Source organism: Aptenodytes patagonicus, chromosome 5, assembly GCF_965638725.1.
Source record: "Aptenodytes patagonicus chromosome 5, bAptPat1.pri.cur, whole genome shotgun sequence".
NCBI classification, from domain to species: Eukaryota; Metazoa; Chordata; class Aves; order Sphenisciformes; family Spheniscidae; genus Aptenodytes; species Aptenodytes patagonicus.
In genome coordinates this window covers 65,885,033-66,029,211 of record NC_134953.1, presented here as the reverse complement: position 1 = coordinate 66,029,211, position 144,179 = coordinate 65,885,033, and the positions used below count along the sequence as shown (strand labels likewise).

At 42.6% G+C, this 144,179-nt stretch overlaps 2 protein-coding genes across 5 annotated transcripts; one reads left to right on the top strand and one right to left on the bottom strand.

Moving 5' to 3' along the window:
• The first annotated feature begins 64,985 nt into the window (after nt 1–64,985).
• Nucleotides 64,986–90,967, top strand: SLC5A9 (solute carrier family 5 member 9). 3 transcript variants are annotated; one of them, XM_076340245.1, is made up of 14 exons: nt 64,986–65,114; nt 66,544–66,615; nt 69,141–69,245; nt 71,105–71,269; nt 73,850–73,955; nt 74,533–74,613; nt 75,396–75,601; nt 76,415–76,550; nt 77,464–77,571; nt 77,756–77,906; nt 79,119–79,287; nt 79,866–80,081; nt 86,419–86,566; nt 88,542–89,348. In XM_076340245.1, exons 1-14 carry the CDS (start codon nt 64,986–64,988, stop codon nt 88,745–88,747), a joined length of 1,998 nt encoding a protein of 665 aa, XP_076196360.1. In that variant the 3' UTR covers nt 88,748–89,348. The 3 variants fall into 3 exon arrangements, with proteins under 3 accessions (XP_076196360.1, XP_076196361.1, XP_076196362.1); XM_076340246.1 differs by lacking the exon at nt 66,544–66,615 and having other exon boundaries at nt 65,070–65,114; XM_076340247.1 differs by lacking the exons at nt 64,986–65,114; nt 88,542–89,348 and adding an exon at nt 90,594–90,967 and having other exon boundaries at nt 66,551–66,615.
• Nucleotides 90,968–97,713: 6,746 nt separating this feature from the next.
• SPATA6 (spermatogenesis associated 6) lies at nt 97,714–141,712 on the bottom strand. 2 transcript variants are annotated; one of them, XM_076340243.1, is made up of 13 exons: nt 141,665–141,712; nt 136,347–136,484; nt 134,757–134,805; nt 133,814–133,855; nt 132,337–132,461; nt 127,689–127,769; nt 124,764–125,042; nt 123,042–123,129; nt 121,275–121,315; nt 119,365–119,537; nt 111,570–111,669; nt 107,718–107,806; nt 97,714–103,857 (listed from the first exon to the last, which is right to left on the bottom strand). In XM_076340243.1, exons 1-13 carry the CDS (start codon nt 141,710–141,712, stop codon nt 103,677–103,679), a joined length of 1,434 nt encoding a protein of 477 aa, XP_076196358.1. In that variant the 3' UTR covers nt 97,714–103,676. The 2 variants fall into 2 exon arrangements, with proteins under 2 accessions (XP_076196358.1, XP_076196359.1); XM_076340244.1 differs by having other exon boundaries at nt 132,337–132,458.
• Nucleotides 141,713–144,179: the final 2,467 nt, after the last annotated feature.

Genomic DNA, 144,179 nt, shown 5'->3' with positions numbered 1-144,179 from the left:
TGGGACAGTGCATGCATGCAACTCCTTCTCCTCCTTATATGAGATGTAAAATAAAAATCCTATATAAAAGGAATGATTTCACACAGTCTGAGAAGGTAGAATCAGTGTAGTTAAGGAAAGGAAGCTATGGGGACATAGAATAGCTTAACAGAGAGATCTGTTAGTGGGAAAGTCTCAGAGAAGTGGAAGACGTCTCTCTGCAGCCTTTGAGATCGTCAAAGCACTGAAGAATATTCACTAGGGCACAAACATCTGTGATGAGAACAGAGGTGCACGGGAAGAAAGAGCTCTTTTTCCCCAACAGTCTTCTTACAGAAAGGCAGGCAGATAAACAGCAACTCCTTCTTTTCCTAGGAATTCCTCTACCAAGAAGTCAGACTGACTACTGTATGTGGAATGTGATCCCATCCTAAAGCCACCCTCAGCTTCACTGTAATTGTGCTACTACCTTTATTACTGCTCCCTTTGCTTATAGAATTGAACCGAGAGCACAGAACTGATAAATCAGAATTGACAGCCTAGGAAGCCAAGTAGTCATATTTCAGCATCAGTCCAGTGCTTTCTCAGGGAAGAATTTGCAAAGTAACAAGTTCCACATCTTTTTTTGGCATAGTCCAGAAGGAATAAGCAAACAAAAGGAGCAGCTTGTCGTCTGTCTGCTCTGCAGCAACTAACACAGATTTTCTCAGTATCTCTTTAAGGAGAAGAAAGCTGCCAAGGTGGAAGAAAAATAAAAACCTGAAGCAAATTTTGGCCTGCTTTATCAGTGCCACGGAATTTAGGATCTATTTGAAACTATCCTCTCAGGACTGCCTGAGATATGAGTAACTCTCTGCTGTTCTTTCAACAACACAGTTATGCTCAGAAACTTAGGCAGGGTTGTGGCCCTTCTGGGTACGCCACAGGCCTTCCTGTATTTTCCTCTCAACTTGCCAGGCCTTGCCTTTGTACCACATGGACTCAAACTATAAAGACAGCAGAACTCCAAATGGTGCATCTCAAGGGTGCGGCTTCTTTGCCATGGGCAAAAGAAGCACAGTGCCAACATTACTGCTTTTTCCAGTGATCTTATTTAGAAACAGCAAATTAGGGACTGATGTGAATCAAATCAGATCATTGGATTTCTTCAGAACTGTGTTGCTCCTACCATTTTAAACCATGTTCCCTACACACTAAGGAATGTGCTAACTGAGTTCAGACCTACCTGTATTTTGTCAACCACACAGTTAGCCTTGAGTCTAGTCCAGGCCTGACCAGAATCAACTGGTCTTTGTCTCACCTTCATGACCATCGCTCTGTAGACTCTGCCATTCACTCATTCTGTATTTTCTCTTACTGTAAAGGGATTAAATTAAGGGAGAAGTGATTAGAAACAGAAGGGAACTTGGCTTTAATGATCTGTACTTTGTTCACAGAATAACTCACAAACCATTCACTGATACCTTTTGATTTGCAGACCTTCCTTGCAGGCTCTGAGTCAAATCAGTGATCCAGAAGAGCTCAGAAAGGAGACATTTTTTCCCCCCTCAAAGCAGTGATATTGGAAAAAGATGTGGCCCTCTGCAGCTGTCATGGCCTTTGATATCCAGCTACATGTTGTTTCCATATTGCATAGTGAACTGTGAGACCAGATGATCTCCATAAATAATGCAGTCTTGTGATTTCCTCAATTACCATTCCAACAGAAACTTCCAAAGGGTCGATGCACCAGGGAGCACTCATGAGCACATAGGGACACCTAAACTTTTAGCGTACTTGTGAGCATGAATGAGAGATGTCCCCATGTGAGAGGCAATCTAGACATAAGCATCCAATCCTGTACAGGGCTTTGACACTTGGAAATAAACCTAGAACAATTTGCATTGTGGAAGAGTATAGTGCTGGGCATTGAGAGTTCTTGATGACTAGTGTTGTTAAGACAGTTCTTTTTTCTCATCCGAGGCCGTTTTACATGTGAGATTCTATTCTCAGCATCATAAATTGTGGACATTGACTATGAAGATTCCTTTATCACCTCCTTCTAGAAAGTTCTTTAAACCTCTTTACAGAAAATTCCCAGATGGAGCTTTTTTCTATTGTGATGTCATTGCAGTTGTAACAGAAACTTGTTAGATATTTTTCTACTATGTAAGAAAGCCCGCAAGAAGTTCCTTTCCCAAAGAGCTCTCAATAAGAAGTCTTCCCCCACCAAGACATTGACCACAGGATTGAGAAGCACATAGGACTTACTAACATCTTTAAAGTAAATAAAATTAAATACAGTAAGTTTCCCTTTCCCCATCACAAATTAACACCTTTGTGACTCCTCTACCAGCAGCTGTAAATTAATTTCCAACCAGCAGACTTGTCTGGTCTCCAAAAGTTTCTCTTTCCAATGAAAGACTACATCGTCTTTAAGCAGAGTCTTTACCAGGTTAACTGAAGGTATCCTTGAAAGACTGAGCCTTCTGAAAGGACCTAACAGGGTACAGTGAATGGTCATGTTTTTAGAGAAACAGCAGAGCAGGATGTCAAGGCAGACAGCACTGGCAGAGCTGAGCAGATGGGAAGGTGAGCTGAAACAGATCAGTTATTCACTCAGGCCCCAGCTGAAAGTTGATTATACGGAAAGTTGTGTGTAGAGTATTTATAGTCCAGTCTCAAAACTCAAAATCTATTTCAAGTGGGATTGTTTACATAATCAAATATATTCCCATTAATTACCTGTATTTTTGTACTAAGATGCTTTGATTAGGTTTAGGGGGTTGGTGGGTTTGGGGTTTTTTTTATATCTGCTAATTACTCTTAAACAATATCATCCTGTGAAATGTTCTTACTGAAAGATTCAAACAGTCTAAAAGGAATGAGAATTCCCACCTAACTGGGAACAGATTTATGCCTGAATTCGGCCCACAGTCTTGCCTCCCACAGGCAGTTCCCAACAGAAGAAGTGGTTGGGTTTCCTTCTTTCCCTTTCTGAACCCTAAATGCCACATGCACATGGGTGCTTGTTAGTAGTTATGCCTTTAATTTGATGCACGGTATGAAAGCATATGGTACCATAAAACCAACCAAAAATAGCAACCCAAGTATTGGCTGCAAAAATCACAAAGGGCCTGGAAAGCTCAGTGATGACCCTTGTGAGAACCTGTATGACATCTTACTGAAGGGTAGGTAAGTCTAGAGCAAGACACAAATTCATGTACACACTTCCTGACATTTATGTGCACATGTATATGCTCAAAGTGGACACTACATTGAAAATTGCCTTTTGTAGTCTGGTATAACAGCTGCATTTAAAGCAGCCTGGAAACATGATAAAAGATCTCTCTGTCATACCTTTTCTGCAGGGTTTTCACTTTGATACTTTTCAGTCATGTTTTGGCTGATATGCATATATATTCACACACGTAGGCACATCTGTGTGTGCGTACAAATATTTCTTTAACAGGGATATGTTTCTTGTATATTTTGTTTCACTCTAACACTGTGATCTCCGAAGTCCTGGGCCATACCTTCCAATGTTTGGTTCTTGTATACAGATAAACACATTGTAATAATTTCCTAATTTCCCATATGCCTAGAGCCTAATTTATAATGGCTTAAATTGAGGGGAGAATGTCTTTTTCTTAGTGTGGGTTTTGTTGAACTTTCAGGAGGAACTTTGCTGCCATGTGACCTGAGACACAGAAAATGTTGATACCAATAAAATCTTAGGAGAGCATGCCAAGAAAATCAGCATTTGGTTTACCTAGAATATCCCAGAGGAAACATACAGTTAATACTGAAGTTTAAAATATCTTAGCCTTGGAATCTTAAAACTCCATCAGCACTTGGAAGAGGGGGAAGAAAGAGTAACAAAAAATCCCGTAGCAACAAGGAGGTTAAATACACACATATGCAAAATGTAGCACAACTCAATGGATCACTTTTAGCGGCTACAGATTTTCTCTGACATGGGCTTTGCTCTTGATCTCCTCATATTTGTAGCATTGCAGAAAAAAAATTAATAAAACCTTCCCTTTTCTGAGAGTACCTTATAATGAAAACAAGAATATTTTGAAAGGAAAGAATAGGAAATGTTGACTGGGGTGTCCTGCTGCTTTCTAAGTAGTCCAGCTCCCAAGATTTATGTCAAAAGCAACAGAAGGCTGGAAATGAAAGAATGCCCTTGAAGTCATGCTCTGTAACTCAGCCAAGCGAGATGGCTTTTTCATTTACCTTGTCGAAAGCCCAACATGAAAAAAAAGGTTGGAGATAAAACTCTTACACCATTACTGGAGATTTACAAATGATGTGACAAAATAAACGTGTTCCACGCATGAGAAAAAGTGCTCCATTCAGTGATATAACAGCTCCCCTGCTCAAGATAGGTGGTACTTAGTTTTAAATCTGCAGAGCATTGGCTTGAGTTGCTGAAGTTCCACCCTTTTGGTCTGAAGCAATCCTCATACATGGGCTCTCAGTAAGGCTGGGGAACTGGCACAGTACTGCCAGCCTACAGAGAAAATGGCACTCTTCCTTTTCTGACTCTGGTGCTCACGGATCCTATAGCATAATTTGCCTTCTCTGTGTTTGAATTCGATGTTGTCCCATACATTCCACAGTCCCTGCCAGAGTAGGTATTTCTGAATGCGAGAGCAGACATTGATAGGGTTGATGCTGTGGGATTAAACAGCCAATAAGAGACAGCAATAGAAGTTAAGTAAGTAAAAGGGAACAAGGCAGCTGTGTGAAGAGTGTGTTATTGTCTGAGACAAGTCTCATTTGTGTACAAGAGTGAAGATGTCTCCGTTGCATATTTCAGGTTTTGACACACAGCACCTTTAAGTTAATGGTATGAAAAGGCTCCCATTGGCTTCAGTTGATTTTGGACTTGCGGTGTTTTTCTTAACAACAGCAGGGTCCAAAAGTCATTGTGCTGAGGTGTTAATGATTTCCTTTTATCCAATTGGTTCAGCAAAACCACCAAAACCTGGAAGCAGCTTTCTTTCCTTGGGAACCCAGGCCTCCAAGCCTTGATCAAGCATGCAAGGAAGCTGTCGTGGTTTAAACCCAGCCACCTGGGTTACCTGCAGATATGCAGTGGGTTTGTTAAGTTCATCCTGAGCTGGTGGCCAGCATTACTTCAGCAGCAAAGCTAGTAACTGAAGTTGGCACCTGAGATAAAAACTGTCTTTTGTGTGTGTGTGTCTTTGCTTCCCCTCCATGTTGGTGTCGTGGTTTAACCCCAGCCAGCAACTAAGCACCACACAGCTGCTCGCTCACTCCGCCTGCAGTGGGATGGGGGAGAGAATCAGAAGAGTAAAAGTGAGAAAACCCCTGGGCTGAGATAAAGACAGTTTAACAGGTAAAGCAAAAGCCACGCACACAAGCAAAGCAAAACAAGGAATTCATTCACTCCTTCCCACGGGCAGGCAGGTGTTCAGCCATCTCCAGGAAAGCAGGGCTCCATTATGTGTAACGGTTACTTGGGAACACAAAACACCATCACTCTGAATTTCCTCCCCCTTCCTTCTTCTTCCCTCAGCTTTATATGCTGAGCATGACGTCATACGGTGTGGAATATCCCTTTGGTCAGTTGGGGTCAGCTGTCCTTGCTGTGTCCCCTCCCAACTTCTTGTGCACCCCCAGCCTACTCGCTGGTGGAGTGGTGTGAGAAGCAGAAAAGGCCTTGACTCTGTGTCAGCACTGCTCAGCAGTAACCAAAACATCCCTGTGTTATCAACACTGTTTGCAGCACAAATCCAAAACACAGCCCCATACTAGCTGCTATGAAGAAAATTAACTCTATCCCAGCCAAAACCAGCACATTCTCCAGCCCCTATTCCATACCTTTTACGTCATGCTCAGGTCTCACAGTATCCAATACATTCTCATTACCCACCACCACCCTTCCCATCCTTTGATACAATACACAGATATCTTTCCCTTAGTCTATGGACCACCCCTGTGAAATGTCTGTAAAATGTCCATAAATGTCCACAAAATGTCCACTGAGTTCATTTAGTCCATGACTTTGGGCTCCATCTGTTATGGTGGTCACTCAGGACAGGAGAGGTGGTGTGTTGCGTGGAGTTACTGGGCACCAAAGCCAGCTCAGGCTGGGTCACTGCTCCACTTGCACTGCTTCTTGTAAGGCTTGTCCTCCACTGGTTCAGGTGGTTCCTGCTATACGAATTCCTATAACATGCAACTCAAATCATGGGTTACAACAATTTAAAGGTATTTCCATTATAATCTCCACCCCTGGTACCTTTGGGCCAGGTTATAGCGTTTAACGTTGCAATGAACTCCTCCCCTTGCCCCTGCTCCGGCTTGGGCTTACCCACAGACTGCAGTCCCTTAAGGGTGTACCTGCTCCAAGTGGAGCCTTACCTATGAGCCACAGTCTCTCCAGGGGTATACCTGCTGCACCATAGACTTATCCACAGCCACAATCACTTTGAGGTGCACCTGTTCCAGCGTGGCCTTCTCCATGGACCACAATGGCTTCAGAGATATACCTGCTCCAGCGTGGCCTTTACCCACAGCCACAGTCCCTTCAGAAGTATACCTGCTCCAACATGTCCTTACCCATGTCTGCAATCCCTCTAGCGGTGTTCCTGCTCTGTCGTGGGCTTAGCCATGGCCACACGCTTTGAGGCGCTCCAGCATGACCTCATGCACAGCCACTGTTGCTTCAATGTGTACCTGCTGCAGCAGGAATTTATCCGCAGCCACAGATGCTTTGAGGTGTACCTTCTCCAGCATGGACTTATCCTTGGGCCACAATCCCTTCAGAGGTATACCTGCCGCGGCACAGACATAACCACGGCCACAGACGCTTTGAGATGTACCTGCCCTGGCAGGGGCTTATCCACGGCCACAGACGCTTCAGGGTGTCCTGCTCCCGCATGGACTTATCCACAGGTCACAGTCCCTCCGACTCGAGTTCACACCGGAGTTCCAGCTTGTCCAGTACAGCAGCACAGAAACAGCAGCGATGCCCTGGCCATCTGCCAGCCCAGGTGCATGGCTATTGCTGTTATCAAAATGTTCCCAGGCACAGCAGAGTAAGACGATAGGCAGTACAGCAGTACAGCAAGCAGCGAAAGCAAAAAGCAGCCACTAACGAGCACTAGACTCTAATATACAGGAAGGCAAGCAAGCCCCATGGCAAGCACAGGAGCCTGCCAATTAACAGCTAAACAGCAATAACAGCTATAAATTAGATCTAGCACATTCCAATCAAACCTGTCTTATCTCAAACCCTTCGGGCCCCACGTTGGGCGCCAAAAAGGACTGTTGTGCTTTAACCCCAGCCAGCAACTGAGCACCACACAGCCGCTCACTCACTCCCCCTGCAGTGGGATGGGGGAGAGAATCAGAAGAGTAAAAGTGAGAAAACCCCTGGGCTGAGATAAAGACAGTTTAACAGGTAAAGCAAAAGCCACGCACACAAGCAAAGCAAAACAAGGAATTCATTCACTCCTTCCCATCGTTAGGCAGGTGTTCAGCCATCTCCAGGAAAGCAGGGCTCCTTCACTTGTAACGGTTACTTGGGAACACAAAACACCATCACTCTGAATTTCCTCCCCCTTCCTTCTTCTTCCCCCAGCTTTATATGCTGAGCATGACGTCATACGGTGTGGAATATCCCTTTGGTCAGTTGGGGTCAGCTGTCCCGGCTGTGTCCCCTCCCAACTTCTTGTGCACCCCCAGCCTACTCGCTGGTGGAGTGGTGTGAGAAGCAGAAAAGGCCTTGACTCTGTGTCAGCACTGCTCAGCAGTAACCAAAACATCCCTGTGTTATCAACACTGTTTCCAGCACAAATCCAAAACACAGCCCCATACCAGCTACTATGAAGAAGATTAACTGTCCCAGCCAAAACCAACACAGAAGCCCACATTTCAGATGCAGTATGAGGCAGGTTGTGCTAATACCTGAAATAAGAATCATATGCTCTGAATGGATCTATAGTTAGTCTGAAATTAATTATTAAGTGAAGGCTGTGCCACATGCATTAACATGGGTGCTTTCAGTAGGCTGAAGTGTGGAATGTATAATTCAGCCTTCCCATCCTCAAACTCATGATTATTTTTGGTCTTTCTTAGCATATCTGTTTCTCAGCCTACCCATATAGGATAACAATACCTAGATAGTAATATCAGAAAGGGCTGCCACGATTATACAGACTTTTGGCAGAGCACAGGTGAGGAGATGGCACATGGTTTCTACCTTTAACTTCAGTTTGAGCTGTACCATATATGAGAGATCACTTTGGTCTCCAAGTACCTACCATACTGACTTATGCAATGTATATGTAATTCATTATAGAATATTATATAAGTATTAATGCAGAACAATATCTAGCGTATCTAATTCAGACACCTAGAACTTAGCATTTCAGCTGTATCAAAAGTTTCATCTTCTGTTTATAGTGTAATTCAAACCTCCAAAGTAAACACTCAAGCGTCTTCTGTCAGTGTAGGGTGGCAGATCCCTCTGGGTGCCTGCAGAGATCCTTCCACTAAGACTGAGTGTCCACCTCCATCCTTGCAGGTTCTTTTACGGTAGGAGACCAATATGCTAGAAAGACATATCGCCATTCAGGATACAGTTTGTTAAGTCTTCTTTCCACAAAGATTCCCAAACAGGGCTGGTTCTTGTTAAAAAACAAAGCAGTGGTGACAATCTTGTGGCCAATACATTTGTCCCAGGGGATGGATATAGGTTCTAGGGTTACCTTCAGGAAATCTGAAGTAACACTACAGGAAAGGTCTTTAACCAATACACATCATCATATTGAAATGAGTTTGCTGTGCTTAAGACTCGTATTAATGGCTCAGGAGTCTCCAAGGCTTTAGGTAGCTGTGGCTGCCAGATCACAGCAGAGTTCTAGATGGGAGACAGGTATATGTCCATAGACAAAATACTTCTGAGTTGTGTTGTCATCTAATTCCAGAGTCTGAAAAACTGTCAGGCCAGTGAAGATGGTAATTAAGGGCTAGACACTAAGGGATTTGCAAGTTCTGAAAAGTAGGTAGATTACATAGTGGATTTTCCTGTGTACATTTTACATAGCCAAATCCCAATTTTAAAGAATTTGAGGCTGAATCGTTCCTAGCCTCGCATCTTCCTTCCCAGTTAACTCTTCAGCATTTTGTGGTCTTCAGTGTCACAGAATCTAAATACCTGTTACTCTAAACAAATTCAAACAACATAGCTGTTGTACATGTAATATGACTTCAGTGTCTGCCTCATAAAAACAGAGAAATGAGAACAGGCTAAACACTGCCTTGAAAACACACCCAACCACATAAGAGGCAGAGAATAGATATGAATTCCAGTTTACTTCCTCACTTCTCCCTCTGTAATGGGCCAAGCCAAAGGCCTTCAATCCAAACAGCCCTGAACTGTGAGGAAGTTCAGATCCAAACTCTTACAAGCCAGGCCATTTCTAATTATTTTTATTGCCTCATTAAATTTATTATGTTGAGCCATTTTCAGTGACCTCATTAACTCTCTGCAAAGATTTTGTCACGTACAATCCTTAACAGATGTCTGATTTCAGGCATTGCGAAGTCAATCATCTGGCCCTTTCCCCAGCATGCATAGACCCATAGCTCTCCAGTCCTGTGCTCTACTCTCTCAAGAAGGATTTCATTTTGATCATGCTGTATTGCTGGGATATTTGCTGTGGTCCTGCTTGGGCCAGTTTTTATGCCTTCATCCTCTAGCTATGTCCCACATTATTTCTTCTCATCTGCCTTGTTTCCTTCTGCATTGATCCAGATGGGTTGTATACTAGAATTGCACTCTCTCCTGTGGAGAATATATTCTGGCTTCTTGAGTCAACGAGGGTTTGCCAATGCCCATTGGGGTTAGGCTGTAAAAACCCTCTATTATGTGTGCAGCTGGGCTCAGAGAGCAGATTTCACTTTGTTCTTTCTTTATCCATGATTTAAATGGCTTGGATAGCATGATTATTAAATGCTGGGGTTCTGGACCACAGCCTTGAAGGATTGTCAAAAGGATTTTGAGTCACTCTGCAGCTGAGAGCAGGATGTGGGACTGACAGGATCAACAAGGAAGGAAGGAAGCTACCATGTGAACCTGAGCCTCAGCCAGGTCTCCTACAACTGGCTTGCCGGGTAGGCAACATGCAATGCCAAATGTCTGGGGATGAACACAAGTCAAGAGTTGTTTTTGGAAGAACGTGTGGATTCTGCAGTCATACCCGTTCCCAGATCAAAAGATGTAGACATTGCCCCAGCAGGTTGCATCCCATGCATTGACATGAGAACAACCATGTGCAGGCAGGCCAAAGGTCCATCCCTCTGTTCAAAGTCAGCCTACATTGAATGTCCAGGATAATGGTCCAGGGAGCATATGTAGGGATATTTCCACAGAATACCCCTCAGGCTTTGGCATGATATGGTTCAGGTGACTTCCTGTGTGGGAGTATTTAACATTTTTTGATAGATTTGGGCTTTTTCGCCAAAAACCCTTTTGAGTTCTTGTAAACCTTTACTTTCCACAATCTCCTGTGACAAGCATTTCTACAGCCTAACTACATGCTCTATGAAGAACCAGCTTTTTTTTTTTAACGTTGTCTTCAACTTTCCAGTTTGTTTTATCCTTTCCTGTTCTTGTGTTGGAGGAGAGTGAATAATTATTCTGTTTTCATCTCCTGCAGGCCAGTCATGATTTTACAGACAACTATTCCTCCCGTTCTCAGTCATCTCTTTTCATGTTGCTCCTGTATCAATTTGCCATCTTACTTCTGGTAGGTTAAGAACTGTAACAGGCTGAGGATCAGGAAGATTTTTCTGTAGTTTCGGGGGGGAAGGAGAAACAGGAGTTGGGGAATAACCTGAACAGCAGTGATTAGGTTACATATTTTGTTGTGAAGGTGGTACAGCTTTTTCCTGAAAGGATATTTAGTTTTGTAACTTAGATTTGCTAAGTTTCAGAAGCTGTAAGCATATAAAAAGGGGAGGACAGGAATTTATGCAAACCTTCAATTTCCACATAAAACTTAAGACCATTTCTCCTCTTGCCTTTCATAAAAGTTGGTCTGTAACATGGTGTTAACTTGAATTATTGCAGGGATTAGAAGGTGAGATGGGTCCAGTTCCCAGTTCTTCTCACTTCTTGGTTTTATAGAGGTGCAGCTCTCCTGGATTTATATCTGATTTACACCAGGACAGATGGGAGGAAAGTCAGGCCTATTGTTTTTACAGTCTGCTTTTGACAGTGCTGAGAATCTTCATGCTATAAAAGTGTCTGCGCTGTGCTGTCTTCCATCTGTATTGCATATATTGTATCTGTCATGCTGGTTAGGAAGAGCTGATATTTTTGGCAAGCTTTCCTTCTTGTACAACTCTACATATAGCATCACAGCATAAAAAATAGCAATGGATGGGAAAAAAATCTGACTCATGGGAGATTCACATACTTGTTTTATCCCATGTCAGAGCAGAAGAGGAGAGTACCAATTTTTTCCCCAGTGGAATGAAAGGTGTTATCAGATTTCAATTATTTCTCACCCAAGTGTAAGGAGTATCCTGAGGCACTGGGACACTTCAGTCATAGGAGGCTCAGATTCATTTCCTGTAACTGTAGTTGTCTAAAAGTCGTCTTCTAAAATGAGTAAAAGAGAGGGATGAGCCCGTCTAGAGTGCAAGTCATTTCATCCTGAACACCACACCTCAGATACAACAGATCACTACATATTTGGAGATACTTTGCTCTCTGTACTGACTGGATAAGGAACCCAGACATGCCATTTGACTAACTGCTTGCCTTTTAGGTAACTAATATTAGAAAAAAAAAAACTTCAAATATTTTTGTGGAGATAATGTTCAGCTCAGGAGAAGACAAGGTCACAACAAACTCAGGACTGCAACTTCCATGAGGAACACACTGGCTGGTACAGAGTGCAAGGCTGATGGGAAATATTTTATCTTCATTTTCTTGGCAAAAAAAATCCTTTAAAAATCAACCATTTCCTAGGGAAGACTTTTGAATGAGATGACGCCCTGCCTTCTCATGGGAAAATTTTTCACTCAGAAATTAAGAAACAGCTTCAAGAAGTTAAAAAAACAGTAGAAAGTTGTTTGCTAATGAAGCATATAAGTGGCAGCTGATAGATTGAAAGCCATAATATTCTCAGCTTCCATAACCAAGGTTTATGAGGGCCTTTTCTTTCACACTGGCACTAACTTTACCCATGCAAAATTTAGACATCAAATCTAAGCAATGTTTGAGCTCCTTCCATGCTCAATGTAGAGAGACAGTCACCTCTAGAGAGAGACTCATCTCATCGATTTTATAACTGTGTTAAAATCTGAGGAATTTGGATGGTGCTGAGTAAGGAAGATGCATCTCACAATGTATTTGCACCATTTTAACTCCACTAAAATACTTGAGTCATTCCCACCACCAGTTTATAAAGATGGTATGAATGGATAAGCTACCCAGCACAAGATGTGTTTCCCACCCCCAGAAGAGGCAGGGAACAGCTCTTTATGCCCAAAGATTTTCCCACAAATGAAGAGGCCCAGGGAGAGACCAGAATGAGAGAGACCTAGAAAGGTTCTTGATTATATCCACTAACTGCAGCTGATAGAAATGTTGTTAAATATAATACATCAGCATTACTATGTTAAAAAACAGCTTCTGGCTCCAGACATGGTGTAGTCTTTAATTTCACGGGATCAAATTTGGGTGGATTTTCATATGACAACAAAAGGCTACACCTAAAGACATTTTCCAGCCAAATTTCAAGCCTTTGTTTCAAAAGAACAGATTCACTAGGAGTGTGGAGAAAGAAGAATGACTTCAGTTCAAATAATGAATGTCTGGCAAGATCAACAGCAACTGGCTAGTGAGTATTGTGATGGGAAACACCCAGTGATTTTCATAGCACTGATGCCAACCTCCTGATGGTAGCAGTCTAGAGGTTGGGCAATGCTTCTTGGTGGCTGTAAAGTTTCACTGAGCCTACGAACCAACCTCTGTGTCTAAAGCATCCTAGCATGGGGTGAAGGGAGGTGGCAGGAGGGGATGCTGCGAAACTTGTTGACTCCCAAAGGGGAGCACAGCAGTAAGGTAGGAATCTGGGAAAATAAGCAGTAAGGCAGTCTGGCACTTGCCCCAAAACACTGTGCCTGCTTCGTGGTGTCAGAAGTAGAAACAGATAAAGACAGACCCCTAGATCACTGTTGATCCTTAAAAGAAGTTAGTGTGCAACACCATGTGCCCCCATTTTATTAGCATGCTAAGGAGGGACATGTGGGAGCTTGTGTCCTTGTGAGATGAGTTTTCAGTAAACACTGATTGCTACCCTATGACTGGGATTAAGAGTTTTCACCCTCAGTGACCCATAAACACATGCCCTGGGACCTTTCCCCAGAGAATTTCAAATGACTTTACCGACTGACTTAAGTAAAAATGCAAAGAGGCCTTATGCCTTCAAAGCCTGTGAATATATTTTCTACCCAAAGCAGAAAGTTCAGGCACTGTTTATCCTGTTCTGTCCAGGGCTTGCTCTTTTTGTTTTGCATTGAATTTCTTTCCTGTTAGACATTGTTCGCGAGCCAAAGTTTTCTTTGGAACGGCAAATGGGAAAGGACCACCTGGGTTAGGAATTCCTGTCTTCTGGAATTGCAGGCTGCTGTGCCAGTTTCATCATTTTTTTCTCAGAAAAGAAGAATGTAGTGCTGGCTGGGAATGTGTAGAGATGCTCTTCCCTTTTGCTACTAGTTGCGGATGGACACAGAGGGTAGCCTCCTTCCAAAAAAAGATGTATTGTACTGTAATGGTCAAGGTCTCTTCCTATTCCTACCAGTATCAGGAGGTGGCAATAAATAAGTTAACAGTAGATGCACCTAATCACGGCAAGGCTAGGAGGTAAGTCCTACCAAAGGCAACAGGGTCAGTCTGATATTCCTCTGTAATCCCAAGGAAAGAAGGTGGGTATGAGGGAGGAGCAGGATAAGGTCTATGGCACTGTGTCACCCTACAGGCCACTCCTGGTGGGCATATGGAGAGGGAGCAAGATGCCCATGTGAGCTGCTACGGTCATGTCTGTGTCTTGTCAGAGCCAAGGAGTGAGGCCACAGCACAGGCATGTCAAACACATTGTCAGAAGGTGCTGAAGTGGCTGGGTTTATTTTAATCTGGAAATGTGGCCCTTGCTGCCTTTTATGATGTGCCAGTCTAAGCTGCCTCTGGCAGCTGTAAGAATATTGGTTTTGGCAGACAGCTGCAAGGAGCAGCAGACTGGAAGGAGTCAGCAGCAAATGTGATAAAAGGGGAAAGTTGCTGATGCCAGGAGGAAAAGCACAAGGTCCCACTGATTACCAGAAACCCTTCAGGAGCTGTGAGGAAGAGGAGGTCTCCTCTGACACTGGGATGGATGGATGGACAGAAAATTACTAGCCATCTCCCCTTGACTTAAGTTGAATTGCCCTACTGCACGTGTAAGATGCCCCACTGGCTGGAGGGAAGGATGCTCCAAAGGAGAAGGGCAGAACTGATGGGAGGTGCCAGGGCAAGATTTCTCTCTTTATCTGGCATTTGGCTGAATTGATCCTCTTTGATAAAAAGAACTGGGTTCTGATCACCCATAAAACATATGGATCTGTGGGAGCTGAAGATGTCCAAACTAAATGCTAAAACCATGTATGTAACCTAGTCAGTGCTATATTAACAGGTCCAGTATTTCCCAGCACTGGAGTTTTATTGCAAAAAACCCCCCTGTCTCTGTCTTACAATTATAACCCTCCTCCTCTGTGGTTTTGGGGATGGGCTTTTTTTTGGCATCTATATAACAAGCTCTTTGGGACCATGATTTTTTTAATGTATTTTGTGCTCACAAAGAGGGTGGGATCTGCAAAAGGTCCCAAGCCCTTGTGAATGTTAAGCAGTGATGATGATAATATGAATGTCAGTGAAATTGCCACAGTTCTTTCTCTAACCAGCTGGCTGTAACGAGAAGGCTCATCAGAAATGATCTCTGAGAGTGAATCCCAGGAAGGAGGAACAGTTTAGATGCCAACTTGAGGATGCAACCTGCTTTTTATCATTGTGGTTTCCAGTTACAACCAGAAATTAAAGGAGCTGATTTTTCAGTCAACCTGCAGCTCAGATCACCTCAGGACAGGAGGTTTTGATGCAGGAGGTGCACAAGGCTGCCAGCTGAAAAGGGATATTCCCAGGCAGTATTGCTAATGATGCAATGAAAGGGAACACAACATCCATGAGGCAGGACAGGATTCTTCAGAAAAAAAATTTAAAGGGCTGGGTTGGTTTGTTTGTTTGGCTTTTTCCCAAGGCCTGAGATGTTATTTTTCAACAGGATTTATTTTTAGTATAAACATGGAAGACTTCTGTTTAGGAGAGTCATACCCAGCAAAGCAAAATGCTTAGCTGAAGGACTGCTTACCCTGCAACTGCCTGGTTTGTGCTTGAGTGCCCAATGCCTGCATGAACACAGCAGCGAAGGGTAGCAACTGCCCATAAGCTCACCATAGCCTGCTCTGGGCATACCAGTGCGCTGGCCTTTTTTGAACTACAGTAATTGGTGGAAAAGGTGAAGTAGTCAATATTTTAGCTTTATTCACAAATAAACAAAGGGCAGAATCTCCTTTGCTGTCAGCGTGCCCTGCAGAGGGGCAAGAAAATGCAGGGATTGTCACAGTGAGCCTGCTGTGCATGATCTCCTGCACAACAAGGACAGAGACTTAAATCGAGTTTCTCCTGGTTGGACCCCAGTCACTTGGGTTTGACTAAACCAGGTCCACTGGGATACTTTGCCCATAACGCCATGTGTGCCCTTTTAATACACAGTGGCTCAATTTTGCTTTCTGTTGCATTTCCTATTTCTGATCAGGGCCAGCAAGAGTGCGCGCTAAAGGAATCATGTGAAACGCTGTTCTTCTGATTTCAGTGCAAGGAAAAGTAGAAAAAAATCAGGTATAGAAGCATTTTGTCGGGATACTTCTAGCTCAACTTTGCAAACTGAAGACCTTTAGCAGAGAGCTAGATAAGTCTCTGCAGCATATATAGCTTATCTGAAACAAAAGTGCATTCTGAACCTATCTGAGGTATGCCTGTGACTAGCTTTCAGAGAGGAATTTACAAGCCTGAAACAGTTTATAGCCAAGACAGCTTTCCAAGAAATAAATGTAGGAATAAACATTTACCTCCTTTCTCCAAATCTCCATACTAAGACTTGTGCTGAAATAATTATCTTCCCTTTTAGGTTGTATTTATTCAGAGATCTATGTGGCATGAAAAAGCAGCCCAGATTTATATAATAGACACCCTGTGTTGTTGTATACAGAGAAACACCATAAATGTTAGTCACCCCTGGCGTGTTACATCTGTCACTTCGTGGTGATTCTGGGGAGTATGTTTAGGAATATAATAGATGTGGTAAAGTTTGTTGCTTATGATACTAGATCAGAGTAGTTTGGAGTTTTGTATTGCTGAAATGTTTGCTAATGACCCAGATGGAAATAGCATTCAAGTTAAAGAAGTTAAAGTTAAAGACCTTGTTGGTGGTTTTCATATAGTTAGGCACACTTGCCAGGCATCCTTTTTTCCCAACAATTTCAGATTTTCAGTTGATTTTTAAAAAATAAAAATCACTATTTCAATATGACAATAAAACTATGCCCCCCCAATATTTTTCAAATGCAACCAACTTCCTGAGAAGTTTCCTACATCCCAGTGATGTTTTACTTATAGACCTCATTCTAACATTTTTTCATTAGAATTCTTCTTTGAAAATAAAAGAAAAAAGAAAAAAAAAACCAAACTAAAGTAGATAATGGAAAGGAAAGGAAAGGAAAGGAAAGGAAAGGAAAGGAAAGGAAAGGAAAGGAAAGGAAAGGAAAGGAAAGGAAAGGAAAGGAAAGGAAAAGAAAAGAAAAGAAAAGAAAAGAAAAGAAAAGAAAAGAAAAGAAAAGAAAAGAAAAGAAAAGAAAAGAAAAGAAAAGAAAAGAAAAGAAAAGAAAAGAAAAGAAAAGAAAAGAAAAGAAAAAAGAAAAGAAAAGAAAAGAAAAGAAAAGAAAAGAAAAGAAAAGAAAAGAAAAGAAAAGAAAAGAAAAGAAAAGAAAAGAAAAGGAAAGGAAAGGAAAGGAAAGAAAAGAAAAGAAAAAAGAAAAAAGACAGGAGAAAAGCCTTTCATGCCAATGATCACCTTGAGCTGGCTATAGTTACTTAATCTCTCCATATTTCAACATAGAGCCCTGATGTCTATGGCTGAGCTGATGTTATGTCAGTAACTGCTGGTGATCTGGTTCATGGCATGCTGTTGTTATTACTAGGGGTATAACACCAATGCCACACCACCTCAAGTTTGAATTGTGCCAGCCAGTGCATGTGCACCTGGAGAAAAACCATTTCAGCTACAAAGATAAAACCAAGAAGGTGGCAGAAAGAAGACAGTGTGATGGTGGCTACATAAAAGACAACCCAGCGGAAAATGACAAAGATGATGAGAAGGACTAAAAATAGAACTTCTGTGGAAAAGATTGACAGAACTTGGATTGTTTAGTCTAGAAAAAAGACAACAGTGAGACAGTCATGATAACAGTCTTCAAATATGTTAAAGACTGCCGCAAGGAGGGAGGTAATGAACTCTTCTCGATATCCACTAGGGATAAGGCAAGAAGTAATGGGCTTAAATTGCAGTAGTGGTTGTTTGGGTTAGACAGGAGGAAAAACTTTTTAAGGGGAAGGAAAAAACCACAGGGATAGGTTGCCTGGGAAGGGTTTGGAGTCTCTGCCACTGTAGGTCTTTAAAAGCAGGATGGAGGAAGATATGGTTGGTAACATCTCTCAAGGTCTTTAACTCTATAACAGGCTTTATGATTTTCCTGGTAGAGAACTTAAGCACAGAAAATTGAAGCGACTTGCTGACAGCACAATGCATAACTTAGAGCAGGAGTAGAAATCAAATATCCTAGGTTTATCAGCTTACTGAACAAAAAAGAACAGTGTCAGGGAACCATATTAAAAATAAATAATTATTCAACTGCGTGATATCAAATAAAAAACAAATCAAAATTGATCCAAATGTTTACATTTTGAAGATTTAGGAAGTTTGCTCATATGTGCTCTTAATGAAAACTGGCCAAAACCCCAACATTTCCAGTCTGCAAAGAATTCCAATATTTTGAAATATCTTTATTGAGAATCAACTTCAAAATAATATGTTCCATTCAATGCTGAAGCATAATGTTAAGTATGAAAGGATGCACACATTATTGTACTGTAATAACTGATGTGTACTATATGTTCAAACAGCAAATCAGAACATTATCACTGACACATAACATTTTAGCATTTAAAGAACAAAAGGAAAGAAATCAAAATGATTAGTTGTTATTCCTCTCATGCCAAAAATGTAGTTGTTAGTATCAGAATGCTTTGCTGAGCCAAGCTGGATTCAAATTTGCCTATTTCTAACATGAAACTATGCACTGATGTTTTTTGAGCAGCTCTGTTCATGTATTTTCCATTATTCCCATTTTCTTTCTCTGCTAGAACAAAATCAGAAGGGCCAGAAACAAACACAGGGAAAAGCTGTTCTAACTGGAAGCCAGGTTACCTGATATAACCCCAAAGGACCTGATCCCTTCACATTTCCAATCAGTGAAATTACTGAGTTGTCATCTGTTTATTTTTGTATCAACATGTTCAACACAATGAAGTCAGCTTACCCCTCTGAAAAGGCAAAGAACTGTGCTGGTATCCACTAAACATTCACTTTTTAAAACGCATGCAGGAAAGACGATAATATGAACAGAAATGTCTGCATGTGGATGGCTCACTCATATTTATCTGGGTGGGTGTCATGCAGTCCATGTCTGCAGTATCTTGTCCTTCACAGACAATCACAGAAAAGCTAATGCACTATAGGAGTAGCATTTTATCTTAATGTCTTCTATCTGTCCACCTCTTTAACCACATGAGAGAGTAGGCCATTAAAAGGCTGATTTAAGAGAGATGCTTTGAGTCATGTACCAAGGAGTGATAAATGTTTGGGTTAGTAAAAAAGATCCAGAGGTTCCTAATGTGTGCAGGGCCAAGCATTCTAGTGCAGAAGGTAAGAGCAGGAAAGCCTGAGGACCAAAACTAGAGGTGTTCTACGCAGATAGTGGCTGGAGAAATCCTTCACTGACTTTGCTCACGCAGTAGCTATTTTGCAAAATAATTGCATTGCTCAACCGGCACCTTCCCCAGACATTAAATCCACTTCAGAATGGTTCCATTGTAAGACACGTACCCCACATGTGGCACAAAATGTACAACATGCACAAGTCCTATGTTGCTATCATCGCTTCAAGGGTCTGACTGGCATATTGTCAAACATTTTACAATCTAACAAGTTGCCAAATACCTTCTAATTAAACAAACCGTTCCTTGCATAATGCCAAACAATTAAACAGGTTTATAGTTTTTAATCTAACACTGCATCTGGTTTAAAGGTCTGTTTTAAATATCAAAGTCTTCTGATCATCCAATGGCAGCTGACAGCTGATGATGGGGCATTTCACCCATCCATACTGCAGTGTCTGGAGAACTCATGTTTCTTCTATTTTTTTCCTCCCGCAGTGTATTCATGACAAGTTGTGCACAAAACCTTTTATCACCATGGCTAGGTTTGGAGAATCACCTCTGATACCCTAGATAGCTTAAGGTTCCTCATTATTTCTGGAGAGCTTCCCTCCAGGGATTAAGTTTGGGAGCAGGATTTGTTGAGTCATTCACTTTAACAAGAGCAGGCACCCATGGCCATTTTAAGGACCAGATCAGGAAGTCTGAATATAAGCCTAGCAACTAGGCTAGGCTTGAAGAGGCTTTCAGTGTCCAAGGTGATCCATTTCAATGCCCAAGGTGGTCCATCTGAATTCCCAGGCTCTACCACATCACTATTTGCAACATCTGGGCCAGACCCCATCAGAGGGAAAGAGAAGAGTCACTGATGCTCTCTGGAGAGCTGATGTGAGGAGGGGGAGTGCCTCAAAAGTGATCCTGGATGAAAGCTCAAGATTGTGGCTTGCACCTGAGCTATGAACACAGGTGTTCAGCCAGAGCTCGGACCCATAGTGGTCAGTAAAATCTGAAGTCTATTGACACTGGGACCATTTATAGCAAATTTCACAATAGCCAGTGGAGGAACTGAAACAAGCTGCTTTTCACATCTATGACAACCAAAGGGTCAGGTTCAGCAGCATATTTATTCAGTGAAACTTCTCTTTGCTGTACTAAAGACCTCCAGCAATGTCTTTGCAGAATGTTGTTACTTTCTATTGTTACTTGTCTGTCTTTTCACAAAGATAATCACTCAGGTAGTGGTTTAAGTCAATGTGGAAGGCAAGCCAGCACACCAAACCATTAAGAAAACAATGGTTGGTATAACAGCTGGGCATGTAACTGGAAGAGACAATGCCTCTACAACCAGCCAGGCCCAGCTCTATTTATGCAGGTGTAAAAGGGCTCTTGCCATTGGAAATAGTGTGCACTCATTGTATTACACATTCTTTCCTCTGCCGGCATCCTGTTTAAACAGGCTGAGTGCAAAGGGGTGTCTGCTATTCATTTGCTGATGCCTTGTGATGATATGAAACATAATTGTATAATTTATGCCGAATAAACCAAGAAATGGCTGCTGTTCAAGCGAACTAGCAAGGCCCCAAAGTACTTGAAATATTGGAGCAGGCAGAAAAGATAACAAAGGCTGATCTTTTTGCTGCTCCTTTCATTAGGGCTGCTCTTGTACAGGGGAAGAGGAAACGGTTAGCAAAAGAATGTGATTCAGATGTGCTTGGATATTGCTGGAAGTGAGAAGCACAATGGCTCTGCAAACCTATTGAGTAATTCCACCAAAGCCAGCCACCATTGCCCTGGGAATGAATATTGGACCCTGGACTCTTCTTTCTGTGCAGTGCAGCTCTTCAGATGTTTGTCAAAATGAATATACAATTGTTTGTTTGTTTAGAGCCAACAATGTCAGGCTGCACATTATGGCCCTGCTGTGTTTGGCTTGTTCATGACTTCTCTGCCTGAAATAATTTTGTTTTTATTTAGCTGGAGGAGGGAGGAGGATGTTGGGGACTTTGTTTTATCTTGCAATGCATGATTCAAGCCTCGAATGTTAAATTTGGGGCTTGGCTCTGAGGCAGGTCAAAAGAGAATAACTTGGAATAAACTGCTGATGTAAAGCCTTGCTTTCTATGTAATGGCAGGATGTTTTCATGCTATGAAGCTATGAACAAGTCCTCTAGAATTACAACAATCTTACCTTCCAAAGAGATTTTCTGGCTTAAAGCTAAGACCTCCTGATTTTGACTTCCTGAGCTAATGCTACATCGAGGTAATAAACTCCCAGGCTTTTCATGTCAGTATTCTGATTCAGTTTACAAGAAATTTTAAGCTGGAAGAAAATAGTCAGAAATGAATATGTGAAAAGCAAAGTGTTTCAAACTGCACTTGATATGCTGCATTTCTCTCACTCTGGCTCAGTTCTTGTGAAACAAAACTTAGTTTTTCTTATTGTTCAGAAGCTTCCTTTAGAAAATCTGGCTCATTCAGTGTTTTCCCATTAATAGATTTCAACATAATCAGTGTTCAATTTTCATAAGAACACAATGTTTGTTCAAGATGCAACTTTAAACTGAGCAGAACATTAGATGCTTAAGAAAGGTGCACCTAGCATCCCCATTAGTGAAGGGCAAAGACAGATGTGCAAAAATGCACCCAAACCCAATCTGGTCCCATCTTGTGCTTGGAGTTGGGTTTGTTCAATATCTTCTGTGTGTGAAGCAGATTCTGAGGATATTCACTGGGTCAAAGTGAAACTTTAGTTTGCTGTCCTGAAATTTTTGAGGTTTTTTCAGGTGAAGATAAATGGCTGCTTTTTAAAGAGCTCCTTTGGTACTTTCTAGGACACCTAAACCTCAGGCCTTTGTCCCCGTCAGTCTCCCTTTTGAATGTGCAGCTCTGTAGCTGTGCACTATAGGATTTGTTCTGATTTACGAACAAAAAAATAACATTTTTTTTTAGTATTTACATGCTGTAAGAGTTTAGGTATTATATTGTTTTTCTCTCTTTGACCCTAGTGGAGGCCAAAATCTGAATGTCAAAATAACGGCATTTACCACAGGGACAGAGATGGCCTTTTCCAATCAGCCATATTAATGGACCTCATAAGAATGTGGTGTTACTTGGCAAAATAAAACCCCATGCCCTTGCTCTGAGAAATATATACATGTTGAGGCATAATCAAAAGCTGACATTTTCAGAACACCATAAAAGGGACATTTGGACTGTTTTGCAATCATGAGAAATACTGACACTAAAAATGCCCCAAGTTTTTATTATGGAAATATAGTCACCCTAAATAATAATGTTCTTTTGGCTGTTGTCTCAGAAGGACCTCAAAACAGTCACTGCTAAACCTCTCAACATCCCAGGGAGGTGGAAAAATGTCTTGCTAGGGTGAAATCTGTTGCATTAGCGGCATTCCCAGACATGCCCACAGTCACACAGTGTATTGAGGATGAAGTCAAGACACCATAGTGAACACTATGGATCTGTCTGTCCTGACTGGTGGTATCCTGATCTAAACATTGTTTCTCTTTTTAAATTGGACAGTTCAGCTAAACCTAAGCTGAGTGACTACTCTTTGCACATTTGTTCAGAACAGAAAACAAGATAGATCAGAACCACGTATTCCTTAGATTGCCATAGTGTAATTTAGGTTGGAAGGGAACTTTGGAGCTTCTGGTCCAAAACCCCTTTCAAAGGTTGCTCAGGGTCCTGTTGAGTCAAATAGCTCCAAGAATGGAGATTTCAAGGCCTCTTTGGCGCTTTTTCATTCTTTGACTACCCTCATCATTACTTTTTCCTAATTCTTATCATACCAGAATTTCCCTTCTTGCAGCTTGTGCTAATTGCCTCTTGTCCTGTCATTGTTCACCTCTATCTTCCCTATAGATCAACCAGTAAGTAGTTGAAGACAGGAAAAAGATCCCCCATTAGCTTACTCCTCCTAAGACTGCACCAATCAATCTCCAGAGTTTTCTGGGAAAATATCACTAAACCCTTGCCCTGCTTTTATTTCCTTTCTCAGGCACCTAATGTCAGGTCTGCTGGGGAATGAATGCCAGCCTATGTGGCGTTGGCCTTACCATCTATTGCATTCATGTATCTTTAGGAAGGCCATATACACCTTGACTCAAATCCTCGAACCCTTTCTGTGAGCCACAAGGTTGTGATTGCAAGTAAGCGAGAAGACTTAACTTCTAGCGGTTGTTTTAGATGTTTAAAATTTCTTAGTGTTTGAAAGCCAGTGCAGTGCAGATGCTTTTAGGATCAGGTTCCTTGCAGATTGAATTGCCCTGACATCTGCAAAGTGATTTGCTTCTCAGTGCCTGTTTCAAATTCAATAAAATTTACAGTAGCTATATCTGACCACAAAGTGCTCCTATCAACTCCTGTGCAGTCCTGAAGCAAAACCCACCTTTCCATATTTTTATTTTCACACATAAGCATTCAGCACATGACACAAGGTTATGGAATGGTATTATAAAATGCCAGAAAACAAATGCAACAGAAGGAGGGAGGAAACTCATGGCATGCTTTTTCTGTTACCAACTTCTTCTACTATGCTGGTGAGATAAGCATTGTAAAGAGGTCTTCATTACAGCATTTCTGTAGATATTCTGGAGGGGGGTTGACTTGGTGCAACACTACACTTTGCTTAAGAAACTGAGACATGAGTCCTGCAAGGCATCTGCCTTTTCAATGGATTAAACAGCAGCAGGGCACTTCACTTCAGCCAGCCAAGCCTTCTCCGCCGTGGGGACCGATGCCAAGTCCCTCCTACGAATTGCATTCAAAGCCATTCAAAAGCTGTAACAGTTCTGGTATAAATGTCATTGATGCAAAAAAAAAGTGGTCACTACTCCTGTCTAGTATTGTCATCCAGACAATGGACTTATAAAGATAGGATGTAAGGCTAGCTGGGCTGATGTTATGCCACATTATGGCTGATGTTCTCTGTTCATAACCTTCCTCTGGAAGTTTTTTCCCTTCCCTTCCCTTCCCTTCCCTTCCCTTCCCTTCCCTTCCCTTCCCTTCCCTTCCCTTCCCTTCCCTTCCCTTCCCTTCCCTTCCCTTCCCTTCCCTTCCCTTCCCTTCCCTTCCCTTCCCTTCCCTTCCCTTCCCTTCCCTTCCCTTCCCTTCCCTTCCCTCTCATCTGGATGGAATAGGAAATTCTGGCCAGGCTACACTGATTAAAATAAACAAACAAATACCTGTAAAAAAGATGCATTTGTGTAGTAAATTCCAGAGCATTTCAGCCTGATATTTGTAGTTAAGATGGTTTCAGGCATGTTAATCTCCACAAACCTCTTGTCATGAAACACTATGAAAACTCTTCAGATTTGAGGTTTGACTTTTAGCATTCAATGATGAGATGAGATCACTGAGGTGGCAGGAAGAAGGAGAGCAAGAGGGAGGTGGCTACAAGGACATGAGTTGCTTAATCATGTTGCCTGTTGGACAGCAAAAGTTGGGGCTGCTTCTGGAAAACGTTTTGGCAAATACATGAATCAATTTGCAGCACTGTTATGAAATATCATGTGCAATTTTTACCTTGTTATCCATGTATATAAGTATGTGTGCTTATGAAACATTTATTGTCAGGTAGCATTTCTTCTGAGCTGTATCACTGAATCAGGCCTCAAGAGATCTGGCTGTATGCCTCTGGTTTACTGGGTGATGCTGGGCAAGCCCCTGCCTTTCCCTGTCCTTTGTTTTCCCCCTATGTAAAAAAAGACCCTGATTTTCTTTGCAATGTACAGATAGGAATTACTGCTTATCAGTCTGATGGTTATTATTAGCAACTAGAAATAAGAAATGATAGCAGCAACTGAAACAGGAAAAGGACATATGTCCCAAATAATTTCCACTGACAACTCCTCCCATTAAGCCTGGGGAGAGGCTGTTGCTCTGCAGCGTTTCTCCACAACACCAGTACCAATAAGCAGGTGCTTTCTGTGGCATCAGCCCTGAAATTGGAGGAGGAAAGTTATTGTTGTTACCTCCATAACGAGGTGTATCATGCTCAGGGAGAAAATTCCTGCCAATAACAGGAAAGGTTTGATCAAAGGTGTCAAACTTTGTGGCTTCACCTCCAAACCTCTCCGTAATTGGGCAGGAAACCGGAGAACATGTTATTGCAGTTGAATTTTTGCCTGATCACCAAACAGCCCAGCAATTTTGTGAAAATTGCCCAGAACTCCCACGTGAAAAAAAAATCCTCTCTCAGCATTAACAATTGTAAAGGGTCAGCAATTTTTAATATCTGGTAATTACTTTTCTCTCTCTTTCTGCACTTTTCTTCTCTCCACTGTGCATCTCTTTGCACATTGCAGTGCTGGACTGGAGCAGGCATGGCTGCTGAGGACAGTTGACACTGTATAATTCATCCACAGCAAAAGGGAGGGACAGCAAGGGAAGGCCAGGAGTTGGAGAAAAGCCCTTTTTGAGGAAATGCTCAAACACTTAAAAGTGTCTTCTCTTTGGGGAGGGGGAAGTGGGGAATGGAAAAGCAAAATCCTTCTCATCTCTGGGCTCTCACACATGAATTTTGTGACAGAGATGAACAGAAAGCAGGTGAAGGAATAGATGTAGTGAGAACAGAAAGCATATGGGTAAGGAGAGCTCAGCACCTTTCTCACAAATCTTTTTCCCAGGGGAATGAGCTGCTGATGATTTTGGCTGTCAGCAGTGTTGGGATTTACAAGGTGCTGCTGGGCTTTCTCGTCCTAAGTCAAAGTGCGGGAGACAACAGCATACCATCATCTTTGTCATGGCTTAATGGAAGGGCTGGCTAATTGCCTGATGCAGGTATTTGTGAAAAAGTGTTTGCCTGCTTGATGGCTTGCATTCTTTAAAGAAGCAAAATGCTCACCTGACTTTCTTGGTGGTGGAGAATACAGAAACTTGCATTAAATCTTTTTTCTTTGGGAAAAAAGTGCTAGACAGAGTTGGGCCAGACTTGGCTTATTGGGGTTTCCCTTTACTTCTTTCTGAGCTTAATTCAGCAATGATATTTCTGTTCCTTTCAGACCTGACTAGTTAGCAAAATGTCTGCAGGGTTATTTTCACTGGCAAAGAAGTGGGTGCTATGTATGTTTATTTATGAAGAATGTCCGTATTGCTATGTTTTCCCAAGCACAGCTGAAAACAAGCAGATGAAAACAAGCAGCAGGAGGCGGTTTCTTTGCACATGGCACTAAGCCTCTTTCTGCCTGCAAAGCCTCTGCTTTTTCTTCTCCAGGATGATGCTACTAGTAAACTCTCTCCTGGCAGTCTCTGGCACTTCTCTCCTGTCTCCTCTGAGAGCTCCTGGGGCTGTTCTGCCACTTCACTCTCAGATCAACCTCCTGCCCTTGTACTAACCATCACCTTCCTTGGAAATGCTTCCTGTCCCTCAGTGACCCAGCCCATACAAGGTTGAATGCTTGGGAGGTGGTTTTCTCTTGTCTCAGTTATCACTAAGCACAGACAATTTAAGATTGATTACTTTTAGCCAGGGTGGAAGGTGGCTTTCATGTCCCACAGCCTCACTAAGGTGATATGTAGCAGGAACACACCAACGGGGTTCATCTCTGTTAAGAGATTTTCGGAGCCAAAAATGGGAAGTGGTCTGCTGGTCCATGTGGCAAAGTACACAAAATTTCACCCACCTCCTGCATTATCATGGCCAGTGTAGTTCCCTGGCTAATACTAACTTGCACTGAATGGCATGCGGGTGTCCTGCTCACTCACAAGCCCAACTCCACAGCAAGAACTTCTCCCCTTCTACTCACAAGAAGTCATGTGGACAGTGATGCAGACATAAGCTGAGCAGGTTGGTACTATAAGCGGGGATCAGGAGCTGGAGATCAGCATCCCAGCCTCAGCCTACACTCCTGGACATCTTAATCTAGCAATAATCAAGGTCCCTCCTGAGATGCAACCCCTTTTCCAGTTCCTTGCTTCAGTCCATTGGACCAGGTTTCTCAGTGGTGAAGGACCCAGTCATGCATTTTGTGCCAACTCTCTTATGTCTTATGTGTCAGTATTTTCTGTTATGACATCCAGGCAGCTTTCTTGTCCTGTAGCTGCTCCACGAGTCCAATCCTGTGTGCTTAAGTCTACTGGAGAGGAACAAAGACAAATGAAAAAGGGCAGAGGAGACATCAGTGATAGAAGACATCAGAGGGGGTGGGCTGCAAGGAAAGACAAAGTAGTTCAAAGAACTCTGAGATGCTGAGGTGCCATGGAGAGAAGAGAGTAGGAGGTGACACACCAGACTCAGGCAACAGAAAGGCTGTAAAATGTTTTGAGTGTGTTGGAGCAGAAATGATGTGCCAGTTGTTTTCAGTTTCCCAGATGTGAGAGTCTTCATGAGTTAATTCAGAGAATATACAAGCAAAAGACATGAGGGTACTCTTGTGCTCTTGACCAAGTCATGCCCCTTCTCTCTTCCTGCCCTTGTTCAGTTAAATCCTGACATTGTTGGGCTGGGGCAGCTTTTCAGTATGTGCATACTCTCCACCTCACACACCAGGATCCTCCACAGAGAGCTGGTGAAAGAAATAACAGCTTGTGTTAACAGGAAAATGGTCTGGGGAATGGCTGGGGCACAGCCGCAGGAGTAGCTGTGATGTCCAATGAGCGATGCAACAATATGCACCAACTCTTTCACTGCCTCCATTTCCCTGAAAAGGAGACGAAAAAAAAGCCCCCCAAAACCCATGAGGCACAAACATGTTATTTTTCCTTTTTTTGAAAACAAACGGTCTTTTCAATTAGACTGATTTGTCCCTGAGACAATCAATCTGAGGTTTATAAAAGCAAACACTTGAGTAATTAGTTCTATCCAGGAAGAATATTAACTCTGTTTATCTTTGTGTAATTAATCACTGACCCTGCCAGCTCTACAAAGCCTCCTTTGCACAGATGGGGCAGTGAAGGAGGTGAGCAGAGGGCAGGAGCAAGGCGAGTAACATCTGATATACAATGAGAGTGTGTCAGGATGCTGTAACATACATCTTCCCCCCACGCACCTAAACAAGTGCCCACATAAATTCTGTGAAACCATATTCCAGCCACAGAGCCGTGGGGCTGTGAAGGGCTGCTACTTAAAGAAACAATAAATAACATTTTTTAATATTATTATTTATATTAACCTTTTAGCTGTGGGGACATTCAGCTCTTCACCGTGGTTCATTTCCCTAATTGATAAAGCAGTTACAGTGTTTTCCATGCAGCACTGCTGTAACCAGGGCCCCAGCAGCCGGCAGGTGAACTAGCACTCAAATGCCTCCAGCCAGAGAAATCGCAGCCTCTGGTCTGGCTGGATTGAACATTGCCAAGTGCCACCCCAGAGCTGGCTATGTGTCAGTGGCTGGTGTTACAAGCTAGCTGTGGTTTACTCTGATCTCAAGTCTACAGGGAATGAAGTAACTTCGAGTCTCTTCCTCTATCCCTGACCTCCAGTTTAACTTTGAGGAAATGTTTGGATTTATTCAAGTGTTTTTCAACAGCATGAAACACGATCAAGGTCTGTTTCCCTCTTCTCTCACACCTGGTATGATTATACAGACCATTGTTCCTATGCTGCTTTAGTAAGATTTTTTTATTGATTTCACAGTAGCAGCTGAAAACAGTAGAATGAAATAAAAGGTGACAAATATGAAACACTGTGTAAATATGTAACTAAGAAAAGTCAGGCAAAACGCAGCAAGTGCATGCAGCAGGCAGAGGGGAAGATTAGCAATAAGATGAACAGAACTGATAGGCATCTTTTCTTGACTCAGGTGAGAGAAGACCAGACTCCTTACTCTAAGAAAGTCTCAATTTCTGCCCACAGTCCCTTAGCACTTCTGTGTGTCCTGGATATAAAATTAGAAGATGAGATGCAGCCCTCCGAACTCTTGACAGAGCCCAGGGTGACAGGGGACTTGCTTTGTCTGCCAAGACCTTGGTGATCCTGCCACTGCTGTGACTGATCACATGCTTGTAAAGTGGACGTGCAAGGCTGGCTGGTGAGTGTGGGTGGGTCTTGCTCTTCCACACCTCCAAAATAGTCTTACACAGGTTGACTCGTACTAGCTTCTTTTACTAGCTTGGATTTACTAAAGGGCAAGATCAGGGTGTGGAAAGGGCTCACCCAAGAGGGCTGATTTCAAAAGAGATTTAAGTCTGCTGGGCAAAACACGGTGTTAGCCACTGTTTCCATGAACGTGAAACATGTTTCAGTGCCCGTTTTCATCTCTGTGAGGTCCTAGAGTTTGTCTTATTGGCCCTAGCAGAGGGAAGTGTGTGTGTGCTCATGTGTCTCTGCATGTCCACGTGTGTGGAAGAAGGCGACATTTTTGTACTGATCCCAGTGCTTCTCCTGGTAGGATTTTGCTGTGACATGCAAAACACACCATTTTGCATGCAGAACATTGCTGCTGCTGGCAGCTTGTGAACAGCCCCAGGCCAAGCTTTTCCATTAAGGAAGAAAAAAGGGTCCCCCCTTTTCTCACCCCCTTTATGCTGAGCTACCTTACTATCTCAGCCACTCTTGGTTGCATCCAAAGAAGTTGAACTCCAGGTCAGAGGAAATCTGATCAACCTCTCCCACCTCCTACCCCGAGTTGCTGTTCATTAAGGTGAGGTATAGCTTTACCTTCACGGGACACTCCTTTTGCTCTTTATCAGCCCCACTGAACACTAAGCAGGTCACATATGGCCTCTGTCAGCTACACTGCAAATCTTTTGTACCTTTTAATGAAAACATTGCCAATGTTTTCCTTCTGTCGCTGTTGGAACCCAGTCACATCTCGGTGATAAATGGTGCCTATTGATGAAGGAATGCTTCAGCCAGACCCATGACTCTGCAAGGACACTGTGCCGATCCAAAACTGCAGCCAGGGGTTGTCTCCACCAGCCCTTGGGTGCAACAGGGGTTTCAGCCCCTCCCTGCAGGTGGGAAAATGAAAAGCCCCTCTGCCACTTCTTTTTCCACTGGGCATCAGGAAGGCTGAATTTCTATATTAACTCACATTGTTGTCATAGCTACTAAATTATGAGATTGTCTATCATCAACTTCAAAACACAAGCTGAACATTTTTTTTTACAAAAATCTCTCAATTTTCAAATGCCAGAGAGCTTGTTTCAGTTTGATAATGGGCTGCACTTCAAAGACTCAGTGGAAGCATGAGGGTTTATGGAAATCCAGTGAATGGCACTGCATCCATATTCCATGCAACCAGAGGCCAAGAGGTGAAAGCAAGGGAGGAGAAAGAGACTTCAAGAACCCGGGGGCCAGCTTCTGTGTCTTCTTTCACATGAACCAACTGTTGTTCTGAGGAGACAAACCTGAGCTCCTTTCTGCTGCTCCTTCTGAGCTCCTACCTGGGTCAGATAGCTGGGCTATGAGTACCATTCCTAGGTTTGGTAGTTTCTGTACAGTGTAGATACTGACCTGATTTAAGGCTCACAGCTCTCCAGTGCTTTCCCATCCCTGGGGCCCATGAGGAGACACTGGTTCTCCCACAGTTCACCAGGACCTTGCTGCTGCCAGAGCAGGCATTTACTCCTGTGTCCTTCTTGTGGTGACATCCATGGTTGTGGAAGACTCAGACCTCTTCTTTGATCCAGCTTACAACCACCTTAACAAGAAGACATTTGCAATTATTTTTTTTTTTAGCCAGATCACCAAACAGATTTAACTCCCCATGCAGCTATGTGATTGCTGATGTTGTGACAAAAGGGGGAGCAGGTCTGTATGGCCAGGTGCTGGAGAAAGGTGAGTGCTTGTGGCTTTTTTTGATGATCTTAGGTCACTTTAAAGCAGCCATTAATCCCCTCCCTTTAAAGAGTCATGATTTCAGTGTTGGACAATCTCAGGTCAAGCCCAAGTGGCTGTCAAGATGGGTGGTCATCACAATAAAATATAGGATATCAGGATGCAACTCAATTTAGCAAGTAATCTGCCAAAGTCAGTGACCCTGTAATTAATGTCTTAAGGGAAGGAAAAGAAAATCTTTTCTTACAGGAAGGGAAAGACATTTTAATGTCTTCAGGGGGTTACACAACTGAGCAGCGTTGTCTAAGAATGGTAGCTGGGGAAAGGAATCACTCTCAATTTCCGATTTCAATACTTCACTCACAGATGCATGAGATTTGAGAAGTCAATGAGTGTTTCCTCCAAGTCAGCCTAACGATCATGGGTTCAAGCATATTTTTTTCTATTCAGTCTGAATGGGCTTCTCTGACCCTTACTGAGAATTTATCACAAGAGATCGTGTGGAGATACATCATCAGCCCTTGTTATTTTTCTTTTCTGTTTCCTTCTTTTGTTTCAAAAATACGATGACTTTTCCAAAGACACTGTGGCTGTAAATTGAAATTCCACTCGGACACTGTCTCAGACACCCAGCACTTCAGCACTTGTGTCTGCAGCCTTCAATGTAAAGGGTTTCTGGGAGACTCGGGAAAAATGGTGAAATAATGCACCTGTGTTTCTCTTCAAAGCAAGGCAGCTGGATAGGGGTCACAGTAACCTGATTGATAGTCACATTTCTGCCTTTGGTTTAAAACAGCTCTTGCACTGCTTGAGGCACACCCAGTGGACTTTCTGCGTGGGACACCCTCCATGTTGTTTGAAAGCATTCACTGGTGGAGAAAAGCAGTCTCCTTAGCTTGAACATGTCCTGCACAGCTGGCTCCAGACTTTTCCATGAAATAGGCACAGCTGCATTGCAGTGGTCTGTGGATGAGTACCAGGCCCAAGGGGAAGACAGGAGGTGGCAGGAGCAGGATGAGAGGGTGAGTAGGACAGAGAAGCAGAGGGAGGTCCCTGGGGCTGTGGGTTGCTGCCTCTGCTGCCAAAGAGGATTGAGAGGATGGAAAGAGGAAACAAGGATGAGAAAGGTGCTTGTCGTCTCCAAGAACCTCCACTCCAGGGCAGAAGGCCATTTCTGTAGAAGCATCTGGTTATTCCCTCCTCAGCTGCAGTTAGTTTCCTCGTACCTGACACCACTGATGGGGCAGATCACGCACAAGGAGTTTGTACAACCTACTCATTTCTCCCTTATGTCCATTAGATGCAAACCACCAGTTTTGAAGACTTCTGCTTTTTCTAAGGTTCTTCACAAGTCTAGGGAGGAACTTCCACGGTTCTTTGACCTCTCCTGCACACAATCGACACAGGGCTAGGTATGAGTTGTTCACCAGTCCTTGAAACTTAGGTGCAGAGGTCTCCTTCAGCTGTCACAGTTAGCTGATTACCAGCCATATCACCTGTCCAGCATGTCTTCAAATTATGGGAAGACTTACCAGCCCTTTGGCAGTCCTGGCAAGATACAACTGCAATAGCAGCAAACATTCAGGAGCAGAGCTGGGTGTTTATTCAGTCCTGGCCTTTGAGGCCACAATAACACCATACAAAGAGATGAGCTATTTCTCTTTGCTAGTGAATTTTGGAAGGTGAATAAAAAGGGGATTTACCGAGTGGTTTAAGGAGATTGGGAGTCCACATCAGGGGAAGGGAGCGCACGCTTATGTGAGGAGCCGTGGTTATTCCCACAGAGAAAGAGATGATAAAACCACTTCTTCCCCCAACCTGCTATCCCATTACCCGTCTGCCTGTGCACGAACTGCTGTGTGACTGAAATGAATCTGACCTCCAGAAAGAAGAAGCAAAATGTCACTTTTTATTCTACACACAGCCTTTGGGTAAATGCCTTGGTGGTCTGATACACACTGGCACAAAGGAGCCATTAATGGTATGGGGAGTCCCAAGGAAGCAGCGATGCCACCTAGGAAGGCACTGGGGTCGTAATTCTCCCAGAGGCTTTTTGCTTTCTTTCCCACCTGCCCCAGATCAAAGACCTCAAGGAAAATGGATTTTAGGAGGTGGAGGGGTTAGCTGTTGTGAGTGTATGCTTGTGTGTTTTATTGCCATATCCCAGCAGTTGTGCAGCTCCGGTGAAAACCGGAGCCCTATTATTAACTCTCTTGTATCAGTAGAAAGGAGCAGGGCTGCGGGGTCAAGGAAGCTGAAAGGGGCCTTGCAAGGCAAGCAAAAGAAAGCATTGACGGGAAAGTAGCACTATCAACTCTTGTGAAGTGATAGCAACTTTCACCATCCTTGACCTCTTTCTGAAAAACTGTGCCTATCAGAGACAAATGACTGTGCTGGGAAAGCCTAGAAATTGGATTGGAGAGCAATTCAAAAGGTTTTTTTAAAAGCACTGGGGGAAAAAGAATAACTACATGTTTTATATAAAAATTGTAGGTAGATTCTAATGTCAGTTATATTTTTGAAACAAGAAATTAGACCTATGGTCATTAATGATAATAAAATGAAATTATACAAAGTGATCACAGGCTGAAATGGAACAGTCTAAGGATTCACAAAAATAATCAAAGATGTTTGTGTACATATGCTATCATGAGAAATTATATATTATTTCTATATAACTACTCTCTGTAGAATTATTTAGGTTTTGTCTTAGATATAACACAACATGTAATCTAAGCTGAAGTGTACTTTTTTGTAAAACACATCGTTTAAGGCCACGTTCCTGACCATGAGACAGACAGATGAGTTCTGATGGGGACTGAAGCACAGGTGGTGGCCAGCATGAAGCTCTGCTGCTTGTGGTGTGGAGCACATGAACCAACAGAGCTTCTGGGACACACCACCTTGTTTTCAGTTTTAAACGCTAAAGAAAGGAGATGATGACTCAAAGTCATGATTGCAGTGGAGAAGAAGAAGGAAGTGCATCGTGGCTTCAAACATGCCCAGAGCAGCCTTCCCTGGGCCACCACCCCTTGCAGTGTAAGGAACATGCCTGTGGAAAGTAGCAAGATGTTGTTTATTTTCTTTTCTGTTTTCCTACAAAAAAGCCAAATACAGAGCTAGCACAGTTTGGATGCTGGTTTATATCCAATGAGATTCCCATCCCCTGAACTTACTTGTGCAGTCACTTGAGCAAACACTGAAATCTTCATTACAGAAGGTCACCTGTGCAAGTATTTTCCAACCGTGAAATGCTTCGTTCCCTACACAGGCTTTTTAGGATTAGTTAGACTCGGTGCTTTCTCTGGGGGAGGAAGGGAGAGAGGAAGCTATCTGTTTATCCAGGTTTCTGTGAAATTGCTATTAACCTGTGACACGATGCAAGGCTTGCTGGCTCTACCTGCTGGCTAGAGCAGAAACCACAGTCCCCTCACTAGGATGTCCTTAAAGCATTAACAAACCATTTCATGAGACAGTGGATTAGAGATAATAGAAGAAATCAAAAAGCAGCTGCTACCTGATCATTTTCGAGCTGTCAGATGTGCCAGCAGAGCAAGATTGATGGTCCGGAGCAGTGGGAATTGATAACATTTCTCTGCTTCCTGTCAGGCTCTCAATAACTGAGCAATGAGAAACATCAGCCCGGAAACCAGTCCCACTGCAGCAGTTTCATCTGTGTGAAGATTAAAGCTCAGACCATTGTATGTCCCGTTGCAGTTCAGAGAATTGGGGACCGACTCCATTTCACCTCAGTGTCATTCTGGTCTAGGGCACGGCAAAGCCATGGCTGCAAAGAAGGTTTTCATTACTGAATTTTAGCTCCGTGGTCTGAGCTTTGATGGAAAAAATGAACAGCTACAAAAGCAAAAAGGGGCTTGTCTGTGGTTTAGCTGATCCCTTTTTATTTGGCATATCGGCAGGAACGAAGTGAATGGCCTCTTCTCTCAGCTTTTTCTCCAAATAACGATTGCCTCCAAACAGTGACTCTTAACACAACCAGTATTACAATCTTGACATTGTAATCCTTTCCTGAACACATTTTCAAAGTCGACAGTAAAGAATAGAGTGTTTTTTCCTTCCTAACTGCCATCCCAGCCTGGCTCTTCATGTCAGCTTGAGCTCTCCTGTTCATATCTTGTCACAGGCAATCCAAGGTATGCCTCTCCAGGAGCCTTAGGGAGTTTGCATGCCAAACCCAGAGATGAAAATCAGTGGGTTTCCTGTGGAAAAAATGCTCAGAAATCTTATCAGCCCAATAATGTTCATTTCCAGACATGTCTAATCCTGAGGGACTTGCCACTGGATTTACATCTGGATTGTATAAGTTTCACTGAAACACCTGCATTAGGCTCCCTCTCCAGTCAGCGGAAAAGATCAGCGGGGTTGACAGAGTCCTCCTGGAGGTTCTCTGCTCTGGCGGAGGCCACGGCAGGAGCATAGGGTGATGAGTCTCCTAGCTAGAACACCACAACAAAGGGCAGAAAATGACAAGGATACACTGGAGCCGTAGCTAATGAATTTGTTTGCATTATCAGACTGGAACCCAGCTCCAGTCTTTCTGGAGCAAACCCCATATAGTCTGGTTTTATCCTTCAGAGGAGTGGCTGAGCATCACCACACAAAAGGCCTGTGTCTCTGGAGAAAGAAGAGGTCATTTTTAAAGCAGAACCACTCAGCAAGGGAAGAATTTTCCCCAACCCCTGCCCCATTTTTGCCAAGCTTTGCTCCCACTGGGGTCAGGACTCAGCAGTTAGATCACCCTGGGCAGCCTTGGAAAACCTCTGCTATTCAGGAGATGTACCTATGGGATTTGCCTAGCACCGATCACAAAGTTTTTCTTTTTCTCTCTTACTTAATCCCTCAAACTTTTGTCCCATGCAAACTGACAGTGACTTGGAGAGCTGATGTCCTCCCTGAGAGATGTGCCCTTCTCCCATAAGCAAGAAACTAGAAGTGGGAGTGCTCAGCTGGGCGTTTATGGTTGCCTCTGGGTACAAACTGGATAGAGATATTGCAGCTGTGCTGTCCAACTACAAAGAGTTTGGATCCCAAATTGCTTGCCCAAAATTTACTACCACCACCGAGCACAAAAAGCAAGTACATCAAAACCTCACAGATTGAGGATGATCTGTTCACTGTTCTGGTGGAGCTAAACCATGACATAGTCCTTTTGTTGTTATGTAGGGTGAATTCTGAGCAATTTTCTACTGGGAGATAAAATCTTTCTGTGGGGTTTCTAAAAGATGTTCTGAAGCTTGGCTTTTCGGCTTTGTGAAAGAGCAACAGAGATTACTAGGAATAGTTGTTGCCTCTTTAATACATGCCTGACATGCTGATTGCATGCTATGTGGCCAGAAAAGTGGCAAAACACCCCTAGAATCTCGGAAAAGTCTGATTATATGCATGAGAAAAAAAAACCCAACCCTTCCAAAAGCTGCTTTGGACAAAGTGATGTCAAAATGCCCTAAATAAATATTATGTTCACAATAGTTCTATTAAGACAAGGATCCCATTGTGCCTAGCACTGTCACAACACCACGCAAGCTGAGATTACCCTTACACCAAAGAATTTATGTTCTTAATCTGAGAAAATAGGAAAATTCTTTTTCTTCACTTTACAGGTGGAAAAGAGTAAGTGATTTGCCCAAGGTCACACAGGAAGTCTATAAAAGAGGCAGAAACATGACCGGTTTTGCTGAGCCATATTCTGGAGCTGTAACCACAAGGCCATTCCTCCTCTCCCAAAGCAGAAATTGGTTCTGGCTGCAACAATTTCTCAATGAGGGGATTTAACCATCATTTGGGTCTCCATCATGGGTGGGCGGAGCTGAGACAAACCTCACCATTAAGTTCATGATGGTATTCATAGAATTGACCGTGTGGATGTCCCTAATGCCCAGAAGAAATTCATTATGCAAATGACCCTCAAAATCAGCCCATCATTTCAAGTTGCTAATGGAAAACAATTCTCCCTAAATTGCATATCCAAAACATTTCCTCCAAGCAGCAGGCTTTAAAATATATATATGCACATATATATTTTTTATTTAATCGGTGTTGTATTTCTCTGACAGATTGGTCCAGAATGCAGAGGGAAGGGAGAAGCCACTGGAATGTGGTCTAAATTAATAGTGAATTGTGACACAATCCAGAGCACTCATAATAATCAAGTTAGTATGTTTTACATTTTCTCTCAATGTGTTTTGCATTTTTGCTGCATTGGGAAGGAGGCTTTAGATATTGAAACAACATAATGTTAAACTTAAAAAATGACAATTCAAACACCGGCTGCTTTAAATAGTTTATACCTTGATAGTCTAATGCTCTGTGCAATGTACACATGGCTTTGTTAGGGACCCCTCGAATAAATATAGATTATTTATGGTTAATGGATGAGTGCTATTATAGCTTGAAAAAACTTCTGACTGCTGCCTGGCTAGCCACTCAGCAATGTTTTTTTCACACACGGGCAGTAACAAAACTGTAATAAGGAAATGAATGAGCATTTGCTTCTATTGTTCCTGACCTTTACCTGGGACTTCTCCCAAGGCATGGAGGATGTGCCTCCATGGTCCCTGCAATCCTGTTTAGTGGTACCAGAGAGATATTGTGTCTGCCTTTCCCAGCACCACATCCTGCTTCCTTCTGTTTTCTCTTCCCATCTATGTTAAACATTACCCTACATTCATCTTATGACCTTCAGGAAATGCTGTCACAGGGGGTTAGGCAGCAGGGTTATTCAGTGGGTCTGTTTTAGGAGTCAGATAATTTGGCTTTTAATTCTGCAGCGAAAGGGTGAAATTTGTTTCCTGTAACTTCAGTCTTTTAAACAACAGGTATCTCGTTTACAGTCATTGCACAATATCTCTTCCATTCATCTCAGCTATCTTGGACATGATAGATGAATCACAACTGAACATGCCAATCTCTCTCCATTCCTGCAATGGGATTCTCCATAAATGGCATAGTTCAGAAACCAGACTTTGAAATGACTACAATTAGGTTAGAGGAATCCTGCCATGAACTGTCCCATAATGAGAGAGAGGTTCACATCTTAGGCATCATGGCTAGCATAACTGTGAAACTCAGCTCAACAACAGGCAGTTCAGGCTGACTGAGGTGGGAGACAGCCCAGCCAGGGGTCCTCGGGCAGGAAACAGAGAGCAGGAGCCATGGTCCTAAAGGTAACAACCCACAGTGTAGGGTTAGCACATGATTCTAGGTCACTTCTGCACTTCGGTTTGAAAATTCTTAGTATTTGTCTTCTTTCATGTATTCAGTTTGGAAGTTCTCCATGGCAGCAGGATCATCCTGCTCAGGGTTTATATAGTTACTTGGACCACAGAGTCACTTGGACTTTAATAAGGGCAGTTTCTCCTGTAATAAAGTTCATCTCTTCCTTAGTCCACATTCATATGTCCACAAGCAGGCAAGTGTGGCATAGGACACAGAACAGCTTGCTTTCTAGTCTGATTATGCATCAAGAGGCACATAATGTCTAATCAAGTCAGTTTGACTATTGATTGACCTAAACAGTCTTGGGAAGCTAATACCTACTTTTACTCTCTTCTCCTTTTGTACAGGTAAAACAGTATTGTACTTCACAACAACAGTGTCTTGAAAACAACATGGCAACTGTATAAATTCTTATTTTATTTAGGCAAAACAGCATTTAAAAGACTTCTAAGGGAGTTCCATCTTCTGTGCCATTCTGTACTATGGCACTATTATGTACTATGGCACTCCCTTTCTAGGACTGATAAATAACAAGTGATTCCTGTTGGGCTGATGATTAATTGTACATTTTAATGGTAATACCAAAAAACACTTTTTAGTATTCTTCTTTGCATGTGTGTTGGTGGCTGGCTAACCAGGTTAGACCTGTCTAATCATTGGCAATAGGTATATTAATTATGTCTCCTATTATATTGATTTCTAAGTCAGAATTCAAGATCACATTGACTGTCTAAATGACAGATGACAAGTCAATAAATGGTTCTTGGAGAAAGGAAGAAAATTGAAATAAATTGACACAGAAAAATGCCTCAATATGTGCATGACTTGGATTAAAAGAATTAAAAATCATCTTGTGTGTCATCTTTACTTAATTTTTGAAAGACTATTTACATCCTGTGGTGATGGCTTTGATGCCTAAATGAGATTCTCAGAATGAGACTGACACAGTTAAGCTGGTCCATTATGTGCAATAAACAGTCTTACAGTAAATTTGTTTTTTGTACTAGAATTGTGTAGTTTGAGGCCCCTTATCCCTATGCTGAGTGCTAGCCATGTCTACAGCCAGACACAAACCTCAGTGCCAAAGAACTTCAAGCTAAACAGAGCAAGCTGGAAGGGCAAGAAGACTTGCCCAACGTCACGCAGCAAGACTCTGGAAGAGTAGAGAATAGAGTAGTTGACAGTGGGTACCCAATCTGATGATGGACAACTAGTCAAACCATTACCCAACCAAGTTCACACCCTAATTTGCATGCAACTCAAAGAGACTTGAGAAGAATATTTAAGACAACCCTATTTGTCAATGTGCCTTCTTAGATTAGCTTAAATAATTCAACACATTAACAGGAAGGAAAAAAAAACCATGAAAAATACAAGGTGATACAAGTCCTGACCATGATTCCCATCATCTTCTCTAAAGTGCCAAAAAAAGAAAAGAAAAAAAAAAAAGAAAAAACCAAGAAGGACTGATGCCACTACTTTCTTGTAGAAGAAAGAAGTCATTGTCTAAAGATCTTCTAGTCAAAGACTGGAACATTTGGGAGCCTCTTTTCCTAGGAACAACCTGAAATCAGTTTTCCCAATAAAGAAAGAAGGGCATCTCATTTTCGCAGCTAACCCACTGACCTGGGTTTTGCTAAACTCACTGTTCCTCTGCTCTTCACAAATCAGCTTTCTTAGCAATTGATCAGCTCCTATGCTTGCTGTAAAGGATACTGTGGGGCTACCACAAATTAACCAAAGAGGGCGTAATACAGGGATTGTTACAAACGTGCAGTGTTTGTAACTCAAACTACCGCATGCCTTCCAGATGCAGCTTTGTTTATCTATGATGCACATCAACCAGACAAACTCAACCTTCTTGGGTCCCAGTGAGCTGTTTTACAGTCTGGATTTATGTAATCCTTTTTAGTTTGATTTTGTAAGAAGTTCAGCATATACAAAAAGCTCTGCTATCCATAGCCTAGTAGCAGGTTTTTACCAAGAACAAAAAGTGGGTTATTGTGATGGGGAGAGAATTTTAAAAAGACACAAATCCATAGAGTGCGTCTTCATTAGCTTTGCCACTCATAGAAATACTTGTTTATTATTGAATACTCCTATACAAATTCATTTCTTACTCACATCTAGTCACCAGATATTAACTTTTAACAATATGTGTTACCTTCAATCTGATCATACCAACTATTCACTGATCTTTGCACCTGACTGGTTATTTATGTTGCACAGTATCCCTTTCTTTTTTTATTCAATTCCTAATGCTTTCTGGAATGGCATAATATGACTCATAAGAAGCAAATAATGAAGAGCAATTAACTATTGAAGTCCTAGCAACACAGTCATTACCTACAGTCTGGGCTTCATGGGTCCGTCAATAAGTCTCCAGACACTTTCAGCAAACAAGTAGTATGATGTCACTCCTCAGAACAAATACATTTGCCACTTGTATTCACAAAATACTGTCCCCAAATCAAAATATTATGTTACAATATTTTGGAGCCTTTTTTCCAGCATTAACAGTGCTAGTGAATTTGCTGGCTGATTAATGTGTTAGCAAAAGAGATAGCTGCAGCTTTGTAAGTAGAAGGTGTGTGCTACTGATGCTACGCCAGGATATGTACCATTGTAAGACCAATCCAAATTGTTTTATGTGACAAATGGTTTCTCTTGTTTGATATGAACCACTGAAGGTTGAGAGAAGATACTATTGACTGATATGAACCAAAATGGTAAAATTTTTGCCTGAAGAAAGTGGAACACAAATCATGCAAGTTCTGGATGATGCCATATTATGGGGGTTATGTCCTCTGTGGTCTAAGACTTCATGAAGACCCAAGCTAGAAACATATCCAGTGGTAAATACATGTGGGAGAGAAAAGCTATTTAAACCAAAGGACAATGTTGGCATAGGAAAGAGGACATGAAGAATAGGATAAAATCTGGCTGTAAATATAAACTGGCCATGAATAAGTTCAGGCTGAAAACTGGGAAGAAGGGAAATACAGTCTTGTAACACTCTACAACAAGAGGAGGGAGGACAAAGAAGCAAATATCAGATCTCTTCTCCCTGGTATCCAGTGATAGGATACGTGGGAATGGTTCAAAGCTGCACCAGGGAGGTTTAGACTGGACATTAGGAAGCATTTCTTTACGGAGGGGGTGGTCAAACACTGGAACAGGCTTCCTAGAGAGGTGGTTGATGCCCCATGCCTGTCAGTGTTTAAGAGGCATTTGGGCAATGCTCTTAATAACATGCTTTAACTTTGAAGTGGTCAGGCTGTTGAACTGGATGATCATTGTAGGTCCCTTCCAACTGAAATATTCTATCTATTCTATTCTATTCTATTCTATTCTATTCTATTCTATTCTATTCTATTCGATTCGATTCGATTCCGTTCCATTCTGTAAAAAAAGATCTGTGGCAAGTTTCAGGATGGAACTTGAAATTGTGTTTTGGATGTAGGTCCAGGATGTCCTTCTGGACCCATGTCGTCTTTCAAAGGAGTACTCCACCAGCATGAAAAAGAGGTTGATAATGTGACACTGACCTTTAACTAGAGAAATTTGGGGAACACAGAAAGCCAATTTCTGTTTATGGTGTTCTGCTTCTGGTATCTGTCATCGTTACATTAAAATCATGGTCTACTTTCTGTTAGAGCATATGTATGGAAGCTATCCTGATGCAAAAACAGTCCCAGCAGTAGATCTGGACAGTGGCAAGTTACTCCTGTGTATGTAAAATATGGCTGGAAAACTGTACGTACACTTTGTTACTTGTCATGGCAGTTTATTTCTTTTCTTTCTTTTTTAAATCAGTCATTTGACTCCCCCCAAATATCAGCCTTTAGATGCAGAAGGCATTTATGTGGGCAGGCTATTACTGGATCCACCCAGACCCCCACGCTGATTGTGCAGATTATATAAACCTTTTGGTTACATTAACACCTGAATATGATTTATGAGAGCAGACGGGAGATGGTGATTGACCCGCTTTCATGAAAGCAGCCTGTTTGCTGTGAAACAGCTTCCGGCATAAATCATTTTAGACATGCTTTTACACCAGGACTAAATAAACACTCACTTACCCCTGGTACCTGCTAATATGTTAACAAGTAATGTCCTCAAACAGCCTCATTATTTGATTACATCCGAGATTGGGGACTTTGTGCTGTTGCTTTCTCCGCCTGCCAGGATCTCACGAGCCCAGACACATTAGCTCACTTGAATACAGAGAGAAAGTGGGAGTTTTATCAGCCTCCATTATCAACCCAGCATAACAAAACAGAGCACAAGGGCATTTATGATCTCATGACTGAGGCATTATAACGCAAATGTCTTAATCCCTGCAGTTCTCAACAGTGCTGTTGCCATGTCTTTGGGTCAGTAACATGGTGGAGGGTTAATTAAGAAAGACAAATACAGTGGAAACAAGGGAAGCTGGAGGAGTGCCTGCATCCCATTCCTGTCTGCACTTGTGACCAGTCTGCTCTTGGCCTGTGGAAGATGTTCTCTGTTGCTGCAATCTGAGCAACATGCCCCTCTTCTGCTGAAGAGGGTTCAGTTACCGAAGTGGACCATGGCTGTGCATGATGGACAGGGAAAGGTAATCACCCAACTGTGCTGGTTTTGGCTGGGATAGAATTAATTTTCTTCATAGTAGCTAGTATGGGGCTGTGTTTTGGATTTGTGCTGGAAACAGTGTTGATAACACAGGGATGTTTTGGTTACTGCTGAGCAGTGCTGACACAGAGTCAAGGCCTTTTCTGCTTCTCACACCACCCCACCAGCAAGTAGGCTGGGGGTGCACAAGAAGTTGGGAGGGGACACAGCCGGGACAGCTGACCCCAACTGACCAAAGGGATATTCCACACCGTATGACGTCATGCTCAGCATATAAAGCTGGGGGAAGAAGGAAGAAGGGGGGATGTTCGGAGTGATGGCGTTTTGTGTTCCCAAGTAACCGTTACAAGTGAAGGAGCCCTGCTTTCCTGGAGATGGCTGAACACCTGCCTAACGATGGGAAGGAGTGAATGAATTCCTTGTTTTGCTTTGCTTGTGTGCGTGGCTTTTGCTTTACCTGTTAAACTGTCTTTATCTCAGCCCAGGGGTTTTCTCACTTTTACTCTTCTGATTCTCTCCCCCATCCCACTGCAGGCGGAGTGAGTGAGCGGCTGTGTGGAGCTTAGTTGCTGGCTGGGGTTAAACCACGACACCAACATGGAGGGGAAGCAAAGACACACACACACAAAAGACAGTTTTTATCTCAGGTGCCAACTTCAGTTACTAGCTTTGCTGCTGAAGTAATGCTGGCCACCAGCTCAGGATGAACTTAACAAAACCACTGCATATCTGCAGGTAACAACCTCCGTGTGTAAGGCAAATACAAAGTCAATGTAGCTGTGCCTGCACAAACCACAGTTATCCTAAGTTATATCACTTTTCTCCTTTCGTGGCTCAGGAGTGTCAACATCGACAGCTGGACTCACTTATTCTACATAATGTCATTATTTTGATATGAGTCTCTGACATTTTAACAGGCCTCACAAGCCATTTTGGGACCAGACCTTTTGTTAGCATGAGGGTCATTCCAGCATCAGCATTTCTAGTTGTTTTTCTAGGCACTGAAGGATGTTGTAGAAAGTGCAGGAACTCGGCTTATATAGAGCAGGAGAGAAAAAAAAAGACCCATGAAATGAGAGGGAAATAGCACTCTGGGAGGTATGTGAGCTTTATGTCCAAAATATGGTGGCAACCACTTGTCATTAGCATCAGCCACCAGAAGCACCTTCAGTGATTTCAACAATAAAATTACTCCTCCCTGAGCTACTTTGTCAGCTCACCGCCAGAGCAGCTGTGATCTTACAAGGAGTTATTCGCTACCCTCTCAGGGCAATCAATACATTTTTTGTAGTCCATTAAACTGTACTTCTGTTATCTTGGGCGAGTAAGAAAGCAGGCCTCCATATGGCGCATTTGGGAGCCCTCAGAGGACGGGAGAGGGTGATTGAGCGGTGCCTCCATATCATTCAAGAGTGCAAGTGAGAAGCCAGGCTTCACCTGGAAGCTGTATCTCCTACTGATGTGGATCTGAAGCTAACCCCATGTAGAAATATCCCACCTCCAGGCTTTGGGGACATCCTGGTACCACAGCTCTGACCTGCCTTCTTAAAACACAGGGCAGAATCCGTCTTGACATTAATATCTGGGCAGATATCAATGAAGATTAACTCAAGTTGATAGATACACAAGGATTCAGGTTTGCTATGAGAAGAAAGTAAGACCTGCAATGCCAGGAAATTGTCCCCATTTTCAGCATAGTTACCTGAGCTCAGAAGTTTCATAAATCCATTTAAGTTATCAATAACCAAAAGCTTTAGACCTTTGTTTCCTCACCTTTGATGGAGCCGTACCATGCTTTACAATAACATGTGGTTATTCCTCGCAAAACCTACAGTAGATTTAACAGACTTCAGACCCCGACTCAGGAAAGCTTCCCATGGTAGGAAAATGACAGAAGTACATATGAGTCCCATTGTAGTGAAAGGGAAATAAACACATCCTATAAGTCAAACACAGGTTTGTATCTTTTACTGAATCTGGCCGTAAATGCAAGCTTCATGAATGCATTGAACTCCAGATACTCCTTTACCTGGGACTACATTTTTCCCCCATCTTTGCTAAGAAAGGTTAGCAAAACGGATAAAGGTGAACACTGAGCAGAGACTATTTTTATTTTATTAGATTTACTTTTCACCTCACATTTATCATGGCTGTCCTAGCAGTGATGCTGTCCTAGCCATGATGTAATCTGCAATTAACTAGTCTCCTTTTGTCAGCCTGCATCATCAAAGCCTGTTTTTATGGAGTGTTAAGTCTAATATTTACAGTGTTAAATACTTGGACAATATTTAAATTGGTTTCATCACATACTATATTTAGTTGGAGTGATATTGTCTGGTTAACAGCAATGAAAACAATTTCGTTCTTTTGGGTTTTATATTTTGAGTGGGTATTAGGTAACTGGAAAATATGGTCATTATATTTGTCTAACATTTCTACAAGTTGTAACATGGCATTTCAATTTGGGCTTTAACTCATGAATTATCCGTACGCAAAACTTTTGAGAAGTTTCCAGGTTCAACATCCAAACAAGCGCAGAGTTCAGTGGCGTGTCTGAAAGGAAGGCAGTTTAATATTTATGCACATATATAGAAAAGTATGAAGACATTTTTCAGGACCTTTTCTTTCCAGCAATGCTGCTGTTACACAAAGCCTGCTCCAAAGGTAGCTTTAATGTCAAACAAAAATCGCAATTAACGTGTGATCTAATCCCAGTCTCACAGAGACAGACATCGCTACATTTCTGGATATTGCTTCTTGGAGTTTTTATTTGTCTGTGTGATTCATGTTTGTCTCCACTTGTAGCTTATGTGGGCAATCTTGCCCACACTCTCCTGAGTAATTTTGTCCTTTGAAACAAAGGCCTGTAAGACATTGCAGCTGTGCTGACTTCTCATCTACAGCAGCGAGGAACTCCTTCAAACAATGAAGATGTCTCCCTTCTTCAAAGTAGAGGTCTTTTCTAGAGGTTTTTGCTGATGTTTCTGCATTAGAGCAACTGCTATAAGAACTTGTTTTTTCAACTGCAGGGAAAACCTTTTGCCTTCTTTTATGTCTTTAGCTTTTCTTTCTTTTCCTAGTGTTGCTGTTAAGACATCTTCCCATCTCAGCTATGTGATTTCTAGCTATCCCACTGAGTTAGTTATTCCTCTCCTTGATGATCCCAGCCATGGTCTGTGGGCCAGAACAATACCTGCTCCATATGTTGGCTCTTGTCCACCAGAAATTTCTGCTCCAGAGACTTTTGTCTATAGTTCTACGCAAGAGTCAGAACCACAAAGGAGCACGGCACGGAGAAGGATTTTCTCCTGACTCTTAGAAAGGACTCTGCTCACAAAACCATGACTCTGACTTAGTTTTGTTGAGCTAGGTCTCTATGCAGAGGATCCCACTAACAAGAAAGAGCTGTAATCCCTTCAGACAGCCCTTTGAACTGCCCAGGAGCTCTTTGACAAAGCCTGATAATAACTTCTGAAACACTGGAAACTTTTAACCATCCATTTTATTTATTTTTAGCAGATAGAAATAAGAGATTCTGCAGAAATCTACAGTCAGGCTACAGAAAACTAAGCACAAACCAAGTAATTTTTTTAGTTATTGTATGAAATGAAAATTAGTGCATTTCTTCTTTTGATAAGTCATAGGCTTTTGAGTTTTGAAATCTGCCTGTTTTTAGAGACTTTTTAAAGAAACCCAGTAAAGTCCATTTCTCTCTATGGATTGCAGTTTCTCCTTAGCACTGCGATGTGATTTTGTTCATTGGACTTAAAATAAATTGGTAGTATGGAAGCAGTTCTACTTCCCCTTCTGCTAAACTTGTACCAAAGCCTTCACAGTTGTCACAAAATTGTTGCTGGCGCATAGCTGGTTAGAAGATGGGTGGGGATGAGGAAGGAAGATCCCACCTCTGTGTGGTGTTGCCATGGCTTGGTGACCAAAGTTTCCTCTGTGTGCTTTTAAAAATTGCTTGGGTGTCACCTGCTGAAGCTCCAGCTTTCAGAGTGCTAGCTGAAAGTGAAACTTACCCAATAAATAAATAAAAGAATAAACCCATCAATAACCAAATAAAATATGCTTGAATTCACCATCCCTGGTAGATTACTTGGGTAAGGCTGAAGTTTACCTTTGGCTCCCTCCCATTCTCTCACTTGCTAAGAATTCCCGAAGGAAGCACATCAAACGAGTGATCTTTGCTTTGGCTTGAACGCCAATGTCAAATTGTCCAGGGCTAATAGAGCAACCTGGGGAGCATCAGAGGCCCTGAACAGTCACTTCCAGAATGTGGAAAGCCTCGACAGAATTTATCTGTTTTCTTTTCTATATGCTTATGAACCATCCACTCTTACAGAGGTGAACACCTCTGTAAGACTTTTCCTTTTCTACAAAGGACATAAAGTGCTGAACACTTCTTCCACGAACACCGATCTTGTTGTTTAAAACATGCTTGAGACTCTTAGAAAGGGTTTGAGTGGCAAAGTCAAATTTTTTTATTGTTTTTCAATCTGTCCTTGCTTTTGCAGGTTGGACCTCAGTATTCAGTGCCTAGCAAATACGCTCTTCAACTGCAGTTTGGAAATCCCTGTTGAAAAAGTCACAGAACGCTGTAGGTGTGGGAAGGATAAAGATGTCTTTGCATCTTATTTCCTATTTTCCACATGGCCCCATGTCATTTTTGTAGAAATTGTTTTATACAAATCACATAAAATATAGCATTTTACAGCTTTCACCTAGTAAGACAGTCTTTTGTGTATTTTTTTTAGGGAGAATTCCCTTCCTCAACGATCTTCAGGACAATTTGTGAAACTTTCAAAATATTGTTGTTTGTACAAAACCAGAGTTTATTTCAGGCTTTTCTAAAGCATTGGGCTGGTTTGGGAAAATGAAGGGAAAGGTTTTAATTTAAAAATTAAATTTTTAATTTTGTGTTTTAGTTTAAAGATGTCATGAATTTTATGGCAGTCTTTATTTACTTTCACTTAGCCCCCAAAAAACAAATATGACTTCCAGATTTGCTACAAAGCGAGTAAAAAAGCAGGAAATGTAAAACAAACTTTGGTTAAGAGACTGATTCTGCTGATTAAAATCAGTGGCCAAGCACTCTCTGACTCCAGAGATCAGATTTGAACCTTTACTGCGCTGGACCTGCTCCAAAACCCACTAAAGTCAATAGGAGTTTTTCTTTTGAGCCCAGTCACTGGGTGCCTGTCTGCCTTTTTCTCTCTTAAATTATAAATCACCAGGAGGAGTTTAATCTTGCAGTTTTCAGTGCCAGTGTGACATTTATTTTAACTTTGTCTGTTGACAAAGCATCCCGCATCCTGCATTTCTCTGCTGACAATCACATGTCTATTCTAACTCACATGTTACTTTCTGTCAGGGATTTTATTTTATTTGTCCTCTGCTTATTGCCATCCACTTCTCCAACCCTCCCTTTTCATCTGTCCATCACATTTGGCAGCAAGAAAAATGGATCTATTTTGCAATACCAATTTCAGCTCCACTTGCCAGTCCAAATAAGAGTTGTGTATCTAACATACCATACAGGGTCTCAGTTTCTGGATTTTGTCACAAGAGCTGTATTTTCTCAGCAGCTTATTAACAGCGTGTGTTTGGGGTGAAAATTAAGCAAATGGAAAAAGGATGTCACAGCAAGGAGCTGTGTTGCAACACTTAGGTTGTTATATTGCATTAAGTTAAACAAAGACTGTTTAGCCATGTTATGACTATGATTCTCATTCATTCCAGTCCCTTAAGAAAATGTATTTGAAAAGAGGCAACTTTGCTCAGTCGATTTCCCTTTGGTCAAAATGCTCCCAGGTGCCACTCTTGTGAATTTGACAGGAAAAAAAAATTGTTAAGGGGGAGTAGAGCTTGCAGGGGAAACGGGGGGAAGATTGCCATAACTCTGCTGATGCCAAGAATAAGAAGAATAATGGGAACCGCTACAGATCGGAAACTTTCTTTTGGTCATTTATCAAGCCCATATTATTTTCTCATCTTTCACTGTCTTTGGAGCGTGTGTGTCAGGTGAACAAAAAAAGTTACAAGAAATCTTGAATTGCACTCCACTTTCCCAGAAAAATGTGCTGACCATCTATCGTGTGCCTGAGGTCAACCATGCAGCTTTTAAACTGGCTCTGGATGCATAAATAGCCCTTAGATAAGGCTGCCAGTCAGCTGAGAAGGCTTTGAATTTCTCATTCAAGGAAGAGGTGACATACAATTGCTCAGCACCAACCCTTTAACTGGCTCTTTCCCACATCTTGCCAATGACTTTGTTGCCTAAATGGGAGCTGAGCAATTCTGGAAATTGGACTCTAAGTAGAAAACATTCCCGGTTCTGCTCCATCAGTTGTGTTGGTGGGGAAATAAAGTGCTGTGACGCTTTTACCATATGTGGATTTCAGAATGATTTCTAAATCCCCCATGCCTGAGCCATAGCTTGCTGAACAATTCCCATCAACTACTGTTCCTGATTAGGGTGGAAATGATGCAGGTGCCTTCGATAAGATGAGCTTCTTGGGTGACCTATTTTAGTCACAGCGATTCTACCTTGCAAATGCCTAGCCACTTGGTGGGCTTTAGCCGGAGAGCTGTCAGTTCTCAAATGAAAGGGACAACCGTGTCTGCCAGGTCTGACCTCCGCAGAGAAATCAGCCTTCTCATATACTGCAACAGTGAGTGCTGTATCCTTTCTCCCTGTAGGATTTCCTACTTTAAGGTCTTGCTTCCAAGTCTTCGCATACAAACCACTGCCTGCAACTCTCTTTTACTTACCTGAACTGGGCATAAAGCTGTTGGAACACAATTTCCACTTTCCTGACGAGGGATGCTGCCTTCAGTTACACCGTTCTCTACCAATCTGACAAACATTTTCTCCCATGCTGTCCTTCATTCACTACCCAGATTGTGCCCATCTTCTCCTGTTCCTGTTCACTTTTGAAAACTCACTTTTTCCATAATGCAGACAGCAACATGTGACCTGTTAACAACCAGACAGGTGACGAACTGTCTCTCAGCTCCTAAAACACACCCTGCTTGTGGCCTACTGATAATTGCACATCTGATCATAACAGCCACATTATTTCAGACTCCATCCGCCCATCCATCCATTTCTTCTGTATGAGCTGGATCCAAGGCTAATCTTGAGTGGCATCCAACAGGGAAAACTCACCCAGCCTCAGGGTATGAAAAAATGGGCAATGCTAAATAATACGTGTTGTTAAGCTGTGAAACTGCTTGCCACAGGAAACTGTGGATACAAAGAGATTTAGAAGTAGCTGGATAAATTCCTGGAAGCAGAATTCACCAGGGGCTATTAAATACAAAGACACTATGTCTGGCTCCGGAAATCCCAGCACCACAAATCACTGCCCTTGAGCCACGATCTGCGTGCCCTGTTCTGATATCCTTCCTTAAGTACCTACTACGGCTGGCTGCCATAGACAGGGTATTGGGCTGGATGGACCTTTGGTCCTAACCAGTTTGGCCATTCCTGTGTTTTTGTATTAATAGATGAGCTGGGACTGAATATCACATCTGGCACTAATGTCTCTGCATTCACCCAGCAGCATTTCTATCACCAGCACTCTCCAAGCTGCTTCTGCCACGACATCTGGAGATCACGTAGCACCTGAAGCACATTAAGCTTTTTCAGCAGGTAATAAACCCCTGGACAGTGTACGGCAGGCGAGCCCCAGTCTCTAAATATCCACCATGGACATTGCTTTCTTCAGCAATTGCCGAAGCCTGGTTTAGATTAAACTACTTCAGACCAGCCACTGCAGAAGGGCAAGGCTGGAAACGGAAGTCTCTCTTGTTTTGTTTGGGCTCTTTTTTCCTGCTGATTGGTTGTTTTGGGCTTGTTTGTTTTTTGGCAAGTTATTTAAAGGACAAATATAAGGCTAGACAGCTGAATGCATCAAGAAGGTCAGCCAATTTCTCAGGCTACTGTCTTTTTCCAGCTGTTCCAGATGAGAAAAAGGATCAGGCGGGGCTGTATCTCCCTGGTTGCTTTCCACAGCATAAGGTAGACTTCTTTGATATAAAGCAAGGGGTTAGAGAGGTTAGAAGATGCTGGGGTGGTGATGCCATACAGGACACCAGCAAGACCCCTCTCCCTGTTGGGCAACTGATCTTTCAGAGCCGTTCCCAGTGTCATATATCCAGGACCTCTTTCCGTCAGAGCCTTGAAATAGAGCTGTGCTGTTCGGGTCTGGGTCTGGGAATTATATGGACCTGGAGCCTTCCTTCAGCATCTGGCTTCCCAAACTCCACATGTTATAGGGAAGTCTGGGCCACAGCAGTGGAAATCTTCTTGTGAGACATGTGTCAGACTGTCCCCTGCAGCCCTCTCCCTGGAGGGTGCCATGCACAGGTGGCCCAGCCCCACCAGTGTGCAAGCCAGCATATGAGCACAAATGTGCCAGATCACCGTGAACAGGGGAAGGTGAAGCACAGCATCCTTTTTGCACATCAGATATAGGTGACAGGGTTGGCCTCAGAGGAAAGTGACACCTCCACTTCAGCTGGGTCCCCCAGAGCTTCCCTGGGAATTTCTCCCCTTTTGTCCTGTTTTGTGTCTGTAAGTGGGGCAGCTCAACCTGGAAAGGGTTGTATCAAGCAAGTTGATATATGAAGGAAAGAAGGGAGAAAGGGAAGTGAGAAAGGAAGGAATGAAGGTGGAAGGAAAGAAAGAAGGAAGGAAGGAGAAAGAAAGAAAAAAGAAAAAGAAGAAAAAGAAAAAAGAAAAAGAAAAAGAAAAAGAAGAAGAAAAAGAAGAAGAAAATGAAGAAGAAAAAGAAAAAAGAAAAAGAAAAAGAAAAAGAAAAAGAAAAAAGAAAAAAGAAAAAAGGAAAAGAAAAAGAAAAAGAAAAAGAAAAAGAAAAAGAAAAAGAAAAAGAAAAAGAAAAAGAAAAAAAGAGAAAAAGGAAAAGGAAAAGGAAAAAAGCAAGTATGCATTGCTGATGACAGCTGCACAAACGTGCTTTATTCTGGCAGATCTCTCAATTAAAATCAAGCCACCCTAATTTAAGGGGAAAATAAACATAGGCCTGATGTTATGTGCTTTGCTTTCAGAAGGAATCAGCCTGAGGAGAGGCAGCAGGGCCTTTAGCTCGGGACGGCTGGTTGTAATGGAGAGGCAGATCTCGCTGCATCAGCTGCCGCCCCCTGATGCCGAGATGAAGCCGAGCAGCGGTTTGCACCCCTGCAGCAGCGCGGGGGCCGGGGGCAGGAGAGCCCCCACCCTGCAGTGGCTCTGAGGATGAGGGGAAGAGGCTGGTCTCAGATAGGTCTGTACCCCAGAAAACGGGAGCAGAAAGTTCAGTGCAGTGACTCACTGCTCCTTGTTGACTGGGCCCGTATCAGCCAGGGGCCACAAGGGAGAGCTTGGGCAGTCTCTGCTCTGACACTTTCCCTTACAGTGTAGAATTAGGAAGTTCAAAACACAACCATATTTTCTCATGTCTTCCTTCTCCCACATTTTTAATTAAAAATGAGGGCGCTTTCTTTGCACATAGCTATTCTAAAACTACTGGTGAACAACATGAGGAGCTGCTTTTTGAGCAAGCAAGGTAGGAGTGCCATTCACACGGAATCCACGTGGTTACCGCAGTGCTCTGGCTCTACTGCAGTGCTCTGGCTCTACTGCAGTGCTCCTGCACTCTCCAGGATGGGAAAGATGAGTGCTCCAGTAACAGCTTGATGGCTACATCCCTACCTGGGAATAGCAAAGCTTTCTTAAAAGCCTCCATTCATCCTTCTGCTGTTGTCTTTTTTCCTCTTCTCACTGTACTCATGGTGAAATAAAGGATCACCATCCGCCTTTGGATAAGAAAATAGCTGAAATCAAATGAGTTTTCTCACAGATGAGTTCCCACTGTGTCTCCCATGCTTGTCCCATGAAACTATTCATGGAACAGTAGACACCCTCTGTGCCACTTAGGGACCACGTAACACGGCATAGGCAAACCTCTGTGATTAATCCCGGGGCTCTTGCAGATCTCCACAAGCCAGGTACAGCCCTTAGCCTGCACAGTGGGAACTGCTACTGTGTTATGATGGAAGAAACCGAAAACCAGCAGCACAGGGATGCAAAGGTCCAAGGGTCTGGGGAACCATAAAAGGGTCACTTGCCCAGGCTGGACATCTAAAATGCCCATTTGCTGCACAGAAGGAATCTACCTGAAGTTTCAGGGGAGAGAAAAAGAAAGAATTTAAAGAGTGTAGCAACAGGAAAAACGTGCAAACTCTTCAGCATAAGCTATCATGGATTTGGCTCTGGATTTCAGAGGTTCAAGAGATCAAAGCAGTAGCAACCAGAAGGGCAAACCAGAGACAGCACACAGATAAAAGAAGAGATGAAAGCCAAAGAAAGCATGGACAGGAGGCTAACATTGGTAAATGAGGAACTGCGGTTAGATTAAACTGGTAGTGCTTGATGTGTTGTCTAGTCCCTTTTTTGGCCCCATTGGTTTCTGCAGAATTGAAGCTTTGGGGGTTAGGGAGAGGAGGGGGAGGAAAAACGGTATTTCCATTTTTTTGTCCTTGCCAAGAAAAGCTTCTGTGTGTGAGTCATCTCTGTGCTGCCTGTGGAAGGCTGCAAGGAGCCAGGACAGAAAGGATCCTCCTGGGGGTAAAACACTGCTCAGGGGGACAGTGGACCCAGATTCAGCTGTGTTGCAGGCTCCCTAGATGTCACCCTGGTGGGACCTACTCTTTGTCTTACATGGTTGTGCAGGGGGCCGAGCTGATGCACAGTGCTTCCTTACACCCCGAGATTGGGTGTGGATCTGGCCCTCAGGCAACAGAGGACTTTCGTAAGATGATGGGCTATCTCTGGGAATTTCCTGTATTTTAATATAAAGCGTTCCTATTGCCTGGCCTGAGAGGGTAACCCAAGCAGTTGCATTAGCAGAGCCCATCATAGCCACTTGGCAGAGGATCGGTTAATCAGTCAATGCATCAGGGAATGGGCAGATCCTCTCATTTCTGTAGCTTCTCAAAGCAAGCCCCTCTGGGTGAGCAGGTGGGATTGATCACTTCCCACAGCTGCTTTGTGTAAGCTGGAATTTGTATCTCTCTCTTCTCTGAAACAGCCCACCTGGGCCATCAGCTGGGAGGAGGAGGGAGAGGAAGGAAAAGAGGGAAAAGAAGAAGAAGGACAGGAACAACAACAAGAGCAAGGACATCTCAGAAGAGGGTGTGGAGCTGGAGTAGGAGTTGTGGTATGGCACAGTGAGATGTTCCTGTTGCAGGACTGACTGGGATGGAGGGAGGGACCTTCCTGAGCAGTGAGACCTGAAAATGAAAGGAGCAAGTGATAATAACAGGCTAATGCTCATTTCTGGGCCTGGTGCTGTGGGGAACTGCCACAGCCCAGCAGTGCGATGTGTTGTGGTTTGGTGTGGAGAGGGAGCAGGGACTGTTCCTGTACTCTCAGTTACTTTGCCCAGGATGCATTTGGGGACTGGCTGGGACCTGCATGAGCAGATCTGAGGTGGGATCGGGTTAGTAAATGAGATCTAAATGACCCTGTGGTTTGAGAGGTCGAGCTTGGGGTGGAGGGAGGAGAGATGTGGCCTGTGAATTGGTTGATTTCTTCTCCCCCCCCCTGCATGGAAGGATAAGCACTGTGTCCTACCCAGCCCCTTCTCTCTGTCCTAACGCATTCACCCCCTACTCGGGGTAAAAAGCAGGAAGGTGAAAAGCACCATCCCCACTCGGTGGTGAGGCCATGTCTGTGCCAAGGTCACCCAGTATTTGCAAGCTGCATTTGTAAAGCCAGAGAAACCCCAAATTTCCCTCCGTGCCGCTGTGGAGCGGCACCTCAGCGATCTCCAGCTGCCATCTGCTGGTAACTGCGCTGTGCCGGAGCCGGACAGCCAACGCTCCACTGCTGGACCCCTTTCCCTAGCTGGTGCAGAGGCTGGGCGTCCCTGGGGACCAGGGACCTGCAGCAGGAACTGCCAGCTTCCCAGGCCAGTCGGGACAAAGCAGTGCACGAGAGATGGCAAAGAGCTACCTGAACTAAAGAGACCTTGTTTCAAGGTGTGTGTGGGTGAATCAATCCTGTTACAGCAGAGCACTGAAGGACAAGCAGGGCTTAAGCGCTGCAGTAAACTTGATGATTTATTGGAGACTAATTTTTTGCTGGAGAGATATTAAACCTGCCTTGGGGAGGCGGGGAAGAGGTGGGAAACAATCTGTTAAAACATGTTTCTGCTGTTTTCTGGTCACTTAGGCACAGAAAAGCAAGTTAGCAAAAAGTGAAGTGGTTATTGAGAGCTTGGGTATTTGCATAGTGGGGTTTTGGGTTTTTTGGGTTGGGTTTTTTTTTTTTTTTTTTTTTAATTGAAATCTGCAACTTCAGAGCTGTTCTGCTGCATATTTGCCAAAGAAGATATGTCAGATGGGTCCCAGGGCTATTGCATGAATACTAACTGTCACTCACAGCATGAACAGTAGGTTCACGGTGCTATTTGCATCTCCGGCTGGGCTGGAAACACCCTCTCCCTGCCCGCAGCCCTGCACTGCAGCTGCCCCTCTTATCTCAGATCTTGTCAGGTACGTCACGTAACACGGTGTCCAGGCACGGCCTGTTGCGTGACCTGCCAGCAGGCATCCGTCCTCTCTGCATACAGCCTAACACATCACCCCTTCTGCTTTGGGTTATGGTATAAAGCTAATAGGTGTGCAGATGTCCCAGACAGCGCCAGGCCCTGTGACGCCGTTCCTGCCTTCCCTGCATGCAGAACTCTTGTAGGTGGGAGGCGAAAAGCCACAGATACTGCCACAAGTCATCTGACTAATTTATTTTACCAGATTTGGAAGAGGGATGTCCTGGGGTGATTACAGGGAGGAGTTGGCAAGGGTTCATTGGTCCTTGTGAGCAGCACCCTTGTCCTTAGTCACTAGTGGATGCATTGGTTAACACCAACTAAACATGGTGGAGAACTAATAGTTTTGAATATATGAAGTCCTTACAAGCTTCATGAAAATAAATGATGGAGCAGAGGAGAAAGACCCTATCTGTCCCACCAGCAAAGGAAAAATTTAAGTGTGAGCTTTAACCCTCATTAGCCAGGAGAGAATCCACAGCGGTGGTGTACTCTGACTACCAGAATGGATGTGTGAGACCTCACACCTTCCTCTGGCACCAGAGCCTCCTGTCCTAGGATGTACATCCAAAGGAAAGCAGGTTTCATCAGTTTAATTGCTCACAGAAGAGCTTATTTCTTGAGATCCTCTTGGAGGCCCGCCCTTGGAGCTGCAGCTTGGAAAGCTGCATGTTGAAGAGCAGAGACTGTGCTAGGAGAGTGGGGGAGTGTAAGAGCAGGGCCTCAGCTGAGCACCAGCATTGGCAATTCTGTGGAACTGGTAAGGTTTATTTTTTTCCCTAAAGTCCCAGTTTCTGGAGTCATAGGACTGCAGTAAGCATCCCAAATTTCATGCAAATATGAGACTCACTGCTAGAACTCCTTGTGATGGAGAAAAGTATAAAGATTCACCCTCAGGGAACAGAAACCAGAAGGAACAAAAAAGATTCACTGCTAAAAAAGAAAAAAAATCCTCATGGTATCTAAGCCAATATCGTTCAATTTTGGCCCCCAACTCAAGAATTTTTAAGGCTTGGAGTTGACAGTAACAAAACTCCACTGATGCTTTGGCCAAGAATAAGGGCATTATTTCTTTTGCCCTGGCCAGTGTCCCAAACCGGATGATTCCCTTTCCATGTACTCAAAACCCTCACCTGGAAATCCAGCTCCGCATGGGGCTCTTTATCACGATTTGTCCTCAGCTTCTCCAGGGCATCACGAAACAGCAGCATCCTCCCACGCTAAGTCTCATCACACTGTGCAAGTTGATGGCAGTAGTTTATCAAGTCTGATGTATTCCTCAGGATACAAGCTGCTCGACTAAGGTATAGGAGTCATATAAGTTATTATTATTATCACGAGGAAGATTAGCATTGGAAGTGTTGCTGGAGAATGTCATAGTCCTTCTATCTCATTCTAGTTTTTTTTTTTGTAGGGCAGCTAGGTTTGAAAGTGGACCAAGGAGACTTTTTATTTTAGTTTTGTTTTAAGAAATCTCAGCCCTGGAGGGAGCTGTCATTTTGGGATGCTGATTAGCTTTTGCAAGTTGACAGGGAGCAAGGCGGCATTCTCTATAGCAATCCCAAGTTCTTTCGCCTAATCAAGCCAACACTGCAGTCTCTGTGTGGAGGATGTGTAACCCTATCTCATTGCCTGACAACTCCTTCAGTTCCAGACTTTGTTTCCTCAGTCCCCACAAACTGTAACAAACCATTAAGTCTGATTTTTATCACCCCCCTCCCCCTCTTTCATTCTTTTAGCAACCATTTTGGCTCAGCCTTCCTTGCTGGTTTTTTTCCTTAGGATTAGTAACTGTGAAGACTGTACTCACTTCATATATATCCTTCATCCTTAGAGCTTTTCAACATCTATTTTATCGACTAGTCAAAGGAAATGCTGCATCCTGCAAAAATTCTCCTTTCTACAAAAAAAAAGTTGTATCTTATCTGTCCAGTTTGCTTTGAAAAGTGTTCCAACTAGAAATGGATCGACAGGCTTTGTAGAAAGCTCTTGCTGAAGCTAAAAAGAGGGTCTTGCAGCTGTAGGGTTTGACTCAAAAGACATGGATTTCATTTCCAGTTCCATGAGAGTCTGTTACACAGTGACTACAGGGAAGTGACAATGAAATATAATTGTCTTTCATTGAGCCTGGATGTGAAAAGAAATTAGGTGTGTTCATAGACCACTCATTGGAGCAAGAGGAGCTGCTGCCCCAGACTTTCAAGACTGCATTCAAGGGAGGGTCAGCAGAGAAATCATGCTGGCAGAGACGTTTTTCCTGGCGCCCTGATGCAGACATGGGGAACAGACACTGCGTGAGGGAGCTGCATATGAGGGAGGGAAAGAAGGAGCACAGAAGGTCATGGGGAAGACCTTGTAACTTTAATAAAAGCCCTGCAGAGCTCTGGGACAAAGTGCCAGCTGGGAAGAAACCCTTCCTTGATTCCTTCTGTTGGACTTCAGTATTTCTAAACAAACAGGTTTGTACCAAACTTGACCTCCTGGTGAGAACAACTGCCAAACCCCCAAACATTGACTAATCTGTCAAAAGGGAGAATGTCCTTATTACTGCCTCCTAACTCTAAAATGAAGGACCTACTTCTTCTTTGCCATTTTTTCCCTGACATGAAGAAGAAGGATTTTCTCAATAGTCACCAGGTGGAGATGGATCAAAGCTGCCAACACCTGTCTGAATCTGCAGTTCCAAAACATCCAGGCTGTTGACATCTGTGGTTTTGTCATGGAGCCTTTTCTTTTGAAATGGGCCATACGGTGAAAATTTAAATGCACTGGATCACTTCTTAGTGTGTGTAGGGAGTGCTGTTTTTTTTTTTTACAGAGCACATATCAAAATTATTCAGCAAAAGACTATTTTCTTCCCCACTGTGTGATCTGTAAAAGGGTTGTGCAAGGTCATACCGGGAAACAGAGATGGGTATGAGCCCACCCCCTTCCCCTGCCCCACAGGAGCTTTCCAGGTGATAGTGCACCACATCCAGTTTTACCAGTCTTGGTCTAAGTTCCTCCTGATTCTCAGACAATGGATTGCAGGAGAACATCAAAGGAAACTGGTTGTTCCTGTAGTATCTACCAAACATACCCTTTGCAGGGGCTGTGAAGCACTACCTTACCTGCTTTGCTGTGGAGCATGACTGTCTCAGGCAGCATGACTCACCTCCTCCTGCCCTCTCCCTTGGCTGGCTGTCATCTGGAGAGGATGGAATGAGGTGGACATGTTCTTACTGCAACTCCTCCATCTCTTTTGCTTGTTGATTGATTATTATTGAATATTCATCTTGCTGGTGGTAGCTAATGGTCACAGCAGACAACAGCCTCATCGTGCAGCATCCCCGTGAACACAATTCATGGCTCAGATTGTAGGGCTTATGTGGTTTTCACTTCTTCCTTGGTGTTTCTCAGACCATCGTTTCATTGTACTCCAAACCTGAACCATCTTTCCAGAAAAGCAATACCCAGAGTCCTAATACAAACTACAAGTAGATCTCTTCATGTCTTAAATTCATTTAAAATGTTCTTATAACAGGGCTTTTACCCATACTTCTGCATGGAGTTGGTGAAGACATTATGTAATAGCTAAATCTTCATTAGTTATATCCGTTTGCTTTGTGCCTTCATGACAATGATGAAAGCTGTAAATAAGTATATTGTCCCATCTTAACAAGGATAGCGTATCCATCAATAAAGACACTCTGCTGAGATCTTTGCAAGGCTGTACAGGCAAGTAAATTAAAGGGAGAACAACATCCTTCATCTGAAGTGTCCTTGTTCTGTCACTTAATGTTTTACCCTTGCTAATATCTTTCGAAGTCTAGCTGTTAGTCAGAAAAGTCACTCAGTAAATGTGACATATTTTATTCAGCCTAAGTCTACTTGGTCCTAGAATGATTTTTCTAGGCAGTCGCAGCTGGAAGCGTGACTTGGAACTCCTCCTGTGGCTTCTTACCTTAGTTTCCCAGCAGGGCGCATGAGGATGGAAGGGGCAACCACAGGAGTCACGGCAGCTCAGCTGAATGGAGAGGTGCAAACCCTTGTTTGGGGTGGCAGATGAGTCATCTGGATAAAGGCAGATGGGATGAGACTCCACTCTCAGTAATGTTCACTTCAGCCTAGACTGACTGGTTGGTAACACCGTGCCTTGCCCAGGGTATCTCCTCTCAGCGACTGTCCCAATTAGGTGCAGCAAAAACTATATGCTAACTTGAAACTGCCCTGTCAAGGCAGTCTTGCCTTGACTATATGTCAAGGCTATCCTTAATCTACACACAGATGACAGGGTCATGGGTCTACAGTGCTCAGGCAGGAGCTACAGGTGATCTTCGGGATAGAGTGAGGAGGGGGTAAGCGGTGGTCAGTGCTGCTTACTGGGAGAGGTCCATGCTCGCAGCTCCCTGCTGGGGAAACCCCAAACAAAGCACATCCCATGTGAGCCCACCTGCCTCTGCACCAGCATTGCATGGCTGAGGCTGAGCAAACGCATCCTCTGCACGGCTCCACCCTGCCCCAGGAGCGGACAGGAGTAGTCTCCAGTGCATGGAGCTGTGAGCTTTCCCCCTGGTGTGATGGGTGCACAAAGGAGCCTGCCAAGGTGCTGAGGTTCCCACCGAAACCAGCACCTTCCCTGGCTCATCTGCACAGTGTTTATACCACTGCCTTCAGCACAGGTATCCCTGACTCACCCAAGGGTTAAAAAAAAATAAAAAATGCAAGGAGACTTGAAGTGATGGACTTGCTCCAGGTTTATGGGACAGTCCAGGAGTGAAAATCAGAGTGTGGCCTGCAGAGGGAAGAAAAGAGCTGTGGTAGCACTGCCGCAGCTTCCCGGGGGTCTGCTCCTCTTCCATGCCTGCTCCCCACTGCGCTGTTCCTCCGACGCGGGCTCTGAGCTGAATAGCTTGCCTTTAAACATTAAATACATTTAAAGCCCATTCATATCAAACCAAAATTAAGCTGCTGGATTTTATTCAAAAGTCATTCCCCCTGAGAAAGGGCTGAGAAGAAAATAATGGTTAGCTGAAAGCCTCACCCATCCAGCACGCAGAAAAAATCCCCCTCAGGAGGTAAGGTGAGAAGTCAGGCTTGGCTATCGCCTTGCCTCATTGCATTGTTATCTGTATATAAGCCAATTTCTCAATCCATTTAGAAATTCAGTAATTGTCATTGGAGCTATTTGCTGACGACTGTGAAGTAGCTTCATAATGAAGAGGAAGTCCATTTATTCGTTAACATTTGCGAAAATAATTACCTGTCACTTAACCGAACATCCTTTGCCCCAGAAACACTTGTTCTTCAGCACTTCTTTTTTTTTTTTTTTTTTTGGGGGGGGGGTGGGGGGGTGGGCTGCACACTTTGAAATGCCACTTATAATTTCCAGTCCCTGAAGGGGACATTCTCAGCTGCTGTGACGTGAGTGAGGGAGCACACTCCACAAGAGGACACTAAACATGCTGTCACTTTTGCTGCAAGGAGAGGGGAGCATATTAATGGTGCTGCAGGAGGCCTCCAGCAGGCAGGTTGCAGCTCTGAGGTACTGCTTAAACTGTGCGCTTTTACAGGGCTGCTGCTCCTCTGCAGCCTGCCCTGCACCTCTGCCAGGCATCTCGACGGTGCTGGGGGAGGCCATGGCTGCAGGGCTCAGCGCCAATGGGCCCATCTCTGGCCAAGGAGATGAGGCACATGAGGTAGCCCCAGCCCCACTATCTGAGCTCCAGAGGCTGTCTTCTGCCCCTGGTTTGCTAGCCCTGCTCTCAGCCCTCACGAAGGCAAAAGAAAGACTGTATGAAGCCAGGCATGCACCAGGGAGTGAGTCCTGGAGGGAGGAGGAAAGGGTTTTGGGAGGTAGTGGAGGGAAGGTAGAGGTCTCAGGAGGCGAACATGAGGAGGATTGAGATCTGTATTCCTCAGCTCAGCCCTCTGTGCCCATTACCCCCATGAGTACACCCAAAACCTCCACCAGTGCCTGTTCGTGCTACGGGTGACACCCCACAACAGCTTTGTCCCCCATGCTCACTGGCTTACCCCTCCCCACCATGCCCAGCACTTCCTCTGCCACCACCACCGCTCCCACCAACACGGATAACATAAGCCAACCTGCCCCTTAGCTTTGGGGAAGCAAAATTCAGCTTTGCCTACAGGACCGAGAGGCTTTGAGGTGCAATGCCTGCTGGGGAAGATGGGTTTGCCGTAGCAGTTAATCAGAGCATCTGAGGTGCCTTGCCAGGTCCCCTGGAATAAGCGGGAGCAAACGAGCGTGCCTCCCCCAGAATCAGTAGAGATCTGCCTGCTTGCACCTGCTGGGCTTATGCTGCTGTAATATCTTTCACTGCAATGGCTGCTTGTTTGTTTGTCAGCTGTGTTGAATTTTTATTGTTCCCAGGGCAAGGAGTGCCACGTCTCCTGGGGGTGGATAGCTGCTGATGTTGACTTAAGAGTCCGTGGAGCAGGAGATAAGTGCTGCCCTGCTGCCGGGGCCCGGCGGAGCCCTGCACCTCGCACCGTGCTTCTTGCCTGGGGCTCCTGCTGTGGGGCTGGGAGCCAGGGTGAGCGTCACACAACACCGGCATGCGTCATCCCCTTGGCTGTGGGCAGGGACGGCGGCCACGTCCCAGGGGGAGTGCGGGAGGAGCACACCTCTGCAGCCGACCCCAGGGAGTGGGGAGCGGAGCAACTCGTGCCTGAACGGGACCAAGGGCACAAGGGCCACGAGACTGCTGAGCAGCGAAGAAGGGCACCGCCGCAAACACGCTCGAGGTATCATCCGCGTTTGAGGTGCAGCCGCTGCAAACCTACCCAATTACACCAGCAATGGGGTTGGCCACTACAGCTTGGGATGATCCAGTCAGTGTAATAACACTTGACAGGTCCTGCCACCGTAAGCCAACGTCATTCTATTGGATCCAACAGACTTGTGATAGCTCACAGCTGCTGGGAATGAATTATTAGATGAATTTACTTTTCAGGGGTGCAAGCTTTCAAGTGTTTGCAAGTGTTAATTGCTGCTGGTACAGCACCTTGGGTAAGTGGGGGGAAGGGCTGGGTTGGGCAAGTATTTTGGGTTGGGGTCCCCACAGGGAGCAGGATTCCTGGTTTGGGAAGACCAGAGATACTGGCTCTGTTTGCTTCTTGGGCAGGTATTTGATGCGTTTCAAGATTAGGCGACTGTCTTTTTGCTTTCGGTTGATGCGGTGTTAAGAGGGAAACGTGTGTGGGTGAGTGTAAATCAGCTCCGCGCAGGGAGAGCTGCCTGTTTACACCAGGGGATTTAGGCTTCCAGATATTTAATTTCTGGTAACTGTACTTCAGCTTGTTGGAACATTTCAGTCTTGAAAAGCCTCTTGTGGATAATGAAGCTACAGAGAGGCGCCACTCCCAGAGAGCCTGAGTGGGGAGCAGGGGTGGATGGGGGCCTTGCTTTGGCAGTGCAATTAATGAGCAAGCAGGTAGCCAGCACTTGCAAGAAAACGCTGGGAGAGAGGAGGATGAAACAAAATGAAAGAGAGGTTTTGTTGCCTCCCTTGAAACCAAGAACAAGCAAAGCTCACCTAAGTTTAAAATGTCCCACCTGATAAGTCATGGGGTGAGGGACCACGGATGGCGGAGGGTGGGAGAGTTAGGAGATGGTTCTGCTTTGAGGACCAGAGGACTGCCTGGAGAAGGCTTGTGCCCTGCAGCCAGGTCTGTAATGGCTCTGTAAACCTGGTAGGAGCCTTGGGCGACCCTCCCAAAGCTGTCCCAACAAAGGAGCAAAGGGGCGGTGTGGCCCACATCCTGTGCCCTGATTCAGAGGGTTGGTGGTGTCAAGGAGAGCTGGGCTGGTGCTGGAGGGTCCCTACCTTGTCTCCACACCAGGCTAGTGCCCTCAGCTGAGGTGTCCTGTCCCCCATTAGCAGGTATGTGACAGCTGCAGACAGAGGTAATGGAGGGACCTTTGCATCCGTGTCGGAGCTTGAGTCCTGTAGGCTGGTACCACAGTCAGGACCACCCTGTGTGTGTCCCATGTGTTCTCCTCTTTCTTTTAACATCCAGTTAGAGCCCGTTATGATTTTTTTTCTGACAGGCCCCAGGGTAAGCCCTGCTGAGCCTGCCAGGGTGGCAGCCCCAAACCAAACCTCTCCCAAGGATATCAGTTGTAGCCCCTGCCTTTGCCTGCTAGCCCAACCCACTGCCCTGTCTTCTCCTACAGCAGCATCCCCTCCATGGGAGCACTCAGGAAACATCTTCAGCATACTTGTGATTTCCCTGGTGCTACTGCAGGTGGAGAAAGTGAGGCAGGGAACTGACACTGTCTTGGAGGGGCATTCACAGCACTGTGGACACTCAGCAGAAAGGAGAAAAGTACCTCTTTCTCAGTCAGTGGAGAGAGAGGAGAGATATCATCTCCAGAGGGCGACCTGGGCCAGCCATGGTCTGGAGATGTTTGTATTTATAAACTAAGGAGGAAATGGATGCCACAAGCCCCCATGGCTTTGAGGGTGGTGTCAGGAGCCAAAATCTGTGGGAGGCGAATATCTTTTAGCATCATTAGGAACCACACTGAGAAGCCAGGTCTGTGCCCATCTGCCTGTTTCAGGCTCTTGGGTTATGACCGTCAACGGAAGCACCTGCAGGGACCATCCTGGACTCCTCCCAGCACCTCTGAGCAGGGTCCTGGTGCAGAGGGAGGTGGAGGCACAGGTCCTGCCTGGCCCCAGCATTAAAAGGTGGAGAAGGGTGAGATATTCCACACAGCTGAGAAATGACTCTGCTGCACCAAGCAGCTGGAGGGATGGGGAGGAGGACCTGTGGTTTGCAGTTTGCTGCTGTGGTAGGGGACAGCCCCCTCCTACCTGCCCATGCCTCAAGACAGCTGCTGCTCCTGCTGCCACTGCAGCTTTCCTGACTCACATAGGTGACCTGGCATTGGCTCTGCTTGTCACACAAACAGCTTAACTCCTTCACTGCTGGCCACTTGCACACTGGAGAGCCTGCCAAGAAAACTCAGCTATCTCCTCCCTGCACTTCCTCCTGTTGCTATCTGCAAAGTGAATGTACAGCATAACATGTGCTCCCTGTCTGCTGATCATCCACCGGGGCTGTGGGTCTCTCTGCAGCACGGAGTATCCCTGAGCTGCAGCACAGGATGGGGAAGGAGGCAGCACAGGGCTGGACCGAGTAAGGAAAGGGGCACCAGTGCCCTTGCCTGCGTCTGGTCCTGCCCCTGGGGGGTGGGTGCAGGTGCTGCACCCATCCTGCACAGATTGGTATCCTTACCACCCGCACCAGGACGAAAGACCAGCTGCCATCTATGGCAGCTCCTCTTAGGAGGAACTTTCCTCTCCAGGACACTGCGGAGAAAGTGATGTGAAAGAGGGGTGGAGGACAAGACAATGTGACATTTATCCATTTGCCATCCCAGTGGCTGTCACCAATGGGTAAACGGGTAGGAGGGGGGACCGCTGGTAAAAGGGTGCAGGAACACCTGGAGGGTTGCTTACACCACGGAGCTATGGGGAGGTCCTCAATGATGAACCATGGAGCCAAAGCTCCTGCTGGAGAACATTAGCCACAGTCCTGCCTGGCTCCCACTCCCCACTCACACCTTCTCTACCCTGTTAATTATTACAAGGGAAGCAATGAAGGCCAACGTGCACCAAAGTCCAGTGTGAGAGAGAAAATCAGCAGTTCGCTTGCAGCCATGAGCCAGCCGACCCCAGCCGCCACGGAGCTGCCCACGCTTCCGGGGGACACAACAGTGGCCTTTGGGGTGGCAGACATCATCGTTGTGGTTTTTTACTTCGCCTTTGTCCTCGTCGTCGGGATATGGGTGAGTCCCCAAGGTGACTGGGTTTAGGTCTGCCTGAGGTGGAGAGCCTTTGATCCTCTCTGGACCCCTCCTGGGTACAAAAGTGTTTGCCTGCAAAGGGCATCCTCTGCACACACCGTTATCCCATGGCCTGTTGAGCAGGTTTGTGGGGTGACAGTGACCTTCCTGTGAGCAGTCACCCCTACTCCCACATGGGGACAACCAAGGGGTCATTCCCTGGAGGTTGTTCTCGGGATGATGTCTACCTCCCATGCTGCAAAGTAGTCTCACACCGGGGTGTGGGCAGGCAGGGGGCAAGGGTAAGAGAAAAGCTGGGGCTGAGGTGGAGAAGACTGAAATGGGACTTTAAAAAGCTTTGGAAAGATTGTTAGTAATTATTTGCTTTGTGAAGGCCTGTTTCATAGAGACCTACAATCTTCTGGTTGGCTGAAGTGTTTTTTCTCACTCCCAATGGGTACATTCAAGAAGGAGTCATTAAATAGGTACAAGCAGCTTCTTTCCAAAGCTGGACTACCAGAAACCTGCACAAAGAGAGACAGAAGCAGAGTGAAGCCTGGCATACTTAACAAGTACACAAAAAATTTTTTGGAGCTGATGCTTAGACCAGGCATTCAGGCTTCTCCTGGCTTGGTGGCAGTGCTGCTCACCAGTCTGGGTGCTGCCATGTGCATAGGCATTTTGCAGCAAATCATTTTATTATGGTGCCCGACTGCAAGTTCCTGGTTGCTGCAAACAGCAAGCACAGTCAGCCTCAGTCACATCGGAGGGGCTTGCTGGCCTATGGACATCTTATTGCTCTTGAAATCCCTGCAGTTCTCATGCAGTTCCCAGATGGGGTTGCGTGATGTGGCCATACAAGCATGGGGCTGCTGGAGACCCTGAGTCCACAGCAGTGGGAAGAAGCAAGGCAGCAGGAGCTGCAGCAGGGCATTGCTACCCATCCTGGAGTGCACCTGCATGTCATGCCCAAAAGCAGTCCTTGATGGCATCCCATGGGATACAAGGTTGTCCTCTTCTCACCCCTGTGCCATGTTCTCCCTTATTTGGCTCTGAAGGCATTTGCTAGGGGTGCTGGACAGTGAAGAGGGAAATGCTTCCTCTTAATGCATACCATCATCAGAAGGTGGGCAGCCTTTCTTGGAAACATGTATCTTCACATGGCTGAGAGCAGCCAAACCCCTAGATTTCTCAAAATTAGATGCCTTCACAGGGGCCCTGCTTCACCCTGCATCAGAGCCATGCACTACCTGTATGTGCTGCTCTGAGTAGGGTGAGCCAGTTGACTGCAGTGACACCCAAGGGAGTAGGACTAGGGTGGTGCAAGAGGTTGCTGACAGGATGTTTCAAGGCTACTGGGATGGGCACTGAGTCTGACTTGAGAGTGGGTGAATGGAGGAAAACACTTTTTTTTTTCCCCCTGTGCTTCCAGTCATCAATACGAGCAAGCCGGGGGACCATTGGAGGCTATTTCCTAGCTGGACGATCCATGACTTGGTGGCCTGTGAGTGAAATGCATCCCTCTGTTTCTCATGGTTCGAAAGCAATTCCAGATGTAAGGAGAGCAGGTCTAGTGAGGGGACCCAGTCCATACATGTTTTGACTGTAGCCTTGAGATGAAGAGGATCCACCAGGAATCATGCCATGCAGCTTTGCTAATGGGCTACAGCGTGGAGCTGCTGGGCCAAAAGGATAGTTCAGCATCTTCAGGTTTTTTCAACTCTTAATTGCTCTGCTGAAGTCAGCAATAACAATGTTCATATTGATGGAAGTGAGGGAGTGCTGACTGCCTAGCTGGGTTTGAAACTCTTTGTCCCCAGCTCACCAAAGATACTGTTGTCCCCAAGCCAAAAGAGCATTAGGTAATCTAGGAATGTTCTATCCAGTAAAAAAGCATTTAGAGACTGAAGAAAAAATAATCCCAAAGCCCAGGACTTTCTGAGCCCTTGCTATTTAGAGTAAAGTTGAGATTATTGACTAACGATGTAAAGGATATAAACTTCAAACCACCGAAGTATAAATCTTCACTATGAAGAAAAAAAAAATCTATTGAAGGCGCCTTTTCTTGGGAGTGAAAGGTACATATAAAGATAATTTAAAGTTTGAAAGGAATAAAAACGCCACAGGAATAAAGATCCTTCTCAGCCAATGCCAGACTCTAGCACCATATATCTCTCCAGTGAGTCGTGGGTAATGGAATGCACTTCTCAACCAAAACACTGTATTTTTTTTTTTCCTTTGGGTGTACATTGCCCATAAATTCACTAGGCTAGATTTTCAACCTCTTCCATGAGAGACACATACACCTTTCTAAAATCTGTTATTTCTTAAATGTTCTTTACACTTCTGTCTCAGCCAAGACATTTAATGGAAAAGCTTAGCTTGATGGTTTTCTCTAATTAGGAGGGGAAAAATTAAAAGATACTAAAATGGAACATTTTTCCCCCGATATTGTTCTTTTTTTCTTTTTTTTTTCTTTTTTCCTTTTTTAAAAAAAAAACAAACAAACCCAAAAACATTCTCATTGCTTTTGGCTCCAACCACAGGTGGCTGCAGAGTCTGTTGGGTACAGGTTGGCTCTTGGCTCTCCTGACTTACCATTCTAGGTTCAAAGCAACCTCTAATGCTGTTCACTTTTCAATTTTGTTTGTCAGAGAGCTGATTCAACCTCTGCAGCACTCCTGCAGGCTCAGCTCCTCCTGGCCTTCACCTGAGTACATGACTGGCTTACATGTATTTTACTTTTTTTTTTTACAGGGGTGAAAGATTTCTGCTGTGTGTTAGGCAGCCTCAACTAAACCCTGATATTACATTGCTGCTCCTGTGCAATATATCTTCTGTATTTCTGTGACTGATATAGATATCAGAAAAACTGTTTACATCTTTTGAGAGCACCAGTCCCCACCTCAGTTGCAAATTCATATTGCAGCAGCCAGCTCTCTAACAGTTTTCTTAGACAGACAAGAAGGCAGAGCTGATGGCAGGAATCAGTGTGGGTGTTGATGCCATATTAATGTTTTACCTTGCTCAAAGGTGAGAAGCAGATCAAATTCCATCGTTCTTTATTTCACATTTAGCAGTACTAAGGAGAGAAAAGCTCCTTGTAGGCAATGTGGCTAAAAGCAAACTTTCTCTGGAGACAAAAGGGCTACGCTTGTCCTTTGGGTAACTTCTCATTTGACCCTGACAGAGATTTGGCGTTGGCATACAGAAAGAAGGTGAGGCTTTATGCCAAATAAAAGTAGTACTTAAGTCAGATGGTCTTTACCCTGTTTAAAGCACCTTGTAGCTTGCATTCTTCCAATTAGGGTGTCAACGAGCCGTGGTAGGGACAGCCTACCATGCCTACAGCCTACAGTTAAAGTTAACCTGAGGCATTAGTATTTTCCAGCCTACTGCAGAGTTGAATATCTTTGAACCTATGTGTAGACATTAAACACAAAAGGCCTGCATGTTTCTAACATCGTCCCTGCTATGGTTCAGGAATCTCCTCCCTTAGAAGGAGCTCCAAGAGCGCACTCCTGTCACCCTAGCTGTGTAAACCACCACATACATGTTCAGTGCGAGACTTAAAAGAGGCTGGGATGTCAGCAAGACATGGAGAGGTAGAGCAAGGGTCAGCAAGGTTGGAGAAGGCACATTGCTGGCTGAGTAACAAGGGAATGGAGAAAACCATCAAGTTTCATGGATGTTGAGGTATCTGTGGCCGCCACCAGGCTTCCCTCACCTCACTGTAGTCTCCATAACAAGCATGTATCTCAGGAGAACCATTGACAAAGTGAACCCCAATTCTGAGATTAGGCTTTGCATTGGAGTGGGGGCAGTGGCAGGGAGCAGGCACACCCACTTTAAGATACAAAACCATAGTTCTCTTTAAAAGGAAAACCCAGCTCTCCATTAGTACCCAGCTACCTACCTACAAGGAGTTGAGGCCCTGGGGAAAGACAGTGCCAGGGGGAAATGCTTGGGCTGATACCGAAGTTCCTCAAGGTGACTTTCTGGGTTTTGTGCCTGTGCCATGTGTTTCAGATTGGAGCATCCCTGATGTCAAGCAACGTGGGCAGTGGCTTATTCATTGGCCTGGCGGGCACTGGAGCAGCTGGGGGCCTTGCTGTTGGGGGCTTTGAGTGGAACGTAAGTCAGCTATGTTGTCAACTAAGATGTCACTGTTTACAAAGGGACTGGGGGTTTGTCTCCAAAATCAGATGCTAACAGTATTGGCAACTACAAGTTCTCAAGCCTCAGGAGAGAAGCCTCCAGACGTTCAGACAGCCTTAAAAACCTGAGATCTTTATTTTAGTTTAAGTGCAATCCTCTAAAATTATTAGTTCTTTGACCTTCCCAGAAGCACATGGCCATATTTTTAAGCTTTAGTCTGCACTCATCAAGATTAAAATAAAAGATAATGAATGCTGAAAAGGTACTTGGATAATCACAGGATTCTGGGTACAGGGAGTTTGAAAAAAAGCAGCACGTGCTCTTAAATTCAGTGTAAAGCCATGAGAATTGGCAGCACTGCATTCACCTGTTAGCTGCCAAACTGTGACATCTCTGGGGTGAACATCTGGGTGTGAAGGCAGGTCTCATTCTGCCCTATTGAAGTGGCCTGGAAAATTGCCACTGACACCACACAGAACATAAAAACCAGGCCCTTTGTTTGTGATGCTAATGAAATTTCTCAGCTGCACTGATGAGGAGAGAGATTAGTGCCAGCCTCATAATAAACATCACTCACCTAACTCTAAATCTCGTCTATATCAGCAGAGACTGTTAATAGTGCCGGATACTTGCCAAGTACAGGCAAGGCCCACCAAAAGCTCTTTCCTGGGATATCTATTCACTGCACTGTTTTTTTTCTAAACCATTAAGATCACCTTTAAGTCCATCGTGAAGAAACCAGAGCCTGTGTTCAGCCTGGTGCATGTCGGACATACCAATATTGCTGTATTTTAAGTAAATCTATTCAAGTCATTTTAGAAGCCCATGAAGACAAGATTGTATGTCAGGGCAAATCTAACTTCATGAGTTTAGATTAATTTCTTTCAGATTGGAAAGGGACCTTAGATATGCCATTATTCTCTCCCTTTGTCATGGGACATCACTCAGCTGCAGGGATCATATGAGCATCTTTTACCTAAGTCAGTCTCTGCTACTGCAGGAGCCACAGCTGTTCTCCTCAATCACTCACAATCTCTGCTTACAGGGATCAGTTTCATTTCTGATAACTTAAATAACTAACTGATCAAAGTAAAATCTGTACTAATGTAAGGTACTTGGATGAAAGGTAATGGCCTGAGACAGCCAGGAGGTGAGGTTTGACAATCCAATGGCTTTTATTTATGTTCAAGATCTCCTGTTTGGGCTTTTGCTGGGTTTCAGAGAAGAAATACATGATGGGAGATGCCTTTACACTTTCCAAAAGACCCTTCACCTGTGGCAAAGCAACTGAACTGCCCCTTTATCTACCAGCGGCAGAAGCACATCTGCGTCAGCCTGCAAGGAAAACATTGCGGCAGGGTCTTGCTGTTGCTTATTTTTATGCTCCGCAGGGACAGTCTGCTGCCTCAGCCTCATCACTTGCTAATCAAGCAACAAACAGATGCTCCCATCCTTGTGTGAATCACTTAACTCTTCACTGCCACAGCATCAGTGATTTCAAAGGCCACCAAATACAACACCATCTTGCAGAGATCCAGAGGAACAGAATATACCATCTTGCCCAAAAGACCAGGAGATGGAACAGGATATGCCACCCATGACAGAGAGGCACAGGGCTTAGGAGGATAACTTCAAAAGCTTCTAATTATATTGTAATAATTCCTCCATTTGTCATCTCATCTTCTGAGCAGGGAGAAAAAGTCAGACTGCTTCCCAAATATATTGCATGGCACTGTACCCTTCTGCTTTCTTAGGATGTCCACTGAAAGAGCAGAGGAGAAGGATGTTCCCACGTGTTGAATCATGTGCCTTTATTTTCTCTGTCTCCTTAACAGGCTACCTGGGCACTTCTGGCTCTCGGCTGGATCTTTGTGCCTGTTTACATCGCAGCAGGAGTGGTCACCATGCCTGAATACCTGCAGAAGAGATTTGGAGGGCAGAGGATACAAATCTACATGTCCATACTGTCCCTCATTCTCTATATATTCACCAAGATATCCGTATGTATCAAATTGAACACAACCCTTGTGTCTAGGGCAGGGGTAGGTCATCCTGGTACAATGCAGGGCTGCTCAGAGAGAACTCAGATGTCCTTGAAAGGACCGGCTCAGCTACCAGAAACAGTAGCGGTGTGTTGGTGTGCTGCTTTGCTCAAGTAAATACCTGCCTCTGTATTGCTCATGGAGACCTAGCCTAAGAGAGAAAGCCCTCATTAAACAGCAATGCACGGTGAGAACTTTACAGGGATATGACAGCTAATTACTAAACAGTATAAGTACCATAAGCTGTCTGCCTGCCTTTCCTCTTCTATCAGATCAAACCTTAGGCAATATAGACAGGGCAACTACAGTGTTACCCCATCTGAGGATCTGGCTGGCTGCATCTTGTAGATGTGAAATTCTCTTAAATGATCATAAATCTGCTGTTGTTCTTGCAGCTGAGTTTTCAGCATCAGGTATATTATGGTTATTCCTGTCTCTTTCTGTCACTTGTGTTGTATAAAAAGGGTATGGTGAAAGGGAGGTAGGTTCTGGCTTAAGACAAAACTCAGCATCTTACCTGGATTGTTTGTAGCATTGTACCCTGCTGGTAGACAAAAAGCAATGTAAGCTACTGGGTATTTCCCTTCATTTAAATGCCGTTAATAAAGAGGCAGAACTTACGCTCAGAGATTTGCTGAGAACTACCTGTGCCCTTGGAGGGAGAGGACTGTATTTCAGAGTCCATTACAGGGAGTGAAAATGTCCGTCCTTTGTCTCCAGCTGATTGTCCCATGGCCAGTACAAGTCAGTTTTCACTAGACCCTACTGAAGTATTTAGATGCCAAATTACCTTGGAAGACATTGACTGGAGATAAGGCACCCATGTGCCTTTTGCAGCTGGCTTCAGGGTCCTTCTCCCAGTTTTATTATGTCTCAGGTCCTGGGAGGTGCATTGACAGGAGTTCCAGGCTGGGAATGTGGGATAGATTTCCTCCTCTAATGGCCAGCTCTTGGTCATGTCACCCATTGCTGTCACCACTGCCTCCAGGAGATTTGCTCTGTGGGATTGAAGCATTGCCCAGGATGAGGTCTTGCAAAGAGGCATTTGAATCCTCTTTACCCATGAGGGGTAAATGGAGGATCTCTCCTGCAACAGCACCACAATGTGCACAGCTACACAGTCAATGTATGTGGCAAAAACAGACCAGTCTTTCAAAATGACCTTCAGCAGAGCAGTATTTGCCAATGTCTTTCAGAGCAGGACCCTTGCCTCAGTCATTGCTGTTTCATCTCAGTGGTTTCTCCTCTGTGCAGCTAATTCACGCGTGGCTGACGGATGTGGCTGCTGGAGTTTATGGGCATGACAGGTGCTTTCTATTAAGCAGTGCTATTGTTTGTAGAGAGCTCTTTTAGCGGCTGGCTGGACAGCAGGCAGTTGGTTACAAGAAGGATTTTTCTCCCTGTGCTTTTTGCCCAAACATAGATTAGCAACTAGGGCATTGCAGAGTCTTCCCTGCTCGGAAAGAAAAGCAGAGATCTCAATAAACAGTATTGTCAAAGGACTGATCCTGCATGGCTACAGAGGTGCCAGAAGACACAGTGGTTCCTGTGGTGTACTGACAGTGTTTGTCCTGTCTCAGGGTTGCACAGGTCAGGAGTTGCACTGGGTGCTTGCTTTTAAGGTGCTTATTTCAGGCACAGCAAATAGAAATCTTGCTGCAGCCCTTCTGTCTCCCTTGGCAAATGTCTTTACCTGTATCTCACCCCATACCAGATTTGCAGCTGTCCTTCAAATTGATTTCCCAACATACACATCTCCCATATCACCTTCTGCATTTGAATGATGTATAAGTCCTGTATAATTCCAGGTTTCACCCAGTTTCTGGTTTCACTCTCTCTGCTAGTAGATCCAAACAAAACAAAGCCGATGGGTGTTTCTGTATTTCTAGTGAGGTCCTCAGCAAGTATAACCTGTTTTTCTGGAGTCATTCTAGTATGCTGAACTGCATGAATAGAAAAGCAAGCTGTTGACCTTTTCAGCTAAATAAATCATGGCACAAGACATCAGTGATTCTTTAGGGGTCTTTCAAGCAGGAGTGTCTTGCGGCCACTAGGCCACAAAGATGTAGTCTTGGGAAGAACCTGGTCTCTGCTATTTGCCCTCCTTTCCCTCCTGTATCTGCCTGTGGATGCATTGGCTCCTGCTCCCCACAGATGTCTTCACAGTCAGCAAAAGGAGTAGTAGTTTCCACCAATACCTGTATGTGCCAGTGAGGATAACATGCCATGAAGGCTGCCTGCAAGATAGTCTTTTGGTTGCTTTGTAGTCCCTTGGTGTGGGATCTTGATTTTCATCCTCCTGCTGCCCCAGCTCCCAGATGCTGAGAGCTCTGACCTGGAGGAAAGATTTTCCTTACACCGAGAACAAGAAGGTTCACAGCCAACATCCCCATGCTCTCTCCTCCTCTTCCACTTCACCTTCGTGGTGTCCTCCCTCGTCAATGCTTTCAGCCGCAGAGGGCTGCAGGCTGCTTTATTAGATTTCACTTGCACGAAGCACTACTAATGCCAGACTGCCCTTGATATTTTTTATTCCAGACAGACATTTTTTCCGGAGCATTGTTCATCCAAATCTCTTTGGGCTGGAACCTCTACTTGTCCACTGTGGTCTTGCTAGCAGTGACTGCTGTCTACACCATAGCTGGTAAATAGCTGATTTTAAAAGAAACACTATGAGCTGGAGCCTAGGATATAAGTTTCCCCTTTCCTACACAGGGGAAAGTATTCAGGTCCTGGTCTGAGGGACAGATTCCCCCAGTTGCTGATAGTACCTGTCCTGTCACTCCCAGCTGTTGGAGACCTCTGGCTATTCCCCTCTCCCCTCCTGGCCCAAGGATAAACTGGTATGGGGGGAACATCACTGTTTTCTAGAGAATTTTCTAACACTACAGAAGGCTGCCGGCTCCCTCTGTGCAGATAGTTACCACTGCCTATATTTGCTCTTTTTTTTCTCTTTTTGCAACATTAGCATCTTTAGATATTAAGATGCTGAACTGGATCCAAGTCCTCTCATGAATGTGGACAAGCCCTTCAGGCCATTCCTCACAGAAGGGCTTGTGGCAGCTATAGGCTCCTGGGGACCAGCTCAGTGCCAGCTTCTCCCAGTGGGTCTGTCCTGAAATCACAGAGCTGGGCCCAAGGAAAACCTTTTTCCGGGTGAGGTATCTGTTTTGTTGTACATGGTGACGCACTCTGCCTGTTGTATCTGGTTCTCCTGACAGGTGGTTTAACAGCTGTGATATACACAGATGCGCTGCAGACCCTGATCATGGTGCTGGGAGCTTTGGTCCTCATGTTCATAGGTAAGGGGAACCTGCAGTGGCATCATACACTGGTTTAATGGTCCCAAGGTCATTAGACCTTAGCAGGGTACCTCACCCTTTCATGTATGGCGCAGAAATGAGTTTTAACCACTTACAGAAGTGGTGCCAGCACAACTCTCATTTGCCAAGTTGTCAGACTTGCTTCATCCTTTGCACTAACTGTGTGGAAGTGAGGTTCTGGATAACCACCTCGCTGGTTTGGGTTTGCCTGGGGTTGCCAAACAGCATGAAACACTGCATTCCCAGAGCCAAATTCAGCTCTCACTGTGCTCATGTAAATTCAGAGTAATTCTGCTCACTTTCCCTGTTGACTTTGGGAGTTACTGTGCATTCATCTGGGCGTAACTGAGCATTATAAAAAAATAAAAAAGCAACAAGGAACTGACCATCATTAGTCTTTGCTTTAAGCCTTCTTGGCAAACAGAAATATAGATATATCTTGTTTAATGTCATACCTTCCTGCTTCAGCTCTTAGAGGGCGTATGAGCAAAGACTAGATGCTGAGAACATTGTGGGCATTAGGATTGTGGAGGTTTTTCCTGCATTGATCCGCTTCCAGGATGCACTGTCAAAACCACAAGGACTCTGGGCAAAATCCAACTGACTCCTGTAGAAGTCTTGACTGCAAAAAGGGACGGTGGAATGAAAAGAAAGGAGATGAGAGGACGATAGGAGGAAAGAAAAGTAATCATGAGACTCAGATAAGGAAGTAACTTTGCAGGGAGCACCAGACCTTAAATCACTGGCATTTTTTTTTTCAGGATTTGAAAAAGTTGGCTGGTATGAAGGACTTCAGGAGAAATACAGCACAGCAATACCGAAGATCATAGTCCCAAACACGACCTGCCACCTCCCACGTGCGGACGCCTTTCATTTGTTCAGGGATCCAGTCACAGGAGACATTCCTTGGCCTGGCCTTATATTTGGCCTCTCTGTGCTGGCTCTTTGGTGCTGGTGCACTGACCAGGTAAAGAAAGTCTTTCCCTCTGCAGGCAAACCACCACACTATTATTTCAAGTCCACTCCTCAGTTTGTGGATCTGTGAGCTGAAACATGACAGTGTCTCACTGTGCAGGAGTTACTACCTTTTTACTGGTCTAGACCAGAATATCTCACTCCTTCCACCTTCTCGCAAGCTGCTAATTTTGCGCACTTCTTCGTGCAGAGAGAGCAGGTTATTTTCTTCTGTCTTTATCCCACTGTGGGCTGGTGAGTACCAGGGGTCTTCATGCAGTTAGCATGACAAGGATATGAAAATGTGGATCTGGAGCTGGCTCTGCAATCACCTTGGGTAGACCACCAGATAAGCCATTCATATTCCCGGAGGTCTCACGTTTCTTATTCCTTTCCAAGCTACAAACAAGGGAAACTATTTGTTTCTCAAGACACGGTGCTTTTGTGCTTTAAGATGGGATAATTATGAAAACCCACCACTGAACTTTTACCAAAACACCCACAGTCTGCTTCATTCCTTGTCTCTTGCTGCCGTACAGCTGCTGTCTCCAGTCCTCAAGGTAGCTTCATTTCAGTCAAGGGCGAAATGATTCCTGTAAAGGAAATTTCCACACTGCCCTCTCCTATAGCCTGTGCACTGAGCTCTGAGCAGTGGCAGCAGGCTGCAGTCAACCGAGATGGGAAAGTTGCCATTGGCATGCAAAACACCCTGGGATCCTGCCGGATGAAAGTCATCTATGAGAACAAGAGACAGAGAGAGGATGGATCCTGCTCTCTCTGTAGTGCTTCTGTTTTACTCTCTGCTCCCTTTCTGCACCGATTACAGGTGATAGTCCAGAGGTCTCTCTCTGCCAAGAACCTCTCCCATGCCAAAGGTGGATCGGTGCTGGGAGGATATCTGAAAATCTTCCCTATGTTTTTCATTGTCATGCCAGGAATGATCAGCAGAGCTCTTTACCCAGGTGAGCCTTTCCATGTTCCTTGCCACAGGGCTTTATACCTGCCATGACCACTAATCCCACACAGGTCCTCCAGCACTTTTACACCTCAGAAACTCTGCTGTCCTGCAGGCATGCTTGTATATACTCCTATTGTACACTGACGTTCCCATGCCCTTCCTCCACTTCCAGTGCTCCCACAGTGGCAGAAGTAACTGGGACTATCCATATGGGGCATATTTTACCATTGGGGGCATATAGCTCCATGCTGTGGACATGGCATGCATCTGTCTATCTGGAGGAAATCAGTGAGATGAAATACATGAAGGACTGAGGTTGTCTTCAGGTCCTGTGGATTACTTTCATTAGGTATTTGATGAGAGTTTTAGCAATCATCTGCCACACAGATTCATGCAATTCTTGGTGGATGATGCAAAACAGCCCTCCTTTGCGAAAGAGCAAGATTTCCCCTCATGTTGTCATCGCTGGTTTCTCCAGAGCATGGCACTTCCCAGGAAGAATACCCTGGTTAGGAGGACCACTCCTGGAGGAAGGTGTAAGTGTCCCAAGTGCCTCTCTCCCAGATTTCCTCAAATAAGAGTAACTCAGTCTGCAACACCCTTGGTAACCCAGCTGACAGGTTCATGGAAACAGTCCAGTTCCCACAAACGACAAATCATCAAGGATTTCAATTATGCAACATCCAGGAGAGTTATATCTGTACCCTGAACAGAATTGCAAAATGTCATCTCGAAGTTTCACCTTTATTTTATGATGTAAAATGTTCTTCAGCCCCACTCATTCTAGCTGTATTCCAGCTGCACCTCTGAATTTATACAAAACCACACAAGGCATCAAGACTTGTTCCCTTGAATTAAACGACCTATGGCTCAACAGGGTTTAGACTGACTTCTTGTCATTTTCCTGTCTCCTACAGATGAAGTGGGCTGCGTGGACCCGGACATCTGTAAAAGGGTCTGTGGGGCTGCGGTGGGTTGTTCCAACATTGCCTACCCCAAACTCGTGATAGAACTCATGCCTGATGGTGAGAAACCTTTACACTTGTGGAGGTGGGCTTGAGCCATGCTCTGCATGAGGGCATCAGACTGCCCTTATCCATCCTAAGGCCAAGGAAATCTTACTGCAGTTACCAGACATAGGGATGAAAAATCAGTGCTGAGAGGCCAAAGGTCTAGTCCTGATTTTCCTTCCCTTTTTTGCTCCCCCAGGGCTCCGGGGTTTGATGATTGCTGTGATGATGGCAGCCTTGATGAGTTCCCTCACCTCCATTTTCAACAGCAGCAGCACTCTCTTCGTTATAGACATCTGGCAGCGGATCCGCAGAAAGGCTTCAGAGCAGGAGCTGATGATTGTGGGCAGGTCCTTACATTTCTTTATGTCTCGTTGCCCTCATCATCTGTTTTGAGTGCAGCATTTACATCCTTCAGTCTGGACTCACTGAGAAAAATCTGGTGCCTAAAATATAGAACAGGAATGCAGGCTGGGAAAGAGCATTACATTTTCCAGCTTCGTCTCAGATAGACCTGGTCAAAGAGAAACACTCGGTGTACCACTGAGCTAGGTAGATCATTGCCTCTCTCTTCTCTAAACTTAACATAAATACTGCCTTAAATGTAACTTTTAGAAAAGCCAAAGGTGCTCTGGAGTCACTGTCACTGGAGGTCTTTAAGAACATGTTATTTTTGCATCAGACGAGTGATACATTGCAATTACTCCTTTTTTCAGGGAAAAGTGCAGAGGGCTGGGCCTCCTAGCTCTCTTTCTCTCTGCTAAGTTACAGTGCCCTTTGCGAGCAAGCTTTGGTACTGCATTATATCAGGGGCATATAAAGTTCTCCTGATAGCAGAACATAAGCTGCATTTTGCCTGTTTGTGGTGCTTTTCGTCTCCAGTCATGAGCATTACATTTCTAAACTTTATTGTGGTGTGGGTGAAGGCTGCAGGCAATCTCATACTCCACCACTGTAGAGTAGTAAGAGGGAAAGTACCTCTTGTTCAGCAATATGGAGAAACCTCTATAACATACAGTGCAAAGGTGAAGGAGGGTTATGGTATGCACCTGAGACCCCAGAAGCAATTTTAATAAGCAGCAAATTAAATGGAATTTGACAAAGGCATGAGGCTGAGCATGTTATCTGCTTGGAAAGGTGGCAGTAAGATTGCTGCTGCAAGCTTCCAGCTCCCTCTCTCTGTTGCATCAAAGAGCTAGTCTTCCGAAGAACGTATCACTCTCTAGGACACACCAGGTTGAAGGGCTTGCACTGATCCAGCTCATGGTGGGAGCCACCATGCCCTTGTGGATCTCCCATGCATGTTGACTGGCAAGTCCTAGCTCAGCTCGCTCTGAAATCTTTGAAGTTAGCTCTGGGAATTGGTTGAATTGACTTTCTAGAAGAGAAAAATTTTCTCTTTTCCTGTGTACACAGGGAAAGGTTCTTCTTGAGAGTGATCTGTGGATTTTTTTTCTTAGGAAAGTCTGAGAGCAATTGGAAGTGTGTTTTGCTGCAAAACTTCATTTTCAGGTGGACTCCACCACCTGCAGAGCTAATATAATTTTGTCCTCATCTTCCAGAGTCTTTATCCTCATCCTTGTAGTCATCAGTATTCTCTGGATCCCAATCATTCAATCGGCCAACAGCGGCAAGCTCTTTGACTACATTCAGTCCATAACCAGCTATCTAGCCCCACCAATCACAGCTCTCTTCATCTTGGCAATCTTCTGCAAGAGGATTAACGAGCCTGTAAGTGGAGGGTCAACAACCAATTGATATACATATTTAATTTTATAAGATAAATAAATAACTCTCCCCTCACTACCCAGCCTTTGAGACTCTTTAAACTTAAAGCCAGTCCAGCTAAAGTGTGACAATTAGACAGCCTTTCCCTGGCATTCATTAGTGGATCTTAGCCAAGTCTCTAGTGTACGTGTGTTTGCTTCCAAGAAGCCACTGCAAGTGGTACTTCTTGGCAGTCCCATTTGAAAGCACAAAAGGCAAAGTTGCTCCGCCCTTTAGGGATGATGTGTCAAAGTCTAGTTGGAGACATGTTGCTGGGAAGAGACTCTTGCATTGTCTGTGCTCTGACTGTTCCATGTTCAAGGGCAGAAAGAGAAAATGAGGATTTTTAACTGAAAACATCCTCCTTTGATGCATGTCATTGTGGGTTTCCATCAGGCATAAAATGTCTTGGTCTAAGAAAGAGCAGAAAAGAAAAGAAAAGAAAAGAAAAGAAAAGAAAAGAAAAGAAAAGAAAAGAAAAGAGAAAACTTTAACCAAAGCTAACATGCAGTGACCTTTTCTTTATGCTTGCCTTTTCTCAGGGTGCTTTCTGGGGCCTCATCGTTGGGCTAGCTGTTGGTCTTGTTCGGATGATCATTGAGTTTATTTATAGCGCACCGTCTTGTGGTGAGGAGGACAGAAGACCAGCTGTGCTAAAGGACTTGCACTACCTCTACTTTGCCCTCATCCTCTGTGTCCTCACTGTGATTGTCATTGTCCTTATTAGTCTCTGCACCCCACCGATCCCTGAAGAAAAGGTAAGTGACTTGCAGTGGCACCCTTTTCTCAGAGTCCCCGTTTGGTTTCCAAAAATCTCTGAAATCTGTCCTTTTCTTTTCCTCCCATGGTTAAGAAATGGTGTGTAATGCATACGCTGCAAAGAAGCCCTTGCTCCCCAGCTTTCTATTCCCCAGGTTGCATAGTGTTAATGCTTCCTGAGGCACTGAGTGCTTCAAATTGAGTGTGAGTTCCCATGCTGTGCCTAGAGTTGGGCAGACACCACAGCCCATCATAACTGGAATAGAAAGAAAAGAAGAAGGGGAAGGAGATGAAATCATATTACAGAGCACTGCTGAGGAGGAATTAAATATATCTAATTGTAGCATCTACCCTGTTTCAGCAGAGCCAGCATCAGTCTTGCAGGCAAACAAGATTAATATCTTTTGCAACATGGGCATTTAGGAAAATAACATTTTGTCCCAATATGATCTCAATTACGTTTAATAACTTTGAGTCAGGCACAACTTTCTTTTACTTAACACATTAAAATGGTGCAGAGTTGGGAGGCTTTATATAATAAAACCTTAAAGCAACTCTTCCCAGCCCCAAGTTTTAAAGCAGCTGTCAATATAAAAACCCTGCCATCTACCTCCAAACAAAGGTTTCTGGGTAGATTTAAAAGACCTACTTTTTTTCCTGTCTAACTACATGAGGAAATGAGGGTGATGCCATCATAACATTTTCTATCTGTTGCTTCCTCATAACTTGTAAAGCATTAACCGGTTCCATCAATGTTTGATTGAATGTTAGTGGTGTCAAAGATTCCCAGCTCCTAAAGATTACATGAAAGCAGGTGCTCAGATAGAGGAGAGGGGGAGAGAGGGAAACTGTCTTTGTGTCTGCTTTGAGATAAAGTCTCAGCTTTTATTAGCTATCAGAGGATCCACATGGGAGAGAGAAATACTGGCAAGGAGGCACCATTAGTTCTGCTGCTTACGTTGTTCACTACTGCTCAGAGGTGGCCAGATGGTTGCCAGCAATTAATTACTGTGGTTTAATGAGTTCCCACTCATCATCTGACCTGTGATAACTAAACAAGTGCAGTGCTCCCTGCCCACAGCAATAGCAAGATAAGATGCATTAACATAGCACTGGAAAACAGTGAACATCATACCAACAGTTCAGGAAATGAAGAAACTGGCCACAGCGCCTACAGGCTTTTCAGTCTGACCTTGGAGGTATAAAAACATTTAAAGCACGTTTTAATGGGGGGAGTTCAGGATGAAGACTTACTATAATAGCATCAGAGAAAAAGAGGTTATGATCATAAGAGGTTCCTTAGAGGAGAGTTTCAGTAGAAATAGGTGAGTTCATAGGTGCTGGACTTAAGGGACCTTATTTGACATATTCCTCAAAGAGCCAATGCTCAGAAAAAGTGGATTCAGACTGGAAGCGGTCCAGGGAGGAAAGCCAATGGGATGGTCAGGGAGGATAGGATTTTGTCTGAAAGAGCTGTGTGCAGTTATCCCAGAGGAACAAAGGACAAGGGGTGGTGGCTGGCCCCCCAGGTACCTCTGGAGAGCCAGGGAGGAAGGAGAGCTTGCTAAAGGGCAGTGCTGGCCATGAACAAACATAGGCTGGGCTTTTTGGGGGAAGTTTTCTAAAGAAGGATGTTCAGGATAACCTTTTGGTAGGCTATGGACCCCACATAGTGCTAAGCTCAGTGCTTGACCTCTGTGTAAGAGATTCTGTTGAAGAACATTAATAGGAATTAATGATATTGCTTGTGGCAGTGAGAGGCTGGACACAGAGATCCAGATCAATCGTCTGATGATAGTGATGACCATCCATGTCCCATGTGCCCCCCCACCCTCAGTATCTTCCCACTACAAGGAAAATGAGATGGGCTGCCAGACAATTTGTGCCAGTAAGTGGTAGCTAATTCTCTCTTCCCATAGCTTGGTAGGAATGGGAGAGTCTGCCCCTATTTGGTTTTAGTCTAATTTCCATTCAGTTTCTACTATTTATCCCCAGTTTCAACAGGAAAGGTCTGGCCTTGTTCCTCAGACAACAGCTGAAGTGAAGGTGTGGTTTTTAAGCTGAGGTAGGTACCAACTTTGCTGGGGTGCTGCTTGTCTGGCATGAATCTGAGTGGGCAGCATTAAAACCAACATTTTTCATTTTCCCTCAGTCAGACTCACCCCAATTTTTGCCCTAGACATGAGCGCAGGTGTAGGTTTGGACCATCACTCCTGGTGGCATTGTTTCTCACGGTGTCCTGCAAGCAGGGCTTGTCTCCTCATCTTAAGTTAGACGGTGGCTGTGCTGAGATGGCTCAAGGACAGAAGGGTTTTGGGAAGGAACGTCAAGAGGTAGAAATCAGGATGGATGCATCAGGCTCTAACCCTCTGGGTAGAAAATAGCACCTGAACTTTGTGTTTGGCTGTTAGCAACCTCGGGTTGCTGGGTTTTGGCATGCAAGCAGGCAAACCTGTAGTGAAAGCCTGTATGTCCCCATGCTAGAGGCTGAGAGGGGGAGGCTGGTAGCGGGTGTCCTGGCTGAAGATATGACCAAGATTCTCCCATTCCTACCAAGCATCAAGCTCTGGTGCTTCCCAGTCCCATCTGTTGGTCAATTCACTTTATAAGCCTCAGATATTTCCCCCATAAAAATTGCATGAGGCTAGTTGTGCTAGTCCTTATCTGTACAGCGCTTTGAGAAGCAATGATGAAAGACACCGTGTAAGAGCTAGGAATTATGCTATTTATTTTGTCAAGCAAAAGGAAAAGAAAAACAATCCACCAAAAGCTAAAGGAGATAGCTAAGGAAATATAGTGATAGATCATACTTCAGCAGATGTAAATCAGCATAGCTCCATTGCCTTCAGAGATCAGGAGCAGCTGTTGAGCACAGTTATGCCACTTTACACCAGCTGAGGATCTACACTGGACAACTTTAAATATTGAATCTCAATGCTTTTCAGATAGTAAATGGGCAAAAGGAGAAAAGAGATTTGTATCTGATGTTACAGTGGTACAGCTAATGTGCCTGGCTTTAAATGAATTACAACCCAAGAACTGCAAGCTGTAGCATTTTCTCCTGCTGTTTTGGACACTCTCCCATCCCTGTGGTGATCGATGCTATGCTGGAAAACAAGTATGCAAGGAATTTGTTTGGTATGCTCCAGAGTTCATATGTCTTCATTGTAGGTAGTCCATATTGTGTCACACTGTCCTTGAAAACCCTGCAAAAGAGCTTACAATTAAATTTGAGACTGTGAAGCTGAAACACAACTGTCAGGTGCCAGATGGCATTTTGGAACAGAAGGATTTATTCTAGTTTACAAACAACAAAAGAAAAACTTTCTGAGTTCTTGCAGACTCCATTGTCCAAGGAGAATGTGAGGGTGAAAAGGGAGAGGAACAGCCCACAAAGCACGAGTGCTACACGGTCAGGTCACCTCCCAGGGGTCAGGGCTCACCCAGACAGGCCGATAGATTGGCAGTTCCACTTGATGTGCTCTGGAGTCGGAGATGTTTTCCCTCTGTCCTGAGGTCTGGCTTCAGTGGCTCCTTTAGGTGCATGGCCTAAGAAGAGCACCAAGCCTACTCTGGCTGGCCTGAACGCACACCGTGCACTCCTGAGGTGCTGCAACTGAAGCTTCCACGGCATCATTTAGTGCCACTCACAGCAAAGCGTGCTCAGCTCCTGTGGGAACCAGGCACTCACAGAGATGCAAACTAAGGGGGGACACAGGGCTCCCCGAGCAGTGCCCACACAGGGCTGCCCGGGACCTGCCAAGTGGCTACCCCCCGCTCCCCTACCCTTGGGCATGGCAGCCTCAGGCAGCATTTTCAAGGTCCAAGTCAATCCTGCTAACGCAGCTCCCCCCGTCAGCAGTTCTACTTATTTATGTATTTGCTTGCTTTCTCCAGGCATGCAAAACACGTGCCATCATTTGCCTCCCCCATCCCCATCCCTTTGTGAATCTGTGCCAGGGAAGCATAGCCAGCCCCGTGGTGGCCTCCATGGCCACACAATGCTGCTACTCTGCCCCAGGACGTGTCCTCCTGGCGATGGCAAAGAGGAGAAAGGGGGACCTCAAGGAATTCAGCCAGCCAAAACCCACCGCAGGGGAGCTTGAAGCTGGAGCATGGGTGTGATGCTTCACCGAGGAGCCTGCTAGGGTGGTGGTTTGCTTTATTTGGCCATGGTCAAAGCACCAGCTCCTGGGTGGGTCAGTGGGATGATATGCGATGAGGTTACCTGTGTGTCTATTGGGACAGGTGTGTTACCTGTATTTCAATTGGGAATCACTCCTGTCTGGCAGAGTCTGAGCCCCAGGTAAACTCCAGCCCTTGCAGATTTTGCTGCAATATGAAGAGACAGTCATTCAGTGACACATGGGAAGAGGAGAGAAAAGAAAAAAAGTTTTGGAAATCCTTTAGTACCCTGAAACTTTGCTATGTTCCAGTGACATTTCCTAAGTGATTAAAAAAAAAAAAGAATCCTTGAGAAAGATGAGGATCATCAAATCAAAGCAATTTAGCACATCGTGACAAGAAAGATTAGCCCTGCCCAATGCTCATCTTGGTTGAAAATGATTTAAATAAAGCTATAAATCTTCTGGAAATTATGCAACATTTTGTGTCAGCTGGAAACTCCTGCCTAGATTTGTGTGTATAAAATTCAAAAATTAAACTCACGTTACTTTGTAAGTGACCCATTTGAGACGTTCATTTCCATATGGGCAGAGCAGGGAGGCAGCCGCTCGTCAGGCAAATATGTGACTTTGCCTGACCTGTCATCACCACTGCAGCTTCGCTGCCCCGGTCCCATCCTGCAGCTCCTCTGCAGGGCAGCCGATGGGCTGGAGCGGGAGGACAGCCCATGGACCTGGGCAGCTGCATTTGAGTGGGATTGATGAGCGTGGTCCTTGCTGCCTGGCTTGGCCAGAGCACGCAGAGGTTAGGAAGTGCCGATGCCATCAAGCTGCTCGGTGTGCCATGGTCAGCCAAAGAAGCAGCAGGCCTGGCTTAAATTCAAAGACCTGAGCCCCTGGGATGGTTAAACCACACCCCGCCCCCAGCTGCAAAAGGACCACTGTGAAGTTTGCAAGATTAATGCCTCCTGTGCACTCCTTGTATCCCAGGGAGAAGAAGACTTTCAGACTTGCCCTAGGATAAGAATTTTAGACCTCCTGCTTTTGTAAAGCAGAGCAGATTGCAGCCACAGCAGCCTGTCCAGGACTGATCATCTTTCATGGCTTTCGATGGTTCTTTCACTGAAAGACTGCAGAGAGAAGTAATGTCTTGTATTGGTCCAAGAGAGAAAACTGGAATTAAAAAAGAAAGAAAAAAAAGCCAAACCAACAAACAAACAAAAAAGAGAAAAGGCGTTTGGACAAGCAAGTCTTACAGTGTGTACCCAGAGCTAATTTTTTTTCTACTTGTAACTACACCTGTTGGTCTAATGTATGGTATAATCCTCCCTGCAAATTGTGACTTGATATTCCCGTCATGGTTCTGTCTGCCCACATAGTTACACTTCTTGAACACATACTTGCAGTCACAGAGCAGAGACACGATACTGCTACTTTTCCCACGAAGAGCCCTGAGATAAGCTCATTTGGAAGTGCAGGTTGCTGCTTTGATGTGAGCTTGTCCCAGCTGTGGGCTTTAATGTTCACATTGGGTTTTCTTTTCCTATAAAATGACAACTGAGACGAGACAGAAGATCCTCCAGTCCCTCCCCATGTCCCAGAGAAGGAGCTGCTCAAATACCAGTGTTCCCATGGCCATATGTCTGTGTCATGCCCCTGTGGCCATATAGCTGCATGCCAGCACCCAACTGATCTTTCTCTGCTGAGGGTACAATTGCTGTCTGTGATTGACTGTATCCAGAGAGGGTCAGCTTGGCTCCTTTTTTTTTCTTTTTTTCTTTTTTTTTTTTTTTAATTGACTTTATTACCCTTCCCTGTTGGAGGGCTGCCATTCTGGACACAGATCATCATTACTTCATGTCAATCAAGTGAGCCTAGCAATTAAGAAGCTGCTTCTTCAATGTCTGCTAAAAGGTTACTCCTGGTAGAAACGGGGATGGAACAGGTTAATTTAAAAAATACAAGGAAATAAACTAGATTAATTCACACTTTTTCTCAGCTTTTCAGCTCCAACTGGATGGTACCAGCCTTCTTTTCCAGGGTGTGGGCACCTGTGCAGAAGGGAGGTGAGAGAAAGTGGGGGAACAAATGTCGCCCCAGAACAGGTCTCTCAGTACCATCTTGGATCTGCCCCCTCAAAGAGGGAGATGACTGGCATGCCAGTTTGGGACTGACAGGCAATAATCGGTTCGTTCTCTGTCCCACTTTGCAGCTCGCTTGCCTGACGTGGTGGACAAGACACAGAAAAGCACCTGCCATTGGCCTGAAAAATTACAAGACTGAAGCAGCACAGATCAATCCAGCCAACGGAGAGAGCGACTTGGTTGAAAGTGCAGATTCGGGCGATAAGGAGGAGGCAGGTAGGGTAGCTGGCTGTGAACAAGCATGCTCATGTGGTGAGTGCACAGCCAAGATCTCATGCAAGTTCTTCTAAAGCTCATGAGAGGCCTTCACTGGAGTTGGGGCTTGTATTTACGGGTATACCAGTTATGAGGATGTGACAAATTAAAGTGTTACGGTTCTTGGTCCTCCCAAAATATCTTCGCTAGATAGACCTCCATGTCGCAAGTCTCTGATTGGCTCAGAAGAGCTGCCATTCCTGAAAAACAAAGAAAACTCTCCATTCAGTAAAATGTTTTTCCTCCTCCTCCTCCCTAGAACAAGTTGTTTACTCAGGCAAACTACCACAGTCACAGTGTTATTTTAGCACTTCAGGCCTGGACACTTAATGGTGTGCTGGACTCCTTAGATGGCAGTCAACGGCCACTTACGAACATCCCTTGGGAGGGTGGGGGTCTGTGCTGCTGGGACACTGTTCCTCACCTCATTGACACTGGGGCTTTGTGCCATGACACTGCATCTATTTGTCTGTCTCACCAAGATGCTCTTAGGAGCTCCATAGCACTACTGCACGCATAACCAAAGCAGCAGCTACTGCTAGCGCAGTGAAAGTCGCAGCAGGCTCTGTAATTTCAACTTTCAGCACATAAAAGTGGCATCCCTTCCTGTCCTCATCATTGCTAGGAGATAAAACCCTTGTGTATGTGCTAGAGATGCCTCCTTCTTACTCCTGTGTAAGCTCTGCTGGCCAAACTCACTCAGTGATGCTGTAACATACTGTATCAAAATAGTATCACGGCCTGAAGGGATCATGAGACACTGAGAGCAGATGTGTGCACTTTGTGGATGTCCTAGGATAAATCCACAAGCCTCAGTTTTCTCATTTACATTATGCCAATAGTATCTTTCATCTTCCCTTAGGATATAAGCCATCATTAAAACTCAGACCCAAATTGCTTAAATAGCTGTGTGTCCTACCAAGGGTATTTAATAAGAAGGAAGGCAAAGAGTCAAATGAACTTAAAGAGTTGTCAGGAGACAGAACAGTAGCAGGAGATGCTAAATAGGCAAGTTCTTTTCTGAGTGGACAGAGGTTTGTTCCGCAAATCCATTAAAAAATGCAGCTTTCTGGTTTTGAGCTTAACCTTCCAAGGTTATAGAGCAGAAAAACTCAGAAGAAAGGCACATACACAAGATTTCTTCACTCCTTCCTTTTGCTTGTCAGTCCAAAGGACACTGGTACCAAGTACAGCCAAGCTAAACAGAAGTGAGCAACTAAATAAATATTTTTTTTTCCCCCAATAGAGTAAGTTTGGGTTTAAGCTGAATGCAGCCATTCAGCATTACTTATTATTTCTTATCAATTCCTAGTTCACTTAACTAGCTCATTTTTTTATAAACAAATGTCTTGGTATTTTGGTAATTAGTAATGATGGGCAAGGAAATGCAAAACACAGCAGTTGACAGTTTAATGAGTTTTTTTTTTTCAGGTAACACCTTTTTCAAGGCCTTATGACATTCTGCATTTCAAAAAAAAGGTTATATTTGGAAAGAACAACCAGTGAAATACACACAGCACAGGGCTGACAATTAAAACACATACTTCACCCGGCATGTCACGTGTAATAAATAAGCCAGGAGATCTCTAAATGGACCATCATGCTGTCAGGAATTTGTGAAAGTGGATGGAAGCAGGGTCGGGGAGGAGGGGGAAGAGGTCTGTTAATTAACTAATGAACAATTGGCGTTGCAATCAACCAACTGTAATCAGGCTGTGCTGTACATGGTCAAGGCAGAGCTTTCTCTTTTTCCTTCCCTTCCCTTCCCTTCCCTCTCCCATCTCCCATTTCCCACCATCATCTTGCATCTCCCATCCAAGGTGCATCTCAAGCCCCACTCCAGATTGCTCAATGCACCTCCAAACTGGTGGAAGGAGGGAGGGAAAAGTCCCAGCTAGATGATAACACCCATTGTTTGGTCCATCTCTTGCCACAGCCAAGCCTCCTTGCTGGAAAATGCTGTACTTGTGGTTCTGTGGTCTGTCCACCGGCCCCACGCCCACCCTGTCCCAGGAGGAGAGAGCTGCCCTGAAGCAGAGACTCACCAGCATCGAGGAAAAGCCCCTGTGGAAGACTGTTTGCAATGTTAATGCTATTCTCCTGCTGACCATTAATGTCTTTCTGTGGGCATATTTCGGCTGAGGTGGGGTCAGGGAGCATGTGGCTTTGGTTTCCCTCCGGGGTCCTCATCTTCATGTCTAAGCCCGAGGCGTCGGGTGATAGAGACTCTGGTGATGGTCCCCGGAGGCACCGGCACGCCTTGGCACAGCCCTTCCCCAGAGGCACTGCTTGCTGGAAATGACTGCGGGGGCTCGGTTTCTCCATAAGATAAGGCGTGACCAAGACTCAAAACTGGTCACATCCAGGGTGCAGGGGACGTGTGGGACAGCATGTGGGTGAAGTCAGGAGACCTGGGGTCAATTTTAAAGGTGCAGAGCTAAGCCTAGCAAGGAGTGAAGCCTTTGGAAAGTCTGGTTGTGGCATGGCTGGGTCCTCGCTCCCCTCATGCACCAGCTTAGGGCTGACTTTGCACTGCTGCTTTTAGTGGAAGGACTTCTGATTTACACTGATGTGGGGAGGAGACTTAAGCACTACCTGCAGTTTTTTTATATGGCCAAAGTTCAGATGGGGTTAGTGTGGGACCACTGGATTAGCTCAGCAGCGACAACCCTGGCTCCCACAGCCACCCCAGGACCTGTGTTGGACCCCCCCAGTTGGCATTGGCAGTGGGGACAGGAGCTTCCCTGCCCTCCCTGAGCCCCCCCACCCTGCCCACTCTGCCCCGTGACAGTGGGTCTTGCAGCAGCCTGACCTTGTTTACTCATCGGGCCAATCCTGCCCCTTAACAGCATTACCAGCAATAAAGGTGCCTTAGTAACTAAGCCAATTTTGACTTTGGGTTATTGTGGTTATATATCCTGCACTGACGCACAAAGGTCTCCCTGGGCCCACAGTGACCTGGCTGTGGTAGGGAAAAGAAATATCCCTCCTTGGGCCAGGTCCAAGGCTGGACTTTGCCCTCCTTGGACAAGTCCAGGCCCCTCTGACCCACCTTGGTATCATCATGAAATGTGGCATGACCATAACCTTTTCAGCCACCTTCAGAGGAAGAGCTGGTAGTACCTATTAGTATCTTTGGTGGTTAGGATGCTCACCTGGAGAAGGCCTACAGAGATGTGACCCCTCCACTCCAGCATCCGAGGGGTACGTCCAAGCCACCAGGCATGGGCTGTGTGGGGAGACGAGGGCATGCGGTGAAGCACAATGGCATAAAGATGAAGAAAATGAGTCATGATCCAGCAAGGAGAGGAGAAACAAGGTTCTGTGCCCACCTGGCACAGGGAGCCCAGGTCACGGTTCCCCCCCGGCTCATCCTTAGTTTGGATGGAGGAGACTGAATCAGCCGTGCAGGATGGGGTCTGTGCTGTGCTCATGCAGGTCAATACAAGCATTTGCTTTTTCTAAGAGGAAAAAGTAGATTTTCTTTGAATAAGGGAGATCTCAGCCCCGTCAGTTGCCCGTCCATCCCCGCGGGAAGAGGCATATGATGCAGAGCTTGCCTTGCCTTTCCACTATTCAATTTCGAGCAGGTGGTGCCCAGATCAGAGGGTGCCTCAAAACATTTAGAGGAAATCAAGTTACCAGCTGTGATTAATAGCTGGTAAATGTCTAATAATAACAGACACATTTCTAATGCATTTAGAAATACCAGGGCTCTCACCTCCTCACCTAGAGCAGCGAGGTGCTGAGTGCTCCTGAGCCACAGAGCCCCTCAGCAGCACTTAGCTCAATGGCTTTATTGGCTTTTTTAGACCACACATCCGCTAAAGCCATGGGGAAAGCAACGCGGAGCAGGATGAGGAGTGCTGGGGCAGTTTTTTAAATGTTTGAGATTATTCTTTTCCCCTAAGAAAATTTCAGTTTTGCAGAGAATAGAAGTGAAATTTACTAAGCCTTTTTTTTTTTTTTTTTTAAATGACACAAATAGTTTTAATCTTTGGATATATGATGCTGACCTCTTCCCCTCCCCATCTCACCCCATGGACCCTGGAAGACGAGGTTTCCTTTAAAATGATGATGTCTATGTCAGTTAAACAAAGTAATGCGCTTTGAGAGATGTGACTGCATCCCTGAGCTTGGCCCACAGAAGGAATGGAGACATCCACACTGCCAGATGCAGCCAGCTGTGCACCCCACAGGAGAAATACATTTCATTGGTAAATTTATTTGACTTACTACTCCGCTTTGAACCACTAAAGCAAAACCAAAGAGAAAAAAAATCATTGGGGAGGGGGAGTCTGAAACGTTTTATTGAAATAAACCAAAGTCATCTCAAAACATCTTGACCTTTCCTTGTATTTTCTAGGAAAACACCATATTTACCTGAAACAAATTAAAACCAAACCAAACCATATTGTTCTTCCTGGCTGAAGATTGGGCGTTTGGGGGAGTTTCCTTTTCATGTTATTCCTCATTTCAGTCCCTCTGCTCCTTCCTTCTCATCTCCTACACCCATTCCCTCTGCCTACATCCATGTGCAGCTCTTCCCCTCTGCATCTCCCAGCCCCTCCTTCCCAGCCTTGATAATTTCCAGTTTATGCTACGTCTCCCCATGGGTCGCACTTGAACACACGGAGTTCCTCCAGCCCCAGCTCCCACCCGCCTCCTTGCAGCAAGCAGGACCCTGCTTGCCCCGGCAGCTCCCCATCAGCCTCACCCCTGCATGCCAAGGAGCTGTGGGGACAGGGATAAGGACTAGGACAGGGACAGGATGGAATGGGATGGGGTGGGATGGGATGATTCTCGGCTCCCTGCTGCTGCAGGGATGATGCTGTGGCAGAGAGCACTGCTGTGAGCGTGCAGGTCTTTGCACCTTCTCAGATATGGTCTGGGTGTTTTAAGAGGGAGACCCCAACAGAGGCTCTGCCAGTGGACTGATTATAAGCCCAAAAGAAAAATGCTCCTTTCCTAACAGGGATGATCAAGGCCGAAAAACCAAGGCCCGTGACAGCCACATGCAGCACCTGTGAAGAGCTTTATCTCCTAATGCATTGTGCATCCAGTGAAGCAGGGGTACTTTCTAAAGCTGTGTCAGTTGAAGACATACAAGTGCTTAAATGCCTGTGTCAGGCTCTGGAGGAACCTTTTTAGAGATACATGAGGTGGGACGAGCGCAGACCCTGACTGAAGGCATATGTCAAACACCAGGTGCTGCAGCTGCTGCAGCCCAAGCTGCTCTGCGCCAGGAGCAGCTTCTCCACCAGCATTGCTCAGCCCACACCACGAGGGCAGAGCTCCCATGGGAACAACAATTATCTGTGAATCCAGCCAGCCATAGCCCCAAAAGCAAGGAATGAGCAAATTCATGGGGTCCGGAAAAGGTTTTAGCAGTGACATGGGGAAATGCACATGGGAAGCCAGAGCCCAGGAGAACCGGGGCTTCAGCGATGACAGGGTCATCCAACGGGGGATGCGGCGGGCTGCAGCACGGCCTCAGCGTTGGGCTGCCTGTGAGCCTTTCCCGGGGAGTAGCTTGTCATCGCCCCAGGAGTGCTATACAGCCTTACTCCTCACAGCGCGTGATGAATTGCAATATCCTAACAAGAACGCATCGCTTTCAGAGCTGTAACCAATATACAAGTCCATTGGCAGCAGATGTTATTAATGATGCCAATACATATTTTCTTATTAATCTTCCATACTAGGCTTGTGTCTATCTGCAAATGATTATCATTCATTTTCCTGACAAATCTATCAAGATCATTTATTACTGTTTGGCAAAGGATCTTCTTTTAAACAAAGATTAATAACATTGCATTTTATCCGGCTGGCTGAGCCAAAGGAAATGAAATTAACAATGAACCCTACAAACATGTCATCACTTTAATTTACTGGAAAATATTTTAAAATGTTATTTAAAAGAATATACGCTATGGTGGGCACAGTTTATTACAAAGAAAAGAAATGAAACTGCATGCATTTTAGCAGGGTGGAGAGTAAGTTAGCAAACAGGGCACCGTGTTTTCTCTGGTTCCTCGCGCTCATTTTCTGGGACAAGGAGGGAACAGTGCACGCAGCCTTTTCAGTGTGCGCAGACGGGCACCTGCCCAGGTGAATCGTAGCTGGAAGTCACTGTTCCTGGGTTAAAGTGGATCCTACCCAGGATGACAAGCTTTCATCCCTGCAGGGAGTATTGCCCTCCCTGCATTCCTATAGAGGGAAACTTCACCAGGGTAAAGCTCGTGGAGATCTGAGGGAAAGGGGGGGACACATGGGCTGACAGAGTCCCAGCATCCCAGCCCCCTTCTGCGCTTTTGGTCCCTATGAGGAAAAGAAACAAACTCAGCAAATTTACATGGGTTAGTTTTCTTTCTTCGGCACTCTCTTCTTACTTTCCCTTCCCTTCGAGTAAAATAATAATAAATATGCACCAAAGAACACATCAGAACCCCCTCCTACTTCTACTGCGCATAGTAATGCAAAAACTTAATACCAACTTTGTGTTGTGGTTTAACCCCAGCCGGCAACTAAGCAGCTGAAACCAGGACACTTTGCCTTTGCATTGCTTTGTTCATACCCATCAACTTATCTTTTGAGCCCTGCTTAGGTGCAGGTATCCACTGCCATGTCTCCGCAGGACTTTCTGCACGTGCTGGCTCTGGGCTGTGACATCTCTGGCAACGGGAATCCCACCACTCCCCTCCCCAGCCTTGTGCCTGGAAGGTGTTCCCCCCCGCCCCAGTACTGCAGCTCACTTACCCGTTTCTCAGTGCCCAGTGCTTCCAATACCAGCAAATTACTCCTCTTCCTTGCCGGTGGGGAGAGGAATAGGTTGCTTAAAACAATTTTGAATTACGTAGTCAAGAAGCGTTTCTCCTACAGATAATAAAGTCAACTTCTTACCTTCAGTGGATTCATCTTATCTTACCCAGATACCAGGTTGGGAGCAACGTTTTAAACCCCAGACAAAAGAAAATAACTCTGTTAACCTCAAGCTGTAGCAGTTTCAAAATGCTGACATATCGGCAAGAGGATTTCCAAGTGTGCATTTTTGTATCTCTGCGGAGCAGCAAAAGCACACTCCCGAAATTGGCTGGTATTTAACCATACATTTTATAGCTACATAACAAAGTCTTCTGGATTTTTTTTAATTAAAAAGTCATCAATGTAGCATAGGTCTTCAAAAATTTATAACAAGTAAGAAAAGCCTGAACATACCCCAAAGCAGGGTTTGGCTTGTCTGCAGATTAAAAGGTAATGAGTTAATAAGAGAAGCAAGTTGGCCCTCTGTTTAAGCTGGAGATGTATCTCCAGTCACTTTGGGGACATTTTGTAGTTTCGTAAGTGGCAAGAGCTCAGGCTGCACACGTCCAGGCTGTGCATACTTAAGTAGGACCAGACTCCGAGCTTCTAAAAGGTCTAATCTTCTACTTTGACCTAGCACGTACTGGTAGGATTTGGGATCTTTCTTTGACTGAGCAATAACCACAGTGCATATGGCAGAACATCCCTGCCTATTTCTTTATCAAACTGCTGGCTTAGCCGTGTGCCTTTTAGCACAATGGTCAATCCTGGCATAAAGACTGCAAGCTAAGAAGAAACCAGTTTCTGGCTAAGGTGTTCTAAAAGCTAAATACTCCTTGCATTAGAAAAAAAAGGAGCTGCACCTTATTTCTAGTGTGACCGCATCTTGCTCCAGCTTCCAACTGCTGGATTTCATCAAGCGTCTTCTGTTACATTAAGCAGTTGTCTGTTGTGAACTTACACCACATAAATAAAAATCATAGGTAGTGCATGCAGAGAAACGGAGCTTTATAATCATGGAAAGGCAAAAAAAGGGATAAAGCCAAAAGGAAGTGGCAAAGGACAAAGTGTAGCAGATGCAAAAAACAAATTCAAGCCTCTCGTCTCACAGTCCTGTATATATATTTAATGGGGTACATTTATTTTCCCAATTTCAGACTAATGCCAGCGTAATGTGGGAGGTGTCATCCAACCTCAGTGAGTCTCCAAAGCCAGGTATGAGCAGTTTTTAGTTTGTTTGCCTTGAGCAGTAAAAGCGATGTACAGGGTATTGTGAAGGCGACACAGGGAGCAATAAACAAAAGTGATTTTTTTAGCATAGGTGAAATGTTGGTGTCACAACAATTTGAGATTTTTGTACAACCTCCTCTGAAGCAGGTGAACATGAGTGAAGAAGCCAATTGCTGAGCTGCCGCCCCAACACATTGTTGCTGCAATGGCGATGAAGGCACCCTTCCAGGCTGCGAAAGATTGCAAGGAAATGCCACTGCCTGTTTTTCAGAGAAGTGAAAGACGACGACTTCCTCATCACCCAAACGTAACCTTCTCCCCAGTGGAGATGGCAAATCCACTGGGACACCAAAATACAGATGTCCTTGTTGGAGAAATGCTCAAGGAGTCGTCTTTATTGGTGTTGCCCATCATTGCCCCAAATTCCACTGCACACAATGTTGCCTTTTCCCAAGTGTACCCTGACCCTCGGAGACATGCATTTTCTCCATCTTTCTGTGACTCAGTGAGTCTTGAAACTCCTACAAGAGAGATGGAGAATGCTTCTGCCCTAGAACAGCCCCTCAACCCAAGAACTGGGCACTCTTCAGTCTGCTATAGGTTTAAAGTCCTTCAAGGGGAGCAGGGAAGTCTGTGGACATCCAATGGCTCTTTAATTCCTGACCTGAGATCCCATATAATACCTCCATGCATTCCTTCCCCTCGTCTCAAATGCAATTTCCAACACCTCTGTGTATCCATCTCCATCACAGTTCACGGGGGGATGTTATTTAAGCACGTGCCATCTGATCAAAGGCTGGCATCAAGGTATCAGTGTGCCATTCAAGCACAGCCCAAGATTTCATAAACAAAACCTGAAATACCATGCAGTGCAATATTATAGATAAGCTGTCCAAGCAAGACCAGATGGCACCACCATGCCAAGGACAACAAACAGAGACACAAAGTTGTCAGAGTACAAACCGAAGTCAGCCTGAGCTGCTGAGTTCATGCCATTTCTGTTCACAATTCCCAGGAATGAGAAACAAGCTGTCCCAAGAGACACTGCAGAAACGCTCCTGGAGAGGGCACTTGAACAACGCTCTGTGAGCCACAGGGTGTCCCCCTCAGGAGCCCCAGTGCCACACAAGGGGGAGTGTGCATAACAGTACACACGAGTATGCAAAACATACTCGCAGCTGCACTTGCAACACTCAGTTACTGCTCTATGGTGTGGTTTCTCTACTAGAGTACTATCAGGTTGGGTTGACAGGACACCAGATTCAGTACTGGGATGGAGATCATCGGGGACAATTCCTCTGCCCACTTCCTGGTTTAGACGAACAAAGCAGGCTTCACTTCTGAGTGTGTCTGTGTGGAAGGACCAGGGTAACCATTTTAAGAAATCCATAATTTTTGCTGCATTTGTTCAAACAGGAATGTTGTTCAAAACATTCAGCTGTGACTCACTCTTGTAGCTTCCACAAAAGAAGCATTCAATTTAATATGTGAGACTCATAACCAGCTCACGCAGTGCAATAGTTCACATCAGTTTGAAGAAAAAAAATTCTGCTGGAAGCACAGGCAAGTAGCAGTGTCAATTTTTCATTAACCTACAGCCACTGTCTCTGTAGACTTACAGCTATAAGTAAGATTACTGTTATAATTTCTTCTGGTCCCTAAGGGGAGGGGAAAAAAAAAAAACCCATCTCAAAACTTTTAAGGTCATTAAAACAACCCACCTTTAAATTGGAGGTAGTTTCAGTTTACTTTCATATTTCAAAATCAAATCTTAGCTTCAGCCTCACATCAAAGCAGAAATGTCAGTTGCTTTACTTCTACATCTTCCATGACAGAAGTTCCAGCTTATACATGAGCTGAATGCCAAGTAAATAGATTTTCCTGGGGAACAAAGGCAGCTTTTTTTTGTTTGTTTTAAACATATGTAAATAAAGTCCCAGGAGCTGAGCTGCCTGTCACTTCAACCAGGTTTACACTCATGTCACTCCAGCTGGTTATTTCTGACCGACCTTAGGTCAGAACTGCAGAAGTTTCCCTCCCCGCTCCTCCACACACTCCTATCAAGCAGCCACTAAAGCCCTTTCCCTCCAGCCTCATACCTCAGCAAAGGGGAAACAGTTTAGTATGTATTCCTTTTTTGCTAGTTTCTTACTCCTTCTTTTCCTTTTCTTGTTTTTAAGCTCTAGTTACAGAATCACAGAAATACTTTGGTCCTCTGTCACAGTCACCGAGACGGTTCTGAAAAGCTTTCGGCAGATAAGATCAGTATCTGACAATATATGGCTACTATCAATAAACAGCAGTATATTAAAGACTGATGATACCTACTGGTTCATGGTCAAGATTGTGGGGGGCAGGAAAGAAACAGGAATGGATTGGTAGGAAAAATGACCCTTTTTTTTTTTTTTTTTAAACAGGAGGACATCATCAGTCTTGGGATTTCTCTGTTCAGTACCAGGCATTTAAACAGTGGAGTTATTTTCCACAAAGCCAGAAGACAACAAAGAGGAGCACAATCCCTTCACATGCCCATCTTCTATTACTCACTTTTCTTGTTTTTAAATTTAAAATAGCAGATCAATGCAAAATTAAGAGCACTTAATGCTTGTCATTTCCAAATGGCTTGGGTTGTATCTCAATCTTCAGCACCTCTTTTGGGTGTCATACCCCGGGTAGCACTGAGGGATGCATCACTTTATAGGCTATGCATAAGCCACAATTAAGGAAAATCCTGAAGTACACGAGAAACCTCAATTTTGATTGGCCAAGTTACTATAACTTACTGATAATTCAAATCACTCGAGTATTATTCAGTGTTTTCTTCTCCCTGCTTTTTCTTCTTTTGACAAGTTTACAAAGAAAAGAATGGAGCAGAGCTTAGCTGCATTACATCCAATATGCTGCCTACACAAACGCCAGAGAAGCTAAATGAACCCCACAACATATGGCACTCTGCTGACAGAGCTCAGAAACTGGTTCTGCATGAGCAACAAGGAACATCTTGAAACGCACAAGACATATGTGTTTTAGGAAGAAGATTGAAGTGTTTCATAATAAAACAGGACAAAGTGAAATACAAGTGCTGTATAAAATCTTAATTAAAAACTGGTTTTACCCCTCAACGTGAATATACAATATGTTTCCCAGATGGATTTCATATTTAAGTATTATCCAAACCAAAAACGTAAATGAGACAAATAAAGCCTTCAAAAATGGCACAGAGGCTAAAATGTATGTAAACACTAGATGACTGTGGTGAAAACAAGGCAGGCAGGGAAAGCAACCTCTTAGCAAATGTTTACTACTGGAGTACTGAATAAAACAGTTCATACAACTATAGTCTTAGTAACAACACAATTAGCTAAACATTCAAAAATTCAAGTCAGTGTAACAATACAAATAGAAGCATTAGAATTCACCACTGTTCAGTGACATAAATGGTGCTTTTGTTACTTGTAAGTTTCACAGGTTATTTTATACATTGATAATTCATGGTATACAGATGCATAATTCATGGCATGCCATGCATCAAACCACTCTCAAAGTCTACCCCTGCTTTCAGCCTCCCACCCCCACTTCATGTGAAGCTCTGTTCATTCAATGGCATAGGCGCTACGGGGTTACGCAAATGCCTGACCACAGAACAAAATTTTTGTGCTGTATCCTCAGGATCAGTAAATTCTTATGAACCAAGAGGGATGTTGTTTTGCAACAGCAAACTCCTTTCCCTGAAGAGGTGAGAAGGTGGCTCAGATCACCACTTCTCAGACTGCAGAGAGTTCTCTGCTAGGTCAGAAGCAATCACCCAGAATTGAATGGAAATACACATGAAGAAAAAGCACAATCTCCACATTGATCAAGCAAAGAGAAAGATTACAGTTCCTTCATGCTGCCATCCAGACAAATTATCACTGCACTTCAGAGAATTTCTCACTGAAGACAAACAGGGATCAAACTGCATGTCTTTGGCAAGCCAACATTGTTAACAGAAGCAGCTACAGCCTCATCTTTTAAGGGCTTTGGTTGATGATGTTTTGAATTCCATGGAGAAAGCAGTAGAAACCAATGCAATCAATGGGGCTTGTGCTTAATAGTTCACTGTGTAATAGAAACAGGAATATTAGGTGTTCTTGATCACTTCCCACAACAGTGGTTTATTTGTTGAAACTGAAAGGAACTGGGCAAAGACTGGTTCTTTGCTGCTACCAGAGACCATCACTTAAACCAGACATAATTTCTGTCAGTGAGGTAGCTCGTTAAGATCATCTACAGAAGAGCTGTTCTCTCTTAGCTTCAGTTTTTTTCACTGGAACAAAGAAGCTAAGTTGCATTGATTTGAAAGTTTCCCCAAATTCCTTGACTACTAAACAAATCTCTTGAGATACTCTCAGCATCCTGATAATGATCATTCTGCAACCACTGAAGTAATTAACATCATGATAGGCCTTCCTATAAACCAGAGATTCCACATTACAAGATTTATACAGTTAAAGGACCACTGCTAAAAGGCTAAGAATTTTGTTGCATAGTTTAGTGTTTTAGAAAACACTTTCAAGCTTAAAAATTAGGAAGAGCAGAATTCTATAAGCAGCTATTCCTTGCACACGGACTGAAAAGGCAGAGATTCTTTCCAACTTACTTTCTCTGACAAACCTATGGCACACCACACAAACTTTTCCACTGTCAAGTTGCACACACCATTGCACCCCTTGCTCCTGAGGAGAGGTGAGAACAAATGATGTGACAGACGTTAATAGTGCTGATTAATACACATAGCAGAAAGCACTAAGACATCAGGATGATGAAAAAATAATTTGTATTTAAAAAAAAAAATTATGAGAGCAATCAGTATGAGTATGATGAACCCGGATCATTCAGGAGACAGAAGCTGAGTAGGATACCTACTGTAAAGATTAGGTCCTAAAAGCACATGTAGTAAAGCAGTTCATTATCTTTTTCAGCCGTCTCTTAGATTTAATAGGTTTCTATCTTGATAAGATTAAGAGTTGCTTAATAATTGTCTGATTAAAACATAATAAACCTAGGAAAATTAAAATAAAGCCTTTTTAGTAACCTGGAAACAAGATGGGACTTTTCAGTGAGGTTTCCACAAAATAATTTCTGTAACATTCACCTCAGGATCCCAAAGCACTTCACAGTCATTTAATTAAGCGTCAACAGAGCACAAACTCCCCATTTTACAGCTGAGGCAACAATGAGACGGAGTTTGGAACAGACTATTTAATACTGAGCAGAGCTAAATGTTCTGTTATTTTACCCAAAAAATAGATTCCCAATGCCTATAGGTAGTTTTCTTTCTCCCCTCACCATTTTGGCAGCCTTCTAACTAATAGTAAAATTCAAACATGATGCACAATCTAAAGAACAGCCCTCATCATCTTCCAAGCTGCTCGGATTTGGGGTATAAAAACTGCTGCCCATCTATCTTACAAAGTTGCTTCTACCTGTTCCCATTACTTTAGCCATCCCTATGCCTCTTGTCCCCAGTGGACCAATTTAATCTTCCCTTCTAGTTGAAAACTTAGATAAGGCAAAACATTAAAGAGTTTGACATTTTTGCCTTTAATCCACAACAGGCCAATGACGGAGTGATTTCCAAAGCAACTACTACTCAGCAAAGGATTTGCATTTCTACTGAACACAGGCAGGTAGTTTGTCTAAAGCCACCTCAAGATACATAACTCTACCAAGTTATTTGTAGGAAAGAGGGAAGGGAGCAAGTAGGAAGCAGACTCTGACTTACTGAAATGAAAGTGCACTGATTGCATACTGCAAGCAACACTGGATGCTGAATAGCACTTGGTGAGAATACCCATGGGTTATAATAACTTGGGGAGGGCAATAGAAAGAGACAGACTGTACAGAAAAACACTAATTTGCTCTTAATCTAGCCCATTATTTCTAGATTTGAGTAGGCAGCTTTCCTTTAGGAGGTAAAATGATGGGGGTGGAATTATGCCATCCCACTGTCACTAACAGACCACTTTGTGGATGGCAAAAGATAAGGAATGAGCATCGAAAATGCTATTTAAAGCTCCACTCAGGAACCTAGAAATTTGCATTTGATAGAAGGGATTTAAATTGTATTAGAAGGCAAGGTGCACTAAACAATTACAGTTTATTACTATGTTGGTTCACTGCCTGAACCTATACTTATCACATACTGCAGTAGGAAAGGAGCAGCAGTGCTCAGCGCACTTGAGCTGTATGCATATTAACAGGAGGGTTAGCTGAGCAAACAGTGAAGGGACCAAAAGCTTCCAAAAACGAAGTGGCTTGCAGATTTTATGGACAGATCGGAGTAATTTGGGTCTTAAGTCACATTTCATAGAAAAGTTTTCCATTAACCAAACCGGATTTCCAGCACAGTGCTTGGAAGACAACACTCTTTGCTGTATCACAGCATATAAGCTGTGGAATGACTCTGACCCAAGAGAGAAACACATATCCTGCAGCAGCTGATTCAGAAAGACATTATACACACCATCTCCTCTCGCAGCTGGAACAGGGCCAAAGACACTCATAATCTATCTGCTTCATTTGTTGTTATGCTGCATACGAAGGCTACAGTGAGAATATTAATACCGGTCAAAATTCAATATATCACACTTTTTTTTTCCTCCCAACCACTTTTCACCTTTGATGAAAAATTTTTCATCTTTGATGAAAAACTGAAGGTTGCCACGTTACCATATGCTTCCTTTCTTTAGCTAGGGGAATAAAACAGATATACCCCAGCCATTCCTCTGGACCCCTCGAAAACACTACCCTGTTTTTCACAGCAGCCTCCAACCTTCCTCATCCCCTCCTTGTGTCTTGAATTCACAGCAACTTGTGCCCTTACTCATCCATACCAAAAAAAAATCAAAGCCTCAGCATTCAGGCCTTCTTCCACATTGAACAAACAGGAACTAAAATCTGCTGGATTGCTGGGGAGGGGGGGGAAAAAAAAAAAAAAAAAAAATCGAACAGTACTTCTATGTCACGGAACCAGATTAGGCCAAAGGGGAGCAGCCAATCTTCAGAATACTGTAACTTTTACTAAGCTATGACAGTGGGGAGGGAAAACACAGAGAATATTGAATGAGAACTGTGGGATACCATGAGAAGAACAGCAAATCTTATGGCTCAAACACACACAGGAAACTGCAGCAACCTTCAGATTTCAGTAGATTAATTTTAAACCAAAAGCTTGGAAAGTATCTCTCAGAATGTGCCCTGCCTATTTAGGACCCATTTGAATATACCTTCTTTCCTGAGCAGCAAGGAGAAAGAAACTATTCCTTTATGGACTAATATGGGGTCACAGGAATAGGCTAATGAATGAGTACCAGGTACGGGTAGCACAATACTCCATGGCCACCATGCCTTCAGTGGCACAGCTTGGGTAAGTTTTATTTTTCACTTCTGCAAAAAAAAGCATACTACTACTTCATAGAATGACTCAACACTTACCCATAGCATAAGACTGTGCAACTAATGCCCTTTGAAAGCACTAATGTGCTAAATGGCATCAGGGACAGGAAGTTATCAGTGTTAATCCACTTCAACTGGTTTAACAGTTACAGGGAATAGAAATGTCTATAGGCAAGACACTTCCTTTGAGAGTCCCCTTTCCTGAAACAGAAGCACACAGTCTTTCAACGTGCTTTCCCACTAGCATAATTGCTCACCAACTGCTTTCTCATATCAATTATGTTGTCTCAGCATTAAAGGATGGAAGGCAGAGTAGACCAACTTTTTGTTTATCTAGGCATGCTGGCAGGTTACAGTCATATGTTCTGCCATCTGTACTGCTAGCTTTATGCTTTATCCTTTATCCAATCATAACAGGTAAAATGGCATTGGTGTAACTGAATCTGTTCGTTCAGTCAGGGAAGGAGCCAGAACAGGCATTTGTTTTTTCCCCTGTTTCTGAAAGGAAGCAGGAGATGGACACTCTTGCCCTTTTAAAACATTCCACTTTTCAATAGATGGGCAATTTGCCCCTGTCTGCTAATGTGGGATCTGTTCAATGCAAGGCTGAAAAGGTTCCATCCCTGGGGAAAGCATCGAACTGCTGATGAACATTTGGTGGCCTTTAGCAAAAACGATGCGATTTCTGCCAACAGGATCCCAGCAGACTGGGAAGGACAGGCTCCAAATTAGGTGGCATTGTGATGCAGGAACTTCAGAAGGCCTGTATGGGGTATATGAGGAGCTTGCTGACTAGCTCCAGTCTTTCCCCCTCCACACTCCTTATTCATATTTTTTAAAATTACAAGTATATTGGCAGATGTCATGGCTGCATTCAAGAGAACCTGGAAACTTCCAAATGCACAGGGTGTGTGAAGGCAACCTTCTTCTGATACAAAGGCTGTTGGGCTGGGCTGGTTTCTTTTAAAATTTGACAGTATTAGAAAATTTGTGACTAAAAGTGCTTGAAACCACTTTGAAAGCATGTCTGTAGGTCAGTATCAGAGTTTCTGCCCGTCTCAAACATAAACAATCCAAAGGCAATTTTCTAGAAAACAATTCCCTTTGTCCCAGATGGGATGCTTTTAAATCAACACTCACATTCACCTTCCTCTTTAGACCCCCTCTCTGAACACTAGGACATATTGCTTCTTCAACCAATTCTGTTTATGTTACTAAATAGCTTTAATTATTAAATAAGAATTGGCTGCAGCTGAAACCTGAGTTGATGTCAGACAGGAATGTCCAGCAGACCTGTTAGTCTTCAAATTACTATCTTTTCATAGTCTCAAAGGAGCAACACCATCTTGATTAACTGTGGAGGGGCTTAGTTGCTGTTGGGTTTTGGGTTTTTTTTTGGGGGGGGGGGGGGGGGTTAGGGTGGCATGCGGAGGGATGTTAATAGTTTCCTTTTGGCAACCCAGGCCAAAACCCCATTTCTCCAAAACCCTGCCCAACCAGAATTACACCTTAAAAATAGAGTACAAATATTTGTTACATAAAAATAAGTTTCATTACAAATATGAACACTGTGTACTGTGCATTTCCAGGCGAATTGCTATCAGGAGTGCGTTTTTTGGTCCAAAACAGTGCCAGAAGCTTTTCGGTACATGTTTCTGTATATTTTCTCGAGACTCTCTTCAAAGATCGCTCTGTGAGGCTTCCCTTTGTATACAGCTGCACGACTAGACCAATATTCACCATTATCCAAGTGAACAGTAGTGTTCTGCTGTATTGGTGAACTGTCAACAGAAAGGCAATAAGAAATAATGATCAAATCAAGAGAAGGAAGAGGAATCAGAAGCACAAAACCAGCAGAAATCCAAATGTAGATCTTGCTAATCACGGATTACCTTTCACAAATTGATAAAACTGCACTGCAGCTACTTCTAAGAAATGGGAGCCCCACGTTATTCATTCACACAAAGTCTCCCCCACTTATCTGAGTGCACTTGATAATACCTCCCAAACAGAAAGAGAATTAATTTTCAAAGAGCATGCAGTAATTTTGCTGTGTTTTGATAGGCAGTGTGACTAGGCACTAAGCCTATGCAAGAGCAGCACAGTAGGATTTTTGTGTCCTTTGAAGGTCAAAATGTAACCACAAGCAGCTATTTCAATATGAAGACAATCTATCAGAGGTATATTAAATTACTGTGGTTGCAGCTGTAAAGTGCTCTATCGGAAGCATCTTGGATTAAGTATTCTACCAAACATATTATGATATAGTGGCAATTGAGTGTTCCTCCCCACCCCATCTTCTGTGTCACTGTTTTAATACTAAACACAAATACCGTCTCATATTTCAGTTGCTTTGAGAAATTATTTCCTAGATCTATGAAGTGAAATTTGTTCTCCGAAAATCATTATGAAACACTGACAAATCTGAAGTATGTATATCTAAACTTCATGACTATTTGCCTTCTCTTGGAACTTTCAAAACAAAGGCTTGTGTCATACAATGAAATGAGCCATTTTCCTGTAACAAAGCATGAAACAAGTAGCTCAAAAATCATAAGCAAAAAATGACTACTGAGGTGGCATTTTTCACACCTGCTCAGAGATTTAGGCACTTCAGACACTTAAAAATTAGGACTGCGTTATCTTCAGCCTTTCGTGAATGTTCTCAGTCTGGGAAATGAAACTGGAAATGTGAAGCTTACAGTGACCATCTTCACTTAGGAAATGGATTACATTTCACAGGGAAGCTTTACATTTTCTTATATACATATCATTTATTAATCTACTATGGTCAAACCAGTACTTAAAACTTTGTCCTCAAGTTAATATCAGTAAAAACCTGTGACAAAATTGAAAGAAACCTTGTGTCAAAGGACTCACGAATATACTTCTAGCTAGCTGCATCAAAACACAAGATTTTCACTTTAAGAAAGGAAAATGGTGAGGGAAGAAGAGGAAGATGTAGGATCCATTTTCTAAATTCACATTTCTAAGTTTCCGCTGTCCCATGGAAAACAAAAGAAGGAATAGTTTTTGCTTTTAGATTTCTTACATTCAAATATTATGGTGATGCCAATCTACACCACATGAAACAACAACAAGATGATCTTTATGTGGCTCCAATATTAAAAAGGGAGGAAGGCCACTTTCACACTTTTTCAAAAAAGCTCCAACATTTGAAGACAGTCAACAGCATGAAGAAAATTTAAACCTGTTTATCATCCTGGAGAGGGCAAACTGTGCTTCACAGTTTGGACACAAAGAAACAAACCTACTCAACAGCAAAATCAATAGAAAAGTTATACAGGCCTATGTTAAATGTAGACAAGTCAATACCCTGGGGACCCATCAACAACTGAAGTTTTACCTCCTCCTTTCTGCAGTTCATGTTACCTCACTCCTGATGGAGAATTCTCAGGCCAACAAATAAGCACAGCACTAGAAACAGCACTTGTAACGCTACAATAAACAGCTCTGACACTCTTTTCCTTGGAATCCACTTCCTGCAGTCAGCCTTGTGCTTGCCTTTTCTGCTACTAAAAGCTTAATCTACATAGAGACACTCAAAATCCAACCACTTTAACTGCAGTAAAGGAAAGACTCAAAAAACAATAGTAACTTTCACAAGTTCCTTATTCTGGTACTGACAAAGACTTTAAAAAAAAAAAAAGAAAAAGAAAAAAACATAAGCTTCATTTTCCCTTCTTTTTTTTGGGGGGGTGATATGTGTGTGTGTATGTATTTCCATTAGCCAGTCCTTGCATATGAGGTACTTAGCACTGGTGTGGACAAAGATACAGCCAAGCTAGGGAAGAGACCCTCTCCTGTCTCAACTGGAAACCAGCTGACAACCTGAGCTAAGCAATCTGGGAATTACACTCACAAATCATATTAACAGCAGGATTTCTGCACGCAACTCCCTGCTCTGAAATACCTGTCATATGCTTTTGTTCCTTCATACATCTCCTTTAAGAGTCCCAGAAGTTCTTTTCTGAGTGAATCATATACTAAATATTTCACAAAACACGAACCTTTTCCTTACTCCCAGTGGTTTTCAATCATCTACTTTACTGCCAACATTTGGTCGACAGTACCATGTCCTTCTATGAACTCTGTCTCTGTCCTTATATCCTGTTTATGAGCACTGTGGCAAACACTCAGCAATCAGACTGTCCTCAAGTCCTTTTATGTCTCGCCCTTCAGTGAATAGGACTAGTGCTGCCGGCCTCTAAACCCAAGGAGCAGTCCTTTCCCAACTTGAGTGCCACATTTCATATCCTATCACTTCTTGATTCTGTAGTATTAGGATTTGTTTCTTCTTTTTTCATGGTCTGCAGTTTCAGCATCAATCTCAAAGTCCCAAAGCTGCCTCAAAACAAAAACTTGCACTTTCTCTCTCACAAACACATCCTACACAATTTAATTGCAGCATCTCTTAGGACAAAGGATAAAGGAGCAAAAAGGCTACACGCAGAATACAGGAGTGAGCACAGGTATAAATACTAACAACTTCAGTAGCAACTTCATATACATGTGAAAAATCTAAGACTAACTAGATCCCTTGCGCAGAGGTGACTACAAATTACCGGAGTTTTAAAAAAAGCCAACAAATCATAAATTAACTTCTTAGAGCTTACTAATTGCAAGTAGAAGTTCACTATGATACCCATATTGAATTACCTTCCTTTCAGTGGTATACAGTGGTGATTCAGGAAGCATGTTACAAAATATTGCTTCACATTTAATTATCAAAATAAAACCTTTTTTCCCCTAATGTCAAGACCTCTCAAATTTAGCACCAGAGTTCTAGCACTTCTCTCTCAATATAGAGAAAAATAGAAAAGCCATACAACCCAAAAAATGGCTTTACATTTTGGGTTGTAGGGAAAGATACATAGTATCTTTCCTCCAACAAGTACCCAAAATGTTCTACAAAATACTGTGTGCATACATAGAGAACATCAATATTGATAACTTCTACTACAGACGTTGTCAAAATCAATTAAATTGGTGTCTTTTAAGTAAAATATTCGAATGAAACCCTAGTCATATATGTGAGGAGTACACAGAATAATTAACCTACATGAACCAGGTTTTCAAGATCTCAGGTTTTCAAGATGTCTTCTGAAATATGGCATGCTGAATCACTAAACCATAATATTATATTTGCTGTGTTTATTAAGATGCTTCTCTTTTCCAAATATGTGTTTTGGGGGAAAAAAACCACAACAACAAAACAGCCCAAAACCATATTGTTAAACAAACTTCAATTTATTTTTGCACTCCCATAGTTTTAAGAAAAAATAACCAGTTAGTTATTTTTAAAGTGACATTTTCTCTCTGGTTGATAAAATTCAAAAACTACTGCCCAAGGATCATTTTTATGACCAAGTCCAGTTCCAAAAATCAGTGTTTTATGAAGACTATACTGACACAGTGCCAAACAGCATGAAAGGCATAATGATAGTTAACTGTATTTTGCTTTTAGGTGAAAAAGCTTGGTAGGACTAATTCCTACAGAAGCCTTTTCCCAGTGCAATATACTACATAACTCAAAATAGGAAGAGAAATTTTTAGCTACGTTTAAAGGGCAATATCATGAGTATGACTGTTCTGTCTTGGTCAGAGAAAAACTCCGTACCTGCTCTGCAGTTCACTCATGGATAAGGGTGCTTCATGCGAAGATTCTCTTGTCTTAGTCAAGTCTCCTTTTGATGCGTTACTCTCATCCTAAAAAAAACAGAAATCAAATTCTCATTACATTGGTTTCTTATTACAATGATCTTATTTCAAAAATACTTTCTTTCCGTTTAGTAGAAGACTATTAAATTGCTTACATTTCTTGGGGGAGAAAGGGACAAAGTGTAATGAGCCAAATGCCATTTATGAACACTTTTAATTAAGTTCAGTACAACTCAGCTAATAATTTTCAGCTAATACACTGGAAAGAATTTCTAGACAGTGTAGATCTAAAGAACTATGCAGACAGCACAAGCTTCAATAATCTCCAACAAACATGTTGGTTAAATGCTATGAAACCTGCTGCTCGCTGACTTACTTTTGTTTCTTATAGAAGAGGGGAAAAAGAACATAAAACATTATTTGTTTTTGTAATGAGCTATCGTTATCCATTTAATGCATTTTACCAGACAGAAGCATTCTACACATTGGAATACTTTGATTCCATATACAGGGCGGAGAACATGCTTACCCAACTTTAAAAAATATCTATGATACACTTAATGACCCTTCAGTGGTATTCTTAGGAGTCACTAGAAAGCAGTCTTACCTTCCAAATGCTATCTAGACATTAATTAACCCATACTTGCCCTCTTAAGTAAGTAAGAAACAAAACACCTCATGTGAAGGGAGCCAGTTGCTTAACTGAGACAGGATGGTAGAAATTCCACCACACACAACCACGTTCACTCTACTCTGAAGAGCAGAGACACTACTTAAGAGGTGATATTAAGTGACGCTTTTAGCAGAAGCCAATTGCTATAAGGATTAGTAAACAAAATAATCTTTCATGCTATAGAAGAAAAAAACTGGAAAAACTGTGCAGTAAAAGTAATCACGCTTGCTGGTAACACAAAACTGGGAGAAATGACAATAAATATAGTGGTAGATGGCAATAAGATGCAGAGCAAGCTGAACGGCAGGCATATGGGTGAGGAAAAACCTAACACAATTTATTGTGGTGAAATACACGGTAATAAGTGTGTTTGTAAACAGGAAAACTCTCTTCCTTCAGCAGTCACAGACTACAAAGCACTGAAGAGGAAATGGGGTACAGTGGTAAATAAAACTCTGCAGCATTTGCCAGAGGCAAATTATGTTCTGGAAAGCAAAAAAAGATGGGAACATTACAATACTGTCAGAATGTCACAGCAGAAAGCTGCAGTGGACACCCTAAGGAATCTGCAGCAGAGCTCCAGTCACACTATTTTTACAGAGCACTGTGGAAACGAAATTTTGGAAAACACAGCTGGATGCATCTGGGAATGGTTATTTAGCATTAGGCTCTTTGGAATGAAAGAGAATAAGAGATACTTTTTAACCTTTCAAAGTTTGGAAGAGGATCCAGACTGGAGCCAAAATCTACTCACCACTTGCTTTACTATTCCCTCACTTTCAAGATGATCCGTTTACCTCATCCATCCACTGCGTAACAATACAGCCTAGATTTTGGGCCATCTGGGGAAGGCACAACCAATCCTGGTGTATTTTACAGTGCTCACTGCAAGTAGACCTGATTTTTTTTTTTTTAAAGCAGGTCAGCTGCTGTTAGCACAGCTTTCACAAGTTAGCTGTACATGATTATCAAACACCGTAAGACTTCTCTGTAACATCCTCCCATTCTTTTTCCTCAGTGGAAGAAAATGGAGTGAGAAAAATGGTCCTTTTCCAGCATTGTTCTGACCAGGTTGGTAATTAAGGACTTTAAAAAATCTTGCCCAATACCCTGATATCTGGATTTTTTAGGGCAGAAACATGAGGTTTTCCAGCAGGAGAGGAAACAGAAAAGCATCATCTCTGCTTATTAATCCCGGTGAGTATTCAGCAAGTGTTTTGATACTGGAAGCGACAAGGTGTGCTAACAGAAAGCACCATGCTTCAAGGATCTAACACCACGCTTGCAAATTTGTGTGCATTTGTGCAATTGCAGTAACAAGTGAATACCAGCATATGTGTAAGTCATTCTAGAGTAGAATGTTTTAAATTACGTAAGTAAAATAAGTAAATAGGAAGAAAATGATCAAATTCTCCTTTACCCATTACTATATTTAATAGTCTATGACTGTATGGAGAGACCGTATAACCAGCCATCCAGCCTTCCTAACAAACTAGTAAATCTTATATCGTAAAGTCATGGTCTACTGTTCAAGGAAAGTGGTCAAGGACCACTGGAGATAGTTCAGGCTGTGCAAACTTTCATTACATGTAGGTGCTGGACCGTTATGAAATCCAATTTGTTATCTTAAGTTCATTGAAACATCAGAGAAGCATTTGACGTGATTTGTACCTATTTTGGAGTGGCTGAAACACAGAAAAATGTGATGGGCATCTTCTATTTGAGAGGCAGCAGCTTACAAGATCATAACGTTCGTATACAAACTCAGGGAGGTACAGCATGAACTAGATCAGTCTTAGCATGCATGAGAAAAGGTTTTTCCGAGTTTAAACAAAAAGCACAACTAAGCTAAAAACGAAGATTGAACAGAAATGAGAAAATAATCAGCTTAAGAGAGCATGCAGGCAACACAAGGAGCTGCCCAGGATGGCTAAATTTGGGAAATAAATAAATACATAAATAAATAAATCGAGACTTCAGAGCAAAGACAGATGTTCTTCGGTACACTTTGCAGCAATGGATTGAGAAGACAACCTTCACTTCTGCCCCAGCCCTCTGCCACTTTACTGTAGTCAGTGGAGTCACCGCATCCCAGCCAGCACAGCTCATATGCCAGCGCACCAGTGTTACGCCTGCCATTTCTGTGCTGAAGCGTGAGGTGGGGAAGCCAGGGCTCTTACGTTCTTTATCACGCTTCCCACTGATACAGTAAACTACGTCAGAGGGGAAAGGTGGACAGTTGGGGACAGTAGTAACTTAAAATTGCAGCAACATTCAAAAGCAGATTTCTGTCAACACTCCTTTTTCTAAGAGGAGAAACTGAGGCAAAAAAGATGTCTTTCTCCACTTTGAGAGACTCATGTCTCTTCTAACTGATCAATAACATTTGTGTGTTAGATTATCAGACAAAAACAGTAATTTCATCAGAGCTCCTAATCTTAATCTTACCTACCTCTCATCCTTACATCCTTTTACCTTACCTTTCTTTTACCTCACCTCACACTTAAGACCCTAAGTTCTTTGCAGATGAACCACCTTGTTACTCAGTTTGTACAATGCTTTGGCCAGGGAGATCCTGTGCCACAACTGGGTTTCTCAAAATAGCAATAGCAAAAATTTTTATCTGTCAAAACCACACTTCAAAATTCCATCAGACTCAAGGACAAAATATTCTGATCCTGGGCATAATCTCATTAGATGAAGAGCTCTGTTCATTGGAAGCCAGGTAATTAAGGGAAAAAAGCACACATCTGAAGAATAATATTAGCTCTACAAACAGCTGGACACAAGCAGCTGCTGATGTGCAGCTGCACAACACGTTAAGCCTTGATGTTCTACAGATCTGTAAAATATTTTTTGCCTAAATTGGAAGTGGAGAACCACAGATTAAAAAAAAAAAAAAAATGTAATTGTCCTCAATACCCTGTGAGAGGGTTACCTATACCAGCTGTCCATAAAGGCTACACATAAGGAGACTACTTAAATCAGTGTGAAACAGTTCAGCTTATATACTGAATCCATATTTCTACAATCAAGGCTGTCTCAAAGGACATTATAATAAATCCAAGACTGTAGGCACAGTTCTCTTCCTCAGCCATCTTGGAGAAAAAAAAGGATTTAGTTTGCAGTCAAACTTACAAATATTAGGCGCTGTCTAGCACTGTGTGTCCTTAAAATATTTTTCACTCTTTTATGGATCTCATCTCCATTTACTGGTGAAGGCCAACCAGAGCTAAATCTGCAAGAGGAAGAGGAAAAACAAATGGAAGAAATATTTTCTTGTTGAAAAGCTCAAACATGCTTTTGACTCAGATTTTTTTTTTTTAAATTATGAAGCATGCATTACTTCCTTCTATTTGGAACATACACAATGTTTAGATTTGGTTATTTTTCTCCTCTGGGGTACAAGTAAAGAAACATTTCAAAGCAGTGAATAAATGGTATGCATCCACAATACCAACAGAAGATGCGAAACACAGAAAATGTTGATGATTTTGTAACTTGAGTAATATTTCCATAATATTTGTATTGTCCCTATAGAATAGAAAAGCTATATAGTTATTCTATTCCCAGTGATCAGGTTTCATTTTCCTCTTTTTAAAGGAAGTATTACACACATGAAACTCTTTTCACTAGAATAAATCAACAGGAAGATAACCCCAATGCGTGCAAATTGGAAAGCCCATGGAGTTAAAAAACTGCAAATTCACAATCTTTATTTCACAAGATGGAACTGCATTTTAAGTTGCTTTTTTACATTAAAACCCAGGTAGCTTACTTGATATGAGTGACTTAAAACCAACAGCTACTTTTGGATTTTGCCTTTTTTGTTTTGCAGCACATTTTTTTCCACTTCACTAAAAAAAAAAACCTTCATCCTTCTCAGCAAGTTCAGAAGCTGGCAGAAATTTCATAGCAATAGTTATTCTGAGACTGTTAAGGGAGGCAACTAAGATTTTAAAAAGAGGATCATTTACACACCAACCTCCACATGTTAGTACACTCAAAAATGTTTTATTTAAAAAAAAAAAAAAGAAAAAAAAGAGAGATCGACATAAGGAAAGAATTATCGGGGAAAAGGTATGAAATATTTACTTACACGATCTCATCACAGTGGATAGAAACAGGGCACTAAATAAAGATTGTGCATCTTCATTTCAATGTTTCCTAACCTCTGAGAACCTGACTTTGCACCAAGAAAATAAAAACTCATGATGTGGTATCATGCTAATATGAATACGGGTCACCAGGCAAGCCGCAAGCTGGCAAGCCATACCACTGCAATTTGAGCTAATGGAACAACAGCCAACGGCAGTACTGGGCTGCCATACACTGGGTGGATTAGGAGCACAGCGACATGCTTTGATAGTTGGCTTCACAAATTTGATGCAGTGGAGAAACATCATGATTCTGAACCCTGAGATTTTACACTGGGCTCTGGATGGGTTTGTGGGACTGAGACTGCAAGCCCTTCTGCCCTCTTCTCTCTAATTTATCACATTCCCTGTATTATTCAGTCTCTGAAATCCCCAATCTGATCATGTCTGGCTTAGTTTACCTTCATCAAACTTCCAGAAATTTCAATACAGCTAAAGATCTGTACAGCTCCTTCCAAAAAGAACAAACCAAGTACACAGAGAAAGCTTCAGTCCAAAACAAGTAACTTGGCAACTTTAAAATTAAAGGAAGCAGGATCCTGAAAATGGGAAGTATGAGGCTGCCTTGAAGGTTACAGGCAGGGCTGGGAGCACTTTGCAATCTTTTGGATCATTCCTTCTATTACCAGAGAGAGATAGAAATATAAGTAGAAAGTGACCAGTTCTCAGCTTTTGAGTAACTTTCTTCTGTTTTCTTGTATCTAATCAACTTATTTGGACTCACTTATTATTGCCTACCTTTCTGAAACACCTCTCTCTGTTCTAAGAGCCCCAATATTTTCAGCCTATTTATGAGTTTCCTTAAATCAAACCTTCTATTTCTGAATGCTTCTATTTTTCTTCAACAAAGGGTGCCAAGAAATTACACAGTATTGGAAGGATGAATCACATAATCTATAGGGGGATGTATTTTCCGTATTTCTAATGACATTTAACCTTGTTTATCTTTGGATCATTACAGGCAAGAATTTTCACAAAGCCGTCTATAACATTCTTATTAGCATCCTGAACATTTACAATTAATTTCAAACCCAACAGAGTGTATGGCAAATCCATACTGTTCTATTCTTTTGCAAACTAGAATCTAACAATCTGTTGCACTAAAAGATGTCACATAACTTTTCCTAAAAGAAAGCAAAACTGTTTGTGAATTTTGTTAGGGGAGGAAAGCATTGCCTTTAAAGAAATAGAAGCCTAAGTCCCTCAAGCAGGCAGGAACATCCATTTCCCTAACACGGTCAAACCCAGTTTGATGTACGGCATTACAATGCATGCGCTCTATCACTAGTGGTGTTTTGAAAAAAACCTTTATTTTAAAAGAAGAGAGGTAAAGGAAAGGGGCTGGAGTGGTACTATCATCTTATGACTTCCCATCAGCATTTACAAACATTTACTAATATTAAAGAACCTCCGAAATGCATGTTTAAAAATCTGCATCCTAAATGCAGTAAGAGTGAGTCACTTCCCATTTGACAAATAAAAGACAGACCCATGAAGTCATGGCATTTTCTCTTATTTATACAGCAGCTGCTGTTCTTCCAACATCCAGGTTGCTGGCACTGAGAAGAGAAGTTGGAATAGATTGCCTTTGGGAAATAAATTTTATGAAATTCATATTTAAGATTTCAGATCATTGTTATTAATCTTAAATCTACTAATATCCTTGGAGATAAATGTATTTATTTTTGGAAAAAAGAAAACCCAGCTTGCTGTTGTATTAATTTAGAAAATACGTGGCTATGTCTGCAAGAAGAAGAAGATTTAAGTACTTAATTCAAGAACTATTAGATTTCTTTCTTCAGGTGATTTTATTGATCAATCCACTAGTGTGCGCTGTGGTATAAGAAATGTTAGCCACTCTCACATATCCCAAACAATTTACAACAAAAAAAAAGGGGGGGGGGGGGGGAACCCGTCAAAACCTTAAGTGTGATTAAAAACAGTATCAGCTTCTTTTTAATTAGTTTTTCTAGTATTGTTATTGTCTAATTTTAGTAGTAACTATAGAGTCTAATCCACATTTAAAGTCATAAAGTTAATATTTACACCAGCCAAAACTCAAACTAAAATAAAATCATGCCTGAAATGTAACAACCATAATCTGAAGTGAAACCTTTTTATGATACCTTAACTCTCCTATTGGAAATATTTTATAAAACAGGCTTCAAAGCACAGCTTCTTAAAGTATAAATAAAGGGATTCCATTTGCCCAAAATCACCAATAACGAGTTTTTAAATTGACTAGCTACTTATTTATGTGATTAAGATGTCACTATCATATTGCAATGTTGAAAGGAAAGTCATTTCATTTCAATGACTGTCCTGATAAACAAAATAAACTTCTACAGCTGTATTCTTTGTCATACTTTCAATTTTCCCTGGGACTTGCAAACATTCTGCAGTTACATCAGTTTAAATTGTTTATTGATTCCAATAGATTGTATAAACACTTTGGAAATATAGCTCAGTGACCTAGAAAAAGCCAGATCAATCAGAGGACTTCTCAAGATTAATTTCAAAGATGTTGTGTCGAGTACGATCAAGGAAACAGAACCACTTTCTCTTGTAATGTGACTAAAGGCATTTATTTTCTTTTATGAGATAAAGATTTTTTTTTTTAAGGTCGTACAGACAACATCTACCTTGATGAAAAAAAAAGAAACCTGAAGATTGTGCTAAAGATTAGTTATTTTCATGTATAATTTTATCCATTAGGATGAAATACTCCATTAGAAATACAAATAGGATATATCCACCCATGTACTCTAGTCAAATAGCAGCTTGCGAACTTGAGAGCTGTAATAAATAGGAATTTTCAAATGTCAGACAATCCAATCATCCACTTGCACATAGCAAAAATGTTAGTATCATTTCAGCAGGAGATACTAATACATTTGATATCAGTAGAATTAATGTAAAAGCCTACTGCAGAACATTTGCAATGCCTATCGTGACCCCTTCCCCCACCATCACACCTCCTAGCCTTGTGAACAACTCAGTGCATGTGGCCTCCATGAAGAATTCATCAACTTCAAAGACACAGACTTCATGCCGAGCAAAATCACATACAAGGACAAACTATCAGAGGACAGAAATCAATGAAGTACTGTAGTACCAGATTCACAATTGGAGAGAACGCTACTGTAATTGGGGAGAAGAGGGAGAAAGAACTCTTAAAGCTAAGTATAACCTGAAAAACCACAATCTGCAAGAACTTATACATGGAAAAAGAGATTCTCAAGAAAACCAAATATATTTAATTCTGAAATAGAAATAAACCTCACAGATTTTATATCCAAGTAGGCATTTATGCAGCATTCACAGTAAGTGGAGAAGTTGCTTTATTCTCATTTAAGAGGACATGAAGTGGCTATTCAGTACGATGAACTTGGTTCTTCATGTATAGTGGTCTGTATGGAGGCACAGTAGAAAGGCTGGGCTACACTTAAGAGTTTTACTGGTCTACTTAGTAAAGGACAAAATTTGGTTTTACTTTCTTTTAAAATGACTGGTGCCTATGAACCATAGTGCAGATGCAGCTGTACCAGTGCAAAAGTGTTTTAGAGACTATATTGGTACATACCAGTTCCTGTACGTTGATACGTTTTCATTACAACTCAAATACTGTAAGAATGCAAGGATTTTAAGTGGAGGAAGCATGCTGCTTTTACAATGCCAGGATAGTACTATGAAGCAGAAACAATTACACACAGACAAGGCCCTAAATCAAAGCACAGCAGCCTATATATTTGGAAGCACCAGCCTTTCTTCATAGGAGAGGTGTTCCATCCCCCTGATCATTTCCGTGGCCCTCTTCTGGACCTGCTCCAACAGGTCCATGTCTTTCTGATGCTGCAGGCCCCAGAGCTGGACGCAGTACTCCAGGTGGGGTCTCACCAGAGCAGAGTAGAGGGGCAGAATCACCTCCCTCGACCTGCTGGCCACACTTCTTTTGATGAAGCCCAGGATACGATTGGCCTTCTGGGCTGCGAGCGCACATTGCTGGCTCATGTCCAGCTTATCTGTGTGCAAAAGGATACTTATCTATGCACAACCAACCAGTCTGCAGGGGCAAGTCAACTGCATTGACTGAAGCTGGCCACACGGCATGGGCGGGAACTGAAGAGTGTGCATGTACCATTGCTCTGCACAGGAGCTAGAATCAAAATAAGAAGTAGAGTTGTACAGCCACATCACTCTGCTTAGTGTCAGTTTGCAACACTAGCAAATGCTTTCCTCAGGTGACCTAAATAATGAAAAATGTAAAAATAAAGTATGAAAAATAAATATTCAAAACTTTGCTGACTTGTTCAGCAGTAAATCTGTTTACAGTTCTGCTTTTGGTTCAAACCCAGTGGAAAAGAGGAGAGGATTGATTTGTAGTCTCTTTAGCAGGCTCACAGAAAGGGACTGGGAAGTGCTAGAAAAAGGGCTCAGAGGACCTAAGCAAGACCCCAATTTCTGTATCACTGAGAAGTATTGCAGTGGCTTAACAACTCTTCAGCAGTGCTCTGGGAAGTACTCTCAAGAAGGCAGACATTCACTTCACAATACTTTAAAAAAAAAAGGGGAAAAAAGGGAACTAAAGGTTGAGGTGGGGAGTCAAGTTTCATATTGACTGTGGGTTGACTAGCATTAAAAAAAATAGCCTGGATATGCTAAGCTCTTTTGTCTTTGTAATTCAAAATAAAATTGAGGAAATAAACACCAAATACTGTGAGATAAGATTCTATATTCTTGCAAATACACTAACACTGGTATACTTTCAGTAGTACTGATTTTCTCTGTATTTCTATGATTTGAACAGCAGTGTTTGCATGCATTTCCAAACACTGACCTCTGATCCATGTTTGTCATTCCAACTATAGCTCTCAGTATACAGTCAGCTAAAGCCATTGTTATCTCAGCAGCATGAAATAGAGATCAATTTTTTTAGACTATGCCCTTTACCTTCTCATTTTGAATTTTTTCTGATGACAAAAGTAAATGCTTACATCTTTAACATAAAGAGACGTTACATCTCTAAAGAGCTGAGAACATTTTTTCTCATAAGAAGAAAAAACATAATTTGAGAAGATCACAAATCTCTTCGGGAGAGGGGGTCATAAAGAGAAAAAGCAAGAATATTCAGATAATTTCAAGATTAACTGGCAGATGACTAAATTACTATGGATTTAACAGCAGCTCACAACATACAAGACTTTCCTGCTATCAATACAAGGGACCCTGTCAGCTTTAAATATAATCCATTTTAAAATTTACCCTCACCCAAAGAGGCCCAGTTGAAAAAAGAAGGATAAAAAAAGTCACCATTACCATATCTCTTCCCCAGACATTGGTAACTAATGCACAAACAATGCCAGGAGAGAGCGGGGAGGTAGACAAGATGACAAAGAAACCTCCTCCAAACCCCAGATACATCCTAATCTCTGTATAACAGTTCTCAAGAAATACTATTACACAGAATAACAAACAAGCAAGTTTTCAAGCAGAGGAAGATGTTAAAACACCAACTTCATCTTTATAAATATTAAAAATTCAATCCCCACCTGCCATCTGTCATTTTTAAAGAAAAAAACTGAGACAATTTTTCTATTTTGAAAAAAAGCGCTAGGCTGTGTGTAGGCTATCAAATGCACCCTGTGAGCATTGACTAACTGAGGTACCAATGGTAATAAGGATGAAACAGCCTGGAATGAGTGTGAACTAGCCACCAAAGTACATCTCCAAGTAGGGCCTCAGTAAACACTTCAGCATCTAGGACAGGATATCAGTTTGATCCTCAGCTTCTCCCAATTATTTTATGTATTTGCTTATTCAGGCTCAGCTTTGTATGTAGTTGTTCTGCTCCCAGAAAGCCATCTAGTAACTTACTAAACTGAATGTACAGTAGAAGCATTGTGCACCAAGTACATGTTCTACTCAGCAGGAGGTAGGGAATACTCTCCTTGAAGGACTGGAGGACTTAAGCATGAAAAAATCTGTTGCTTTTTGACATTTCTTCCATCCCACCCTCATGAGACACTGAAGCTGTGAGGCCTGCCCAAAATATTAACCCAGGGATTGAAATCCACTGAACTAAGGGATATTAGAAAATGTCTCCACCCCAACCCCATTAGGGTCAGTGGAGACTACTAAGAAAACTAATTTCAATATAGCAATTAATATACACACAGTTGCTACAGAGGCCCACACTTCAACTCAAGCAAAACAACATTTTAGGATGTCAATAAAGCAGAAAGACTGGAAAATACACTGACTAGATTAAAGCTAGCCCAAGTATGTTATGCACACTAGTGTCACACCCAACTACAGAATAGCCACAAGTATGTGCTTACAAACACTAGGCTGAACAACAGTCAGAAGGAAAAAAGGTTTCCAAGTACCTCCCGTAAAGCCTACTTAACATGTATCTATATTTACATTCCTGAGATTCTAATCGCCTCTGAAACAGTGATTATTTATTTAAGTACTGTTTTAGATGGATATTGGCAGCCTGAAATCTAGGGCTTCATTGTTTCAGAGAAGATTAGCAACAGAGATGTTAAAGATCCTTTTCACTGACATATTATTAGGATTGTATTCACTTAGCAGGGAGGTGACGGCAAACACAGCACCTGAGGAAAAGTCAAAGGACAACATAGTTGTTGGGGAAAGATTTTTCAGTCTCTTCAGCCTGCACACCTCCAAACATGCAAACGATAGTCATGCAAGTACTGTTATCATCTGCTCATGTTAATAATTCCAGAATTTCACAAACAAAACCAAGTCATTACCTTTCCTTTAGAGAAGATCGATTTAGCACAGAACTTAGAGAATGCTTCTGAAACGCTGGAGGTGCTGAATGCTCTAATGAACCAGAATGGGACTGTCTGTTGGGTGGATCTGAGATCACATCCTCACGGCAAACATCAGACCTTTCAAAGTCTTTTCCATGAGTAGATTTTGCCTGTAAAAAAACAAACACCAAACCTTGCTAAAATTTATTATGAATATCAAGATGTGCAGTTTTCGTGTTTTTATTTTTCAAACCAAAAGGTTAAAGGTTGCACATACATGCAGAAGTATCTGCCTGCTGGGGAAAGAACAAGGACCCGCATTTCATAGAAAGAGCCCTGGTTTAAATTAAATCAACAAGCCTTAGAGGACTCTGTTGGTATCTAACACATCATCTTATGGCAAAGTCTAGTGTAACAGGCCTTTTATCACCTTTTCTGACTGCACAATTTAAAGGCTTACCCCTCCCAGGAATCTCACAGGTTCAGAATGATGCCTGGGAATCTGAACAACACAAACCTCAGACCTCTCCTCAGTGTGGGAACCCTTGTTCTTAGACTTTTTTGCCTCATTCTCTGCTGTTCCTCAAGGGAAAACTCAGGCCCATCTGCTCATCTACTCAGTTTTCCCTATACTAGTTACTCCTTTCATAGTTCCTCTTTACCTGAAACATATCACTAAAATGTCTCCATGGGTTACCCCCTTTTACCTGGAATGGGGACTTTTACAAGAGCTGTTTCACAAAGCTGAGGAAAAAAACAAAAAACCACAACAAAACCAGACCAACAATAATCAGGTTATTCATTAGCTCTTTCCAGGCTGCAGGGTTTTTTTCCCTCAGCTTTGGGAAACAGCTCCTCTTAAACAAAGCTATATTTCTGGCAAGAAAAAGATACGTTCTCTTCAGCCCTGATTTTGTGAGAATCACAAGTGATTAGAGGCATCAAGAACATGATGAATTAACCTGTAGCTCAGCTATCTGCATTCTCCAAACGATGACTGCTCCTAAAATCTACTTTCCCATTGGGGCGCAGAGGGATGGGGGGGACAACACAACCTTAAAATAGCCATCATTAAAAAAACCCACAAAACCCCAACATATTTAGCATATTTAGTAGAAATTCTCTATTTTCTTTACAGTTTCTTATTTACAGCCATGGAACAATCCAAAAGTGGCACAATATATTAGACTCACGTGGTACGCAAAACTGCAATCCTTGGTAATAAAAGTTTAGAATCTGACATAAGTGCGCTTAATATATATCAAGGTTTATCCTTTTAATTCCCCTTCTTTCCTCCTCCCTGTTATCATTAGTTTTCCCAGCCATTAGGAAATCTAAGAGGGCATAAATAATTAAATGCCTAAATCCACAATTTCTGCAGTACTTCAGGAACACAGGCAAAAACAACTAAATGAGGATGGAAAGAATAAAAACCACCAAAAACCAAAGGAACCCTGACATTAATCTTCAGATCCATTTAATACACAAAGCAGCTAAAATCTGAAAAAGCAAGGACGTGAAATAACGGAACAGTGGCTTGCCAGTTGTACCGGTGCTACCTTTGCATACAATTCCAGAATAAAGTGTGCTCTCAGAATGACCGGGAAGGCAAATGCAAACTGTCTTTAAAAGCTCTTCTACAGCCTTGTCACAAGCCTTAATGCCAAGGAGAAGCAAGTTCTGTACCTACAGGCATGAATATCTTATGGAGTGTTAAGTTTCACATTTCTATTTGTAAATATTCTCTCAGCAGGCCTAAACCAGGTTAGATAAGATTTAAAATGTCCCTTTTCTTGCATTTGATACTATAGTAGATAAAGTTTCAAAAATATCTACACAGGACAATCCTTCTCACTCAGAGCTTCCCAAAAAACAATTTGTAAACAATAGCACTTCAAAGTACTCACTTTGGCTTTCTTGGGTCTGTAGCTGCCGAGAAGAGAAGGATCTGGAGAAAGAAAAAAGGTGCATCCCAGAAGAAATGCAAACGAAAATCCAAATGTCCTAAGTTTTATGAAATCTTTTACAAAACAGCTTACCTCTCCTCCCAAACAGTACTAAAGCAATTTATTACTATACATTGTGAAATTCTAAACAGTCTCCTCAGAATATTTCAGGAAATCACTTTCTTTAGCTGAAAACAATGACTTCACATTTAATGGAATACAATGTTTATAACAATGAATCAGTGTAAGCACCGTCTTCTGCATAGACAGAAGTAGCACATTTTGTTAAGCTATTAACTGCCTAAATCAATATAAAATCAAGCTCTACCATTCCCAAAAACTCTTATGTACATTACACTATCTTACTAATCTTTTCTGAACAAGCTTCCCAATGACCACCTCTCCCTCCTATCACCTCTTCATTCCTTCCCTCACCACTGACCCACAAACATGAGTACAAAGCCCATGGAAACATACGTGGGGAAACTATTAGGTCCATACCGGGTTAGGATGTTTCACCAATGTCAATATGCACCTCACCCCTGAGGGACTGACATTAAATTATCTCTGGCTTCTTGATCGGTTATATCAGTCTGTAGTGAACCCTCATACTGTAACCCAAGCCCAAAGAGGGCTTCTATGCTGTACAGCAATGTAAAGACATCCCTCTATTAGCTACCTGCACAAAAGCAAAAAAGGACTAAACTGTACTGTCAGTATTAAGATTTATAATCCTAGGAATCTGTTTTTTTCAGAAGTTACAGTTAAGCCTCAAGACACAGGCAGGTGACCAGCGAATCCTCTGGATATTAATAGTGAGGTAGATTTCAGTCTCCTAACCACTGGCCAGAAACCATCAACTCATTTTGTAAGTACGCAATGGTATCAGATGATAATAGATCTGTTGCATTATCCAGCTACTACAGATTGATAAGTATGACCCGAAGGGGAATGTGAAACCTTTAAAATCCTGCACCCAGTGCTACTACAAAGAACAAATGTAAAATAACAAGTTCATAATGATTTGCTATATAACAATTTATAATTAGCAGGGAGGCAAAATAAAAAATGAGGCAGAGCACACATAACAAACAAATACTGATGAGGCTCATTAAAATCCTCATATTGCCAGACACACACGATAAACTCAAGTTTTAGGGTACTTCCTTAAATTTCTGGTCCCACACCTTTTATTAAACCTTTCTTACTGATACCAATGAATGCCGAAGCAGGTATTCGAGCACATCCTGGATGCTCATTAATAATGGTAAGTCACTGATCCACTACTCACAAATACCGCTGAAATAAACATTATTCATTTTTGAAGAAACAGAGCCCTTGAACTTCAAAATGGTCAATACTTCAAGCCTGATGAACACACCCACAGACTGTGGTGCAGATTTGCTCCACTATCCAACTCATCAAAACAAGTGCAGTGAAACAGAGCACTCGCCTGGGCTTTGGTATTTTCTACTCCTACTTTCCTATCATGTAGAACTATGTTCCAAGTTTCATGAGGTAAAGAACTATTCAAAAGCACCTTTTGCAGCAGTAGCTTATTCATTACTCTTCCTATTCCTAGGAAGAAAGAACAGCTTTTTCTCCATTATAGACTGACTTTTTTTTAATAAATAAAAAAACAAAACAAAACCCCCAAAACAACATAACCTCACTAAACTACTGCAGAAAACAAAAGCGTTAATGAGATATATAGTAGAAAATACTGACCATGGTCTACCTTGTTCCAGGCTTCCACTGTGCTTTCTTGTGTGGGACACCAGGTATGAAGTTTAATACCAGGACTTGGTTGTTCAACCTGAAGCAAAAATACTGTTAAAATGCTCAGTATCAGATATATAAATTTCTATTTTTTTCTGTTTTTGTTCATAAGATCACATCTAGTCCGTTCTGAAATATTTTATTCTTATTTAAATACCATTTAAAACTATTTTCACAACACTTTGCTCATGTGTATTATTAGCATTACTGTGCATAAACAAAAACAGTACAAGAAAGGTCTAGAAACCTGAATATCGTATTGTTCAAAGAAAAAAAATGCAGATAGTTTCTCCTTCATCTATAATGTCTGCAGCCTTTTCAAACAGTTCTTGGTATCTCATATTTATTCCAAATAGTTCAGATCTCACCAAGAGAGATCTGAATCTCTTCCTAATTAAAAAAGTTACATTTAACATAATCTAATTTTAATCTTCACGTAACACAAAATCTCCAGGCCAAAAGAGTCCTCAGCAGTAAAGATGCCCTAAAAGGAGCATTCTCAATCTAGACAGGCCATGACAGTCAGGACATGCTACATTAAGAGACAAGCTTTTTCCTTTTTTGTACAAGCATAACCAAGCAATCAAAATCAATAAACAGTGTTTAAAGATGCTATAATTAAACTGTGAGCTTCACCTATAGATCAAAAAAACAGGAGAATTGGTTAAAAGGAGTTAAAAGAAAAATATCTGAGAGAGATAAACAGTAGGTTGATGAATGATTAATGGCTTATTAAGGCTGATCTGAATTTCTAAAAGATACCTATACATAGAATAAAACTTGAAAAAGAATTCTAAAATTTGACAAGATATTATTAATTCATTTGTACATAAACTAGAAAAAATTAAATAAAGTGAGAAGCAAACTAATTAAACACTAAATTATCTCAATGGCTGTGACAAGTGTCCAAATTGTAGCCAAATCATAATATCATAGCACAGAATCAGAACAATCCCATCTCTGTCCCTACACGTTCAAAGCAGTATTCTAAAAATAAAGGATTGTTGCAATCATAAGAAAAATAAAGAGAAAAAAATATATATGAGAATATGATCCTCCAAGAAGCTAGAAAATCTGGCCCCTTCGTATTAAAGCACTTAAACACAGTTTCTTTAAACAAGTACCTCATTTCAGAACAATTTTTCACATACGGTTAACAAAAAGTCCTTATGCCGGTGCTAAAGTCAGATTGGTTATGAACTCTAAGTCAAAGTGTTAAAGATGTAGCTCTGAGCAAAGGAAGTGTTTCAAAGATCATAGGATGCCAACACAGAAAAAGTTGAAAGAGAGGAAGTGTAAGTGTTCCTAATGTGACTAGACACTCTTTCTTTAAAGTCTTATTCAGGAATTTTTAATACTAATATCAATTACTTCCAAGCTGAATTTATACACCTATTATCCTGTCTAGTGCGCTGGAAGAAAAGAAATGGGGCCTCAGAGAATTTAACCAAGATATTCATGAAAGAATTTGATCTTTGTCTGTTTCTAATGCAGATAAAAGAAATTTTATTTTAGTTAATTTTACATTTAAATCACTATGTGACAGACTGTTAAGGAGAGAAAAATTATTCATCTAAACTAAGAGCTGAATGAATTTTTGGAGCAGTATTTAGTGAAAGAACAATATTTGATCTGAGCTTAAGCTGGAAGCACTTTGGAGAGAATACAAACCCGTCTAACTACAAATGGAGGTTTATCAGTTTCTCTTCTGAATTCATAAGGACCAAGGTTTAAATGGGCCAGTCGTTGCCTGGCTTCTTCTGATAGCTCACACATTCGTCTTTTTGTGTATGGAGATGGAGAACGTGATTTAGAAGCTATTGTAGGCTGCTCGTAGTTCTTTGTTGCTAAGCTGTGCCTGCTTTTCTCAGGTGAAAGAGTATTTTTCTTTGGTAACTTTGTTTGCAATTTTCCATTTGGGGTTGAGTGATGTACCCAATTCAAATCACCCTAAAGTGAAAAAGAGAAATTATCTGGTTTGACAGCACGCAGAACAAAGATCACTGAAAATAATACAAACAGGGAACTAATAATTTTAACAGAAATAAATGTCATGTCAACTGATGTTCCCCTCACAAAACTATAATCAAACAGCAATTTAAAAAACAACAACGTATTTACCATTTTCTCTGAAACCAGAAGGAGGTTAAAACACATTACTACATGTTAGATGTTAAGGTTAAGTGTCTCATACTTACCCAATTAGCTTTCTCACACAGTTAGTGAACAGAGACTGTAAAAAATTAAATTGAATTTTGTCACAAGTTCATTTAACACAAACTTTACCTGGATTGGACATACACAGATTTGAAGCATTTTTCATCTGTTTAAACTTTTTTTAACCTTTTAAAATTCTTATCCTTTAAAATAAAATACATAAATTAAAATAGAAGCCTCTTTAATAGTTTAAACTATATTCATTTAGAGTTGCCTAAAGCCTCTAGTGTAATTACATTCCCTGATATTTATATTTTCTTCCATCATGGTGAATTTACTAGTTCTTTAAACAGTTATAATCAAGAAACTATGTTCAGGGAAAAAAAAAATCCACACACACCCCCCCAAAAAAACCCCAAAACCCAGAAACTTTAAAGACTGTCTTCCAAAGAACCTCTCAAATCATGTGAATACGTTTGCAAAAGAACAGACAAAGCAGCTGTTTATTTGTAAAACTGGCACTTGACACCTGAAATATGGATTTTGTAGCTAAAATTTATCAAAAAATAACACCATTATCAAATACTGCCTTAAAAGTCTATCTCTGAGTTGATAATTGCTTTTAAAATACCTACATACAGCAGAATAAAGGAAAGTGGAGGAACAACGAACCTCACCACCTCCCTTCCCACAACATAGAATGGGAGTGGTGCTGTTGTAGTTTTTGTTGTTGTTACCAGCAAAGGCTACCCAACAATCAGGACTGACACCCCCTCCAAATAACTATTAACTTCTTCAGTGACCGATTTCAAATTCTGGGAAACTGTTTCCAACACTGAAGTGTTTTTGGAAATACATTATCATTCCTTTGTAATTCCTTGCATTAAATGAGCATTCAATTACTCCACAAGCTTTATAGGTCAAGGCACTCTAGATTAAGTAGCCTGATAAAAGTTGTGTAGTCAGCAGCATGTTTTAGCTTTGAATACCGCAGTATGGATAATTAGGCTTTTTGGTCAAATTTGGCCCAAATTCACATGTTGTAAAAGATCAAAAATAATGGTATAGCAAGACTTTTCTTCCTGTTAGAAATTATTTTTCAAGCTTGAGGAAGTTGACATTACTCTTAAATCTGTATGCTGCATGCACTACTTCAGTTCAGAGGAACCCAGAAATAAAATGTCCAGCTTGCCTTCAAGCCTTTCCCTGTACACCCAACAATGAATGAGACTGAGGTTGCGTGTTTGTTTTGCATCAACATAGTTTGAATCTGGCATCACACAGACTGTTCATGCCACTGTCTTTCTCACACCTGTACTAGCACTTGTGCAGCTGGTAGTGAGCCAGAGTATGGAACTGGCCCAAACAAAACCAGACCTAATTCTCTAGGACTCTCTAAGACTAATTTCTCAGTAGGCTGTGCTTCTTCTGGCTTACACCAATCATGAAACTAGACCTTCACAGCAACACATGCAAATTTGATATGCCATTTGTAACATATTAAATACTTTTAAGGACGTTCTTAATTTTAGATCAAACTGCCCTTATTGAAGTTACCTTCAGTGAAGTTAGTTTTCTGACAATGACAGCTTCCACTGATTTTTTTTATTCTTTACCTAAGTGTCTCAATACATTTCTTGTGCTAAATTTGGAAGAAACTTCTCAGTGAACTAATTGGCAACGCCACAAACAGGTCAAAGTCACTTAACCCTCTTTGCACGCAAGCCTTCCTGACAACCATTCCATTTTAATGATGCTGCACCATTTTTCAATAATCTAGCAAAAAAAGGAGGACGTAAGAGTAACTTTACGTGACAGCTTGTGCCAGGAAACCCTACCAGAATTCCAATCCGTGAGACCAGAGAGGAGTGCTACATGAACAAACACATCAGAGGGGTTTTTTTTTTCCCCCAGTCTCTTCAGCTACTTCACCTTTAACTTTGCTTGTTGCAGAAGCAGCATTTCCAGATTAATATTGGTGACAGCCTTTTCAACAGAAATCTTCATTTCCATTACTGTTACTGATATTGTTATGAAAAACAATTAAATTAATTGGTTTGTTTGATAATGTACCTTTTCTGACTTCACCTAGCTTTCATTGTCCCACCTTAATTTTAAGTGTCAGTAAGAAATGGTGAGAAGGCATCTTCCCACCTCCAAATACACCAGGGACTGACACTTCAGCTGATCATAGAACACAGCAGCTGATAATTGTTTCAGATTCAAGGAACTCTCAGCATTTACTGTCATGCACCAAACCCACTCTTTACTCATACTTGATTAAAAATTTAATCAAGTTGTCAAGCACCCATGACAACTGCTTTAACCACAACAAAAGAATGAGAAAAGTTTGAAGTGAGCAGCACATACAAAAATTGGAACCAAGGCTATCAATATTAAATCTAGAAATTAAATTGCAAACAATTAAATTATGCTAACCTGTATGTGACTCCTTCCTGAGCTTAACAGACTTTCTGTAATAAGGGAGCTTGTAGAAAATCTCAATTTTGGTGCAATTCCCTAGAAGAGAGACAATAATTGAACATCAAGCTCCAACTCAAGATAAAGGGTATCAAAGAAGTAAATGTCACCTAATGTAACAAACCATTCCTAATTTTCAGCCATTTCCTTTGTTAATTTCAGCCTTTAATAAAGATAATTAGGAAAGACAGAACAGCAATGGTAAATGTCAAGATGCTAACATTTGCATTTCTGACAATTCAATTACAGATGATTATATTGCTTTCGTACAACAATTAAGGTCTGACTTTTATTTCAATACATTTCTTTGTCAAAAGCACTTTTAAAGATTTTTCATGCCATGCTATATAGCATCAATAAAAATTCCAGTCATGCTCTAGAAGTTTCATTAATGCTAACTTTCGAAACTTACTGATAAATAGTCTCAATTGTGCAATCTTTTTTGTAAAAACATTTTGAATATTAATCAATTACACTGCAAATAACTATTCATTTGTAACAGTATGACTAAGAACCCCCTTTATTCTGTAACCATTACAGCAAAGTCCAATTTCTGTGGATTGTCTCCCATGTTCTATAACCACGTTCCACTTCCTCTCAATCCCCTCTTACACAAGTGGCTGGCAAGAGGCAACCCTAGTTTGACCAATTTGGGGTCAGTGGGGTCCAGCTGGGCCTCCTGGTCAACCAGCACACATGTACTAATGGCCAGCAGGTCCTTCTATCTTTACACGGCTGACAGTTCCTGTTCAACTCATCTTCTTTTACTTCAGCTGTGTCTAGAAACATAATACCTTTGAGAGCTGTACTTCCTGTTAAATTTAGCTAGAATTGGCCAACATATACAAAATTTACTGGGTGCAAATGGCAGAGATTATGACACACAAGCGTTATTTCCCAAAACAGCAACCTTAAAAAAGGCATAAAAGAACTAAAGGCCACATATGCTATAAACAAGTGGGAATCATCTATGTGCATCTTATACAGCTCTGTAGAAGCAAAGAGAGAATCAAGTGTCCTTAAAACTTTCTACCCTCTCTTCTTAAAACATGGACAGAGTTTGCTGCCCCGAGGCATCTGTGTGCGTGGGCATTTGTGCACACGAACACACAAAATCACTGAGAAATGGAAAGGAGCTGGTCTGTTTGTGACTCTGCCTCAATTCTTAAGGATTAGCAGGAACTTCATGAGTGAAGTCTACTGCTGAACCAAACTATTCTCTACCACCTGCCTAAACACAAACTGATTTCCCATAAGGGAATATGATCTGGCCCCAGGTTAGATTATAGAAATGAAATGACAAAAATGCCAAGACAGCTCAGTCATAACAATTAACAGAGTCCACGATTCAATCAAGTCAAGTTATGGCATATAAAAGAGATTTTAAAGCTGACTGTCTTTAATCAACTCATTTTTATTACTAATGAATTGTCAAGTGCTATCAAAAATTGAAAAAAGGACACATCAGAATAAGTAAGTCTTCTATAAAAAGCAACAACAGAGCACCTACTGCTTTTACAGAGACTGAGAATGATTACAGAATGGTTAAATGGTCATAGCTAAAAAAAATCACACAAAACCATGGTTTCTTCAGAGAAATGGTTTGTGGAGAGGGAAGATGGGATAGCACCTGCATACACAGGCATGGATATGTCAAAAGTAACTTAGAGGCCAAAAGGAATCAGAGGAGTTCTTCTGTTTTCTGCAGTTCCCAAACTAGGGATTGCTGAAGGATATTCAATATAGTATTACGTACAGACTGCCGTATAGCCCCGAACATATCTGTAAATGAAAATCCAGCCAGAAAGTTTTTGGGATCTATTCCTCTGCCTCCAGCTTAGTGGTGTCTGCAGCCCTGAGCAGGCTTGTCAGTCCTTCTGTACCAGTCATTAAACAGAAGTGATATGGATATAATATTAATTTGATTGTAGAAAAACTGTAAAGGTGGTTCATATTTAGAAGAACCCAAGTTAGAAAACTAGTCTAATATGTGCTTTTGACTGTAAGGAGCATGAGTACAAGTCTGTAGCTTAAAAACGTATATATGAATATAATAGAAGGTCTTGTATTGGTATGCTAAGGAAAGATAGCATAACTAAAAAGAAACTGTTTTAAGTAACATGGAAAATACTGCATGAGAGTGGGGAATGGAGATAAGAACGTCTGTAAGAAGTCACCACATCAAGGCTTAAACAAATTCTGAAAGGCAAGGGTTGCAGAGAAATGCATAAGAGCCAGCAAAAGCCTCAGCTGGGCAACACTGGACCAGGGGAGATAACTCGAGGCACGTCTTGTATGCGTATTGTGTTTGTAAGCCTCATAAGACATTTGGCCAGAGACATTATCAGCCAAGTGCCAGATTTCTGGAGGAGTTCTGATCCTCTCAATTTGGGATTCCTTCCAACTGGCAGATTAGCAGTGTTAATCAGACACTGCTTGTCACTGCCTATCTGAACTCCACAACCGTAACCTTGCTGTTGCTACCTTTATTTTTTAATAAAAGACAAATTTATTTGGAAGCAAAGTTCCACTGAAGCACAGCTGTCAGTCAAAAATACTCAACATCTCAGCTAGCTATAAATAACTTTTCATGTGGGAAGAACATGGCTTGACTGGCATAGGAATAACGTGAGGGTTCTCAAGACCTTTTTTAACGCTTTCCCTTTTGCTTAGCATTCACATTCAGTGCTTGGTGCTGACAGAGTTAGCAGGAGATGCTTGCCAGTAAAGCTTAGGGAACACTGGAAGATAGAGGCATTTGAGACTGCATTTCTACTGGAGGTAAAAATCCTCTCACAGCTATCCCATTTGGCAAGCAGGGAGAGGAACCACAAGTTCTTGTCGGGAGCCTGCCTCCAATTCCATCAAACACAACAGCTTCTTTATTATTCCTGAAAATGGGGTCAGTATGCCAAAATCCTTTCTTAAACTGTTCTGTCTGTGATGGAGGTGGAACGGAGCAACAGATGCTTCTGCAGTCCTCGTTCCAGGGCAGAGATGAATTTCATTTACACTGTTCCCAAGGACATGGACATACATTTCTGTCTTCATCAGTCAACTTTTTAAAGCTACTACAGTGTCACCATTCAGCTACACATCCAAATGACTCTGATCGCATCTTCTCACAGCCCACAAATTATGGCACCTTCTCTTTATTAGAAAATACGTAATTTTTGTATTAAAGTCAGTCCAACAAAAAACCTCAAACTTCTCTAGTGGCTCTGCTTCTACAAAGATTCATTATATTGCATTTACAAAAAATCTGCAATCATTTTGCTAATACCACCTCATTTATTACTACCTCCCTATCTATTCTTTCTCAACACCAGAAAAGTACCTATTCTATAAGTAATATGAAAGCAATACAGTCCCACCCCCTCTCTTGAGCCACCATTAACATGCATAGGATAAGCCATATCAAAGAGATGCTATGGCCAAAAAATGACGGCTATTTTTGCAGGGACAGTTTAAGCTGCTGCAGAACCATACATTTTGCATCACAAAATCACAGCTTTAATTCATTCAAATGTTAACACAGCATTAGACACCAAGTTAGTACTTCTAATTGCAAGTGACTGGGCAATTTCCAGGTTGCCCTTGCAGGGTAAAGATTATACAAGCTAAAAGATACCAGTGACCTTTAATCAGCATTTCCCTCCTGCCATGTGTTTTTAATCCAATCACAACGGACAAGGCACCTGAGTCCCTGTATTCCCAATCCAAATGTCCTGCCATTCCACTAGTAAAATTTAAAAAAATAAGAAAAACAAAATAAAACAAAACCCAAAACACATCTCCCACGTCATCACCATCATCTTCAAAGTGCCTTCCTGAGTTATTCCACTGACACCTAAGATTCAACAGTCAAACTCTATGAAAGGGAAGTGTGAGATAAATTCATTTTCATTTGCTATGTACTTGAGCCCTTCTCTCCAGAAAATTAACATTAATTCATTGCACTCATTCTGCCAATTAGTTGTCATTTATCATGACAGTTTTTTGAAACTGTAGAAAAGGCACATTGCTAAATGAGCGTGAATGGCCTTAACAGACCTTAAGAAACAGGCTTTGGAACTGAAAAACAATCATACAGCACTAAGCCAAATTTCAGTTAATTACTATTTTAGTGGTGATCTTGCACCTCAGGGAGGCCCACAGGTCAGATGGCATAGCACTATAAATTTGTATTGACTGTCATTGTCCTAAACAGTTCCAAAAATGGTCTGAAACAAAATGCTACAAAGAGAGACTGAGGAGGGAGGGTTACGTGGTTTATCTGTTGAGAACTGTGAAGTTGATATGACATCTCCCTCTCCTCTTGCATCCCTTCAACTAACAACTGCGCCACAGATTAAATTGAACAAAAGACATGTCATGGTGCCACACTGCAAACCAAGTGGAAACTAACTTTTTCACATTAAATGGTTTCTTGAAGCATTCTGAAAAAAGATTATACCTTCACCAAAGTTCAACTGTGGATTTGTACATTCAACACCTGAAATGGCAAAATCTGTCAGAAGCAATCGCTTTTCATTTGAAGTAGTTCAAGGGGTTTCTTCATTGAAACACACTGTATCATAAATACAATCCACAGATATTCACTCACTGTAAAAGAAGAGGACCTCTTCATTAAAATCTCACGATCTAAACCATGGTGCCCACAGGTAAGCTTAGGGTCAGGGAACAGGAAATCTCTTGTATTTTCTTCATACGTAGCTAGAATTTTTCCTACTAAAAAGAAAACATATACTTTAATTGGAAAATAGACAAAGCCACCACACACAAGACCATATTGCAACTAAGATAAATTTTGTTCTTTAAAAATTAACAGCACAGCTCTAAAACGTGTATTACACTAGGAAATAACCTCATCAAGTTAAATCAGCAGCAGCAATGTGCAGAATCTACTCTGAAAGTATGTTTCACTGTTATTGTGAAAAAAATTATAGAACAGTTAACACAATCTTCTTTAAGAGACGTATGAGTAGTTTTCTCTAGGCAATTATTCAGTAGTTTTCCTCTTTCTTTCCCCTCCATGCCACAGAAGAAGCCAGTATTTTTTTTTAATGGCAGCCAATCCCTTATGAAAAACTGTATCATTCCATATTACAGAATAGTAATAGTTGTAGTAATAGTAGGCATAGTAGTAAGAAAGAAACGCAAGCAACATCAAAATCATTATCTCAAGATTTTCTCACTATCCTGGTTTGCTACTTTAAAAAAAAAAAGTTCTTTAGGGGAAAACCTTGAATGTATATTGTTAAAAAATTTAAATTGTGCTATTGCAGTCATCTTGTCAGCTTATGTTGGGCTGTATCACACCTATCTCTGACCCCTGAAATTAAATTCTTTATCCAAGATATTTTACCCTCCCACAACAAAAATCCATGTTCAGTACATTTCTTTAAGTAAACAGTCTGGTGAGTCACCTGAGAAAAGCAATCGTTTCCTTGAAAGTACTAAGGACAAGTGACAGAGAGTGCTTTTAATACCACAGTTTCCAAACGAGTCCTCTTTAAAACTTGACTTTATTTCCAATAAAATGCAGATTTACATTATTCATGGGAACACTTGAATTTCATTAAAATAGATTTTTATAATCACACAAACCAATAACAGAAGTATGACAAATCGCTATTTATTATCTTCACATATCCCAAGAGACCTGTAATACTTACAGTGAGAATAACAGTTTTCCCAATGGTCACCATTAAAATGGAAGGGAAAAAAGTGTCATTCTGAGAACAAGATTATGCACTCTGAAATTTCACAGACAGCCACTTTGCAAGTGAATTGTGATGCATTTAATAAGTGTGCACTGGATGATTTCAGTTTATTTTCCAATTTTAAAATATTATCACTTTCCTAAGCCTGAGTATGGTACATTTCAATATTCAGTTATTACTCTCTTTCAAGAATGAGATCCTCTTGATCTATTAACATTTTATATTCAGAGGACTATTTGTTAAAGAGCTTTCTATGTTGTTTGTGTGTTGGAAAAAATGGTTGTGCTATAATGGGCAATGTCCTCATGGAAATTCACCTATTAAAGTGCATAATTTATGAAGAGACTGATACAATACCTGGAGGAATGAGCTGTGTTAGTTCAAGTACTGCTGTGTCAACTAGAAAGGAAAAAAGTTTTTTCATGAGTTAAAAAAACCTAAAATGGTAAGTAATTCTCATAGTCAAAACCCAAGAAAAATGGCTCACTGATTTAAGCTTCATAGCACTGTACCTATTTCCTATACTATACTATTTCCACTACACCAACAATAAGAGAAAATTAAGAACAGCTTGCATAAATACCACAGGTGAACACAATGGCATTAGCAGTGTACAAATGACAACTCTAAATTTGACTTAGAACTGGGGAAGTTCTATCTGCTTCCAAGTTTGTCCTTTGAAGATAGCTTTTAAAGAAGATGATGCAAGCTTCACCACTTTTTCAGATAACTCCCAGTATGAGGGAGCATATTCCTGAGTTCGAGCTGAGGGTCAGTGTTGTCTCACTACAATTGATTATGCTCCACATGTGGCAAGACATCTAATTTTCTTAAAAAATGAAAAGAATAATTTTACAAAAATTGAAGGTTTATGCTTATATTATTTGAAAATTAATCAAATAAATGATCAGATAAAGGAATCCATTACCTATCTGGATAACCAGCTGGATTTTCCATTAATTACGATTTTTAACACTTTCCCTGTTCTAAAGCATGTAGCATACATTTCTAGAGCCATTTTGTTAGTTAACAGTATTTTGGGTAAGTTACTAGTAACCAAAAGACAGCAAAAAACCTCTGCCTGCACTGACAACGAATCTTCTGTTCTGAAAACCCACTAGTGCTAGGGTCCTACTTCTTTAGTACATGATATACTACCTTGGTTACCCACTAGCTTTTCAGAGAACAGGCTCCTGATAGAAAAATTATCACATACTTTAAACCTCCAAAAAGTCTTTAGAGCCCATACCAGCATGACATTAATGCATACAACATAGTATACATAAAAAGCAGAACCTACATTCCAGTAACTCCACAAGGTCTCCAGGATCAACTATATCAGCAAATGCCTGGAAAAGAAATTAATAAATAATAATAATAGCATGGTCAAAGTCATCAGATGGACTTCTGGGGAAAGAGAAGGAAAAAAAAAAAAAATCAATATTCTTCCTTGCTTCAGATGGTTGCCAAGAGTCCTATCCCCACTGGGAAAAGAAAGGAAACTGAAATTATCATTTGGCATACGATCAAATTCATTGAAAGCTAGCAGTTCTTGCCATATGCTTTCTAACCATTCAGGGTTACCTCTCCATATTTAAATGAGGAGGTATTGTGAAGATTTGAACACATAGAGATAAGTATTGTCTGAGAAAATTTCAAGAGAGAAAGATAAATTGGTGAATGTACTAGAATTCTGATAGGTGAAGAATATGTTCTTTAATATATTAGTAATGCTTTAAGCTTCATTTTCATGGAAGTGACTATTCATGTACAGAGTACTGTTCAGGGGTTTTTTTTAACCTGAATCCCGTGTGAATAGATGGCAAGGAATAGGGGAGGATGTTGCACTGGATATTGAGCAGCTAATAGACTTCCCCCTAATTCTGTACAAAAGTCTCAGCAGAGCGGTGTAGATCACTTTGCTGTTCAAGGTACCAAACACTAAGAAATACCAAAGTACCAGTGCTCCACAAGTATCTAGACCTATTCAATAGCTATTTGTAAGACAACAGATATTATTCTCAGCTTTCTTGTTCACCGCTTTTGTAAGCAAATAGATCCCGGTGTCTTGGAGTTCCCCTAAATTACAATGAAAACAGTATTCAGGACATTTCCCTTAAGTAGTTTGTGGTATGTTTGCCTTTAAAAAACTATGGTCCTTTTTACTCTGCAGTAGCTGGTGAAATTATCACTGTGTATGTTACCCACATCACCAGAGCATCATTGATGTTTACTCAGTCTGGTTTTCAAAGTGCTGGGGGATGCTTAAAGGAAAAGAACTAGAAAGGACAGAGTATTATTATTCATAGATAGTCAAGAAGCCAGATCATATCTATAAGATACTGTGTTTCATTATCCCTATGGTACTAATAATGAAGCTAGTAGGGGCTCAGAATATGTGATAAACAACCATAAATTATAAGGCCAGAGTACCAACCTGGGAATTCCAGTGGCAAACCATGAAAAAAGTATCTCAAAGGGAGAAAGAAGTCACCAAAAAGGCTTGAGCTGCTATTCTATCTTTCTACTAAATTAAGTTGACTCTCCTATATCTTATAGTCTTTGTTCTTCACCTTGCCATAATTTTTGAAACAACAACATTCAGTTCCTTCCAAGCCAGAAAAACAGACACTGAAAAAGGACAGTTCACAAAAGAATGAACAAACACCTAAAAAGCCTCATCATACATTATAACCTTCAGTACGCATAATTCTTGAGTCAACGTGTGGATAATATAGGCACACACCTCCTTTGTGCTGAAGAGAAGCAGGAGTTACAATGCTATGCCATCCTCAGTGTGATTACCTGTGCTCAGGGGTTTTGCAGTGAGTTTTTGTGGAGTTTGGGATGGGTTTTATTTGGCTTGTATTAGCTCTTGACATTATCTTACCTTTTCAAATACTAGTTTTTCTTGAAAGAAGAGTGGAAATGCTGCAGGGACGCATTGAGTTTTTTTGTACTGTCCAAGTACAGAGACACTGAGATAAAGTTCCTCTTTGTCTTTCAGCAGCACTCCGGGACAAGTTATCTGTAAGAGTAACACACTCATTAAACAAACTGAACTTTAGTTATAGAAGTAACATCTGTTTTCAAGATAAAAATGAAATGGTCAAGACTGAAATGGTTGATTTCTGAGAGTCATATTATAACAGATTAGAGTGAAAAAAATTGTTTTCTAAAGCAATTCTGTTTGTACAGACTGACCAGGAAAAATAATCACCATTTTAAAATAATCAGGACCAAATACTGTAAGTAAACATACTCTGTTGTCTTCAACCAAAACTGAAACTTGGTATCCCAATCCCAGGTCAATGCAGTTAAATGCATGCGCTGACTATGTAAGAATTAATCATCAAGGGTCACATCAGGTTCTATATGAAAAGTCACGTACAATGAAGTCTACACGATGCCAAGACACAAAAACTCGTCCAAATTTTAGCCTAGCCACAGAGAGAATGAAGCTGGTAAATGCACATGCTTAGATATCCATACTCTGTCCAGCCACCAAGAAGGGCAAGTCTATTTGCAAATATTGTATTAACTTTGCCTTCTAATATGTAAATGAGAAAAAGCAACTGTTGTTCCGTTACTATCAGACACATGGCACACAAAGTTTTATCTGAGAAGTTTGGCCACCTTGGAGGGTATTCAAGGCAGGGAAGTCTCCTCATTAGGCTGCCAGATACTGCCACTAATCTCTCACCTTTCTCTGGACAATTCTTAAAGTAAGAAGCAGTTGGTATGTTTTTGAAGCTCTGGTGAACATCAGATGGTCTTACTTGTGTTTTCACTGCAAGGATGTACACTACTCATTTTGCAAAACTATTTGCTATTTTCTCCAAGCCACGTGCTTTTATTCTATTACCCAGACAGAGAATTGTCACCTTTCACTTCAGTTCTACTGCTCACTTTTTATCACAGTATAATAAATATGAGGTTGTCTCTTCCAACATAAGGTTGCTAGAGAAAGTGTTCAGACTTTCAATTGCCAGGTAGAAAGACAAACGAGGATAGTGACAGGAATTAAAATAAGTGCTTTGGTTACAGTCTCCTACTCCCAAATGAATGTTTTCCTTGAGAAATACTAACTGGATCTAAAAGAAAGCTATATAAACAGCAGAAAAACAGCCTCAGGTGAAAGAAATAACAGAAACCAATGTGTGATAGATTATTATAGATACAGTATAAGCTAAAAAATAGTGCTTCTACTCATAAATATCTAAGGAGGAAAAAAAAGGGGGTTCTCTCCATGTAAATGAGGGCTTCAAATCTGCAAGAAAAGTGCCAGAATAATAGATATCCCAATTGAAAGACTGTCAAGCATTAAGCAGCTTGTATGACACTCGTGCAGTTGCAAGTGTGAATAGGAGTGAGTGAAAGAGACAGATTTCATTCATATAAGGCAAGATCCCCCAAACTACATACTACAAGTCATATTAGCTTAGTTCTCGCTTTTCTTCTTGACATTTTTGTAGAATTTACAACCATTTTCAGCTGGGGTTTCATGCCTTTCACCTTAGAGAAGGCAACCAACATTTGCCTATTTATTGAGATGAAAATTGAGAGGTTTGAAGACATCGGAGAGGGCAAAACTGCGAACAACAGGTGCCATAAAGAAATCACTGAATTCATCTTATGGAAAGGAACAGAACTCTACTGATCCACAACCCCCTATGGCATTTGTTTGTTACACGCAGTCCTAAAAGTGTAGCTGCATACGTAACCAATGAAAAAGGCAAGCCTTGAAAAATCCCTTTAATTGCCGATTACCATCAAAACAAGAAGAGCTCCCTACGAAGGGCAATGGACAGTATTAACTTCTGCTGAGTGCAAGCTTCCAGATAGAATAGCATTTTGGACTTAGAGTTGCAAAAATAATCTCAATGTGAAGAGATGCCATTTTAGTCTCCTTACCTGGCAGTAATCCACAATGCTATTAATTCATCTTAGTGCTTAAAGCTTTACCTACCTTCACTGCCGCATTTGTGAATTCTCCATGTAGCAATGACATGAAGAATAATGTGAATTTCATTCTGTTGCACATGAGCAATCTAAATGCCAGCAGCAGAGGTAGGCACCAAAATTAGTCTCAAAAAAACAAATAACAATGAAATCTCAGTCTGAGCAATCATGAATTATTCAATTTCAATTAATGGCAGGATAAACCAAATAAGGTCTTTAACTAAGGTTTTCTATTTTAGAAGAGCAGCCTTTCAGAAATGAAGAAAACTAGCAGCAAGATAAACCAAAGAGCTGGTGGACTCAGATCGGAAAAGAACTTGGAGTTTCATTAAGTCAAAAGGAGCAAAACCCATCTGTATCCTAAAGCAAGGGAAAAACAAAGAGGACGGAACTTCTGACACAAGTGGATAGGTTTCAAAGAGGGTTGAGAAATACACAGAGCGTTGTAAAAGAACAGGAAAAGGAATCAGAAATTTGGACAAGACTTTAGTCACAAATAAAGCGAACAAGGAAAAAACAAGTGGACGTAGTATAAATCAACCAAGATGTGAAAACTAACAAATCTATGTCCCAAACACAACTGAATATTTTACCTTGGTTTTAAGGATACTTAATACCAGAACAAAAAAACAACTTAAAGAATGAAATGATGGAAACGGAAGTTACCCAATATGCACTAGGCCTGGACCAAGGAGCCACAGGGAGGCCGAATCATATTCAGCCCAGGTTCTGAAAGAATGTCATTTTTCTTGCTGGATCTGTACATAACTAAAACCTAAGTTATGAAAACAAAGATTGTACCATCTGTTGAAAAATAACAAATGCAAGGCCCACGTAAGGCAGAAAGAGACATCTGAAAAATTATAACCCCATGAATCAGAATATTTAAATACACAAAAGTAAAGAATAAACATATGGAGGAAAACATGACTAGAAAAAAGCCCAGCAGCACGTGTTTCATAAAAATAGATCAATCAAGCAAAACCTGACATTTTCTTGAAAGTCTCTTTTCTGGACAAAGGATATCATATGGTGCCACATGAGAAATTATTACTTATGATGCAGAAGATGGGAGTTAGTATGAAAGTCCTAAGGTGGTACAAAACTGGCCAAAGGACAGCATCAGTAACGTGCAAAACTGGGAGGCATCAAGCTGAGGGTTACTATTAAAAACGTTCCTCTAATATCCTGGGATCCATGCCTTTTAATATTTTTAATGATGCTGACATAAGAAGTCAGAGTGTTCTCACGAAGTTTTTCCAATTAAAATTCAGAAATCATCAGAGGTTAACAAAAAGATACAGAAAAACCTCTTTGCGGGACCACGGTAAGAGAGATGAGGTGCACCTACTGTGTATTAACAACAGTTTTTGCTTTCACTTGGGGGGCTAACCTTCAAAGCTAGCTGAGGGGAAGATGATGAGTGTGTTAATAAATGACAGCATAACTGCAGTGCAGCTGTGAAGAGACTAATATTAAGACATATAGGATGAATATCGGACTTTTTCTCCCTGACATCACCTAAGGCAACAGTGAGACCCCATCTGGAATGCTGAATTCAATTCTGATCCTGATCAATGAAAATTCAAAGTGGAAGAGTAGCACCCATCCCTAAGATGATCAGAAGACTGGTGAGCTTATCACACAAGAAACTATCAAAAGAGCCCGGTCTCTTTAGCTGACAAAGATCAACTGTGAAATGACAGAACTGCTGCCCAAAAAATACATCAAGAGAGCAAACATCAAGGAAGGAAAAAAATTATTTAAGTGAAAGGCCAGTGTTGACATTTGTGTAAGAGTAGGGCACCAACTAGCCAGAAGGAAATTTAGGCTGGAAAGTTTACAAACCATCACAAGAGTGAATTGCCAAAGTAGGCTCCAGTGGGGAAAAAAAGGCAAAACAAGTGGTTCAAAAATAGACTAAATACACTTATTGTAAGGGTTATCTGAGAGGAATTACATAGCATAGCAGGGATATAACTGAACGACCCACACATGCCGAAAGGGGCACTCACATCTGTGTTGGAGATTTCCTGTTCTGTCCCTTTCCACTATTATTTGTAGCCTTGAGAGCAGGGTGAATAACAAATACCCCACAACTGAAGAAGCCTGACCCCGGAGGAACACCTTCCCTGTACTCTCTCCTGGCACAGGAATAGCTCACGGCAGTAGGAACAGAAAAGGAAAGCACATCTGCTCCTTCCCAGGAACCAAGTGGACCTTTGCATTATGAAGACAAACACTAGCTGTTGAGACAGCAGAGCAACACCATTAGCGCGGTACGCTCACCATCTACGTGTAAAAATTCACAGCTCTATTTCAAAGCAGCTGTACAAGTTTGGGAACAAAGGTGGTTAAGTAATAAGGAATACCGGGTCCGTTTCCCAGCGTGTACTTTCTGGACCTGCACTTGAATTTTTTGGATGGCACCTCGGGTTTTCCTTTCAGCAGCAAGTATTCTGGCAGCACTTGCCCCGTGAGGAGGCCTAACCTCTGCATTACAGCAACCAGGGCCTATGAAGCCAACAACTCCAGAGTAACAGAGCACTGTCTACCTCAACTCCTTCTTAAAAGTTATCAGAACGATGCAGACTCTTACTTTACTCCCACCATGAATATAAGCAGAAGACTTTGCAAAGTGCACAAGGAACTGTCCTAACATGATTAATGTAAAAACTTTCCACTTCCACACCTATTGACCTCAACCCCCCCCATGTAACAACCAGGTACTTCAGAGCTGCCCGGTGCCACCTCCTGCCCCTCACAGGGACCTCATCACTCACAGGGGAGCATATGCCATGGACAAGCTGCTGTTTCCCGGGATTTCTTTTGCTCTGTTTTTTCCAAGAGTGCTTTTCCCACACCAGACAGCTTCCCAAGAATCAGCGTCTCCTAAAAAAAGACCTTTTCCACAGGAAAGTGAGAGCTGTGAAGGAGCACGGCTGCTGCTAACGCCAACAGGGGGGCACAGGGACCGGCTGCCGGAGGATGCACACACAGAAGGGGCAGAAGCTGCCCAGGAGCCAGCCCGAGCCGGAGTTCCACACGGAGGGCGGCCGCCCGCTCGGCAACAGGGCCCGGACCAGCCTCCCAGAAGAACCCGCGGGCCGGGAGAGCGGGGCGGCGGCGGAGAGAGAGAAGCGGGGCGGGAAGCGGAGCCGGAAGGGCAAACCGCAGCTTCTCCTCCAGCCTGCGGCCCGCCGCGCCCCGGCTGAGGACGGCGGGGGCCGCGGCCCGGGCACTCACCGAGCGGACGTCCAGCTGCAGGACGCAGAGCAGCGCTTTCCGCGGCATGGGCGGGCGGGCGGGCGGGCGGGCGGGGCGGGGGCCCGCCGTCTCCCGGCCCGCTCCGGCTCAGCCGCGCCGCGGGGCCGACGCCGTTGTCACGGCAACCGTGGCGCTTCCGGCCCCCGCCGCGCTGCGCATGCGCACCGTCCCTCGCGGGCGGGCCGCGGCGGGGCCGGGCCGGGCTCGCCTCCCGCGGCTGCCGCTCCGCACTGCCCCGGCGGCGCCCGCTCCGCCCTCCGGCGCGGCTTCCCCTCCTTCCCACAATGCCCTGCGCCGGTCGGCCGGCTCACGGCCGCCATCACTCCCACAGTGCCCTGCGCGGCCGCGCCTGCCCCTTCCACAATGCCTTGCGCCAGCGGCCGCAGCGCCTTCCCACAAGGCCGAGCTCCCGCTCGTGCCTCTTCCTCACTCGGCCAGCGGCTCTCTGGGCCCGCCTGCGCCGCCCCTCAGCCCTCGCTCCGCTCTCCACAGCGCCCTCAGTCCTCGCCCCTGTTCATCATAGAATCATTAAGGTTGGAAAAGACCTCTAAGATCATCGAGTCCAGCCGTCAACCCAACACCACCATGCCCACTAAACCGTGTCCTTAAGGGCCTTATCTACACGTCTTTTAAATACTTTCAGGCATGGTGACCCAACCGCTTCCCTGAGCAGCCTGTTCCAATGTTTAACCACTCTCTCGGTAAAGAAGTTTTTCCTCATCCCCACAGTCTGGTCAGGAGCCGCCCGCCCTCTTCCTGCGCCTCGCAGGCTGGCCTGTGCTGGCACTTCTCTCGGGGGCCTCTGCTCCTGAGCTGCTGGGGGTGTAGCAAAAGTGCAATAATTTCCGACCCCTCAGCCTCCCAAAGGACGGACAGTTACAATTAGGGATGCTGTGTTGAGTGATGGATCGCCGGTGCAAAATCTAAAGCGCCTGGCATAGAGCAGGGAGCCAGACAGGCAGCACGTAAGCAGAGAGCTGCTGTGGGGCATCCAAAAGGGAGCGCGAAGCACGGATGTGTCTGTATCCCCACCGTTTCTTAGACCTCCTGCGGACAGGTGTCAAGAGAGCCTTCCCTTCAGAAAAGGGGACACCAGCCAAGTTTTGCACTGCTCCAGGGCTGAATAGCAGAAAAGCAGTGAATTTCCATTATTTCCTTTGTCTTTTTTTTTTTCTTTTGATGCATACTTGGATTTCACCTATGTCCTGTTTTAGGTATCGGGGCCCTTTTCACTCTTTGAGGATCCTGTTTTAGTGTCCTCTGTGGGTGAGACACAGAGTGGATGTGGTATATTCTGAATGGTCCCATCTTCAGAGACTCGTCACCACGCTGACATCTGAAACTGTCTTTTCAGGCCTACCTTTCTGCTTTCATTACTAGACAAATTCAAATTTATGCCACTGATCTTGATCACCATTATGACCACATCAAGGGTATTCCCCAACTTCTTTGCTGCTAAGTTGTTCTCAGCGTATTTACAGTCACGTATAACACCAAAATAGTCTGACTTTCTGTTTTGGCAACTGCAATTCACATCAGCCTCAGACTGTGAGGGGGTTTAAGCCTTTAAATATTATTTCCAAATTCACAAGTACAGCTGTAGAGAGGGGAGGAAACTCTGGACAATTTTAATTGCCTCCAAAAGAGAGCAGTGGCTCAAATGCATACCATGGCTTGCTCTATTTTAATTTTACAATTTCAGAGAAAAATCGTGCCAAGTTATCTAGAAAGCTAGTGCTAAGTGATCTGGAAAGAAACAGCATTCTCAAAATGTTTTGGTTTTTTAATTTTTTTTTTTAAAAGGGAACTATGCAAAGAACATAATACGCCAGTGCAGACAAAAGTGGTATCAACTATTAGTAGTGATATTTAATCCATCTATAAATTTCAATCTTCTAAAATAAATAAATGACTGGAAATGCAGGCCTTATTTTCATTAATGTGACTTCTGTAACAGCTGTAAGTCTTTTATTTTTGTCTGAGCAAAGGACAGGATTCTGTATTTAGGGCCTGGAAAAGACTCATTTTTGAATTGCAGACCTCTAATACATATACTAAGGAGCGGTTTACACTTGGATAAAATAATATTTTCTATGCATTATCAGTCTCAAGGTTATGAATAGCATTCCAGAATTAATGAGAAGAAAATTCTCAAAGATCCATAGCCTCAGATGGTAACAGTATTAAAATGGTTTATTGCCTATTTTCAGGTACCTTTCATATACATGCTTTTTAGAGGGATAAATAGTGTGTTAAAGATTGTGAAGTATGAGATATTATGGTAAGTGTGGCCATATAAGAACAGAAGACAGATAAATGCTGAAATCAAAAATGGCATCATGTTTGTGATGAAAATTTAATATCCATGTGCAGTGCCCTGGAACAGAAGTACTTTATAACCCTTGAAAAAGGAGCACAAGGCAGGACAGAAAGCTTCTCCGAAGTGATAAGGCAGTGATGAATTTCAGTGCTTTTCCCTGGTAAACCAGGGAAA

What these genes read in the sequence shown, in the direction of transcription:
- SLC5A9 (XM_076340245.1), top strand. Translation starts at nt 64,986, where the DNA reads ATGAGCCAGCCGACCCCAGCCGCCACGGAGCTGCCCACGCTTCCGGGG. An exon ending in GATCCATGACTTGGTGGCCT is followed by an intron (nt 66,616 to 69,140) that starts GTGAGTGAAATG and finishes CATGTGTTTCAG; the next exon opens with ATTGGAGCATCCCTGATGTC. An exon ending in TTGGGGGCTTTGAGTGGAAC is followed by an intron (nt 69,246 to 71,104) that starts GTAAGTCAGCTA and finishes TCTCCTTAACAG; the next exon opens with GCTACCTGGGCACTTCTGGC.
- SPATA6 (XM_076340243.1), bottom strand. Translation starts at nt 141,712, where the DNA reads ATGCCGCGGAAAGCGCTGCTCTGCGTCCTGCAGCTGGACGTCCGCTCG. An exon ending in CTCCATTTGTAGTTAGACGG is followed by an intron (nt 123,130 to 124,763) that starts GTTTGTATTCTC and finishes TTTTTGCTTCAG; the next exon opens with GTTGAACAACCAAGTCCTGG. An exon ending in CGATCTTCTCTAAAGGAAAG is followed by an intron (nt 111,670 to 119,364) that starts GTAATGACTTGG and finishes TTCCTCTTGCAG; the next exon opens with ATTTAGCTCTGGTTGGCCTT.